At 40.2% G+C, this 144,179-nt stretch overlaps 2 protein-coding genes and 1 long non-coding RNA gene across 7 annotated transcripts in view; 2 read left to right on the forward strand and 1 right to left on the reverse strand.

Annotated features, from left to right (window-relative positions):
- The first annotated feature begins 29,084 nt into the window (after window positions 1-29,084).
- VRK2 (VRK serine/threonine kinase 2) lies at window positions 29,085-67,250 on the forward strand. Of its 3 annotated transcripts, XM_063391415.1 has the most exons (15): window positions 29,085-29,324; window positions 29,464-29,604; window positions 38,900-38,955; window positions 39,463-39,532; window positions 40,433-40,520; window positions 40,658-40,766; window positions 41,947-42,039; window positions 48,649-48,781; window positions 58,007-58,127; window positions 59,908-59,966; window positions 61,126-61,310; window positions 64,246-64,419; window positions 64,724-64,900; window positions 65,606-65,697; window positions 66,729-66,764. In XM_063391415.1, the coding sequence occupies exons 2-14, from the start codon at window positions 29,469-29,471 to the stop codon at window positions 65,675-65,677; spliced, it is 1,473 nt and encodes a 490-aa protein (XP_063247485.1). In that variant the 5' UTR covers window positions 29,085-29,324; window positions 29,464-29,468; the 3' UTR covers window positions 65,678-65,697; window positions 66,729-66,764. The 3 variants fall into 3 exon arrangements, with proteins under 3 accessions (XP_063247485.1, XP_063247484.1, XP_063247483.1); XM_063391414.1 differs by lacking the exon at window positions 65,606-65,697 and having other exon boundaries at window positions 61,126-61,301; window positions 66,729-67,250; XM_063391413.1 differs by lacking the exon at window positions 65,606-65,697 and having other exon boundaries at window positions 29,087-29,324; window positions 66,729-67,250.
- On the reverse strand, window positions 66,857-87,833 carry FANCL (FA complementation group L). Of its 2 annotated transcripts, XM_063391417.1 has the most exons (14): window positions 87,701-87,833; window positions 85,866-85,924; window positions 84,796-84,856; window positions 83,990-84,046; window positions 82,309-82,406; window positions 78,738-78,834; window positions 76,135-76,203; window positions 70,603-70,753; window positions 68,857-68,940; window positions 68,709-68,754; window positions 68,538-68,619; window positions 67,676-67,792; window positions 67,376-67,447; window positions 66,857-67,064 (listed from the first exon to the last, which is right to left on the reverse strand). In XM_063391417.1, exons 1-14 carry the CDS (start codon window positions 87,791-87,793, stop codon window positions 67,029-67,031), a joined length of 1,122 nt encoding a protein of 373 aa, XP_063247487.1. In that variant the 5' UTR covers window positions 87,794-87,833; the 3' UTR covers window positions 66,857-67,028. The 2 variants fall into 2 exon arrangements, with proteins under 2 accessions (XP_063247487.1, XP_063247486.1); XM_063391416.1 differs by having other exon boundaries at window positions 68,709-68,940.
- A 40,004-nt stretch (window positions 87,834-127,837) lies between these two features.
- LOC134547453 (uncharacterized) overlaps window positions 127,838-144,179 on the forward strand; it is a 434,555-nt gene continuing 418,213 nt past the window's right edge. For both annotated transcript variants that reach the window (XR_010079475.1, XR_010079476.1), the window contains exon 1: window positions 127,838-131,157. This is a non-coding gene — a long non-coding RNA (uncharacterized LOC134547453). The remainder of the gene's footprint in view (window positions 131,158-144,179) is intronic.

The raw sequence follows: 144,179 nt of genomic DNA on the forward strand, positions 1-144,179 counted from the left end.
GGCAGGACTACAGAGGCAAGGAAAAACTGATACTCCTAAAGGCTTTTCCTCTGAACTTGATCACAGAACTAACACAACCAACAACTGAAAATCTCGTAATTCACATTTGGGAGATTTTGTGTTATTTAAATACTTACCAACAATAACAGGAGAAACGGGAACCTTGATGCCAAACCTCTTGACCTCTGTCATCAGGGAGGAGGAGGAGGGGAAGGATCAGGTTTCAGTCATGAGCTCTGGGACTATCCTTGAGGTTTAGCTCCAGCCCAGATCCAGAGCTGAAGGTCTGTTCTCCAGGGTGAAATCAAGGCCATGCATAAACTGCATCTCACCACAGGTAAATCTTTCCAGTCCTTAAACCAGGAGTCAGAACTGAGTAAAGAAGTAACGAGCAGCAATAATAAACATGCAACTAGCACCAAAATGAAAGCTTTGAGCAAATCTTCACTCCTTTAAGTACAATGGCATCAGCATCCACACACATTAGGTCTTGGCTGAGTTTTATTTACTGCCTCACTGCAACCTCCAAAATCCTTTTCCTCATCAGTGCACTCTATAAAGGCCCTAGTTAGTCAATAATCCCCAGCTGGACTTCCCAGCCCTGCGTTATTTTTTACACTGCAATGTATCTGCCATCTCTTGACCTGGTACCTACTCAAGCCAAAGTACACTGGATCTGACTGCATTGTTTCTCGTTGCTCCTCCTGCCTGCAATTGCTTCCAGATGGTTCCGTGCTACAATGACTGCATTCATTCCTCCCTGGAAAGCCCAGCGGGTGGCAATGGACAACCTTTCCCAAGAGCCCTCCTTTCTGCAGCCATGGAATGGGACCACATTCATCCATGGTCCTGACATGAGAATGTTTTCAAAGGATAATAAAAAACCCTGTCAAGAAGTTACTGATGACACCCAAGTTAGTATTTCCTCTTCCAGTGAAACAGTGAGAGTCAGCTCAGATGTGGAACAATAGTTTTAGGACGTTGAAACCAAAATTCCTGCTCAGGTGACTTGTCACAGATGGGCCTCAAAAAGAAAAAGCCATTCTGGGGAAGAAAACATCATCTGTTAGCTGACAGAGTTAACTACTGGATCAAAGTGAGGGGAGTAACACAGGGAAAGATGATAAAGAAGATTTTCAGAGGGACTGATGCAGTTAACAGTGCTTCCTGAGAGAGCAGAGACTTAAAGGAACAACAAATTGATTCCAAACTTCCACATCCATTGCTTCTCAATGATCTATTTTTCCTACATTTTGAGATTTGAATAAATTGAAGGTAGCCATATTTTTGACAAAAGCAGAAATAACAAGAATTCTCTAAGCACTTATAAACCTCTTATTTTATTCCTTCCATTGTAGTGTCTCAGGGGATTTCATAAGTATGAACTTCTCAAGTGCTGAAGTACTATTCAGCTTATTTTACTGGTGGGGAAATTGCAGCAAAGGACAGGTTTGGTTATGTGTCCAATAGGTTACACGGGAAGTTTTTGTCAGAAGTAGAAACAGTTACCTAACGTTAACCTGGAGCCCTGGGCATCAGCCACTGGATGTTCTTTGTGGTTAGGAGAGAACAAATGCCACTGGAGTTTAGCCAAGTGAGTCTAGAATTAAACAAGCCCCGATAAGCAGTGCTAATAGGCCATGGTGAACCACAGGAGCAGTAACATCACACTTCAATGGGATGTGCACTTTTTGATCTGACAGACAAAAGCTGAACAACATCTAGTGGATGGCAGTCAACTCCTGAAGTACAACTGGAAACCAGGTGGGATCTCTCTGATCGCTTTTGCATCACTTGAACGAGAACAAGGCTACCCAAGTCAGCAAGGCAAAGCCATCAGACCAAAAAGAATCCACCTCAGAAAGCTTCTGCCTCCTCAGGAGTGCTGGAACAACCCTTTTCCACAAAATGTTACTCAGATCCTGGTGCACAGTTTGTCCAATCAAAGAGGACTCAAAATGAGGTGGGACTGTGCATGGCCCAGCTGTGAAATTGGGCAGCAGGGACTCTCCAGTAGCTACACTGGGCAAAATCTCCTCAGTGTCAGCCTATTTACTCCTGGTCAGTGGGTGAAGCTGTAGCTTTGTCCTTGTGGGTTTTCAGTTTCATTTCTTTCTGCTGCTTGTGGAAATGTGAAACGGTTAACAACCTTGTTTCAATAATATGAAATTCTGAGGGAGGAAAAATTGGGACCTAAGGAACCTGGCTTTTTTTCCTTCCCTTATTATAAAGTCATTTTTCAAATCACCTTTCTGACACATTTGTCCATATTGATTAGCTGCTTTTAGAATGACATTGTCTGACCTGTCTAAATCCATCAATTGCTCTCCTGCTGATGCTTCATTCCCAGGCTACTTTAGCTTCTAATGGTATGGTATGAATATTATTCATAAAGTCTTTTTGCTGAAAAGATCAATAATCACATACATCTTACGTTTGCATTCTGGGTGTTGTTCAAGAAGCCCTTTAACTGGCCACAGACTCCTCTATTTCCCTTTTATCACCGTAGACTGTAAATGTTTCATTAGTAGCATTTAGAGAGTACATACTTGATACTATATCCCCAGGAGTTTCAAGTGAGTTATTAGGAACTTGTTCAGCATTAGGATTAATGCATATTCCCAATAGTTTTCACTGCATTTCCATTCTGTGTGCCACAAACTCTACAGTTAAATATGTTTTGTCCACTTAGAAACTGTTTGGTAGGGAAGGCATGCCTTAATTGTTCCCAAGACATTGGGTAATGCTCCACTGATGGGCCTAAGGTTGAACTAATAGGCAAGTAAGATGCAGTTTAGCTTCAGCAGGTTTTAAACTACTAATGAGGCACAATATAATGAAGTTAAGAACTTGTCAAGACAGACAGTTCATATAAAAAGTTGAAACAACCTTTACATTTTTTTCTTAAAAAAAAATACCGAGATTACCCCAACACTGAGAGGATTTATTCAAGTTAAATACTTTCTGGATTAATAGAATTTTTAGGAAAGACTTTTTAAAACTAAATGCCCTGGTTGAGTGAGGGGCAAAGTGTTTCTGCCTAAATATCAGTAGATCAAATATACTTGCAAAATACAAGTTTGAAGAAAGAGTGAGTTGGAGATCCTGTACTCCAAGCTGCTTTTTATGCAACTGCTTGTCTATATTTAGCAGCTTTGCATGCTGGGAAATTTTAGAGCTTTAAAAGAACAAATACTGACTAGTCACCATTTTAACTTTATGACATTTTCCTGGAAGCCCTCTCAGAATATAATCACAACATTCTAGGTATTTTAGTAACTACAGGATTGATTGGAACTTCATTGGATTTTAACTACTGCATGCCAGGCTGTTGTGCTCAGTGACATAAAGTATTTCATTTTCATTTTCTGACATTAAAGTCTAAGTGTCCTGCTGCTGAGATGTATCAATCAAACCAGAGGTTCAAATAGAATATTATCTTTATGCTGCTATGAGAGGGAAAACGATGCTTTAGTTCCCAGTCAATCGGTACCAAATGTCTTCACAGTCACTAACAGACTTCTGCACACACTTGTGCAGAGCCATTACTTCAGGGTTCATAAAGTGGAACACAGCATTTCTGACAAAGCTGTAGCTTTTTTTTTTTTTTTAAGACATAAAAATAGTGCTTGCATCAAAAAGGAAAACCCAAACTTGTTTTTAGAAGGTTCATTTTAAGACAGGCATTGCAAACTATTAAAGCCCAAGTGTTTTGTGGATAGAGGTATTTCAGATATGTTTGAAGAATGGTTATAATCTGCCCAAATCAATTTTTTAATAAGATCACTGGAGAGCAACAGCAATGGGTAGGGACACTATGGGGTACAGGATTTTTTAATTTTGCTTAAAGTGATCACCTCTCTGGCCATGAAGCACATGATTGTTGTGGATAGGTAGAATGAAGCATTCTCTGCACTTGAAAAGCCCAAACTATTTTAATGCAGAAGGACAAACAAAAATGTTTACTTAATAAGTCTTTTGGCTTATATTACATTTACACCTTAAGTGTGATTTTTCTTTCTAGCTTGCTCACCACTCAAGCTTAGCACAGGCTTTACAAATTTAATTTAAAACTGCACCAAGTATACATCCCCCAAATACCCCTTCTAGTGGCTCACTGAACAGTGGCTCACAGACACTTTCCTTTCATGAGAACTATCCAGCACCATGTTAAATTTCCTCAGTCAACTGAAATATTCAAATGAAAGTTGCTGCTACAATTAGAGAAAAAGAGGAGTTTGGGTTTGGTTGGGGTATTTTCATGTCTTTCTGGTTATAAAAGAATAAAAAGCTGACTTAAGTGCTTAAATGTTAGAAAAAGAAAGTATGACCTGCAGGTAGAAATCAGATCTGGGGGAAAGAGAAAGAAAAGAACAAGTCCAAAAGATTAAATGCTGAGCCTCCAGGCTAGGCTGCCTGCTGATTTCCCATGACTTGGTGTGGGAATGAGCACACACCAAAAGGCCTCTATCAGACAACTAACTCAAATTTGACTTTTTGCACCTCTCAGTACCGGAATCCTTCAGTTCCATGCTGTAGACAAGCAAGTGCTCAGTTTCACAGGAATTCAGGATCTTCTTGAGTGACTTTCCCAATACAAGGGAAAAGGACTCAGGCTCAGCATTCTGTGCTCCTGAATAAAATCAGTCTGGTTTAGCCACTGTCCTGGAGCACAGTGGGCACAGGCAGCTTTTTGCACCTGGAAGCCAGAGATCACTTCTGGATCATGCTTTGGATGCTTCTCCAGGCACAAGGTCAGCCCTTCTCCTTCCCTGCATACAGCCAGGCTGGGTAGGATGCCTCAATTTTCATGGACCAGACATCTGAGACCACTCTGCAGGAAGGCATCAGGGAGCAAAACCTAACAAGTGAAAATGTGCAAACTTTTGATGGTATCAATTGTTTTGTATTGTTCCTTAACAAGCTGTGCTTTTCTAAGGCAGATGTGAATCAGAAACTTAAGGAGGCACAAATGAACCTCCCCAGGACTGGACCCTGATTGTCACTCTGGAGAATATTTCCCTTGGTAATGAAACATTTTCCTCCCACACACAGTGATAAATAATAGCACCACTTTACTTTTCCTGACCCTTCAGAAGACCATCTTCTTTGCAGCTTCTCCTGCTCACAAGTCAGTTTGAACGTTCTGCTGTCCTGTGCTTAGCCCTGACCCAAAGGACAAAAATCACTGCACTGCAAGGAATGCTACAGCACTTGTGCTCACTTCCTCCTTATTCCTGACTACTGCCCACCACATCATGGAGCTTTTCTATGAAATACCAAGGAAGAGAGGGAGAAATCTATCTAAAGGGAATTGTTCTGAAGGTTTGCTGCAATAGAATTTATGATGCCTCCTTAGCAAATAACTGAGGAAGGCTTCATTAAATGTTATTGTCCAGATTTTCACAGTAATATCCTTTTTCATCTGAGGTAGATAATATTGACAGTGTTGCCAAGTAATTACACCAACAAAGCAAATATATGGCATTGTGCCCTTACAATTCCTCTTCTGGCTGCCCAGCATGCAGCTCAGCAAGCAAGGCTACAGGCCACTGACAGTAGAAGAAATTGTTTTATTTCTTAATTGTGAAGCTCCAGGTTACAGAAATGCCACTCAGACTTGCTCAGCTTCCCAAATAAATAATTGATTATTTCATAACTCAGTACAGTTACTGTACAAGCCCTAATACAGCGAGGAACTGGCATTTGTTGGCACTTAGTGGAGCGCCTTGGCAATCCAGTGGAAGTCAAACGAAATGTGTTCACGTGGTTCCTTCCTTCCTCAACCATTTGATCAGAGCACAGGCTCAATGTCGTTGTGGGAACTGCCAGTTCAATCAGCATCCACCTATAGAACACATCAGTGCACCCTTTGCAAGATCATCTTGCTCTGTCATTGCCAGTAGATTTCTTGGAAGTCTCTGGAACTCAGTGAATGTCCATTCAAATGGCAAACACCACATCTCACCAGTCACATTTATAAATCTCAGTCCCCAGATTCTATGCAATGTCACTTGGTCAAACCAATTGACATTTTCATATTGGAAGAACAAACATATGCTCCTCAACATGAGACACTTTTTTAAGGTTTTCTGTCTCAACCAACATGACAATTTACCCTGGTTAGAAAACATAAGGATTTTTTACTGCTTACTCTGGAAACAAACAAACAAACAAACAAAAATAGTTACAACTATCTGCTCAGCTACTTGGGTTATTTCTCCTACATGTGAAAACTGCCAAGTTGACAGCATGGAAATCTAAATCCCCTATAAGACACACTTGTCTAGTGAAGGAAACAGTGAGTTATGTCTCCCCACTGCTGAGCCACAGTGTTTCAAGCCTCCTTTGGAAGGACAAGCACAAAGAACTAGGATATAAATCCCTTGAGGTGCCCATTCCATGCCTGGTCTACGGCTCTCACTGCTAAGCAGTGTCCATTAGTGTCAGTTGTAGTGGTGGATTTGCACTACAAACATTCTACAGCCGGGAATCGGACTGCAAACCCATCCTCTCATTTCACACTGCAAACCAAAACATCATGATGCAGTAATAACTTTTGGTCACTGCTAACCCAGACCCCATCAAAGCAGTGACCTTAAAATGAAAAGGTCTCATCTCACTCCCCTTCCTTCCATTTCTCAAGCAGAACAGCAACACCAAGAATTCTTAGGACTGGAAGGAATCCAAATGTAATGGGTATGTCATTGAACCTTCAGCTCTAAACTGGAAGACAATGAAAATTATTCCTTACCACTCTTCTCAAGGAAACTTAAAAACAATCAACCCTCCAAAACATCAAACCCCCAAAGATTTAGTTTTCAGCAACAGGTCAAGAGCTAAGCAGTACCTATTAAACTCATCATCACTGACCTCAGGACATCTCTCACCACCAGCTGATAACATCCAACATTTCCCTATGGCAACCACCTTTGCTACATTCTGATTTATACATAGAACATTGCAGATTTTGGAATCAGTCCACTGTAACTGACCACCTAAATTACTGGGTCCTTATTTATTTGAATTATTAGTTCAAATTAATTGAAGAGGTTTGTTCCTGAGCCAATGCTGCTCTGTTAGCCCTGGACAACTTGAGTCAAGTGGTAAGGTTGTTTAGAATAGCAGAGATGAAATCTCAGTTTGTTTTTTTTTTTTAATGTCTTTTATTTTTACTTTAAAAAGTTATAAATATTGCATTAACTGGGCTACAATATAGATAGTGATCTCTTAAATTTCCACTCCTTATGGTCTGGTTTTTCGTTGGTTTTTTTTGGTACAACACTTGCTGCCTGTTCACTTTCAGAAAATCAAGCCCCAGAATTTAAAGTGAGATCTGTGTATAACTATATATACATACATGTATAGATGTGCTATAAAAATTACAGCACAAATATCTACATATGCTGTGTGTTTTAAACACATTAATCTAAGGCTCTGAAAATATCCAGTATGTGAGCATTCTACTTTTAGGTCCATGGTATTTAAAATGGCCAAGGCTGGTTTTGCATTGCACATAAGGCTTTTTTTCTGTTAAAAAAATAATAACTATAAATCCGTTTCCTCATGCCCAAGTAGTCCTTGATGAGACATGTGAGGATACGCAGTGTGGATTGTCATGAACGGAGCAATAATCATAAAATTAGAAACAAAAAGAATGAGACAGAACAAAGCTTTTTTTTTTTTTTTTTTTTTTTTTTTTTTTTTTTTTTAGATTCTAAATCACACACAAAACATTTGTTCTGCTCCAGCTCTTTGTGAACTAATTGGCTCTCCTGGAGGGACAGGTAATTGTACTTGACTACACAAGCTGTCCTGAAGCTCCCTTGGAAAGCTCCAGTAAGCTTCCAGTGTTAGCAGCCATCAAGGATTTCACAGGTCAGGCATCGGATCGATACAGCTAAAAGCAGCAGGGACTGTAATGTCGACAGCAGGTTTCAGAAAACGCTGCAAGTGCCAGTTTGTTCCCCTTCATGCAGAAGCTCAAGACAGCTTAATTAACCCTTGGAAAATAGAATTTATCCAGAGGCTCTGCGGGTCTGTACTGGGCCTTATTGGTGAGCCGCTAGCAGAGATACTGTAGCTGGCAGCTCTGAATTCTCATTTCCCCTTTAATGCTGTTCAGTTAGGATGCAAACAACCCATGATTTTAGGAGGAGGTGCTCGCCCTGTCCTGAGGAGCTGCTGCGGGAGGCCACGGAAGCGGCTGCTTTGTTAGAACTCGCCTGTGATTGCAGCAGGAGCCTTGCCCAGCAGGGGCATTGATCACTCACGTCTTGGGTTGTGTGTGCCTGTGTGTGTGCGCAAGAAAAAGAGAGAGAGGGGGAAAGAGTCATCTCCCTCAGGTCTAAATGCTTCTTTGCCCTCTTGTAAAGATGTTCCCTTGTTAGTTGTCTACTTTTACTGTCTTTTAATACCACATGGCCACGAAAAGTACAGACAAGGTAATTTTCCACATCCCAAAACACCTACATTTTAGAAGACAAAGAACTTGCCAGGGGTGACAGACCAGTAAGAAGTTAGCTTGTCTGATGTGATATTCAAATTTGTGTCTCCAATGTCAAGCCAACAGGCTGAAGGGTTTTCCTTCCACAGCTCTTTTCAAGCTAAGGAAATCTTCTAAGACATGCACAGAACAACTATGAAAAAATACTCAAGTTACTGAGGCTTGGCGGTTTTAACACAGAAATCTGCCTGTGAATTCAGCTGAATTATTTATAATATAAACTACTTTAAAACATTAACTATACTTCGATTACTTCTTGTTTAATGCCTACAATTTCAATTAAATCATATGAATGTATCTTGTTCAGTTTGTATTTACTTCCTTTAATGAATGAAAACCTGCTGCTTTTGTTCTGGAACAGTGAACTCCCACTGGAGAAAACAAGGTAGACACTCCTTTCTGTGTCCTGGTTTGCTTCTGTTTCTGATGCCAAAATACTACCTGAATTGAGTGGGATGAGGAAGATAAAATCAAACTAGAAATTTGATTTTTTTACATGAGTGCACACAGATCATCACATAAACTCACACAGAGACTTATGGCATTAACTATGCAACCCTGGATCCATATCTTCATCTTCAATAACCATTAAAGACATGGGACTTTATGATGAAATACAAAAATGATGAACAACAAGCAACAAAGATTCTAAAAAAAGCCAAAGCAGCCCAGACTATATCTGTGATTGTTGTATAATGCCCTCACAAAAATGGCACACTAAAAGCACTTGACAGAATTATTTAATACATCTATGTCACAGTCCCCCTGTCCAAGAAACTAGATATTAATTTTTCAGGATAGCTTGTAGGAAACACTCTGTCAGAGGTAGTGAAAGATGCTGCTTGAAGGTCTGCAAGCAAAGGGGAATGACAGATACTTGACACTTTTCAACCTGGCATATTGCTACCTACTGGGGAGCCAGAATGTTCTGAGGTGGGCTCACACTCATCCCCATTTGTATTAATGACAGGCAAGAAAAAATAAACCAGTGTTGGAATGACAAATGCAGGAGTCAGAAAGGGCTGGGCAGATGGGTACAAAAACAGGAGATGCATTGCAGAGGAAGAACTTGGTTTTACTCATGCGAAGAGTGGTTTCACGTGAGTGTCTTAAATACAGGCACAGCACACTCTCCTTGAGAAGAGGGGTTTGCAGAACAATTGGCAATGAAAAAAGACAGAAGTAGGTGACAGAAAAGAAGTTTTATGGCTGCTTACACCAACAGTGAGTCAGTCTCCAGAACTAGAGGAGACATCCATCCTACTGTTTTAAAGTCTTTACTTGCAGTTTGGACTACAATCAGTACGTGCTTGAAAAGACCAGAGAGTCCAGCTGGCTATCTCTGATTTGTGGGATCGAGCAAGATAAAAGAAGCAATGCTAAACACCTTGCCCCAGTTCTCAGGAAGGCTTGAAACTGGACTTAAAAATGTGCAAGATTTTGGTCCTAAGGGAAGGAAATATTATTACTGCTAGAATATCAATTAAATAAGAGAACCTTTCTGACTCCAGAGCACTGGAGTCCACGGAAAGATGCTGAGGTAAATAGGTATGAAAAAAAGAGCTGAATTCTTCTACCTCTGCCACTATTCTCTTGCAGTCTCTGTTTTTCCTGTCACTGTATCTTTTTATCTGCACTTATACTTTTGTTTTTACTGGTTTGGGGTTGGGGTTCTTTTGCAATATTACCACTGTAAGAGCCTAAGCTGTACTGGAACTCCTTGGTGCCACCATAACACAGTGCAACATCTGACCAGCTGTGGGGTGTGGGAGAACAAAGCAACAAAGACAACATGTTGGAAACATTTTCTTCAGGAAATGCAAATGATTTCTGGTGGAACACCATAAAGTGCATCTTTGCATTTTCTGACAGTTCCAGAATACAGGAGGTAAAAATCCTTAAGGAGAGCTCTGCTCTAATATATTCTAAGCAGTGTTACGCATTAGGACCTGGAAGAGCAAAATCTAAATCTGACATAACTCAAGAATTCAATTTTAATAATATCAACAAAGAGCTTTTACAGTCCCACAATACAATTTAAAACCAAAATCCTCCTGTTAATTATCAGGGAGTGCAGGCTCTCCAAGGTTGAGTACCTATTTCTGTTTAAAGGTCGACACTTTAAGTGCTCTAAAATCCACATACTTGCTCAAATTGCCTTGAAATTTGGTGTGTCTCATGCAGACCCAAGGGAAGGTTAGAGTCATACGCTGAGGGTCACGTTTGCCTGGGCTTTTCAAGATATGCTTGAAAAAGCAGCTTTTTCTAAGTGATAAAATTCTGATAAGCTGTTTTTTTTCCCTATTCTTGCATATCCTTAGTGGATCAAATCACAGTTCTACGCATTTAAAGGTTTGTAACATTCAACATTTGTCACCCTGAATAGTGAAGTGTCCAACTTCCTGATCCTAAGAGACTACAGAACATCAGTATTCTGAAATAAATGTCCCCCATCCCACTGGCCAACTTCCAAATGAGCTGGAGAGTACAGGAGGATGTCTGATATTAACTTGCTCTGTGCCTGGTGGCAGTTTGCGTTTGGCCCTCCAAAGGAATTCTGAAACTAGCTAAGTTGGTATTGTGAGTGATGGAAAAATCAAAGACATATTTTATCATGTGGGGTAAATACAATTAAAATTGTTTTTTTAAAGCAAGTTATACATATGAATTCTTGGCTTAATGAGACAGGAGAAAAGGCCTGGGAATGGTGACTGGGGAGACTTTAATGTTTTAGGAAAGTTACAGAATACAGACTCAACACATTTAAAATTCCTGTAGCCATCCCATAATAAAAAAAGAAAAAAAACCCCAAATGTTGAGCAATGTGTCATATTTGTGATTTCTCTGTTAGTAAGCAGGAATTTCTGATTACATAAAGCATCTGCTTGCCGATGGTGTTGTGAGGAAAATATGGTGGGAGCTGATGACCATACGCTTCGTTATTCCCTGCAACAATTTGGTGAGGGGCTGTCTCAGCTTGGGGCACACGGTGTCAGCCTTACCAGGAGACAGCAAACTTGAGCTTGAATGCTGTTTAACCTCAGGAAGTCTTACATTTTACACAAAAGGCAGGCTCTGTTCATGCTCCATGCACTTGGATCTGTTTGTTTTCACTCAGAGCTTTGGAACTGGCAGTTTGGAAGAGGCGTTTACAGTCCAGTATCTTGGGCTCCTCCTTTTCCACTTGACCTTGCCTGTCATTTTTTGGGGAGCAATGCTACCACAAAAAAACCCTCTTTAAAAATAAAGACCTTGTACAATCTTATCTATATAGAATAGGACATCTATTTATGTTTCATTGTGTATTAATCAGTAAAATGTTCTGAATAGTACTTGGCACAATAAGAGATGTGGCTTAAAAGTTCTCCAACCTGTCAGTGTAGTCAGGGCAAATCAACTTAGAAGTTCAGGTGAAAAGAGTACTTGAAGAAAAAATTCTTATTGTGGTACTTTCCAAGAGGAAACTTGGCTAGTGCCAAAAGCGGGTTGTGTTTGGTTGTGCTTGTACAAAATTTAGTCTAAGAAGCTCCTGGCAGGGGTATCACTTTGTTGTGTGACTTTTTCTGTCACTGTTTTAGAGAACAAACTTTGAAAATCATTCTGTAACCTTTTGGATTTGATCTAATTAGATTTTTAGTATTTCATTCATTTCACTAATGTATCACAGAAAAAAAATATGCAAAATAAAAGCTTATCAAGTCACAAATCTGTTCCTTTTACTGTTCATCCTCTTAAGTTTATTTAACTCTTCTCACCTCTCATCACTACCATCCATTTAAGGCCAAATGATGTTGGAATGCCAAAAAGAAGATCACCAGAGCCATGAAAACTGACAGCCATTGCTCTGTCCCAGACATAGAGGAATGGTACAAAATTAGCACAAATTCAGGCCAGGAAAATTCACCCTACTGCTCCTTTTGCTCACAGAGAAAGAAAAGAGGGTTTTGGTACTTTTGAAAGGAACAACTGTCCTTTGGAGCAGTTTAGGCGATCTAGCCTAAACATTCCATGTGAACTCATTCGCTTTTCAAATTTCACCAAGGTATACCAAGATATTTCTGAATGTGGAATGGCACAGCATAAAGTTGTCTTTAGGCTTCCCTTCATTGCAATGGGGTGGCTCAGGCATTCTCTGACAGAAAGATAAAGGAATAAAAAATAATGATAACGGGATGATAAGCAGTCAGCTGGAGAACTCACCAACACATATCTGTAGGGACAGAAGAGCTCACAAAGCGAGAAATCCCTGCTAACCACAGAAATTTGTTACTCTAGGTAACCAACCACAAGGGAAGTTAGTCCCAGTTTTCTTTTGAGAGGTGGTGTGGCTCCATTCTCTGAGATTTTCAAGGCTGCCCCTGTGAAAGCCATCCCGGGAAACAAGCATATGTAAGAGGGGCTTTTTGCCTTGCTAGAAAGAACATACGGACCATATGGCTAGAAAGGGACAGGCTTCAGTTTCTTTGTCAGCATGAGGACTGTGCACACTCCAGAATAGAATAAAGCTTCTGAAAGCTGTGGGAGAAAATAGTTACTGTTAGGTATTAACTCTGTAATTTTCTACATGTGCTGGGCAAGGATCCTGTCAAATAGCAGGACTCTCTCTGCGGTTACAGGGACTATAAAACAACCCTCAACAACTGTTTAGAGAGGAACCTGTTTTAAATCTTGAAAGCCTGGAATCACTTTATTTAGTCAGCAGTGGGGCAAAAGACGATTTAGAAATAGCTTCCTGGTGTGTCTGGAAAAACATCTGTATTTCATCACATAATGGAACAAACATGGCATAGTTCAAATACAGGAATGGGTTATATAGATGATGTGTTCATTATAGGTACAAATTAGGAAGCTCCTTTGGGAAGATCAGTCTATTCTGAAGGTCACTGTCAGGTCAGATTTATTCCAAAGCAGCTTCTTTTTTACAGAACCTGGAACTAACACACTTCTTTAATACACTCAGCTTTTGTTTAGCTGAGTTTTTATTTGTGTTTTGCTGTCTAAGTTCAGAAAAGCCCTAAACTTAGGTATATTCCTGCTGTCTTTACAACATGTAAAGGCTTCATGCTGCAGTGTTACACCTGGCGAGAGCCAACACGTGCCAGTGCTGTCACTCTGCTCCTGCTGCTGCTCCGAGGCTCCTAAGCCTGCACTGAATCCTGTATCCCTGCAGCTCTACTCCAGCCACAGGGGACATTTGGGAGCACAGGAGAAGCAGCATATCTGTCCCCACCTGGATCTCACAGCACAACAAAGCAGCAACACAGCTTACAGAAGAACTAATGCTCAGCATGGGATGGAACTGCAGAGCTTTCCTGCAATGAAGTGAGAGTGTGGAATGGTCTAAAAAAGAATAACTGAGAGGCAAGGTGGGGCTTTTCCAAGAAGAGAGGTGTGCAAAGGGAAGGGAAAAGCAAGGGAAGCAGAGGGTGAACATGCTGGCAGAAAGACACACAAGAGAATGGAAGGCCCATACATTTATGGCTGTCCACACACATCTGTTCTGGTCTTTGATACTGGTTTCCTGTGGGACCCTGGAGGAGCATGACTCCATGTGCACATGGAAAGTGAAGTCAGAGATACTTCTGCCCCACAAGGGACTGGCAGGCATTTCAGTGCCTTGGCAGGAAACACAGCTGCTTATGTGGGCACAAACCCCAATGTTTCTGTGCTAAAAGCAGGGAGTCAAAGTAATGAATGCAAAAGTTTAAATATTTCATTGTGGCAAGACAGACTAAGGAAAAATACCGCAAATCCTATCTTTTCTTCTCTGAGCAGTTAGCCAAAAGCTCAGGAGTCTTCGGACTCCTTCACTCTGTCTAGAAGGCAGAATTGGCAATGGAGCTGTGCTCCCCCTCCAAGAAATTTTGTTCATCTGCATAGAACCCAGGATGCTCCATGTCCATGAAGGCAGCAGGACTCAACAAGAAGAAGTAATTTTCCTCAAATTCTTTAAGTCCATAAAACAGGCAGTAAGTTTTATGGCATGGTCACAGAAGATCTTTAGACTAACAAATATAGTAAGACATCTGAACATGGCAAGAAGCTGTGGATACCTTCAGCTCACACTTCTGTGAGGATTAGAATTTACAAATTCTGATTTTCAAACCTGCACTTGTTGGGTAACTGCCTATCATGTGAATGCATAAAAAAAAGTCTTGTTGGCATAAATGCTTGGAAGAATCTTTGAAACCTTTCAAAAGAATAAGTTGTGCAGGAAAGCTTTCCTTTATTTAATAAACTAAGCTTTCATAATACTAGACTGAACAGATTCTTTATAGTTACACAAACCTTAACTAAATTCAAATTATCCTAGATATTCTGTTCTATATGTTACAATTTACTCAGTGCGTTTGTTCAGAATTACAGAAAAATGACAAATCATTAATGATTCCAATCCTTACATGACAATTTAACAAGGAGTAAAAACCAGAAAAGAGAGCAAAATAGTTGAAATAATTTTGACTTGATTTTAAAACAAAATTAAACTCTATCTAAAAAGTTGTTTCTGTAGTGGGTTGGAATATTATGTATCTGTCACAGAAGATACGCTTCCATGAATTAAGATATAAAAATATAATATTTAATTATATTTTAAACACTTCCATTGTTATTTAGAAACCATCTGATATGTCACCACTTTCTTGAGCTACTGACAGCACTGACTATTTCAAAAACAAAAAGCAAATGCGCTTTAAGACAGGCTTCTGGTTTGCTGCTTTTCTTGGAAACCAGTGGTTTAATTTAAACAAAACAAAAACCCAACCACAACAATAAAACCCCACACATACAGATGTGAAAAAACTCAAATTCCTGTGAATAATTATTATATACCTTGGATAGGCATCTGTGAAACAGATGCAATATTCATGAAAATCTAAAAACTGATAAAGGTGAATTTGTTTGGTTCCCTTTGCTACCTCACACTGCCAAGTATTCATTAATTATGTCATCAGAGTATTTGTCTCTGGTACCTTAGTGAAGCAGAGACCTGAGATTTTTTTGAATTACACTTAAACCCTGGGAATTACTTCAGTACTGGGATCACACCTGGAAAAGCACATGCTTGCACTCTCCTTTTAACTGCTTACCCTTGCAAAAGTCCTTTACCAGGCTTTTCCCCCCTCCTTTTTCTGATAATCCATAATTTCAGCCTGCTGCAGACAAAAGACTTGCACCTCAGTAGTTTGATGCATAAACTACAAAGCTTTTGCTTCTTTTGCAAAGCTGCAAATGACTTCATATAGGAGCATCATGTGTCACTTGGGATAGTCCCTCCCATACCAGTCCATAGAACAATATAACACAGGAGTTGTTTTTTAAAAATGAAAAACCCCGAACTTGAAAGCCTCTTGTGTGCTTTAACAGAAGAATAAAACTCAGAAGAGCACCAGAAGAATAATCCACCGAGCTTGGACTTTTCAATACTTTGCGTACGTTTCTGTTTCATCTGCTTGTGTTCCTTGACTCAATCAAATATCAGCATGAAAATGACACAAACCCAGCCCTCTCTTTAAGCATTTATGGGTTTTACTGTGCATTTTGAACAAGCTTTGGGTGTTTTCATTTTACAACCAATTAATGAAAGCCCACTCTGAGCTATAAAGAGGAAATAATGCCACATTCTGACAGATGTTTTGCATGCATTCTGCATTTATTACAATGTTTTCACTTTAAAGCTGGAAAGAGTAACTGCAAATAAGATTTTGTTTATCCATTGCACCTTAAAAATACATCTTGGGGAGTCCTCAGGAAAACAAATGAAACATCATCCCAAGACACTGAAAACAAAGTTCCTTGAAAGTACAGAAGTCTGCAACATTCCTGCCCAAAAGGCTGTAAGCAGGTACGTTTTTTCCTGATTTTCTTTTACATCTCTTTTTCCAACCTCCTTTAACCTGTAATGTAAAATATCTATTACCCTTTTTCCAATTACTACACTTGGATGTCCTTTGCCTTCCATTCCCTGGATTTCACTGCACGAATCAGGAGGTGGATGACTGTCAGCAGAACCTTCTCCAGAGGCTCAGCCTGTGTCTTTATCCCCATGATTATTGCTTGCAATAGTCTCATTAAGCTGTTTTGTCCCCAGCTACAGAGTTCAGTTGAAAGGTGGCTTTTATGATTTCTCTGTTTAGAAATGACCTCTTGTCTAATCCATAAAACTCATCCTTCCCTTAAAAGTTCTTTTTTTAAAGAAGCTATTATTATGCCAGTAATTTTTCTTTTTCCATCAGGAAAATGATCTACCCCTGCTATCACAACAAAACTTTAAAAATCAAGTTACCCTTGAACTTTCCCAAATGGCCTTGTACAAAACATCCCAGGCTGGCTGATGAAAAGAACATAAAACTTTTAACACTCAGACACTTGAGTTCTGCCTTTCCCAACTGGAAATGATAATGACTTTCCTACCGCTCTGCCTCGGAGTGCTGCATTCCAGTGCCACACACCCGCTGTGTCACAGAGAGCAGCGTGGCTCCAGAAGGACAGAGCTCACCTGAGGAAGCCAATTCCTTGGAGAGCTGTCGTGCAGTCCCTGGTGGAGCTCATCAGCAATCCCAGGCACAGCTCCATTAAGGCTCTGCACTGACAGCAGCTGCTTGCTAAAGGAGATGAGCAAAGCTGGGAACAGAAGGGTTTCCACAGGGCAAGGCAACTTTTCTGCCATGGGCTGACACCAAGTTTTTACTCAGCGCTGCCAAGACCCTCCAGAGAGGCTGTTCTCAAAGGAGATCAAAGGTGATCTGGGCAGTTACCAAGCACTCACTCCTCTTTAATCAGGAAGGATGCACAGAAACATTGATGAAATTAAAGCCTTGCATTAGACAAATACAAAAGCATCACAGTATCGAGGAAGCAACAAATACAGGAGTGCTCAGAGAGGTTGTTTGGAATTACCTTACTCTTCCTTTTGCCAAAAAAACAAACCTGTAATAGTACAGAATAACTGGGGACAATAAATACCTTGCAAGAACTAGAAATGAACCTCACTCCCTTGTGCATTTAGCTATTAAAAAAGAGATTTAAAAGCCACAGTGAAACTCCACTATAGAGTCAAGGAACAAAGCACACGAGAGCTAGAGAATGACAAGATCATTGATAGCTTGAGGGAAACCTTGAGAACTTAGAAAGAAAGTGAAAATTAAGCAATTCCAATTCATTTAATTGTAGGGAACAAGTACCTTCTGCAGGGCAGCAATACAGACCGAACTGATTTCTTTTTGAATGACAGAACTATGTTAAACTACAGAGCACAACTGCTGTGAAACCAAAAACAATGCATATTTCTGATTAACAGTACAGTGGGTACAGTTGAAAGGTCTAGAAATTCCAGAGAGATGTGAAGGTTGTGATAGCCAGTGTGATCATTCTCTCTAATAATCACAAGCTATAAAACCCTCTAATTTCCACACCCAACCTACTTAATGGGGCCAAATCTGTGGCCTGTCAAAATTTGGTAGGATGGAAGGGCTGACAGGAATTGACTTGAAACAAAGATTACTTTTATAGCCTTTAAGAAAGACACTCATTTCTCAAGACCCCTGCAAATCTTCCGTATTTCACAGTCAGTGCACAAAGCAAACCAAAATGGTTTCAAGACATTTTAAAGTCACCCCAGTTTTGGAATGCTGAGGTATACATTTGCTTCCTCTCTCCCAATCCTAGGACCTGAAATTCATCTGGAATGGCCTTTTTTTGGCTGTGGTGCTCCTTATCCATATGTTCCTAGCATACTGCACAGTACACATAGCCCTTCTCTGATGTTAGTACACTGCAGGCTCCTCTGCTGCGTGGGTAACATTTGCCTTGGCTGCATTATTGCTCCTTTATTCGCCTTGGGAACGCATTTACAAAGAGCTTCTTTATAGATTTTCTGCCACCTATTAGAATAGGGAATTAAGTTCATTTTCTTTATGCATATTGTCCCTCTCACTTGGATTCAGGTGCCCTTCACTCTGAAAGAGTAGGCTCCACTTCGTAACACAGAAAAAGTGCAAGACTGTACTTCTCAATCCAGAAGAGATGAGATCTAGGCTGCACCAGGGGAGGTTTTCATGGGATATTAGGAAAAATTTCACCACTGAAAGGATTGTCAAGCACTGAACAGGCTGCCCAGGGAAGTGGTGGATTCTCCATCTCCGGAGGGATCTGAAAACCCCTGTAAATGTGGAGCTCAGGGATGTGGTTTAGTGGTGGACTTGGCAGTGCTGGGAGAATGTTTGGACTCGATGATCTTAAGGCTCTTTTCCAACCTAAATCATTCTGAGATTCTATTCTGTGTGAACAAGGAGACGGACTGGGATAGATTATTAGAGCTTAATGACCCCTTGATTAATTTGTTGTTGACATTTACTCAGAGGAAGCAGGAGAACAGAGAAGAGAGCCATAATCAAGGGGAAGGATGTCTCTGGAGACTCTCTGGGGTTTGGTGTGCATAAACAAAGTTAGTACAAGCTTTTAAGGGTTACGCCAAACAGCTGTTTCATTATTTATGTAAGAAGTAGTAGCATATGACGACTTAGATTCTTGGAAGGAAATCTTTTTTCTTTTCCTAAAGACATGCCTCTGGATTCCTGCAAGTGATATTTATATCCTTAAGGGATTTCCTCAAATGCCTTTCCATGGCAATCCACTTTCCATAAAGGCTCGATCTGATGAACCACTCAATTACAGTAGGTCATTGTAGTGATGTAATGACAATGTCAGGGACAGACATTTACATGAGGCAGTTTCATCTCAGACAAGTAGAAAAATCACAGTCATTTCAGTTGAATTTCTAGTTATTTCAGTTACAGTGCTTTATTCTGGAGTTGCTTTTATCCTCTTGGTGAAATTTTCTAGGTGGAGCTTGACACAGTTGCAAACAGTGCAGTCAGCACCATGGTCTGTGCACCACTGGTAGCGCTGCTGGAAAGTTCCCTGCACCACTGAAGAATTCCAAGATGGTCTAAACAACATCTGCTTCCCAAATCTGTCTGTTCCCAATGTCAGCAGCAAGCCCCTTCCTACGCAACCCAATATGGGTACCCGCCACAGACCACTCTGTGTGCCTGGCTGCAAGGTGAACAACACAAAGCCTTGAACATCTGCTCCCTATCTCAGCCCCTGCCCAGCGGAGTTGTGTAATCCACACACTCACGATGACGCCTCTTGTGATTTGTGCATAGTCTATACAAACTATAACAAGCTCTCCTTCCCTCCCTGCCAACTCTCTTCATTCTCATCCCATTTTCTCATCTTTGGGAATGCTGCTGCCACTTGGACACCTTTTTGAGTATTTGACTACCCACGTCCCCTTCAACTTCACACATCAAACATCTCTACTTCATTCCAGCACTTCAGAATATATGGGAGACCTCAAAGAAATGGCCAGAGCTGCCAGAATTATGGCCAGAGAGCACAAGAACAGCCAGCTCCTTACCCACCCTCAAACACATGGCAGTGTCTAAGGAAACATTCAGCCCAACTTTCTCTTACTCAGCAATTCCATGACAAGGTGGCTTCAGAGTTAATAACTACTCTACTTTTCTACAGGAGCAAAACTTATTAGCACAAAAAAAAAAAGAGAGACTGTCAGACAAACAGGCCCTCAACACTTACTGCCTCTGGCACTAAATTTTGTAGTCCATTCATTAGCAGGTGCAGATGAGTCATGAATCCAGAATGCAGAGATTGTCTAAGAGGCCCTGCACAAAAAAAAAGTAACAGAAAGATGGCTTCTACTACCACAAAACATCCCTGCCTAGTGATCATAAACTACATTTCAAAAAGCTGACATTTCCACCTCCCTATTTCTGCAATGTCTGCTCTAGGAAAGGTCTAGCCCTAACAAAGACCTGTGGATGCCACCGTAACATACGTATGTTATTAGTGCAGATGAAAGCAATCAGGAAAAATGTAAATTGTTATAAAACTGCCAGACATTCAATAACAAACTGTTACAGCATTCAAATGACAAGAAAGCTCTGGCCTTGAGCAATCTGATTGAGCTTTGAAGACTAATAAAGCTTCAGAACTGGTCCTGCTTTGTGTACTGGTGTTGGACCAGATGACCTCAAGAGATTTTTTTTGGCCTAACTTAAACAACTTTGTGAAATTGTAGTTACCAAAATGAAACATAAATAGCCTTGAACTTTTACACAGTATTCATTTACTCCTTTGAACTGTTACTTGTATATATGATACAATTAATTCCATGAGCAATGTAAAAGCCTTCATTAGATGTGCTGTGTCACAAAAATTTATGTATCATCTAAGGAATCAAATCCCCAATAAAGAAATTAATATAGCACATTACACCCTAATGCACAAAGAAATCAGATACTTCATCCAAAATCTTTATAACCACAATCTTTTTATCATCATGTGCAACTCACAGACTCCTGTCTGGAGATGTGGTTTAATAGTAATTCTTGATCTGGACCTGTTCTTGCTTCCCCTTGCTTCCCTCTGAACTAGGGTTGCACCTCCACCAGTATTTGGGTTATTCTTTCAAAACAAAGCTCCTGATTGTCTCCCCTTATCATGCTTTAGTTTGTGGTACAAATAAGTTGTGGAGTGGCAGAAGTAACTCCATTTGGAGTGAATGAAGCCACGTGAATTTTGGAGTGAATATATCTAGAAAGGCATTTCCTGGTGAGTTCTAGAACACTGATGCTGTACGGCTGAGTTGTCTTTTTCAACTCTGCACATCAAGCAGTACTGAAAAATAATCCTGTTATTTACCTAAAGGATGAGTAATCTGATCCATATATTGCTGGAGATGGGAAGAGAAGCTGAACGTGATGGCCCACCCAGATAACAGCAGAGCATTGGCAGAGCAGCTGATAGAAAGACCAGCTCCCTTCTCCGCTCCCTCCTTAGGCATCAAGATGGAACTGGAGTGTCAGTAAATGAGAACTTTGCAAGCTCCTGCTCACGGGGCCACAAGTTCTTTGAGTGCCCCAGCACGGAAGGAACAGTTTCTGGCTTTCCCACAACCTCTGACACCCTATTTGCAACTTTGAGAGATGACTGCTGTAACTTGTCCTAATGCCCATGCCCTGGCTTGCTCAGGAATTCACAGTCTCACTGCTGGGTCTATATAATACCTTAAATATTGGCAATCCGGTCTCCATCCAGCAGTTAAAGCAAGTCTGGAGTGTACTGCAGTAAACCAAACAGCTGCACCCTACACAGAACAGTTCAGGCCTCCAAATGAAGCACTGAAATGAATCTCTCCAGTGCATCTTTATTGCACAGGGAGATGGCTCCAGGAAGGCTCTATACACAGAAGCATTATTTTTTGATGGAAGGATTGTACTCAGCTTTTAGAAAAGCAATACTGACTGATTTTGCTGTGCTCCACTTGTAAGCACCATGGACCCAGCTGTCCCTCCCACACAGCTTTATGTATCGTTCTATGTATTATTTATTCTTGGAAGAGGCAGAGCCACATAGGAGTCAGAACTCGTTTACATTTCAGCTACAGGGTAAGCTATCGATTCTATTGCATCAAAGGTATTTCTGTTTATTCAGCAGTCCTACAATCCACACAATGAAAATAATTTTTTTAAAAAATAAAAGAATGAAGTTCCAATTAAAATGGAGTTGAGATAGTTCCCCCAAACGTATTATAGTTCTATATTGATTTAATGGCCTGTTACTTTTAAAGTGACTGCTTCTAAAACTTTTGCACACAGTTGCCTTAGCATTACAAAAGCACTGCCAAGTGTAGAAGTATGGAATTAGTGTACTTATGTTAAAGAAAATTAAGGCAGAATGCCCATCTTCTTTATGTTTCTTTAATAGACACTCATTCTTCATCTTTTTTCTTTTAAATATACGAAAGCTTGAAACACTTACACCAGGTTTCATTTAATAAGAGAAAATAAGAAGCCTGCCACACAGAAAATTACTAAATTATGCTCAGTTTAGGGGTTCCACTCTTCTCTTTTGCCTCAGGCTTTTGGGACATTAAGGCCATGATATAAATCCTGGTCACTGCTTTTTTTTAAGTAGCAGAAACGAGAGTTTATTAGCATCACAGTGGTTGCCTCAATAATGACAAAACAGTTGCTCATTACTGCTCATTAGATTCATATTAGATTCATTTGCAATCGCAATACATCTTCTATTCATACTCGACTGCAAAACAACAGATATGATTTGACACCTGCTGTAGTACAGAATTCATTAGAAAGTAATAATACAAATAGGATTTCCATGGATGGACTTAGTCTTCTGTCTCTGATGGGTCTAAAATTTGTCATTTAATGCAGAATTTATATATTATAAATACCACAGCAGGCAGTCAGCTTCTTCAAATCATGTGCTCCAATAAAATATCACACACAGAAGCAGACAAGCAAAGAGCAGACAGACATACAAACAAGCAAATTAACAGTACCATATGCAGGAACAGACATTAACTGTTTCTTTTGATATCCCTAATAGATGAGTGAAGTTACTAATTTCTGGACTCACAGAAAAGTGCAGAAAGCTGCATTTTCATCAAAAGATTAACTCAACAAGCAAACAAGTTTGATTTTCCCTTGAAAACTTCTTGGGCAAACAGCCCAGGATGTTCCTGAAACACTTGTTAAATGCCATTGCCTTAATATACTTGAATAGCACCAAACCATTATTGTGTCTCTGTGCTTTGGAAGCACCAAACTAATAACAGTGTTTAAATGAGCTGAAATCTCACCTTTTCCTAAAGAATCCTATGGGGTAAAGACCAAATTATCTCTAAAATCAGTTCTTGCCCCCCCTTTTTTTCTCCTGTGCAAGGGATGAAAGTATATGGAAGTAACAGGTCTTAATGAGGCAGAGAGAGATAGGTTGATTGCAAAATGGAGCCCTGCATATTATAAAATTATTCATATTACACTAAATTCAGTCTCATTATTACCTTTCATGGTATTTCTGAAGATACAAAACAAATATCCTGTTTCTGTCCTCTGCCCAGCTCTTAATTCAACTCTCAAGTTAATATCCCCACTATTTACAGCTTATGCCAAGGAGTGTGTTCCTATCTCTCAGCACACCTCACATTTGAAAAAAACCATAATTTTGCTTACTCTGTCTCTGGCAAGAAACTTCTTCTCAACACTTTATCAAATCTGTTTCTTACAAGAACTGCTTCCCAGCAGATGGGTTCTTCTTCCATCCAATTCAGTCATAACCTACCTCTGTTCCCCACAGAAAAACTGGATATGCCCATTGCCCTCAGCATTATTTGAGATAACTTGCACGATTTAACACCCAAGAACTGTACAGATGAATTCTCAGTGGAAGACCACCAAATATGTATTCTGAATTTCATAATAAAACACTTGATCTGACGTGACCTAGAATCAGACCTGACTTTTCTACACTTTTAAAATCATATTACCAGCGCATGGTCCTTCTGCGCCTGTGCTCTTTTTCCTCCCCAAACCAGAAGTTTCCAAAGGCACAGACTTGTATTTTGTATCCTAAAATACTGTTTTATTTCTCTAACACCAACACCCCAGTACTTCACAACTTTATGTTCTTCAGCAAATTGTTTAAGGACATTTCTCTTTTGGTTTTGTTGCTCATGAAATTGGTAATACTGAATTAAATAGGGCACTGTTTTCTCAGGATCTACAGAAAATGTACAGTATTATTTAAAGGTTATTTCAATGTGTAACCTCTTATCCCTGCTCCTTTTAAAGCAAAATTCATAGAAAATTCACATACAATGACTCTATGAGGAGTATTAAAAACCAACAGACTGGTCTTGGTTTAACCAACCATTAGAACAGCAGTTCCAAGCCTGGATTATCAAGAATAACCATAAACACAAAAGAGAAGCAGGAAAAACGAAATAAGTAGGGCAAAGCCTCACTTGAATAAGACAACTTCTTTTAAAAATCAGCTGCTAAGAAAATGACTAGCCTGATGATTGAAATCAGAGCCACAAACCACCAAATGATCCCATTTCTCCTCCCAGAACTGTGATTCTGCACAAGGAATTGACTGCATGGCAGTGGGAAGTGGAGCACAGTCAGGTTCGGACAGCACCTCGCTTTCCTGGGGATGCTGGAAACACCTCCCATCCCTATTTTATTAGATCTATTATACAAGCTCTTTGCCACTTCCTCACTGGTTTTAATTTCTTAATTTAAAAAACCCCAAACACACCTCAAACCAAAAAACCAAAACACAACAACGAATAGGAAGGCGTCTCAACAATCAGGAAAGCCAATGGCTCCCTGATTTCTCCTGGGAAAGAAGGCATTGGCACCCTGCCTCTTTTTTCTCAGGATGGGATTTGAGAAATAACAATGCAAATATATTAATATTGCATGGTCAGGGCTACTTTCTATTAATATGCCATTAATATAACAACCTTTGCACTACATTTAAAGATCATGAAGATCAATATTTATTCTGAGGTCAGGGGAAAAAAATCAATCTTGCAGTAAAATGAGTCATATTTAATATATCCTATCAACATAATTAAGTTTATACATAAAAAGTAGCATTGATATGTGAATAATGAATGCCATGACAGATGAGTTTCCCTTCTTGAACAACTTCATGTGGATAATCTCAGAAATGGAAAGACTGGAGTGATTTATAGGCACCTTCTCATCAGGTAACAGCCATGGCAAATATACCCGCACTGAGAATCTCAGTGCTTCAAACCAGGCCATCCAGACTGCTCCACATGGATAAAATGAAACAAATATGAAATTATTCCTATAAGGTCAGGCAGTGGCCGAACCAGGATTAGGATCCCAGGAATTACTCCCATAAGGGGAATCTTCCTGATCCCCTTCTCTGCTCTGAGCACTAGACAATCAGCTCTCCCTGCAAATATAACCCATTCCCACAACACCAATAAACTTACATTACCTCTTCACACATTTCTGAAAGAAAATAAAAATGGATAAGAAAACACTTTTTCTTCACTGCTCAGCAATAATTGTTTTCTAAAGACATGAGCAATAAAACCTCTGACATCTGAGAGATGAGGAACACACGCAGGGTCTGACCATATTTGCAGTTATAGTGATAGGAACAGGGAGTAACTTCTCATCCCAAGAGCCATGAAAATCATGAGAAAGCAGCATTTTAAAATTAAAATATTTCCTTGGTGAGAAGAATCCTGACCCTGAGTGGGCACATTCTGTAGCTCATTCAAAAGCCAGACATTCCTTCTTACCTTTTCCAGAGCTTTTGGTGCTTTCGTTGCCAGGACTTCTGCCTTCCTTGTATTAATTTCCTGTTCTGGTGAGCTCAGGGTGTAGAACTGGCTGCACAATTCCATGGGATCGGTAGCATGGCGAGTGCTAGAGAAAGGTTAATTTCTAGAGGCCAAAGTGGCCCCTCTGGAAGTGTGGGAGTCATTCATTTACACTAAAGCAAATGTCACCTATTGCCGCTGTGACTGTACTTTAGCAGCACTTCTCAAATAGTTTATTTCAAATGAAAGTTCTCAGATCTCCAATCTTTTGTATATTCCTTAAAGAGAAGACTCATTTCTTACCTGCCTTTTACAAGTCTCTGTTGCTTTCCTCTGATCTGCTTAACATGTAAACACCTCTAATAGGTTGAACTTACTGTGAGATGCAAAATACAGGAACTTTCTACATGAAAAGCCCTAATCAGTCATGAGTTTGGTAAATGATGTCTCCATGCCATCCATACTGAGTGTCCATTACTCCTGGACATAGCACATTAACTGACTCATTAGCTATTGCAAACCATATGGACTTAGGTTTGGGTGGGTTGCTCTGATAATATCATGAGGTGAGCTTCCTAATTATTGTAATTACGTGATCTCCATCACGGGGCCAGCCACACAAAATAGAGTCAGGAGGCTCTGAGATGGGTGTCAGTGCACCCAGACAGTGACTGAGCTGAGCACCACGGCCCCTGGATGTTGGAGCTCCCTGGATACTGCAAGGAGTAATCACTCCCAAAGTTCCGAGGAACTGGCGGGGAGCATGGCAACAATGGAGCGAGCACGGCGGGAGCACGGGATCTGCACAGATGCAGGGACACAAATAGATTTCTCAGCACAAACTGGGAAGCAGTCTGAAACTTGATGCCTTGTTGTCAATGCTCTTAATACCGAGATGTTACATCTCTGGAGTAAATTTAGCCATGATATTTTAAGCATCAGTGAGATCTGGAGCAAAGCAGGGGAATTGAACATGGGAGTGTTAAAATGTCAGTGTTAAATACCACAAAAGCATCACAATGCAATGGTTGGAGAAGCTACAAGTGCTCACCTAGTGTAGGAAATTTAAGGGGCTTTAGGCATATGACACTGCAAGATTTCACACAATTGACTGTAATCTTTTATAGTCAAGCTTAGGTTTGAGCAAGAAGAAAGTAATTAAATGGAAGATGGACCGAAAGTTTAATGTACAGTGCTTAAAAAAAAAAGTTCAGCCCAACAGGAAACGAGGATTTCTTAGTCCCATCCACAAAACATGAGAATGTGCTACTAAAAGGGCCAAAAGCTACAGAATCGAGTCCTAATTTGCTTAGAGCTTTTCTCAGGTGAAGCCTTTGACCTTTATTAATTTTTAAAAGTATGTATATGTTAATTTTGTGTTTTAAAGTGTCTGAAACCAAACCATAAAAATTTGCTAGTAACACACACCTTTTTGTGAGCCTAATAGTATGGTTGTTTATCAATAAAGATTTGGATTTAAAGTATAAACTCATTTTTCAGGACTGGCCTGGTGTGTGCAGGAACTTTTCTTTTTAGTATTTTTTAAAATATGAGTCATATGATTAGTTTCTATTACATTCCTGAGTGGTTGTCTTTGAGGATTTTAACTTTCAATGACTAATAAAAGCTTGAAAACCTTTAACTTTCTCTCATTTAAAAAAAACCAAAAACACCCAAACAACAACAAAAACACAGCTAAACAAACAAACAAACCCACAGGTATTTCTCACAACTTGTAGGATAAATACCTTAAACCCTCTTATACCCCATGTTAACATTAAATTGTACAAGTTGGGATAGAGCTCTAAGTCATTAAGGGTGCCCCACAGTTCCTCAGAACTCCATGAATCATTCATACTTAACTTGTTTGGATTTGGTTTGGTTTTTTTTTTTTTTTTTTTTCCTCTGATCTGATTAGTTTCACTTTCTTGTTCTTAAACTTTGTGGGCAGAGAAAGGGCTTGGAAGCAGGAAGCCCTTTGATAATACTTTCATTTCACTTTAATCACGTGGATACCTCCTTGCAACAGCTGGGCAAAAAAGTTTTCTCCTTAAACAGAGACTTGTCCTCTGACTCCCAGGCAACCATTTTGAGGTAATTTTCTTCTGGAAACATCCTTTACCCAGGTAACATGTAACACTGATAGTGGTGATGGTTCCTTTGATGCTGAACTGGGTATTTGTGGTTGCTTTTCTAAATAAACCAAACAACCCCAACACCACCCTCCAACAGCCTGTTTTGACAAAGGGGAAAAACTCTACAAAATGCTTTATGGAAATTTTGAATTTGTTCCTTTTATGGCTGAGCTTTCTGCTGGTAATTCTTCAGCTGGTCTTTTTCAGTAACGATAAAATCACAGAGTCTACAAGACTGATGAAGCCAAAAGGGTTGTTACATAAAGGCTTCATTTACTGACGGCAATACAGGCTTTGCAGTCGTAATCTGTGTTACTACTTTTAAGTTTACTTGCAAATTATGTGGTTGATGATGTTTTGGATTTTGATTGTTATTTTAAAAAAGACACAAGTCCTTAAAAAAACCCCTAGGCTTAAACTCTTAAGTCTGATACCCCTTTTCTGGAAAAGGACTTGTAGACGTGGTGTGGTGGTCCCCACTGAGGTCTGCCTAGGTGTTGTGTCCTGGGGTGAACTGACCCTACTGATAAAGCAAAGCTTGCACAAAATGGTGGCTTGTGATCACAGCTATGCCCTGGGATCTTGGGGAATTAAAACTCACCCCACAGTGTCCTTTACTGCCAATTTACAAGGTGATAGAGTTGATTGACTCCTGAGTCAGCTGCATCTCTCCTCTGCCCCTGCCTGGAACAAGCCTGAGGTAATGACCTCTTTCACTGTGCTGCTCTGGGGAACAGCAGTGTGAAACACACTATACCTGTGTTTCTGGGTACAAATTGTTACTCTCGACCTCTGCCAGGAAGACCCTGAGAGAAAACCGAAGTGGCCTGAGTGAGGCGTGGCACCATGACAGTTCTGTGACTTCGCCGCACCTCCCGTTAAGTGCCTGCTGCACCCCAAATCCTGTCAGCGGAGCTTTTCTACGTCAAGCAGTAGACCGCCTGATCTCCTACTTCTGTATGCACGAAATGATTTTTAAAAGTTCCTCCCTCGCGAAGCGCAGCCTCAGAAGCGAAAGAGCGGGAACACATGGGGCTGAGGCAGCTTCGCGGACGTCACCTCCCCCTGGGCCTCCGTCCCTCATGATCTCCCTGCTCCAGCTCACTCCTCCTCCATTCCCCATAATCTCCCTGCTCTCCCTTCTCCCTGCCGCCAGAGCGCCCGGAACACAGGGACTTTGCGAGCGCCCTGCGTTGCTGCGCGCCCTGAGGGGAGGGGCGGTGGCGGCGCCTCAGGGCGGGGCTGAGGGGAGGCGGGAAATGGCGCGCGCCCCGCCTCGCCGCGCGTGAGGAGGCGGCTGCGGGAGCGCCCCGTCCCGGCCGGGGCTGGCCCGGCCCGGCCCTGCCCTGCCCCGATTCCCCCCGCCCCGGGTTTCTACGGGGGAAGACGGCGTCCTGTCACTCGTTCCTCCTGGTGCTGCTGCGGAAGTGCCCGCCTGGGAAGTTTACGGCCGGCGGCGGGGGGAGGCCGAGGGGGCTCTGTGGAGGTGGGTGAGGGGGAGCGGGCTGAGGGGCATCGCCCCCTGTCCCTGCGCCTTTCTGGTGGGCAGAGCACATGGAGGGATATTGTACCTTCTGGAAGCAATTTTAAAACAAAGTCTCTCTTTCGTTTTCCCCTCCCTCAAGGTACGATGCCGCCCAAAGGTCCCGGCAGAAGCAAGCTGCCAGTCCCACTCCCTAAAGACATGATCCTGAAAGACACCGAAGGAAAATCCTGGAGGCTGGGCAGTCAGATCGGCCAGGGAGGATTTGGCCTGATCTATCTAGGTAAAATACTACTGATAATTAAGAGGATGACTTGCAAATTCTTTTGTAACTTCCTGAACTGTAAAAGGCAGTAACTTTAAAAAGTTTACATGCTGTTGGTGATCCTTTGCAAGTGTGGTTTTCTGAGCTGTTCCTGTTCCGCTCCTGCCCATGATGCAGCGTGTTCTCCATGGCCTGTCCAGCTCATTTTGTGGATCCTATTGCACTTTTCTATGGTTCTAGAATGGGGCAACCAAGGTGCCACTGTGTCAAAGACCACCAAAGAGCACAGCCAAGTGATGCTCTTCAAAGAAGTGCTTTTCTTAGTCAGGGTTTTGGCCTTATGCCAGCCTCATGCTCTGTAGCCCTCTTTCAGTTTCTGGTTATTGGAACTGTTGTTTTCTGACCAAGAGTAAATTAAAATGAAACAGTAACAATACTTAGCTGGGTGCTGCCTCTGAATTCACATCTTTTCAGCAGAGGTGGAAATGGTGTTCTGTATTTTCTCGGGCCTAGATAAGTTTCTGTGTTTCCTTCACAACAAGCTGCTGCCTTTCGGTCCTTTTGTGCTCTCTGAGGGGTGAGTAGTTCTGAAAGGCAGTTTGTAAAGCATTCTGGGTCACTGCAGAGGGTGTAATGTGTGTTACTGTCGCTAGTCTCTGGGAAAGAGCAAATCCTGTGTTCAAGGCGGTAATTATGAGATTGAGTGGTTTGGGTTTTTTTTTTTTTTTCATGGCAACATATCGAAACTATATGTCTGTTTGGAACTAACTAGAGCTTGTATGGAGCAGTGAAGAATCACCTAGAAGCAGTTTACTGCATTCTCCCTGAAGCCTAACATGACCTTATAAAGTTACAGTAATATTAACTCTATTTAGAATATTAAGGCTTAAAACTTAATAAGCAAGTCAGTCCTATTCACAAACCAGCTTCCTTCTATGCTGAAATCAGCTACACGTACAGTAGCAGTACTTCCAAGAGGTTCCTGTGGTGAAGTGTCTGGCTTGGTTTCTTCTGGAATTTCTGTAGTTCACACTATTCCTCACTGCTCTGCAGACAGAGCCAGTGGGAATGATGGGTTTCAGCTAACAGAGGAGATACAGAGGCATCAAAGGGTAGGGTATTTACCTTCTTTTTCCTTTTGGTATATCTTATTACCTTGTTATGACCACCTTTGAAGCATTAGTTGGTTACATTTGAGAGATGCTGTGCCTTGGGCACAGGAGAGATGTTACCATGAGAAAAGAAGTGAAGGTGTCTCTGAGTACTGCCATTCCAAGATAAAGGACAGGAAGATGGGAACCTGCAGAAGTCTCCCACAGACAGAAGGGGGTGAGGGAACTGGGGATGCAGTGCAGAAAGCAAGTTTGTAGTGGTTGTAGCTCTCCATGTGTAAGACCAGTAATGTTGTGTTCCTGAATCACTCAGAATGTAGCCCTGTCATTTCCTGCTGCAGCCAAATCACACTGGACCTTGAGGGTGGCTTTGCACGTGGGGTTTAGACAGTTCCATGCAGATTTGAGTTTTCTGCCTGATCACAGAGTCCACCAAGGTGATTTCTTGAAGTGTTTGTTGCAATTTGGCTCCCACTGAGCTGAGGTGGAGAGCAGTCAGTGGATTAGAATGGGAATACAATCAGGGAATCTAGGTATTACTATTCTGTGGTTTTTTGTAAGTGACAGCATGGCTGAAGAAATGCTGCTGCCACTTCTGTAGAGGTATTTGTGTTCATTTAATCCCTTCTTTCAGGAAGAACAGTGAATGCTACCTGCAGCATTGAACTGAAGGCTCACTTCCCCTTGTAGCTCATGAATTAAAGAGAAAATGGACATTTATCCCTAAATACTGACACTGAAGCTTTCCCTTTTTTGTCTACCTCTTGATCTCTGATGTGTTTATGTTAAAGTGTACCATTCAGCAGCTTTTTGAGGCCTTGATGGTACAAAATTCAGCTGTGTTTGAGTACCGGGGGAATGAAGTAGATGACAAATTTTTCTGGTTAGGGTGCAGATGCCTGGGGACACCCCCTTTTCTCTGTGCTGTTCAGACCTGTTTATAGAACATCTAGAGCAGGGTGTGAGAGGACCACTAAATTTCAGGGAGAAGCTCACCCTGAAAGAGTGTACTGGTTTGAAAGCAAAACCAGTGAGACTCCAAGTCACAAATACAATTTAACAGAAAGAGAAGAAAAAAACAACAAAAAAGGTTAAAATAAAATAAAATAAATGCAGTACTACAAAAGACCACTGACAGAGTCAAAATGCAAACCTGACACACTGTATGTCAGGGTGTTGGAAGCAGCCTGAAGCAAATCCTCCCACAGTGACAGTTGTGGCTCCGTTGAAGTAGAGATGATCCTCAAAAAGTCCAGTCATTCTCTGGGAATCCAGTGGAAACAGACAATTTTGGTGTTTGGGACTGCTGGTTTTATCCTGGATGAAAGGCTTTGGCTCCTCCCACTGAGTGGAGCATCTCACACTGGAATGAGGAATGTTATCAGTCATGTGAGAGGCCTTAAATGGCCCATTCACAGGTGATATCCCCTGGATGAGGATGGGTGGAGGAAGAGATAAGGAGGCACTGCCTTATCTGGTGTTATCAGGTGTCCCATTAACAGAGGGCATCTCTCCTCATTCCACCCCTAGAGTTACAAGAGATAAGGAACAACATCTCCCAACTGACTTCAACAAATGAAAATAGAATACATATTTTTGGTTACGTTTTTCAACCCAAGACAAAGAGCTATACAGAGGTGGGAGACAGGAGGTTCGATTGATTGCCAGGTATGAAGAGCACAGCCCTTTTATGAAAGTAAAGGTTAACTTTGCCAGCTATATCTTTTAATAAGTATTTTTACAGTAGCAGTGTAAGGATTTTGATGTGGTTGTTATAGCTTAATTTTCCATTAAGGGTATTCCATACTCCATTAATCTATAACAACGTTCTTGAGAAATTTTACAGTATCTCTGCAGAAATCTATTTACTGGGGGTGCATTTTGTGGAAGAATGTTCTGTTCACTAAATCAAAGCTCTGAAAGCCATTTACTGACTCTGAGTCGCAGGATGCAAATGCAAGACTTTGGAACTTCTAATTGTGTGCATGAAAGTTGCCACTATCTTCAAGTTCTGCCCTGCCTCGCAAGTGCTTTCCCTTGTTTTCTGATTATCCTGACTCTTTCCAATCCATTCCAAAGGTTGTTGCTGGTGCTGATGTACTCTCAGGCACCTCAGGTAGAGTGAAGGCTGTGACATTGGTGGTCTCACAACTGGTTTGTAGCCCTGTGGAGAACAGTGGAAAAGGAACCGAGAGCTGAGGAGCCTTACATTCTCTCATTTATCTCTCTGATCACAGCCAGTAATTAACACTAATCTTTATATAAAGCATTCTCTAGTCCTGCTGCAAGCACTCTATTAATGCACAATTTGGGCTGAACATTTAAATCCAGAAAGGTCACACAATGTTTTGTTAAGATTACTCTGTCACAGTGAAACCTGCTGCATCTAGCACTATCTACTTGCAGGCTTCTTTCCATGGAAAGGGATGGTTCTGAAAAATATAAGTATTTTTTAAAATGTATGTACAAATGTTTGTTAGATGGTCTTTTATGATAGAACTTAATACATTGTAAATGTGTTTGAATTTTATGAAGCTGAGGAAAATAAATATTGTTAAAGTCATCATTAAATTGTACCCTGCTTGGAGATCAGTATAGCCGGTGCACTATCCTTTCCTTTTGAGTATTTTTTTTCCCCACATTTTCAAGGAAGAGGGAAGGAATTTTTTCCTGAGCAGTAAATAGTGTTTAAATGGGTGAATATTGTCATTTAGTACTAGCAGTACAGTGAGCCCTTCTACTGGTGGAGGTAAGGAGGAGTTCTGGTGTGGCCTGTTCTTTTAAGCTTGGGTCATAGTGCAATCTGACTGCTGGTATTCTGGGAATCAGGCTGAGGTGTGAGAGAGAGTTCATTTCAGACTAATTTCCATGGATAACTTGTATAATTGTCAGCAGGGGTGTACCTGCATCAAGGAACAGAAGCATCGATGGAAACACACTTGGTCCTATTGTTCATTCCTTGGTTTACTTGGGAAGCTGCTTTAGCAATTGCTTCTGGAGAAACAAAGTCCTTCAGCAGTTGCCTAAGTTAAAATAATGCAGCAAATGAATTAAAAATGCAGTAAAATGATACCAAAAGATAAGTTCAGCATGATTTTTATTAGCTCAATGGAAAGAAGAATCTTAATAGCAAAGCCCTGTAATTAAAAGCACTAGCAGGTAAATCAGGTTAGGGATGGATTTTTCTCAACTTCCAGATATTAAAATGTGTTGTACCTGCAGATGTGAACCTTAATGCGTAAATAAATTTGTTAGCAGACAAACACCACCTCAGGAGGGGTCTTTTTATCTAGTCACTAATATTAAACTGTACAAATAGAGATACTGCAAGCACCCTGTTTGTAGGCAAACTAAATCATAGATTTAGCGTGATTTCGCTACTCAAAGGTTACTTAGGGCTGACTTCATGGTACAGGACCTGCAGCATTTATCAAAGAGAAAATACTCCTTACTTTTACTAGTCCTTGCTGATGAGTGCATTCCTCTGGAATCTTCTCCCTTTTATTTGTCTTGGTCCTCTGTAAGCTGAAAACTAGAACCGTGTAATTCATTTTTGCACAGTAGTCTAAAGCCTGCAGAGATCATTACTGTTACACTGTAATGTTCTACTGCATCATGTGTTGAGCATTCTCCTTCCATATGCTGAGTAATGCTGGGTGGTCAGGAGAGCAGTTCTTATTGATTGAATTTATTTATCATTTACTTTCAGTGGGGGATGGAGGAGGAGCTTTGGAGGACAGCTGAGGTACCTGTTGCCTCACTGAGGGCACTCCTTCGGTTGTCTTTGGCACCTGTACCCTGCTGAAACTGGCATTGTATCTTCTGAGTGGGCACCATGTCAGACCAGCAGATGGTCTGCAGCAGAGTCTTGCCAGAAAGCAGTTTGTGCATCAAGTTTTAAATATTAGAGGCCTGGGCTCCCATCTGAGAGTGCTGTAGGAGCAGGCCATGCAAAGCTTTTCTGCCTGGGGTTAAAGGATGTGTCATCCCTATTCCAGCTTGGAGTAATTAACTTTGAAAGTCAAACAATTGGCTTCCGTTTCTGTGGAATACAAAAACTGGTGAGTCAAGATTAAGGTTTCACAGAAAGACAAGTGAGAAATGTAGTGAAATTTCCTACCATTACTGAATGCTCTTAACTTGGAGGCATGTGGCGTTACTGCAAAACAGTTGAGCAGTTGAACACTATTTTGTCCCAAAATCAATTTAGCTTGGTCTTGTGGAACATGGGTCTTATGGAAGGGTATATATCTGCAGTCTGTGTAAAACCCCTCTACATTCTTAAAGCTATCTGAAATAAGAATCTAGAATAAAACCTGGTCAAAAACGCTGCTCAGCAGAGTGTCCAGGAAATTATGCTGCATCTATAAAGTAACAGAGAAGTAGATCTTCCTTAGGCTGCATTAAAGGTGGGGTGTAAACACCCTTCAAACACTGAACATTTCGGTTTTTGGGAAATATGACTATTGCAGTGTCAAGGAGGAGGAGGTAATGTGCTTTGTTTGCCTTTAAACGTTTACCTTTGCACCTTCCCTAAGTAGGAAATAGTTGAAGTTGTGTTTAATAGCAAATTCTGCTTTTTATTTACTTGTGTGTATTTTGTTTTCATTAATTCTATTGCTGTAGCTTGGATCCTTTTTTATCATTAGATGCTCTGAACAGCACTCCTTCCCTGCTTTTACCCATTGAATTTAACAGCTCTTGGCTTGACCTGAACACAGTCAGAACTTTTCCAGCTTTTTTTATAGGTAGCCTGTAACTTCAAAAATGTGATTTTTTGAGATTAGTTTTGATTTCTGCAAAAACTAAGCTGATATATCACTCCTCGGGATTAGCTAATGAACAGAACAAAACAAAAATAAAATAGTAGCAACTAAAGAACTGAAAATACTTCTATTCATGTTTTCCAAACAAACATATCCTCAAAATATCCAGCAGTGGCAAAGGCACCAGCTGTGGACAGGAGCAGGGCTGCTTTTCCAAACTGCCAAATCAATGCTGTTTTCTTTTCCACTGCATAAACTTTGTCAACAGAAGTGGTTCTGTGAGAGCCATTGAAAATATTTCACCATATTCCAAATGTGGCTGCCGCAAATTAACTGCTAAAAGTACAACAAGCACGTTTGAACTGGCAAAGGGAATTGGCACGTTCCTCTGTCAGGCTGCAATTGTGCTGTGTGGTTGTAGGAAATGGCCGTTCAGCCACAAACACCCTTTGGTCGACATAGCTTGTTAACATTTAGAGAGTGCCATTAATTAAGGATGTGGCACTCAGCAACAAAAAGGATGAGATTCATGGTTAAAGTGGATGATAAAGCCATAACTGCTGCGCTGGGTGAAACCAGGGAATCCTGGGCATGGGTTAGTTCCAGGTGAGATTTTTGTGCAGGCAGAGCAATTGGAAATTATGGCTGGGATGTGAATCTTACTGCACTGCTTTATTCAGAAGGCATTTTAAAGCTGTGTGCTCCTCACTGGTGTGGTAGCTGTGACTGTGGGATGAAGGGGAGGAAGGGAAAGCAGAGCTGTGCCCTTTGCCCTCTGCAAATGTTTTGTGAGGGCATCCTCTTGGCATGAGGTGAAAACAGCCACAGCCTCCTTCACAGCTGCATCCAGCACCAGTGCTCCCAGTCATGCAGCCAATGGCTTGGGTTGTGTGCCTGCATCAACACCCCCCTCCCCAAATGTTAGGGATTGTGCATCTGCATTGATTAAAACAGCATAAGCTGGGAACTTGTACGCTTGTTATGCTATTTTAAGGGGTTTTTTGCACACATAATCTCACCATACAGTGCTCCTGGTACCCTCTGTGAATACTTATCTGCCATCAGAGACCTCCTGCCTATCAGCACTGCTCTCCTGCAGAGTCTCTGCTCACTGTCCTGCAGTCTAGCATTTAACTGATTGTAATATTATAAATAGCCATGTGCTACCACACAGAACGAGGCTAGCACATGGCTAATTACGAGTATACAGTAATTAACTATGAGCTAAACTCGCAGGAGAGTATGTGGTGGTGGTCTATGAGGTATGTAATCAGACTGTTTGTTAAACCTTGGGAGCCTTTCCAGTCTGTTAAGTAACTATACATAGTAAAGAGACAATTTTAAAGAAAATCATTTATGTTTATTTATGGACAAAAAAATAGTCTGTCTTTTTTCTGAGCTGCTGGTTGAGATCTGAACAGGTAATTAGTGACGTAACAAAAGGTACACACACAACTTCTGCTTATCTGTATGGATGAGACTGATTGTCCCAGTATTACCTGTGTAAGAAGTTTATTGTTATTCATGTATGTGCAGTAAAAATAATACCTTTTCTTCTTTAGTACACTTGAATGTAACTCATATTGTGGGGCATCTGTTTCAGTATCTTGTAGAGCTTTTTCTCCCTTTTCGCTTTGTAACCATTGCCAGTTATGTTTGGGTTTATTTTCCTTGAGGATGTGCTGTTTCAGTGTGACTCCAAATGGGTCCAAGCCAGCACAGTGTAAGAACCATGGGGGTGAAGCCCTTTTGCTGGGCTATCTCCTGTTAATTGCTCTTCTTCATTACCCTGACAGATGTTGCTCTGTTCCAGATTACCATGAATGAGGCCTCTCTTTATAAAATGTCAAGAACTGTATAGGGAAGTTAGATCGGCCTCTTTCAAATAATTTAAATTTGATACTTCTCTACACCTATCAAACCTCTTTTAAGTATCTCGGTATTGAACTACATGTTCTTATCCAGAGGTTCTTTTTCTGATCTGTGCCAGTGAAGGGAGCACATCAAATTCTGTTTAGGTAATGTGATGTTGTTGAATGCAGTCAAAACAGGATGTGCTCCTTTTAATAATGTCTTCTATTAACACATATTCTATATGTGGCAGAGAAAAATAAAAGACATAAATTCCTGTGCTGTAATTCCCACTTCAGTACAATAATATGGTAAGAGCAAAGTGTACCAAAATTTCCCTTCTAGTAGATTTAATATGTGTTCTGAATGTGACTGTTACTTGTGTGAGCCTATGGATAGTTCACACCTTCCAAAGCTACTGTTTTAATATTTTAATTTTATTTTAATGGGTTATTAGCACAGCAGCATTCACATGGGGAATTGTCAGTGGGGAGCCTGTGGGTGTTTGGGGTGTTTACAATGCCGAACTCAACCCAAGTGCTGAATAGAATTGAAGGAAGATGGCAGCTGAAGGAGTCTGTTCATTGTAAAAGTATTTTTATGCCCTGACCATCAAAAAAAGTAAGCTTGGATGGTTTGATTAGATCCAAGTTTACTTGATTTGTATTATGTGGATAAAAGGGGTCTATTTTTGTGTGTGCTCATGGTTGAAGTGTTTCACACCTGGACTGTTGTTGGTATTTGATCATTATCAGAAGTTTGAAGGGGACACTTATTTCCTAGGAACTGTATTCTTTTTACCTTTTTCAGTGATGATTCTAAAAGATGATTTAGTCTCATTAAATTTTAATCCTAGTGTTGCTCCATGTAGCTTCAGTAGTATCAGAGAGAGCTGATAGTTCTCTCAGGGTCAGAAGAAAATAGGATTGCATTGTCTGTGCACAGAGGTTCTGTCTCCTGGGCTGTAATTGGCACATGTGGTCAATTATTGTTTTGAAATCTCTACTTGCACTGAGAGGCACAATCCCTCTGCTCCCCTTTAGGCAGGAGGTGGCTGTGCTGTCCCCAACTTAGGCCAGTGTCTAAATAATGCCAGAATAGAAATCAAGGTTCTAGGGCCAAATTAATTTGTGATAGAGGAAAGCAGACAATCCTGTCTAGAGGCATAATGTAGGTCAGAACTTTTAAATGGTGTCTTTGTCACGACAGTAGATTGACAGCAACCAAATACCGTGGTTTTCCAATTGGCTGGAATGACTTAAACAGTCTGTCCTAATGGAATAGCTCATTGTGGTGCAAACGTGCACTGAGGACATCCTGCTTACTGCTTAATTAACATCCAGGGGAGACTTCTGAAACATGGCTTAAAATTGCTTCTCTACTTGTTGATTAAAACTTCTCTATGTGTGTTGGTTTTGTTTTATATATCTTTGAACTTGGCAGAGCTCTGGCCTTTAAAAGCAGGAATTCAGACTATCTTTCACTGTGCATTTTTGGTTGCCTGACTCAGTGTTAGCAGTGTCTTTATTTGCAATTACATTTTGTTGCATATAGCTTGATCTCCATCTCTTTGTTCCTTTGCAGCATCCCCTCAAACTCAGGTTCCTGTAGAAGATGATGCAGTTCATGTCATTAAAGTGGTAATGTGTAGATTTAATTTCTAAATTATTAATTTGCATGCATGTCTTTCTCTTAATTATCTCTCCCTATTTTCAGCATTTGGTCTCTATTGCATGCTTGTGGCTTTTGGTGCTTTGAGTTTTTTATATCCTTTCCCAGCTTGGGGATATATTTGGCATTTCCACGACACACAGAATTTCCTTGACTTGGTATTTTTCCTTGATTGCAGCCTCTCAACAGTTTAATAAAGTAAGTTAGACTATGATCTCAAACACACCTGATCTCCAATATTTCTGAAAATAGTGACTTAAATAATATCTGAAAGATTCTATATTGTTTATGAAAATGCATTGCCAAACAACGTTTTTCTTTTTAACTACTTAAAATTAAATTTCAGGTGACATGGAATCTGGGAGATGGGAGAAAAAAGGGGTTTCATTCCCTTGGTATTTCATATATGCTTTTCTTAAGAAACTGCTGTCTTTCTAATGACTTTTGTGATACCAAGTTTATTTGTTTCTCAACAGGAATATCTTGAAAATGGCCCCTTGTTTTCTGAGCTGAAGTTTTACCAGAGGGCTGCAAAACAAGAGCAAAGTAAGTAATGTCTCAGCTCTGACTCAGGTGGTAGATGTAAGGACAAGTTTGGTTTAACTACCTCTGTTAAGAACTGTTGCTTTAGAGCTTGAAAGCCAGTTCATTTCATATACCCTGAACCAGTGCCAGTTGGTGCTGGGATCATTTTGGATTGCTGTAGGTTTTGTTACGTGAGTGTTGTCCTTCTCCTTTCTGGTCAGAAGGGAGAACAGAAACCAACCAGAGGTGAAGGAGTATCTCCGAGTAGGTAGAGTCGGCGACAAAGTATCTCTATAAGCAAAGTAGCAGGGGTAGTACCTGGTTTATTGTGAGGGCCTTGCTTGTAGCTGTTAGGCACAGCTAAAGCAGGCCAGGAGAGCAGGAACAGAGAGGGAAAGGAGAAGAGGAGAAAAAGAGAGGAGGGCAAAAGAGAAGAGGGGATAAGAGCAGGGAAAAGGGAAGAGGGGGTAAGAGAAGGAGGTTCTGAATACTGTATGATAAATCTTTCCAAGTTGAATAGTATGAGTTGGACCAACCAATCTAATACAAGATAACAACATTTACATACAGCCAATAGAAATGTCCCATTACCTAAGGCAAGCAGAAGGGTATTGTTTAATCAAGGGAGCTGGCCCTCAGCTTGGCACATCATTATTCACTAGCTGATGGCCCTGTACCCCACACCCTAAATCTCAAAGCTTGCTTTCATTTCTATCTCACTTGTTGAACTCATACTCCCAGAATCTAAACCATCATATTTACAAGGCCTTTCTACTTCATCCTTCCCAACACAGAGGGACCAGGGCCATATTTATTATCTGCACACCAAGAGACAGGCCAGCCCTAGGACAGAGAAAACACCCCAAGCCTGGAGTTCTCAGCTGTCTTTAACCTGCTGTTATGTTCTTATTATTATTACAGTAAGAAAATGGATGAATCTCAAAAAAATAAGGTGTTTAGGAATTCCAGTGTTTTGGGGATCAGGCCTGGCTGAGTACAAGGGAAAAAGGTAATGAGATAAATGGTAATTAAGCCTCGATTTGAATGATGACCCATTTTGAAAAATGGAAATTTGGTCCTTTCAATCTGACACAAACTTTCAGTCATGTCTTAAAGGATTCCTCCTTTTTCCATATTTCCTGATAGCTACAGGTTCATGGTCATGGAGAGACTGGGGCAAGACCTTCAAAGAATCTTTGAAGATTGTGGAAGCAGGTTTAAGAAGGAGATTGTTCTGCAACTTGGGGCACGAATGGTAAGCACAGAGAGAGGAAATTTGCCAAGTTAAATTAGAGAATTATCTTGCTAATACAGTTTCTTTAGGTGGCTGCTGAGTTTAAAATTAAATGTGTAAATGCTATATATTTTCTTATTTCTCTGGGTTTTTTTAGGAAAAAAAGTATTCATTAGAAAATCAAGACTTCCCTACAGACTGAAATTTGGTCAAACCGATTTTTTTTCTAGTAGATTAAAACACAGACCATCCACTTCAACCTGTGTGTCTAGACTGAGATATGTAAGCCTATTCTCATGTTTCAACATGTATTGATTTTTTTTTCAGTGTCTGAAGGGTATTGTATTAGACATCCATATTTGTCAAAGTTCACAATTGCATGCCTGAATGCCAAATTTTCAGTGTGTTTGCTGAACACGCTGATCATACAGGCCAGGATTTGGCCAGTCTGCAAATACCAGTTTTGTTTTCAAATGGATGTAGACTGGCACATTCCAAGAGAAAGTTACCTATGTGCTCCTTTGTGATATGGTTTGTGTTGTGAAATACTGCTGTTGCTGAGCAGAGGTGAACAGAAAATGGAGTAGAGGCAACGGTCTTAAGCTAGAGAAGAGAGACTCTCAGACTGGATGCATCCAAAGCATCCCTTTAACCTAAATAATAATATTTATTTAAAAATTGAAGGGCTTTCGTAGTCACATAACTGATAAACTTGTAACACTCTTTGTGCCTTCCAAAAGTCAGGTTTGGGTTGTCCTTTGTATGAGTTACCAAGTGCAAATGTGTCTTTTTTAATAATAATTAGAGTTATTGTGCTTCAGTAAGGAGCTGGAGGTTTTAATGCAAGAGGATTGTGACATGAAATGCTGGTCATGTAATAACCCTAATGCCAAACCTTTAGAACTGATGGAATATGATCTTTCTAAGAGCTCAGTGTTTTCAGCATCTCCTCTGGTGTTTATAAAGCACTTTCATTCTTGCTCTCTGATTCAGAAGCTGGTACTCAGGTAGTTATACAGGAATATCTCATGCAAAGTATGGCTTGTTTATGCTTTGCCATCATTAGTCCAAGCTAAATTTGTCAGCTCAGTCTGTGTAGCCCTCGGTTCCCCTGTCTAAGGGAGAAATATTTGGTGGCAGGATTAGGGGCAGAGTAGAGAAGAGGATGATGTTCTCTCCTCTGTTCTAAACTCTTTCCTAGTTGGATACTTTGGAATACATACATGAAAATGAGTACGTCCATGGGGACATTAAAGCAGCAAATCTTCTTCTGGGCTACAGCAATCCACACGAGGTGAGCACGTTTACTTATCTACACTTTTACTCTGCTGTGTTTATAACCATTGAAGAGTTTTAAGTTTTGCAAATATTTTGCTTTAACAATTCAGATTTTAAAAGGAGTTTGTGCATGAATGTTCACATCCCCTGACAACAGATCTGGGAGTGGCACTGTGGAGCTTGAGGGCTGAGAAAGAAGCAGGACAAAGCTGTGCTTTATTCCCTCTGTGTTCTGCTGACTGGGATACTGCTATGGATGGGTAAACTAATGAGGAGGATAAATTATAGGACCCAATTGCTGCTCTAGGTTATACCAATTAAAGGATATTAGTAGAGATTAAGGATGGCCCATTGTACTTTCATTCTTGGAAGTTCTAGATTTCTAATGTTGCCATGAATATTTGCATGCCCTAACTCTCCTGTTCTGCCCATTGTAGTGGATAGAACAGGTAGGTCAGATTAAAGTTGCTGTTCTCTAACGCTCTAAAGCCAGCCTGGAAATGGAAGTCTTTGGGTGAAATGTTTTAAAACAAATCTTTTGGTCCTGTCATATTCCACAAGCTCTTCTGATGTCTTTTTTTAAATTTCTTCAGGTAATAAAACCTAGGTATGCTTTTTTTAATTGGAAAAAAAATTGTTTAGGAAAAAAGGACATCTGCAGCTTCACTTAAATATAATTAGCTGTAAGCAATACTTCTTTCAATTTTGGTTTCTCTGCTGCTGTGGTAAAGAAACAGATCTTGCAAAGCAGCTCACTGCCATTGGAGGTGAACCATTCACGAATATCTGCTCTTTTGAAAAGCTTCAAGTTAAATGGCTGAGTCAAATTTAACTTGTCAGCTTTTTGAAAGACATCATTTGAAAAGCAGCATGGCTGTTTAAGACAACCCTGGGTTTATACAGTGGGAGCAGCCAGTGCATAATGACAGTTTATGGTGAGTGTTCTGCTGAATCCAGAGGAGGAGGCTCTTTAGAGCCAAAACGATCTGCAACCATTAGCATAACTCAAATGACTTTCCTTTTGTTTTGGCTATTGTGTATTTTTATGACAGCAAGAAATGCTGCTGTTTTTCACATTGCAATCGCTTTGGAAGTGTCCACTTACAGTAATCATAAAATGTTAAAGCTTGAAGCTGACTTGGAATTGGGCAGATTGCTGGGTGATTTTCTGATTTGTTTCATGTGTTATTTGTGTGAAGATTGTGCTGTACTTGTAATTTGCTTTAATGGTAGAAAATTCAATGACAGGTTGAAAATAAGGTACTTGTGAGTTACTGGACAGAGGTTTTAGGGTTTATTAAATAAAAGAAATCAGTAGACGCTCCAGTTTGAGTAGCTCCTACCTCAGCATGTACAAAGTGTGCATTACTGGTGGGAGGTTTGCTGTAGAATTTTGTTTCAGCAAAATTTCTCTTCCACTGAAATTATTCTGTAAAACATTTTAAACAGTTCCCATTCTAGTCCAGAAGTGCTAATGGGGGAGAATTTCTAATATTTGCTTGCATTTCTATGGTATGAATTAAACTTCCATTCCTGTATGTGTGCAGTGTTTGTCCTGCCTTTCTGCCGACACAGTGAATAACTCCATTGCCTTGGTCTTGGTTGTTTGGTTTTTTAAAAAGGTAAAATGATCAACCTAATCTCATAAATAGGGATTGAGAGCATCTAGCCTGTGGCAAACTCAGGAATACAAGCCCAGGGGCTTCTGTAGCTCCAGTGGGAGTTGGCATAATAAAACTGCCTGACCTAACAATTTCTGTGGTGAGGTTTTTCAAAATTTAATGCCAGTGGGTTCTTTCTCTTTAGAGTCTAGGATTTTAAGAGAAAATAAATTGTAAGTATTCTAGAACTAAAAAAAAATTGTTTTCAAAAGAAACTAAAACTCATTTCTTAAAAATAATCTCTTTCTCCATCCAAAATATAAATCCATATTCTGTTTTGGTAAAGAGAGATAAGTCTTTTTGAAGAAGCAGGTGTACCTTTATACTAAACTTTATCTTTTTTTGCAACAGCAGAAAGTCAGGGACAAATTTGCATGTAAGGATACATATCAACAGTCACTAAATGACAGAAAAAATGCAATTTTCCTGTGTTAACTTCCTGCTGCTGTCTCTCTCTTTTCTGTAAATTAACCCGGTGAGTTTACACCACAGCAAATAAATGAGTCCCCTTTCTGAAAGGGCGTGTGAAATCCATACTGCTATCCCCTACTTTCTGTGGCACAGCAGAGAAACAAATAAAGTCAAGGTGCTGTCACGGTGTGACCTCCAAATGATGGTTAGAAATGGGGAGAGGCTCCCGATGGAGTGACCTCAAAGAGCCGCAGATGTGCTCAGCAGGAGGCAGCGAGGCCATTCCCTGAGTTACAGGTCGCAGGATCAATTCTGCAGTCAATGGTTCCAAGCACAGACCTGCACAGGGACTGATGGAGCAGCAGTGATGGACTGAGGGGAGTGCACAGCCCATGAATCTCACAGAGGCCTCAAAGGAAACTTCAAGTGATCAGACCTATAAATTACAGGTGAAGCACAGTCTCAGGGCTGTGCAGAATTAAAGATAATTTGGTGCATGGTCCTAACTGTTTGTATGATAAAGCAGAACAAGCAGCATTGACAGACTCTGAAAGATGCTCACATCCACTCATCTCATTTGAATGGTGATACTGTTAAGAGGGACAAATGGTCACCAGACAAGAGCTTAAAATATACATTTTAATAAATAAGGTTTGGGAGAGCACCTCTTGCAGACAACTGCCTTGCAGTCTTTTATCCCCATGGATTTTATGGGCTGACATGTTGCAGTGTTGCAGACTCAAGTCTGTTTGGGTTTAAAAGCTGTAAATTTTAATGGCATTTACACCTCAGTCCTGATTTTAAGCTTTTGTTAGACAAGACAGTTACATTAAAGAACTCTGACTTGATTATCAGAACAATACAAAATTGCTTCAGAAGATGCAGAAATCATGCATTGATCTTATGGGGAAAAGTTGCATGAAAGCCATTCTGACTTCAAGCTGTTTTTCATTGTGAGGTGAATCATTCTGATTCCTGCTGTTCAGCCCACTGGGACAGACTTGCTAAAGTGCAGATGAATTGAGAAAAATTCAAATCTTTTCTGTTCTCCTTAAGGGCAGGGATGCCCTGTGCCCCTTCACCTTTCTCTGTTAGTAACCTGCTTTCCTCCTTCCTTGGCATTTGTTTGTGAAAGATGTTCTTTCTGTCCTAATCACAAACTTGACACTTCTGTCCCAAAATCGGCCTCAGTCTGCCTTTGCCCTTTTTGTGGTCCAGTGTCCAACTGAACCTGACAGCACTCTGGCCATTAGCAACCAATCTGCCTCTTGTTAGTAGGGCTCTACTTAATTATTTACAGGCATGACGTAAACCTAGGAATGGAAAGAGAGAAAAATCACTGTACTGTCATCCTTCCAGCAATAAATCTCCTGCTCTGTCCTTCTAGATAAAGGGAATACCATGTGAATCCGAAGGCCCAGGCTAATAACCACCCAGCTCAGTGCAATTAAATATCATCATGTGTGCAAGTTGTAAGAATTGTATATGTTTAGCAGATATTTAGCACTTCAGACATCAAGCATTGTGAAGGAGTCATGCACAAAAAGGGCAGAGGATGGCTGAAACTGTGGCTGGCTGCTTGTGCTCACAAATAATTATTTGTGCCTGTGATAATTCACTTGACCGAGATGGGCACATTTATGTGTGCATGAAATTAAGGGTGAAGACTTCAGAAATCTGGCTCATGGTTTGTAACAAAAAGCTATTAATAACAGACCATGCTAAGCACTGCAGAGCCTGGTGCAGACTGGGATGTGTGAAGGAGAGAAACCTGAACAAAAACATGAGTTAAAATAAGTAAGTGAGTGGGAAGGAGAGTACAGTGTACCACAGCTAAACCCAGCTGTTCTGGGCTTATGTCCCTGCTGCACCTTCATCATCCATGATACCTTTTCTTATTCCAGTGTCTTGTTTGTCTTGATTACTCTGCTCTGTTTTGTTCTTTTTTTTGTTCTTATTTTTTTTCCCAGAAGAAGCATGTAGATAGAAAATATTTATGTTATTGAAACACACACTAAAACTGCCTTAAGTTTTCTCGATAGTCTTTAATACTCATCTGCTTTTTCTCTTCCCTATACCCTTAAAAAATCCACAACAACTATAAACTCTAAATGAGCTACCTCTACCATGTTCTGAGCAAATTTGGAAGGGCATGCAGTATTACATTATCAAAAAGTGACAACTAGCTATAAAGAATTATATATCTTTTTAATGATGAAAGGGTTATAATGAGAATTGATGAAATGAAATTGATGGTAATTTAAAATAACATAGTCATTCTGATAATGGTTGTGGCAAGGTTGTAACAGTGCCTTGCCGGTTTTGTACAAGCTGAAGGGAATTGATTTTTGTTGGTGGCCAAGAGGCTTTGCCTTGAGAGGCTGCCATGTTTGTGGAAAAAATCTGATGGGAAAATTATGGAAGAGATAAATGGCCCAGCTAGAAACAAGCTGAACTGGTACACTCATGGCCAACTTTTGAGGAGAACTGCTGTGATCAGATGTCTGGATCACCCTGCATGTGAGTGGCTTTAAGAAGCAGTTGCTTCTTTATTTCCAGGTCTTTCCATCATCAGTCAGTGCAGGATAACTTAAAAGCTACTTCTCAGTTCTAGAGCGTTTTCCATATAAATTGAAAACTGATCTGCTGATACGGCTATTTTAAGCAAATCCATTGGTTAAAAATGTATTAATGGATCTGCCTTAAAAATAAGAAAGTATGTAGTTACTGTGATAGGATAAGTGGGGGGGGTTTACATACCTCAATTTTGACTAGCAAATATTTGTGGCTGCTTTCTGGGTGGCCTGTTGTTGGTATAGTTTGAAAGATCACTAAGGCTGGGCTGTCACATTGGAGTCTCTGTCATGTAAGCTGGCATGCCCAGCCCAAACCAGAGAGCTGCCAGAGGTGCTGTAGGTGTGTTGCTTTCCTAACAACAGAAATATTATTTTAATGTAAGGCATAGCCTTAATTTTTAAAGGTATTTTATCTTCCTGTCCATGTCAGAAACCTGTAGTCAAGCAAAATCCAAAGCACACTGCTGAGTCTGGGAAGAATGCACCTTCTAGGCTCCTCTCTCCTTCTGAGCACACAAAGGATGCAGAAAACTCACGGAACTTGACATTTAGGGTAGTTTGAGTGAGTTCTCTGACTGTGTGCTCTGTTAGGGCAGCTCCAGAGCATCAGGAATATGCAGGAGAAAATCAAATCAGCCCAACCAAGCTGATGCCCTGTCCCAGATTTTGTAGCCATCTGTGCCTCTGGTCTTTAATCTTGTATCCCAGATTGGCTGGGCTGTCAGGTGAGAAACATCATTGATAATCTTAAAAGCCACCCCCCTGCTGGCAGTGAGCACTGCAGCCCGGCTTCCACGCTCCAGATAAGCTCAGATCCTGCAGCAGAAACAGTAAAACCAAGAGACCAGCAATCCCAGGATTTGAAGCTGCCCGGAGCACAAACAGGAATCAGTAATTCAACAGAATGTGCTACAAAGTAATGCATTAAGTTTTCTTGAGGCTTTTTTGTTTGTTTGTTTTAGCCTTTACCAGGAGTGACATATTTAAATAGTGAGTGCCAGAAAAGTTTATTTTAGACTTTTTTAGGATAAGCTGTTTTGTAGCTAAAGAGGAAACTCAACTAAGGTTCAAATAAGATGTTTTTCTTTATCATATAATAAGATTTAGTAGAAATTATCTCTGTGCCTTCAGATGATTTTCAGCTTTTTGCCCCAAAAATCTGTGGATGGAATGGTGAATGTGGCACTATTGCAGTATACACAATTTGGGCCCAATTTTTTTTCTCTTACATTGCTCTAACTGCATTATTTGGAGTATTTGCTTCAGAATAACTGTGAGTGAGTTTGGTTCTGTGTCTTTTTAAAATGCATTCTAAATTCAGGAGTGGTGTACTGGGATGGCTTTCTGGGTTGGGGAGGGCTGGTTTGCTTTGCCTTGTTTCAGCCTACACTTTCAATAGTTTATGTAGGAAGTTAGTGACAGTGGCATTCCAAAGGGTGGGATTCCTGTTGGGCCAGTGCCCAGCAGCCCTGTGGCCACAGGCCCTGGGGCACTGGAGCCCCACGTCCAGTCCAGCTGGGGAAGCTCTGCCTCTTCCTCTGGCTTCGAGACTGCACAGTAGAGTTGAATTTGAAGAGTCTCAGCTGCTGGAAAATCCAAACAGGGGGGAGCGTGTGTGCCTGCTTAAGTCAGGGGAGGAAGGGTCCTGTAAGCAATGTGAGGCTGCATAAAAGGCATATTGCAGTTTATGATGTCTGGATGCCCACCTGGAGAGCAGAGAGCTCAGGAACAAAATAAAATGACTGAAATCCTGCTCGACTCTGAAATAAGATAAGAGTATAGTAGTGGAAGGATTTAAATGGGGAGGGCAGCTGTTATAGCCCCCAGATGTACATATTTTATCCTGAGGCACCATTTGGTTTAATAAAATTTAGATCTAAGGCTGTCCTTAACCTATCAGTTTCTTAAGACTTAATTATAAAGGTTATACTTTCAAAGGACAAAAGCATCATTCATTTGTCTGTTCATGTCTTCCAGGTTTATCTTGCAGATTATGGACTTTCCTACAGATATTGTCCCAATGGGAACCACAAACAGTATCAGGAAAATCCTAGGAAGGGCCATAATGGGACAATAGAGTTTACCAGCATAGATGCCCACAAGGGAGTAGGTAGGTTTCTTTTTTTTTATTTCAGATGAGTGATTATAGAATGAGTGATCAGGCTGTGAGAGCTGTTGTACACAGGAGAAGCAGTGTTGGGGATTGCTCAGCCCCTCGTGTGGTGACCTCCTCGTGTGCCTGGGAATGCTTCCCCAGGGCTGTGGGAAGGGGCAGCAGGAGGAACCCTGAGAGGCTCTGCACACACAGGACAACCCTGAGAAGAGCTCAACATCAAACTTAATTGGTTCATGTTGGGAGGACTGGTTTGTGCTTGCTGTACGCTGCAGAGGCAGGATTTGCTAATGCTGCATTGTCAAGGAAAAGGGTTTGGAGTCTGCACTGTCCTTTAGGGAGAGCTGTGTTTGCGTGTCACCATCTGTGTTATGGGAGGGTATCTCAAGATGACATTCCTTCTGCAAGGAGAAAAACCGTTTTTGAAGCCATAAAGTGTTAACTTTTTGAAATCTTTTTCCAGTAGCCTTTCATATATCTTACTTATTTAAACTCACTTTGATGGTATTGGAAACACATTTGCAGGTAAATTACATACATAGTCCTTTTATTGGATATTGATTGTACTGCCTTGCATTCCAAGGCAGACTTAATTCAACAATTCCCTAATTAGTTAAAGTCATAACCTATGTCTTGTATTCATTTACCATTAATTAAACCTTAGCTGTTTATTACACTGCAGTCCAAATCCAATAGCAGACCCATAGAGCCATGGAAAAGGGACTGGGTGGTCAATATTGAAAATATATGGTGTAAAGTCCCACTGATGGCTGCATTGTTCACAATCAATATGGTCAATGCAACACAACTTTCTTAGTTGCTATGTCAGCAAGACAAAAAGTCAATTCTAATGTTATGCTAGTGAAAAAAATGGTGATTATTGAAAAACTTTGACTCTTGCTACAAAAGAGTGTTTTTGTTAACTTTTCTTTCCCCTTTCCCCTCCTTCATTCTCAAGATCATCCCAAGCAGGAGGGATGATGGTTTGCGGCTGCCAGCTTGGTGAGCATCCGTGTCACGAGTGATAACTGCAGGAATTTGTGCTTGTTAATAGCTGCTGAACTGTTACCTTAGACTAATACTTTCTAACGAGTTTTAGTTGGCACAAACAACTGTATATTATTGCTTTTTCTATTAAAAGGACCATTGACCATGTAATGTAGAGGGTCTTGATAATTTGCCGGAGCTGTTAAAACCTGCAGTCGTTTAACTCTGGTCATTAGGAAAAATGAAGTAAGACTGGCAACTATTTCCTGCTAAGACAACGGCACCATTTCACCTGCTAGAAAATATTTTATGGTGAGGAGAGCATCTGTTTTGGACTCTTCTGGCCTTCCCATGCAGGGTGTTTTCTAGAGACCTGACTCTGCCTGCTTTGCCTGGTACTGTGAGTGGTGTCGCTGTGCACTGGTATTTGACGTGGATGCTCTTTGAAGAGTAGGTGAAAGCTGGAATATTTGGGATTTGGCTGTTGGATAGTTACAGCAGCCAGTTTGGCAGTGTTTATGGATGGGTATGTGACTACAGGACAGATAATTCCCTTCATTTGAAAGGGCCGGGAAATTTGTAATTACAGACTTGTGTGACAATAGGTGTGCAGAGGAAGCATGAGGTAAGTTTTGCAACCTGTGTCTTAGACAACCTCCTCAAAGAGCTAATGTCATGATGGAATTGGTTAAAACCAGAGGACTTCACAAAACAAATAATTCAGAAAGATAGTTTGAGGAAGCTTACCCCCCTCTTACACTTGAAAAGTGTTTGCTTGATAGCTGCAAACAGAAAATCCACAGATTTTTCTGGTGCTTCTGCTGGAAGAGACTGTAGAACATCATGTGAGATCTGGTATGTTGCAGAGCATCCAAACTCTTCACATGGAATGCCAGCTCTGACCTTGTGCTGGTGTCCTGCTTTTGTCCAGGACAGAGTTAATTTTCATCCCGGTAGCTGGTGCAGTGCTGTGGTTTGGATTTAGGATGAGAATTGATAGCACAGGGATGTTTTGGTTGTGGCTGAGCAGTGCTTACCTTCAGTCAAGGACTGATGAGTTCCCCATGCTCTGGCAGTGAGGAGCTGCACAAGGAGCTGTGAGGGAGCGTGGCCAGGACAGCTGACCTGGCCAGAGGCATATCCCATACCCTGGGATAACAGGAACAGTGGATAAACTGGGGGGGCGGGGTTGGCCAGGAGGGGCTGATCACTGCTCAGGTGGTGCTGAGCAGTTCTGTCAGGGTTTATTCCTTTCTTCACCTTCCTTTTCATTATTATTCTTTTTGAAATTTTATTTCAAGTATTAATCTGTTGTTGTCTTGACCCATGGATTTTAACTTTTTTCCCTGATTCTCCTCCCTGTCCCCCCAGAGAGGGGCAGGGGGTGAATGGCTATGTGGTTTTAATTGGTGGCTGGGTTTAAACCACGACAAACAGCCTGAAACCATTAAGGTCAAACTGCCAGAGTTTCCCATTTGCAGCAGAGCTCTCAACATCCCAGGGAAAATCTGCATGTGCAGCAACTTCTGTTGGAGATTGCATGGGTTCAGCTGGCAAAATGCAGCAATGGGTTTCTCTGCTGTCTTGGTGTGAGGCTGAGAGGCACAGAGATGTCCCAGGATGCTGAAAGACTTCCAGCAGCTGGGGCAAGGGGCTTCTTTGCTCAACAGTCTCCTGGATTCCCCACTCGTGGTGGAGTCTTGGCAGTCTCCTGTGCAGAGTGAGGTGGAGTGTTCTGAAAAGTCTTTAAAGACTGTTGGCAAACAGAAGGTGCAGAGACAGCCTTCATTCTGATGTCACCCAGCTTTTCAGAGTGAAGTACTTTGTTATTTCAATGCTCCAAGAATATCGTTCTAATTTTTAAATGCTGTTTTATATAAATGAGATCCTTTCCAGAGGGCATTTTCTGCTTGGATGTAGCAACATAAATATCTCAGCCCCCTGAACAGCATCAGTGGCTGCACTGAGCCAGACAAATGAGAATATTTTGACTTGCTCATGAAGCAGCTACTGAATACATGCAGCGATTTGAGGGACATGCTGAAGCTTTAAAAAAATTAGGAATTTGTAGCTTTCAAAAGTGCCTCTTGGCAATGCTTGGAGCTGATACCCACCTTGCACAGAGCCAGTCAAATGTGTTCCCTTCCCAGTCATTTAAGTAAATGCCAGTTTCCATGGCTGAATGGAGAGTTTAACCCAGCTGTGTGCTGGGTTATTCCCCAGGATCTCTGTGGAGCTCACCAGGTGTAGAGCTGTGCAGTCCACTGTGATGCAGAAAGGTTCCTACCAGTGGCCACTGCAGGGAAACACTTTGGGGTGGTGGGATTGGTCTGTGTTCTTCTGACAGCCTTTGGTAAGGGCGAGTGGGATGTGCTGTTCCCGTGGCAGCTGCATCCTTGAGCTGTGCTTGGAGTTCTCCTGCAACCAAGTAGAGCCCAGCCTGGCCTCTGCCAGAGGATCCAACCCACACCTTCAGCATTCCTGGATTTGTGGCAGGATCCCATCCCAACCAGTGTGTGGATATTTGAAACTGAAACCCTTTCATTCTGATGCAGATTTCTCAGAGCGCAACTGCATCTTTGGTTTTAGCATCACTTTGGAGTGTACGCACTGTATTCATTTTTAAAGACCAGCCTGTATACACAGTATTGCATTTGGTTTGTTGATTGATAATTAAGGAGAATTATATCTGTACTCAGTGTACATTTAAAAAATTGTTACATAGTTAGTGTTAAAAAGTAATATTTGGATCAATGCCTCCTATGGATTTTTGTAGATTTTCTCCTCACTGAGGCATGCAGTCAATACCTAATTTCTCTGGAGATTTACTGCACTTAACATATTGAGGTTCTTTTAAATACTCCAGTCCTGTGCATTGAGTGCATAAGCCCAGTTTTAATTTGCTATCATTGATGAACATAAGAGTATGAAGTGTCTATGCTGAATTCCCTCCAGCATATATTTGTGTTTGCCATCGATTCCAAGCTGAGTCCTCTCCCTTCTCCCAACGTTTCACAGTGACTCCAAGTAGTGTTGCCATCTCTTGCACCAGTAGAGACCTCACTGAAGTCTGTGCAGGACTGATATTTACATCTGCAGTAGTAAAAGCTGCTTCCCAGAGGAGTGGGGACGTTGGACAGGCTTCTCTGGGCCCTCACACGGGGTTATTGTGGCTTGTGCCCCTTGAGCTATGTCAGAAGCGGGACACTGGGTTTGTCCAGGCAGTGCCAGCACTGGGCTGAGGCAGGGAAGGCCCTGCAGCCCTTGTGCTGGTTTTCCCCACTGCTCCAGCAGAGCCCCTCTGTGCTATTAAAAACACAGCTCAGTGCTTGGCCATTTTTCTGTTCTGCTGACAGAATGTGTGCAGGGTTCATTTTGTGCAGAAGGATGTGCAGGAATATAAACACCTATGCCTGGAAACACATTCTTTGGGAGGCTGCTTCCAGGGAACAGAGCGCTGAGTGGCTCTGGATCAAGAGGTTGATTTGGCATCTGTCCATGCATAGTTAGGATTCAGAGGGAGCCTGTAGGATTTTCTTTCTTTTTTTTTGTCAGTCAAATGAATTATTGATCTGCTGCAGTTTGATATGTGTTTCCCAAAGACTGTGTACAGGACAAACTGTAAATCCTAAATAATAAAAGGAAAATATAACCAGTCTGGCAAAAAATGGGTGGAACTTTGCTGTGGGAAATAAATAAAAAGATGGTTTAATTCCTGAGAGTTGGATTAGAAATGTGTGCCCAGCAGAGGAGGGAGCAGGAGGTGGTTGCAAGTGAAAGAAAGAGTCACTAGCAAGGAAAAGATTGGGTAGGTTTCTACAGCCACCTCTGGAAGCTGCCAGGACTGTTCAGAAGCAGCAAAAATAAGATGAGAAGCATTTACAACCTTGTCACATCTGAGGACTGTGCCTGGGAATGGGCTGTTTAATTTTGGCTGTTGTTCTCTATGCCAGGAATTCAGAAAGGTAGTGAATCTCAGCTGCTTGCCCACCCCTACCTGTCAGGCTCTTACCTTTGTGATTCTTTTTTTCTGCTACACAGATGTGAAAGAAGAATAAAACTTCTGTCCCCACTCTCCTGCCACATGTCCTTACTGCAAGCTTGGGACCTTTGGCTTCCAACCAGGTACCAGCACATCCTGCCACCACCCATTTCATGTCCCACCCAGAACTCCTGGTGACATTCCCTTGCACCTTCCAGCCTTCCCATGACATAAACTTCCCCCCACCAGAGCAGGACCCCAACCCTCTTTCATTCAGCACATCCCATTGCACCAGTCCTGATGATTCCCTCCTGGCAGCTTTGCTGTGTGTTCCCTGCCTGTGAGCCATTCAGCCCATAAAGGCTGTATCTGTAGGATCCCAGTTTAGGAGAGAGCAAGTGCCCCTCTCTGCCCTGTCACAGACTGGGTTCTCTGGAAGAGCTCTACTCTAGCTGTGATGGTGCCATGGATTTTTCTTTCCAGCAATGTGTAGTGGTGGTTACTGTCAGAGAGTACTTGAGCAATGTGCCAAGCAGGCGGTGCAGGGCTGGGCGTGAGGAGAGCGGAGATGGTTCCTGGCTGGCGTTTGCCCTGTCTGAGGCTGGATAACTCTGTGGAATGGCCTCCAAGGACTAAAATATATCATTCATTTAATGTACTTCTCTAAGCTCTTCCGTGGAGCCACCCACTATTCCCTTGGTCATTATCCTGCTGCAGTGAGCTCCTCAGACTGACCAGGACCTGGGCGAAGGAATACTTCATTTTCTGCTTTTGGTGGGGTTTTTTTTGTCTTTTCATTTCTCCTACCCTTAATAGAGGCACTGATTTTTGGCAAGTCTTGTATTTGTCTGGTTTTTAATCATCTCAGCCTTGAGTTAAGTTATATCACTTTGTGATGATACATTTTTATCATAATTGTATTTCACCATGGTCATGTTAATCCTCCTTTCCTTTATGGGCTTTTGCATCACTGGCTGTGGTGTCAGTTCTGTTTGCTTGTGAGTTACCATGAGTTCATGTTCTGTAATGCCAGTGGGAATTGGAGGTGCCACTGCACATCCATGCAAATGAGCAACCAAAAGGATCCTGTTTGCCACAAGCTTCCAATCTAAAAAATCACTAATAGTGAAATTATCATGTAACAGTCTAATTAAAAAGAAGAGAATATTTCACCTGTTACTTGTTAGATCTTTACAAAAGGCTGGAGAAAATCAGCTAAACAGAGGCCATAGAGAAACCTCCTATTTTTACTTCTGTTTCAGAGGAGTTCTTGGGAGCAGTGGAGTTTTGAGAGCATATTGTGGCTGTTGAGATATCACTGATCTGTTTGGAAAGAATAATCTGAATATACATTTGAGTGGAGATATCTGCCAAATTCAGTGTACAGAGATACATCATCTATTTTCTTCTAAGGTGGATTGCATCAGTTATTCTGAGTTATTGGACCCTGTGCTTGCGTCTAGAGTATGTTTGTGGCATATTTAAAACTTTGATTTCATTGATATGGCTGTGAGTTCATTGACTTCAGTGGGATTGTTCCTGATTTATCTTGGCAGGACTGAGAACAGAATCAGGCCTCAAATCTCCAAATTAAAAAATTAAACGTGAAGACATTGGAAAATAAAATGCCACCAATATGTTTCCATTAAATGCTACTTCATATGAGACTAAAATAATAGTAAAAAAATCCTGTGAGTAGAAAAGCAGAAATCAAACATGTATTAAAAAAAGAAAAAAAAAACCCCAGCATTTTTTTAGCAGAGAAGTAAGAATTTGAATTTAATAAATACTGGTTGGAGTGTAAACTCTTGTAACTGTGACAAGTTATCAAGCAGAATTGTTTTATTTTCACCTGGCTGTCATAGTTAAAGTGAAGGCAGATTGATTTCTCTCCGTTGATGTTTATCAAGAATTCCTGTAATCTTCAAATGTATGAGCAGATTTATTTTTGCAAGTAAACATATCACTGAAATTTATCTATTAGTGCTCTGTTAGACATGAACATCTAATGATTTCATTGTCCATAGATAATACTAACTCGTTAAAGATTAATCAATTACTTTTTAACAAGAATCTAAATTATTTAAAAGGTTGAGGGATTTAACTTATATGGAGCAGAGAGAAATAAGCAAGTACAGCCACAGAATCAAATGCTGATGTTTTCATGTGTTCTACAAAAACCCCATGTAAATGTCTGTATTTAGCAGCACTTGTGGTGGCCTGGGAGATGAAGGGATAGGGGAGTCACTGTCTCCTGTGAAACATTTCCTGCTACTGCAGGGCAGGGGTGCTTTAGCTCCATGTGCCTTCTTGTCCCTGTGCCTGCTGTGGCTTTGGGCAGGTGTCACCCCAGGCTCTTGGCTTGTCATGGCTTTGTCCCTGGAGCTGCAGATGAGAGGGAAGGTCATTAGTCATGGCCAAACTGCAAAGCAACTTTTTCCTGTTTTGTCAGAAGATGACTTATCTTGGGGTAACTTCTGAAATCTGATTGGTTTGCTGTTATTTATAGATGCACATCAATGAATCCCCCGCATGGAAAAAAGCTGTCTGTTGGAATTCTGACAGTTTTCCTCAAAAGGCCGCTTTCTGTAGCCTGTGTCACACAAACAGGTGCCAGAAAGGCATTGTGAAAATTAGAGGATCTGCAGTCAAAAACACTGGCTTATATGGATCTAATCTGGAATTGCCATAATGGAAAAAGGAGTTGTGAACACATGTGTATGAATGGAATTGTTCCACAGTTATCGGGAGATTTATGGCCAGAGAAATCACTACAGAGCAGCAAGTGGTAGAGATTGTGTTTTTATTTTAATATGGGAGCCAAGTCTTGCATTAGGACGTTGCTGAATCCAGGGCAGAAAATAAACGACGCCCAAGGGACAGTGCAGCGGTGTTGGATCCAGGGGCCTTTAATAATCCCGAGCCTAAGAGCAGTTAAGATAGGGAATGTCTAAACACTAATCTGCTGCTTTTACAGTAATGTGTGTACAGGAACAGGGAACAGTTATGATGTGTTGGCACCATGGCTTTTAGCAGATGACTTCTTAAATTAAAAGATAAGTTCACCGAGTGACTTTCTGGAATTTATTTAATGAAGGCCTATAAAATATGATATCTGTTTACAGCTAGATTAACAGTACAGTGCTCAGCTACTGGTCTTTACACTGGATAAAAAGTGCCAAACAAGCCTGAACTCTTCTTTCCTTCTTGGAAAGCATAAATTCATTTTGGAAAAGCATAAATTTAACTTCTGCATCTCTCTGTCTTTAATCACGACGAGCGGTTTCTGGTTTTGCAGATTCCATGTGGTTTTGACGTGCAAACTGTAGGCTGCAAGTCAAAGAAATCCTGCAGTGCTCCTGCTTGTTCAGTTTTAGCAAGTTTGGTTTCCTTTGGGTAGCAGCAAGCAGCAGCAATTCTGTTGGTATTGCACTTTTCCCCTCCCTCTTTCTCCAGGAAAAGCCAGTCTATAGATTAACTTCAGTTTTTCCGTGTAGATGATGCTCGGGGATGGGGTTAAATTTTGATTTAATTTTGTCACCTTTATTTGTGTCTGCCTGGAGTGTGCAGAGAGTAAGCTGTTCTCAAAATCACTTCCTTTTTGGAAGCAGCAATGGGAAGCTCAGCCCGGACTTTACTGAACAGCGAGTGTACTTTGGGTTGTGCTGAGCTCCACAGGCACTGCCAGAGCTGGGAGCAGGCTCTGGTGAGTCAGTGCACACTAGATGGCAGTTTTGTCCCAGCATCCGTGTTCAAACGGCTCCACGGGAGAACAGGAAAGGCCATCAGTGTTTAGTCTGCTCTCACAGAGTCCCTGCATGACCAGTGTGGACCCCATGGACTTCCTGGAACATGTGTTAGCAATTTAGCAGCAGACATTTATTTCTTTGTTTTACTGCTTGGCTCTTTGAGAAAGTGTTGGTACTCAGTTATGGGCTGTCTGGATCATGTCAGAGGCCATGGGGATCAAGTCCATGTGACAGGCCAGACTGAGGAAGGATGGAGTTGGAGGAGGTGAGGAAGCTGACCCTCACTTGAGCAGGAACAAGTCACTGCCTGTCTGTGGCCTGTGGCCAAATGCCGGGGCGGTTCAGGTCTGATACAGCTGAACAAACAAAACATTTTGCCCGTTTGGCTTCTTCATATTTCATCAGCACCAGTTCCATCAAAGTCTTTTCTATTTCCTAAGAAGAGGTTCCTATTCTTCATTGTATTTTTTTTTCTCTTTCCCCCTCCCCCTTTCCACATTTTAGCCCCGTCCAGACGAGGTGACCTTGAAATCCTTGGCTACTGCATGCTGCAGTGGCTGTGTGGGAAGCTGCCCTGGGAGCAGAATCTCAAGGACCCTGTAGCTGTCCAGACTGCAAAAACAAAGTAAGGACAAACCCCCTCACACATGGACACACTGGCCTGGAGCCCTGCAGCATCCTCACTGCTCCCCAGCTCTGGGAAACACAGCTCTCCATGCTACAGAACAGCAGCTTAGGAGAAAGCTAAAACAATTTTCCTTAATTAAGAGAGATGTTGGAAGCAGTTAAAATGGGAACTTTATGTGCATCTCTCCCCTCCTTTGCATGTTTATGTCTGTGCTGCTGTGAGGAGAGGATGGATTCCAGTGCACAGTACACAGGCATTTTGTCTGCTGTGTATTTTTCCAATACTCTTATTTTTTTCCAAGAAAACATTTGTAAATTAGTACAGGCCTTAGTGCACATACAGAGGGTTGTTGTGCTATTCCATTAAACTTCACGGCTGCTTTGTAGAGACCGTAGTACAAACATCTCTTGGAGGTTTTTCCACATGTGCACTTAATTTATTTAACTTTCTATATGATACTATTTTTCAGATGTTTTTTCTGTAGGTTTTTAATGTTACATAAGCCTAATGCCATTACAAACAATTAAAGACCAAAACACTAAGGAGCTTGGTAGAAATCTTTCCTTTTCCCCAGCATGACTTGGAGCTCACTGTGGCAACAGTGGATCAATGTTCTCTTCCTCTGCCCTCCCAGCTGGGACTGGAGGGAGTTACTTGCACGTGGTACCTGTGGCAGGCTCCACAGCACAGGAGATGCCCAGAACTGTAACATCACAATAGCAGGAGGCAGCAAACTTTTAAGTAAGGCAGGTCACACCCAAGGTACCTGCTGGGGCTGACTGATCCCTGAAATCCATGCACAGGGAAGGGCTGCTGCAGCCTGCACATGGGGCCAGTGCAGCTGGGCATGGTGGCAACCTCTGCTATGTTAGATATTTCTCCTTTAGAAGTTCTGATCATTACACAGTCCCTTGCAAGGTAACACTTATACAATTCAATGGGAAATCAATTTAATCAATCAAGCTGTAGCACTGATTCTTCCCTTACCGTTGACCCTTGGCTGGCTCATGTTTCCAGGATGCTGAACAAAAGGAGGCTTCATTGAAAAGCTCAGAAAATTAGACAGATTCCACTTATCAGAAACATATTCTTACCCTAATGAATTGCATTCCTGGAATTAGGCATCTTGCCCAGGTTATCCCTCTTATCTGTCCTAGTTTTCATGTTCCTGTGGGTGCTGGACTGCCCAAGATGAGGGCTGGTTTTATTCCTGTTTTTAGGAATTGATGCCCAGCTTCTTTGCTGTTCCTGTTTCTGGATGGACAGGAATTACTCCTGTGGCCCTACTGTTTATGAAGCGTGTGGGACTTCAGATGATGTGATCTGCCTGTCCCCTCGTGGCCCTGCCATGCCTGGCTGTGACTTTCACAACCACGTGCTCCATGGCAGAGGACCTGATGCTAAGTGATAGGAAGGAAGAGCAGAACTGCGGCTTAACATCCAAAATAGAGATGGGAATCATCAATCTTCAATCAGAACAAGCCATTCCACTCAAAGGGCTTTTGTTTTTCCTTCTAGAAAGCTTAAAATATGTGCAAAGAAAAACTTAAAGTGGAGGTTTAGGTGCTAGCCTGGTGTTGGTGAAGCCAGCAGTGTGCAAAGAGTTAAAAATGGAGCTGGTGAGGGGAGATCTGGGTTCTAAAGCAGCCCTGTGAATCATTAGCTATCCCGGAGGTCCACTCCCTTTGGAACTGAGATTGCTGTCTTCTTAAATCCCAAATGAGGAATCACCTGCTCCAAAAGCGCATTAAACTGTTGCACTCTGGTGTTGTTTCAGACTTATGGATGAGCTCCCAGATTCAGTGCTGAGGTGGGATTCTCCTGGAAGCAGCTGCAGTAAGTGTACTTGCACCTGTACCCTGTGGCTCTTCAGCCTCTTCCTACACACAGTTCAATGTCTGCCTCTGGGGGGGAGCAGAAGAGAAGTGAGAGTAACACAAACTGAACAAAGTCTTTGGAAAGAAAAGAATCCTGCTCAGTCTGTGATGTATCCCATGGAGTGACATAAGGGATCCTGGCCATATGTAATCCAAGGTGTTGGGAAGCAGTGACTATCTTGGAAACAGAAGTAGCTGTTAGTATGGAAATAGTAAGCAACTGTCTACCAAAGGTTTATTGCTCAGTGCTCAGAGTTGGAAAAAGCAAATGGATGCACAGTTTGTCTTGTCTTGTTTCTTCCTTCCCTGAGATACAAAAGTAACCCAGGGAAAACACCAAAGGTCAGTATCTATTTTTGATTTATTCCCTTATTTTTCTAGCACTTTTGGATTGGAATTATTGGAATGCAGTGTGTATTAGGTGAAATTTATTCATGATATGTATACATATTTAATAAATCTTTCCTGCTGGGATTTGACCAGATGCTAATATCTGGTATAGCACTCCAGTTTTAGGATACACTTGGGCCTTCAGCTGAAAGAAAAGTTTGAGCCCCCCATATGTTTTTCCTGCTAGCGTTACTTCTGCCCATTCAGTGGTTTCCCTGTTTTTTGAACCACTTGATGGAAAAATGCTGCTGTTGGACTGTTTTGGGATGCAATCAGAAGAACAATAGTAGTTAAAAAAAAGTTACGTCTTTCCAAAGCATTCCCAGTATAGTATTTATGCAGATTAAAATAATACTGTTCAGAGTAATTAATATTTAAAGGGATATTGTGATCTATCAAAGACTTTTTTCTTTTACACAGAACTACCAATACTTGTTGATGAAATATTTTAATTTTTATCCTTGGGTAGCTGTCAGTACTGCGGGAATTAGTGCATGAACATAACGAGACAGAACACTTCAAGTCTGGCTTGTTTATCTAAGCCTGTCTTTTCCTTTTCTCCTCCCAAAAAGACAAGACATTGTCAGTTTTGTGTTTTGAGTGTGCCTTCAGCTGAAATTGTGTTGTCTCGTTTGGCAGCAAAGGATTGGCATCCGTGTTGGAACGAGATCCTTTCTGAACTTCTGGGGTTACACTCAGTGAAATTCACTGTCAAATCTGCTCTACAGGTGAAATAGCCAAGTTTCTGGCCTCTGTTTCTGGCTTAGCTTATGCTGAGAAGCCAAAGTATCAAGTGCTGAAGAAAATCCTGCTGGATGGCCTGGAGTCAAGTGGGATGTGCTACGATGGCCCTCTGGAATTTTCCACGGCGGCAGTGTGCACACGGAATCACCGCACTGCCAAGGTGTCCAGAGTGAGTGAGACAGCTCTGGGATTATTTCTGACAGCTCCTGCCTGCTGCCTTCCCTCTTGGAGAGGAGGAAATAGTTAAAGCTCTCAAAATGAGACTGACACAGCAGTTCTTCGGCCTTAAATACACCATGTTTGTTAATTCCTGTTTCCCCTGGCTTTGCTAAAAAGTGGAATGTCAACCCTCAAGGAGGAAGAACTGCCATGAGTCCTTTTGACCCACAGGCTCTCACTTCAAAGCAGTAGGCCTGTGGAGAATGATTTACTTTCAGGATAATAGGGAAGTCAAGCACTTTGTTCACTAACATCTTGAAGACGAGCCTGAATGCCAGTTTTTTCCTTCGTCCCAGATTAAAAGCAGCTACCTTTATTAGTGCCAGCATTTAATTCATTTTCTTGCTTTCAGGCTGTTCTTTGTCATTTGCCTTTATCCTCCTGCCGCCCCAGTGTGGAGGGGATGTTCCTGTGGCTTTAGCTGTGCTGTTGGTGTGCACTGGCACAGGATTTTCCAAGTGACAGCTCTCCTGTGCCGTTTTCCCCCAGTGCTCTAAGTTAATAAAGCCCAGCTTCCCTAAGCAGAGAGAGAGGTAATGATCACTTTTGCTGGGAAATGTCAGTCCCGTTACTCCTGTGAAAGTGCCCGTATGCAGTGGCCCCGTGCGGGGCTCTGGGGCGTGTGCAATAAGGCAGGGTCAGGGTCCCATCCATTTTTAATATTCCTGGTGAACTTTGGACCATCACAAGTGTGCATGAGCCAAGAATGCAGGATGCAAACTAATGTGACTGATAGGCTGCGAGATGAATGGTGATTCAAGTATCAGTGCACAGATGGTTCTGATTTGCTGAGTTTTGTAGCTGCTGCAACTGAAGACATAAAATATCCTTCTAGTCATAAATTAGCTCTTTGGAAGCAAAACCTTGGCACCAGAGCTTTACAACCTTCAATTAGTAGGGAAAGAAGTATTTGAATGACTGTGGTATTGACATCTGTAGGCCTGCATAGTAATCATTCCTAATAGAAGAGAATATCTGTTTGAGGGGGTTTTGCATGGCTAATTAACCACCAGTGAGAATATGTAATTTTTTCATGATCTCCTGATTGTCACCTTTCTCTCATGATACAATTAGATTTTATTGTAGCAAGCGCCTCACATACCAATTGTCAGCACTATTTACGTATTGTGGAAGGCAGAACAAAAGTTCATGTTTAATGAAAAGGCACTGGGTTTTGATCTTGGTAATTACAGATACTTCATTTAGCACTTTTGTTGACTTTTCTGGTTTTACTCCGTTTTTAAAAAAAAATTTAACAAAACTAAAAGCTATTTTGGTGACAAGACTTGTGTGGCTGTGATGGTGACCACTGTGTCCTCACTCATTTGAGAAGTTTTTTTAAGTTTGCACTGTTTTGTGAAGTGATTCAGAGCATCAGGTAGCTGTTAACCGATCTCCAGCTGATCCTGCTGGATCTGTTTCGCAGGAGTCTTTGATTTCTCAAGTCAGACACTAAATAGTAAATCCATTTCCTTCTTAAGCCTGCTCAAAGACTCGACAGTCTGCAGCATAAAAGATGATCCCGGCCTTGCAGGCTGCAGGAGCTGCTGCAGCACTGGATATTTGCAAGTCAGAGCCCCCTGGAAAATCCCTGGCTGAGGAGTGTCAGTTATCACCATTGCTGTGCTTTGATGGCCAGGAACAGGATCAGAGGGAGTGCCTGGGTGTTACTGAGTCTTGGCGCCTGTCAGCACTTTCTCTGGGGAATCTGTAATGCCGAGTGTCTCACTTCTTGGAACAGTGAGAACACCAGGATCACCTGTGTATGAGTGCAGCCTGTTCCTGCAGCCAGTGCTGGTGCCGACACGAGACGGTTTCCTCTGAACACTCACTGCAAAACAGCTGCAGAAAGGCAATCTTAGGGTTGGTCTGAGGATTTAAGGAGTACCCAAATACAAGTAGAGAGGACAGGTAACTGAACTCTCTAGGAATTTATCGCTATTTGCAGAAAATGCAATGTTTCAGTGGCCTGGTGCACTTGGTGCTGCTGCCCTGACAGTGCTGGATGATAGTCAGGCTCTTCCCAATGCATCTCTCTGTGGCACTGCCTGTAGTGATCCTAGGGCTGACTCTTTTCATCTCAGCATTCCTTTTCCCCCTCTCCTTTTCCTCACCAAGCACTTTTCCCATTGAAGAGGCAGCGTTGGAATAGTGGGAGCCACTGCAGACAAGCCACTGTCTCCTCACTTGCTGCTTGTGAGCAGGACCTGACTCCAGCTGATCTGTCCGATTCCTCCCGTAGCAGTTTGGTACACAGGAAATGAGGGGATTTGGGGTTAATGCCCTTCTGAAGAGCAGTGAGCACCTGTAGCAGAGGCTCCTGGAGCACCAGCTCCTTGATGATGTGAAGAGGATTGCATGGATTTTAGGATATTGCTCCCTGTTACAGTATCTGAATCTAATCTTGAGGTGGCATAAGAACCATAGCAGTGGCTATATCCTGATTCTTGGTTCCAGCTGCACATCAAAGATACGTGATGAAATATTTGCATTAATTCTCAAATTTGTTTACCACATTTTTTGGCCCCGGATAAGTATTTTCAGCGTTTTCCCCTACAGTGAAAGTGCTGATGTTGGGGCAAAAGTAGAGTGGGGTGAAAGCAGTTGGAAAGCCAGGTCACTGCTTGCTTGATCTTGTAGAGATCAGACTAAAACATAATTGCATGAATATTAACCTGTAATTTCATTAGGATGAAATATGGTTGGTCATTTTTAGGTCACCTATTTTCACTTTTGGAACTTCAGGTGAAAACTTGAAGTTTTGCTCTAAGTCCATTTGGAAAGTGATGCAGTTGTTTAAGGTGTGCATATATGGTGAAGATCATTCTTTTTGTGTGAAATCTGGGCTTTTCTTCACTGTACAAAATGCTTGCTGTGCACCCCAGGTTCGCCTCCCAAAGCCTCCACCAAAACCAGCTCAGCAGAAGGGAAAAACGCCGGAAGGTGAAGAACCTGCCTGTCAAAACCAAGTGTGTGTGGGGCTGGCAGGCACACAGCTCCTGGGAGAGGAAAAGCCAAAGCCACGGAGCAGGCGGCATCCCCAGGGAGAGCCGCAGCAGGTGAGGATTTGGGCTCTGCAGGAGCCCTGTTCATCAGCTCCACACCGGAGTCTTGGGGTAGGCGAGGAGGAACAGGTTGGAGAAGAGCCAAGGCCTCTGTCACAAACCCCAAGAGCTGGCAGATGCTTGCTGGCTTCCAGAATTCCAAGCAGGAACCTGAATCTCTGGTAGCCCAGGGCGTAAGTGCCAGGAGGGCAGTGCCTGACCTGCCCCAAACCTGGCACCTTCAAGTGCGGGATCAGGGCCTGGGGTAACTGGACTTACTGAATCCCTTTCAGCACAGTTACTGTCTCTGCCTCAACAGGCTCCCCTGCCCAGGCCTTCCCCAAAGCCAGAGCAGCAGAAGGAAGGCACAGGGCACAAGGAGCGCTCCAGCTGCCCGAGCAGGCCGCACACCCGAGGAACACGCTGGCAGCTGCAGGCGGAAGAGAAGCCGCTTCGATCTTACACCACACGTCAGGAGCCCGAGCACCCACAAAAGGTGAGGGGTTTGGTTTGACCATACAGCAGTCACAGTGCCTTGAGAAGGAAAATCACCTTTTCTGAAAACAAGAGTTCCAAAAACCCCTGGAAGCCTCAGCTACATGTGTGCTAATTGTTTGCCATGGACACTACAGATCTGTGAGTAACTGCCTGTATGTGCTGTTGGCCAGCTACCCCTGCAGTTTGTGTAGCTGCAGAGCAAGGCCCTGCACGTGGATGCCGATTGTAATTTCCCAACTCTTCCATCTCCCTTTATGAACCCCGTTGTTTGCTTGGTAGAAGCTTAGTTCAGTAGTTTCCTTCTCTGTGTAGTGGAAAACTTCATAGCACTTGTTACTTAACTCCTTCAAGTCTGAGTTTTACATCAGAGGATTTTAGCAGTTAACCAAACGCACCTTGAATATTAGTGTAATTTAGTGGACAAAAGGGCTAAATGAATAGTTTCAGTCTTACTCTCCAAGTGTACAGGGAAAAAATGAAAAAATGAATCAGTTTTAGTACAAATAATACAGCACCACGTCCATCTCAGTGATCACCCTATGCTCCTGTTCTCTGGAGCTCTGGTGTATTGTAGTGAGGGGTTTCCACCCTGGTTTTTGTTCATATAAACAACTTGGTAAAATGAGGACAGTTTCTAATGAACACAAAAATGCAACTTTAAAGGAAGCTTTATGATTAATCCAAAATTCTTTGCTTTGAGCAGTCTGATCATCACTGCCTGGAGACTCCGGTACAAGCTGGGAGAGGGAAGCAGCAAAAGCACAGCTGTACCTGAGAACACCAGGCAGGACAGTGGTGAGCAGAACCGTCCTGGGAGATGTTTTGGCTGCCAGCAGGGGAGATGGAGTCTGACAAATCAAACACAACTTTGGAATAGGAAACCAGTCCAGTGCTACTTCTCAGTCCTCAAATGCAGAGTTTTTGCAGAAAAAGGACCAGTCACTGGGCTGGTGGCTAGTTTATATTTGTGTTTGGATTTTGTATTTCTAATGGAAAAGCTGCTATTCCAATAGCATTAAATTTACTGTTCCTATGTAGAACCATTCTGTGGTACTCACTGAATATTCTGCACAATAGGGGGGACTTTAAATGGGTGTCAGATAACATTGAAGCCATTCAGATGAGAAAGTGGAGAAGGAAAAAAGGCAGGATGCTCTCTGCTTCCTTTTGCAGAATTCCTCTCAATCTCTCTCACGTAATTCAGGAGCTTGGTAACGTTAAGCTCCGTAGGAAACCGATGCTGTCCCTGGTGCTCAGGGGCAGTGGAAAAGAGAGCCAGGTCTTGGCTAGGTGAGAATGGGACTGTGGTGTTTGGGGATCCCTTCCAGAGGTGGAGGCTGGCCAAGGACAGCAGTGCTTCTGGAGATGTGCAACAGCCAGAACAGGCCCCACTCTAGCAGGCTATGTTCCTTGTGATGGGCAGAAGTTCAGCTTCACTGTGAAATGCAAAACTTACACCAATCAAACCAGCACATTCACACTTAAAATCACGTCTTGAGTTTCCAAGAGAAACCTTTATTAGCAGGAACACAGGCAAGACTGAATATATTAAACATTTTTGGAAACAAGTCAAAGATAGAGAAGAATTTGAGCTGTAGATTTCAGTAGTAAATACAGATATGTCTCTTTAGGAGGTGTTTAACCCTGCCATATGTTACACATTTATCATACAATATCCATACAAGTGCAAATTCCAGAGGTAAGGCTCTGTAAGAATTGTAATGCTTTCTCTAGGATAATTTAAATACCTCAATGGCAGCTCTGTTTTTTTGATTGACCTCTCTCTTCCTATTAGCTTTATAATCACAGCTTTTTTCCCCCTGCAGGAAGACACTGCAAGAGAGCTGCCACCATTTGACCCCTACAGAATATTCTCAGAGTCCCGAAAGAAACACAATCACCTTGTGGCTCCAGTTCCTACAGCAGCATCCCAGGCTGGAGCTGACACCACTCGTCCCTCTCTCTCTGTTGTGTTTAGGCTGGCATTTGCTGATGAAACCTACCCCTACACTGCAGCTGTTCTGGTGCTTCTGCTGCTCATTGTCCTGTCCTTGTTTCTGCTTTGATGGTGCTGTTCACTGGTCTTCAGCAGGAGTACAGTGGTGCTCCCACCATGTAGTTTTTTCCTAGAGTTTCTTCATTGAAGATTTCAGTGTCATGGGCTTGAAAAAGAAATTTTTAAATAATCCTGTCAGTACATGTCGTTTACAGGCAAGTTCTCATCTGCACTCAATAGTTATGGATTCTCTGAACTATTTATGCTGGTTCCTGTTAAAAATGTTGGGATTCTTTGTGTTGTTTTTAACTGAACCTTTTGTTACAGCATTAAAAAGTATCACTAAATACAATGGAGTGTGGTCTTTAATTACTCTGGCATTAGTGTGGGGCTGTCTTTGTACTGTGTCAGAAAGCCGTTAATTAAACACTGACGCATTGCCTTTTCCACTCTAGTCCGCTCCTTGGATTTCCTTACCTTATTACAATAGGGACATTCACCAAAGATGACATTAAAACTCTGTCTGCTGGTAGGAAGGCCTTGTAGCCACTGCAACACAAGAAGTGGGTTAGAAGTCACATTGGTTTCATTTCCAAATTAAGAAATGTGCATTAATGACCAGAGTTCAGCTGATGAACATCTGACAGGGTGCATAGAAAATGAGACAGTGGTTCCCTTTGCCAGAGAGCTTGTGTAGGAACTGGGGTGACAGGACAAGTGTCTGCCATAATGTTCCTTATGCAGAATGGAAGTGGCCAGTGCCAGCGGTGGCGTTACCTCATAGAGACAGGCCTGGTGGAAGGGCTGCCCACAGCGGGGATCGTCGCACACACGGTCGGGCACGCTGCCGTCCAGCCGATAGGCGTAGCAGATCCCACAGTCCCGGGCAAAGTCCTGGAACGCAACGGCGCAGGTGAGGGGAGGGGCTGGGCTGCCAGCACACAGACATCTTCACCCGTGGTTTTGCTTTTGCAGTTTTTGTTGGCTGGAATTCCTATTTTTTGCCTTTAAGACATACAAGTTTATGTCACAGTGGCGCAGAGTGACACTGCGTGCCAAGTGTGCAAGGCTTGACTGGGTTATACTTCATCCCCTTACTGAATTACATCTCATTCCACAAGCATTTTCATACTTCTGGGCACTTTTTGTTTATTAACCACTATGATTTGTCATTAGACACAAACCCTCAGTCAGATCTTTATTTAGAAGCTTCCTGAGTGAAAGCAAAGCTCATAATACAAAAATTAATTCCCAGTTTGTTTGAAATGCACCCGTATTTGGATGGCCTCTTGTCCCCTCTAAGCAGCTCCACCTAATTAGAACTGAAGTCATCAACATCCATAACAGAATGTTTGGATTTTCCATCTCATTAGCTACTCTGGAACTTCCTCTTTTCCTTTTAATAGTGGAGCCTGTTATTAATGGCCTTGCTGCTATGCAGGCCACAGGGAAGTGTGCACCTCTAATCAAAGGTTAACAAGCTCTGACAACTGTTGCTTGAAGTTCAGAAGTCCTTGTGACAATGTATTACTGCAATTACCTCTCAGAAGTCCCTGATTGGCCCTGGCTCTTAGAAAGTGACCATTTAAATGTGACTTATTCAGCAATAACCACTGGTTGTTAACCAAAACCAACTTACGCTTTTTTCCAACACCACACGAGACGGAAAATCAATTTCTAGGAGCTCTCTCAAGTTTTGTAACAAGCTGATCTCCGGATCCCTGCGGGTGGGAGAGGGGGAGAGAAAGATCCACACGAGGAATGGCAAACACCATTTAGGTTTCCAGCCCACTTTACCGGAGACACTCACCACAAGTGCATGTTGTTGTTGAGTTTAGTTCTCAGAGGGTTCACTTCTGCAAACAACAGGCAGGAATAATGAACCTCCCGGGTTTCAGGTGGGGATTGGAACAGAGATCTGAGTCCAGAGGAGAAACAAGTGGAATCTGCTGCCTTACCGTGATCTGCTCCAAGGAAATAACACTCTGGAAGCATGTTTGGATGGCGAGGATCTACCTCTATGTTCACTGAGACATTATTCCCTGCCAGGAAAAAGCAAGGCCATGGGGAAGCTTTGCCATCAAGGATTTGAAAAAGGAACCATTTTTAAAAGCAGACTGAAATTGGTTAACTCAGGCTGGGTTTCATTAGGCTAAATAATAACAAGGTTGGGAGGTATCCAAATGATTGTACAAAATATCAATATATATTAAATGTTTACATTTCCACAAACTGTAATTAAAAATAGCAACTGATTAAACAAACCTGTCAGGCTTTTGTTTCTTTCAGACTTGGTTTAACCTTTATACTTATTCAGAAATGAACATAATCAATCCAAGCTAGATGACAAAATCCATCTGAAATCTTGGTGAAACTTTAAAGGTAGAGACATAACTTACTAATTCATCTTTATCTTTTACAGTCAAAAAGAGAAGCCCAAACCCAATATTAACCAGCAGAAGTCAGTCCCCTCCCCAGCAAATTCCAGGACTGAGACAACAATGCTGCATTCCTGAAAGAGCAAATATTTGGCTTTACAAGACACCCCACCATCCCTGGAAGGGCTCGGTTCCTCAGAGGAAGCAGCTCAGTGGTGCTCTGGATCTAGCTCCAGAACATCACAGCAGAACCTTTTCTGTAGTTAAAGCTGTGTTAGGCTTCCCATCCTGGAAGGGGTGGGAATGAAGGAAATCCAAGTTCAGTGGCAGCTGAAGGTTCTCTGTGCCTGACAGCAAAGGGCACAAAGCCCCGTCCCTCCTCTGCTCAGCTGCTCCGAGGCATTCTCTGAGGTTTTTCTTCCCTTGGCCTTGGCCTGTGGCTAAGGGCAGCAGGACCAGGACAAACGCCCCTGACTGCACACAGAGTCTGACCCACATCATTCCAGCCTCGCTGAACTTTTCCTGTCCTTTCCATGAAGCAGCTCCCCTCTAGCTCCTTCCTCCCTCCCTCTACAGCTGTAAGGGACAACATGGGGCCACTCTGTATTCTCACATTTCTACAATTTGCTATTGCTGATGTGGGTTTCAGCTAAAAATCAGCACTTCTGTGGCAAAGGTAACATCCCCCCCAACATTTCCAGCCTCTGACAGTTGCAATTACAATTCCTTATCTTACATATATAATTATAAAATTCCTTATCCTCTGTATATTAAGACTCTAAAATGCTATCAGCATATACACTGAGGGACATTTTCAGGTGGTTAACAGGGAAGCCTTATTTCCTCTCTTTTATTTCTTTGTCCTTTCCCCTTGCCTCCTTTAACCCCCTTTTCCCCCCTTGGACTGCACTCTAATAATCCTTCCATTCCAAGATAGGATGAATCTAAAGTTTAAAAATCTGGAATTTGTGATTGAGGTAAGGCTTCACCTAATTTGATTTTTTACAAATACTGATTTTTCTAGGGTTACCATGCAAGTGCTCAGCTGTTGTTCCATGTTCATAATTTACAAATACACAAGGTTTTCCTGCAGAAATTTTCATTTATCTGACACCAGAAAGTCGCACTGAATTTCCCGAACAGAAGCAGCAGCATTCTGTTATGGAAAGTTATTTTTTTAATATGCAAAAGAGGAGCCCTGTCTTTGGTTTTCAGTGCTGCCTTTCCTTGCCCAAACCCAAAGAAGTCTGATGAGACAAGCGAAACAAAACAGCTCCCTGAGTTTTACTTCTCAAATCCACTGTATCCCTTCCAATCTTTTCCTACCTATTGCAATTCTCCTGGTTGTAGCGCTCCGTGTGGGATTTTCTGGCTCAAGCACCCATGTCTTCCCATCGATCTCATCAAGGGCATCCCAGAACTCCTTCAGCGACTCCAATGCTGCCAGGAACTGGTTGTAAATGTCTATTAAGGAGTTCTAAGAAAACAAGAAATTTAATCAGATTTCATTGAGTTTCCACCAGCAGCCTGAGAAAATATTTTACAACGAATTTATTCATTTAAGGAGTGTTGAAATCCATGTGTATCGTGATTGCATGGAACATGAAATATCCCCTAACAACCCCCTCACTAGGCAGTATAAAAACAGGTGTGTAAGATCAGCTTTCAAACCCTGTAAATAAGGCAGGAGAAGGAGAAACCATCTAATAAGCAGAGGATTACACGTGGGGGATTTCAGCATTTGAGAGTGGATTACACAGAATCAGAAATATCTTTCGTTAGACAGGACAATATACAGGGCAGCAATGCTAAATAAATCTTTTGAAATCATCAGTGGGCAAAAAGAAGTCACCATTTACCCAGGAAAAGACTTCTGCAAGAGGAGAAAACATTTGGTGGTGAAGTGAACCCTTTGCAGGTACACATGCCCAGAGAGGGACAGATTTCAGATATCCTGAGGTTGAAAAGAAAAAGCAAATTAAATGTTCTGTTCTCAGACAGGTATTTTTCCATGAATTAAACAAAATACAGAAGGAAAGGTTTCCTTTAATCTGTAGTGATTATATTCTTCCTTTCTCACCTGGCCAAAGAGCAGCAAATTATCTGAGTGTTCTCAGATGAAGAAATAGGATTTTTCTACGTAATAACTTTTTATATTTTGTGCATGTGTATATTAGAAAGAAATGGCGTAGCTTGGAAATGAAATGCTACATTTTTTCCTGCTGTTGTTAAATTATATTAAAGTAGGAAAGCACCTAAGCAGAGAAGTGTGAATTCTGCCAATCTCAAAATGTAACGCTTATTATCTTTAAAAGCATTTTGTTACTTTTATAATACCTGAAGTGATATAATAGTGTCAGTCACTTAACCACATCTTAGAGTATAGCATCTTCATCTTAAGTACTATTATTTCCAGTATTTTAATAATTTTCACACAGTACTGAAATGTGATCTTTTGTGCTCTGATGACACTTAAATTAATAGCATAATTTTCTGGTACTTGCAACAGTTGCTTTCCATTTTGAATTTTTTTACATTTTTCTATATCACATACAGATAAATCCTCTAATAATCATTTTTATCTTTATCTTCTGGGAATTCAAAGGGTTTCACTAGAAAAAGGAAACATCAAGGGATTATAACCCACAGATAAGTTTTAAAATCCAATTAATTTTAATACTAATTGTAATTTTTCAATGATGTTCCTTAAAAAGGTAGTTAAATCTTTTTTTTTTCCTACACTGTTCATTTGATCTTATTTGCATGCTTCACTGATGTTGCCAGCTGTCTCGTGCTATATACATAAATGCATCTGTAGCTATTGAAATACTTCACCTGCTTGTCATGCAAACCATGAAAACTCCAAGATTCCTTTTTATTTGATTAACCAACTAATTTTTGGTCATTGTCCAGCACTTTCAGAACAGCCTGAGATCACACTTTTCTTTGGGCTAAATTACACCAAGACCATTGTTAATAATGTCAAACAGCACAAACTCTGTTTCATGGTCCCCCTTGTACAAATGAATCGGATTTTTTGTGAAATATGTCAAAATTCTTTGGAAAATGAGCCATTCATCATTCAGTCTTGTCAGTGCTGCTCACCTGGGCTGTAAAAGCACTCCCAAAGCCAAACTGGTTCCTGCACCCTCCCGAAATGCACTGGCTTTGATGGGTCCCAGAACCTGTGGCCACAGTGTCACCTCTGTGTTACCAGACTCCGTGGATCCTGCATCCATTTACAGCCCTGACTTTGTCCAGGGAAAATCAGATACTCTGGCCCTCCCTGTCTCCCAGGGGAATACCCCTTCTCTTTCACCAGGAAAGTATCATGGGGTTCCTCAACCTCTTTATTTCCATTTCAATCCTCCGCACTCTCATCTCCACCTCATCACCAGGCCCTCCTCATGCCAATTCCTTTCTTCCTTCAGTTCAAACATTCTCCCAAGTCCACCCTTAGTGCCCATACACCATTCCTCCAATCAAAGGAATAAGGAATGGGAAAAAACGTTACTCTACTCTTGGTTCTTATTTCTAGAGCCACAGAGGCTGGGAAGAATAAAGAGAAAATCCTGACTTTGTGCCTGCCAAAACACCAATGAAGCCTTTCAGGAGCTTCTAAGAAGTGCTGTAACCTGCATGGCTGTTCTGCCAAATTTCAAGCATCTGCTCCAAATTCTGGATGAACGAAATAGTAATCAAATGTAGTAAAAACAGTTCTAATTAAGGTAAATACAGAACAATTGATTGCAAGTTATTTTTCAAAAAACAGATAAAAATGCAATCTTTATTCTGAGATTGTTTTGGCTAAAATTCTTCCAAACACAAAATTTTCTTATCCAAAATTAAAACAACTGCAAAGCCCCCTAATTGGGAAGGTGAAATATCCTAAACTATAGGTGCCATTACCTTCTTGCCCTTCATGAATTCATAAATAAAATACAATTTAATAAAGCAAACAGTAATTAAATGGAAAAGGGATCACCTAAAGAATTTATGAGTCCTTAGATTTGTTTGGAAACAGTTTCTCATCAACAGTAGTTTAACAATTTCCCTTCTCCTTAACAGAAATCAAGACAAGACCCAAGCCTGAAATCTTTATAAAGTATCTTGTCAACCATTTCCATTTCCTGCATTTACAGCTGGTGCCTGTGAAGCTCCTTTGCCAAGAAAAAGCACAATTATGAAGCCTTTATTTGTAATTGTGTTTTCACCTAAATAACCCAAGAATAATCTCATTCCCACCACTCCACCTTCTGCACCTTGCATTCCCGTTTCCTTGCCGGCTGCTGCATGACCTCATTAGTCATTAATTTCCACTCCTGTGACCTTCATGTAGCCAGCCAGGTGGGCAGTGGTCAGTCTGGAAACCTCACCCTGACGTGAGACACCCTGATCCTGCACAACTGCACTTCCAGCGTGTGCTAAAATTGGAGACAGCACATTTATCTGGTTCTTTAGAAAAAGGCTATAACAGAAATAAGTAGATGTTCTTGCACTTGTCATTGAGAAGCACTCTGCATTTATTTGGCACTTAGAGCAGGAGCAGCAGCAGCAGCATTGCCCTTGGTGCTGATTTCTTACTACTCTAAAACGTCTCCTCTGAGCCAGAATCCACTGGCTGTTGCTGCTCATGCTGTGAGACACCTGCACTGGCTACTGGGCTTGTCATGACGCACAAAACCCCACCATCTTCAGCTTGACATTGTGCAAGTTATAATTATTCATCCAAATGAATATGTCAGAGCAGCAGCAGCAGACCTCTCATCAGAGCAAAAGAAAAATACATCAAAACATTATCAACCCAGCAGGAAGACAGGGACCATAAGGAAAATTACCCATTTTTAATATGGATGCCATAAAGCCATGTCTATTATTATACGGAAGGGAAAAAAAAGAAGAAGAAAAAAAAAAAAAAAACAACAACCCCTCAAGTTTAAAATCCATGAGCCTGAAATAGGCAGCAGCACACACAGGGGGTGGGAAAGAAAAATCAATTACCTGCAATCTATTTATATTTTCTTTCATAGGATTTTATATTCTAATGGTGCCATAGCACCAATTTAGTTAAGCCTTGTCAATTTATACTTTAAAGGCGTAATATTAAAAGTTTAACACCAATTGGTACCAAAACATCACGTTATTTCACGAGAGAAGAGGTATAGCCTACTCTTTTTCCCTTTTAGGAACCAAAATTTTCAGGCACTTGAGTACCTGCTGAATTCTGCTACCAGTGGTGTTGCAGCATTATCTAAGCTTAACCCATATTTTATCACTGTGTGAGGGCTGCTCGCCGCAGTGATTCCCACACCTTTGGAAAATAAACACAATCTACACAATTACCAAAGCCATTTGTCCCCACAAGTGCTGGGTTCATGTCACCCACACACGGAAGGTCAATTTGCAAAAGCTGCTGTACAGCTAAAGCATTTCTATCTGCTGCTATTTGGTTCAGGATTAGAGCAGGCTCTCTGCAGCTGCAATTAGTGTCTCATGATTTCAAAAAGGCTCTTCACTGACACACAAACACCTTTTGTTCATGTTTTCAAATAGTCCCCAGGTAATTCTAACTGTAAAAAGATTTTAAGCATCAGTGTTGTTTTTATAAGAGGATTTTTCCTTGGCTGTAGTGCCAGTATCAGTATAACCACCCCCATTTTTAACTTGTCAAATGCTGCTCCGTGTCAGGTTTTTCCAGAACATTTTATTAAAAGACAAGCCCATCTTTAAAATTACTAACAGTAAACACAGAGAAGCAGTCACTGTCAGGAATGTTTGAAATGTTGTTAATTTGAGTCAATATAAATTGCAAGGCAGTAAAATTAATAAAACACTGTTGAAAGTATGTATTGAGGTTAAAAACAGCACTTGAAATCCTGGCCAGAGTGTAGAGACTCCAGTAAAATTTAAGGGAAAAACATTTATTTAAACTGTTCCAAACCATACTGGAGAATCTAAACATAGAATTACATAAATAAATACATTTTTCATTTGCAGTGCTTGATTCTTACAGTTATTTCTTCTCAATATTAGTGGGTCTGAGGTGACACACAGAACCTTAAGCTCTGCAGAAAAATGATATGCTGAGCTTAAACTCATCCTGCTGCAACCTCCCAGCCATGTTCCCTATGTAAGTTGTTATTTATTGCTGGATAGAAACCCTTGGAAGAGTTAAATTTATCAGCTGCAATCATTTTTATAAAAATATTTTCCCAAATTAAATTAAATTAAATATGAATTATTTCCTACATATAATTCAAACTTGTATCTAAGTGGTCATATTCAAATTCATTTAATAAAACACACATGCTGTATTCAGCAAGAAAGGTACATGAAAGATCCACAAAAAACAATGTGGTTCTTCATAGTAGTAATGCCAGTTAAATTAAAAAAAAATCAGAATTTCTTTAAATACTTCCTGTATTGATTATAACTGGAAAAGTTTTATTAAGTTATTAAAAGTCTTTAACAAGCTAGGGAAAACTCTATAGAGTAACCAACTCCTTTTTTCAGTGTCTGTCAACTTTAGACGGTGTTTCTTTTCTAGAAGACAATAATTTTTCATGCATTTCACTTTATTTTTCACTTTCCCAGAGAATTTTCAGTCACATGAACAGCTTAAAAAAACCCCACTCAGTACACATAACATGCAAGATTTATCTCATGGCAAGGAAGAGATTTAAAGTGCTTTGATAAGGAATATGCAGTTCAGTGTTACTCCATTTTCATGAGCATGTACAGAAATAAAATGCACACAGGGAGAAAAGCTAGAGTTAAAAACCAAACCCAACCCCTTGTTACCGCCCTCCATTGCATATTGTATTTTTATTAAAAAAAGCTGCCCAGTCCAATAGTTACCTGTGGCATCCAGGAAACTGCAAATGGAACAGGAAAATCCACAAGGCAGCCTGGTGGTTCTGTAGGATACTGAGGGAGGGAAAGAAAATACAGTTTGGGATTTTTTTTTTCTTAGTGATTTAAAGTCAGACTGATACTCAGCTGCCAAATTTGATAACAAAATAGGAGCACTTCAAGCATCTTGAGAAGTTGGCTCTGTGAGGAAACAGTATGTAAAGCATTTTCAGGAACAGTTATGAATGTTAATTGTCATTTAAAGAAGAAAGCTACATGTAAATGATTTATATATCAGAATTAACTAGAGGCAGGAGAATCACAATTTTCTGTGTTTAGTGGTCACAAAGGCACACTGAAGAAACCTTAAAACACAAAGCATGAAATATTTTTAAAGATTTCTCCTCAATTACCCATAATGGATAGCAAAGTTTAAAAATCAAACAACCCTTCCATGAGTCAATAACTAATTTTCATTTAGCTAAACTATTTGTTCTGATTAGTAACATTTTGGTTTTTTTAAACTGAAAGTAGTCTAGAGTACTTAACTATTTTGAAAGAGAGAAATGAACATAGACTCAAAATTAAACAAACCCTCAATCCAAATCAAGAGATAACAACAATAAAAAATTTAAAGGGCTGTATTAAAAAAAAGAAGCTATAAAAGGTTTGATAACTCTGTGCCACGTTAGCTTATTACAGTTACAATCACATGTGTGTGTCAGAAATCATCCTATTATTCTTTAGGACAATTTAAGCAATTATTAAATACAATATTTATATTGGTTTTCTGAGCATGCAGCTAACTTTATCTAGAGAATGCATTTTCATATCCCTTGCCAGATCATTCAGATAATTACCAAAGTGTCTTAATTACTACACAATAGGCAAATCCTTGCAGTGGCCTATTTGAAGCCTTGGGGTCTGAAATGCTCCTGCGCCGATTTTAATCAAAGAAACAGCATAACAAAAATAAACACACTTTTATTAAAGCGTGTTATCAAAAGAAATGCCTTCCCAACAAACACTTCAGCCAAGCCTTCTCAAATGTAGTGTCTGTGTGTATGAAGGCAAATCCCCATGTCACCAAAACAATGTTTCATACACAAATTTTGTCTGGCAAGTTTAAATGCCAGACATGGTTTAAAAAGACCAGCAATTGAGCCTTCATCATCAAACACAGTTGAAAACTTAATAAAAAAAATAATAAAAAAAGGATGATTACTTACTAAAACAGACAAGTCTGATAATCTAATCCTTTTATTACATACATCTTTAGAGTTGTTAGGTGGTGCTTTCTGCTGCTGTGAGGAGTATTCAGCTATTTTATTACTATCAAAATCTCCTCACAAGTTTGTATAAAGACAGAAAATGTGCATCTCCATTTCCTCAGGACAGTGCTAAGTTAAGGCTGAGCAGAACCAGCCAAAGCACAAGTGTCACTGTTTGACCATGGCAGCTGCTTGGGAAAAATGAATATTGCACTGCAGTTTTTTCTGCATGTCTATACTTTCAAATGGTTAAAATACTTTACTTCTGTTGTCCTAAGAGCAAGAAAACCTTATAAACAACACAACCTGGCTCCTCTCCTTGCACATTAAATAGACCATAATTGTACTTCCTGATGGATTTTTCCATCAGTGTATTTAATAATGGACTGATTAGCAAATTAATTATGCACTCATTACTGTCTGCATGTTTTACTCTTTTTAAAAATCCACTTGAGCAACACTCATTCCCAAACAGTATTTTTCCCCTCCTTTCCCTTTCAAATGTAAAGCTTGTTCATGTTATGTAACATTTAAAAACTCCTGGTTTGTAAAGGAATGCAGGATGCCTGTGAAGGTGGGATTTAATCCTACTGTGCCCCCTCCTCATGCTTTCAAGATTGTAACTCGAGATGATGGACCATAGATAGTCCCAAACAACAACACCCAGTCACTTTTAGATCCCTTTTTCCCCTGGACTGATTTTCTGAAGACAATAGTTATTGCCATGCAATTGTCATCACACAGCCTGGATATTCAGAGTCTCTGAGGAGAGATTTGTGCCTTGAAATGAGATATTCTATGAAGAAATGTTGTAATTTGAGTTCAGTGATAAGTACCAGGAAGAATTAAGATTTTTCTGATTCTGCAGATGCCGTGAGTTTGATTTGCAAGTACTGTCAAAATGAGACATTTATTTAGACTAAAAAGAAATAATTTTTCTGACTAACTTCAGTTTCTCATAAATCTTTACATCTCTGACTTTAACAGCAAGACTTGTTAATAACCAACCCAACATCCTCTAATTCTTGTTCTGTGCACAGTCTCTGGATGGAGTGATAACAAAGGAAAGTCTCCCAGATGGCCTTGTCTGTAATCCAGTAAAATGAGTGCAAAATCAAAGTGTTTTTCATGTGATGCACAGTTGCATCTTACAGATAACCATAATCCAATATCAACTTTAAATACAGTTAGTCTGAAAAGCCAAAAAAATTAACTGACCTATTACCCTGCAGAACAGACACACCAGCAAACAAACCAACCCTCTAAAATTCTAGTGAGTTAAGAAAAATTGGTTTATTTCAAGGAAGCCTCAAGATACTTTGTCCCCCATCAATTTACCTTTGCATTTAACTTGAGAGTAATGTGATGCTGTCGACCACAAGAGTCCTCAGCTTTTAACTTGACTGTGGTCAGCCCGGTGTCCACATAGGCCACTCTGGAAGAGAGAAGCAAACTCTCAGAGCCCTGCAAGAAGTGCAGTTTGAAAGGTCTGCAATACTCTGATTAGTCTGTTACAAATATTAATCAGAGAGAGTCCAATATGGCAGGCATTGCTGCTGCTGCAGATTTACTGCTGTTAATACAGCAGCCCAGTGCTTAATGCAGTCATATATCTCTGGGTTATTTACAGCGTGTGTCAGGGCTCACGCTGTGGTCAGTGAGCACTGTGTTTCAGTTTTCCATCACCGGAACCTTTGACACGCACAGCATGTTCCTGTCAGCCTCTACTTATGTACACATTAAACTTCCTGTCAAATCTTTGATCCATTTCTGCACTTTCTTACTCTATGAGACTTTTATGCTCTTGATTTGCTTTTCTCTTCAATGAAGTTCTCTTTTATTATCAATACTATTATTGTGGGAAATTCAGTGCATATTGGTTCATATTCTGAAATCAATTTTCCGCAGAAAACACTACCCAAACAGGCACAAAATGAGTTATTTATGATGATTTGCCTTTATTTCATGACAGTTTTACACTGTATTCATGCACCCTAGCAAGCAGAAAGTACGTACTAAATGTGAATAAGTTTTAAAACTTCTGACTCTTTGCTTAAGGTGTCACTGGTTCGTGTCTCCCCACAACAATGAAGATGGATACAATCATAAAATATATTGTTCTCTAAAGGTGGATTCTGCTTAGTAGATATAAAAATTGCCAAAAAGGTTCAAACCTCCCCATATATTTACCAGTAAACTGGGTATGTGGATATTTTGGCATTTTTACTGTGTCATTCCTGTGTAAAGATAAAAAGCAGTCCAAGATAATTGCACAACTTATCACCCAGACTGATGGAAAGGCCTAACAGAGTTCACAGAGAGCATCTGCTTCCTGGCCTAAGCAACATTTATTTTTTTAAACCACTACATACTAGAAAAAGTCACATGGTTCTCTCAAGTGAAACTGGCAACAGAGTTGTAGAGGCGTGTGGATGAAAAAGTAGATGTACACTAAAGACATCCCTAGGAAGGAAGTGAAAAGAAGAAAATTATCTGCATAAATAAAATAGCCTCAGTAGGAGGGAACTGAAAAACACAGATGGAAAAAGCAGTAGTGGTAGTAAGAAGGGAGAGATTATTTCATGTTTAATGCTGATTAATGCAACATTAAAGTGACCTGCAGATTTCGGGAAGTATTTCGCCACAACAGCTGGAAGAAAGACAAGTCTTGATAAAAGTGTAATTCAATTGGAGCCAGTTAAACCTGATATACTTAGAAAGAATTAGAGGATTCTTCTTCTAACTGGGGGAAAAAAAAATCATTACTCCTGCTTTGTTCCAACTTTACCTCAAAAGTGTATCAGAGTTTTATAAATATCTATATCACCCCTCCATCTACTGCTTTCTGGGGAATTCCTAAATCAGCAGCTAGGGCCCAGAATGGATACTGCAGTGAAAAATGCAGTGGTGTCCACCCAACTGGTGCCTGCAGCGCTGTGCTGCTAAGATCCACTACAGAGGAAAACAGAAAAACTAAAGAGACACTGCCAAGGTGTCTGGGGTTTTACCTGTTCTGACATTCATCTTGTTTGGATCACTTCAATCTTGATTTATAAGAAAAGGATGGATTCTTTTAGTTTAAAGTCACACTTTTTGTATAAACGTATTGTGTACATAGGTGCATATTTCACTTACACAGACTTCAATTCCTCTGTAGGCTCCATCATTTTATCACAGGAGAAAAAAAAAAAGGAATAAAAGGAAATCAGCATAAAGATGGAAAGCCTCAGGTAAATCTCTGAAGTTCAGCATGACACACAAATGACTGAGAGCACAGGACCAGGCAGGATGCCCTGGAAATGGAGAAGGCAAGAGGAGAAGATACTCTGTATGAAAATAATGGGAAAGTATCAAGCAGAAGAGCTTTGAGATTTGAAGTCAACATGGACTTAAGAGATACTGGCAACCCTTATGAATCTCCATGAAGGTGATAAGAATCCTACAGCTGTTTTTCAGTTGATAATTTGCCTTCCAAAGACACTGTCACTGACCCAACCAGCTTGATTTAGGGGAAGCATTACAAGAGCCTTTCCTATACCTTTACTCCTGCAGTAGTATCTTTCTCGCCTCGACCCAAATCTTTCAATTTTTCAGTTGGATTTGGGTGCAGTCAGCTTCCAGCATGACCCAAAACTTGCTAGGAATGAGCAAATCTGGGGTACACAACAAGCAAGGGTTTTTCCTAAGAAAAATCCTTCAATAAAGTTCAAGATGTGAGCAGTGATTGCTCCTCACTGCCAGCACCAAACACAGGCAGTTCTGCTGAAAGACCATTGCAGGATGCTCTTAACTGCCATGCAAATAAAGCATCACCTACAACTCAAAATCAGTCTCAGTAAAGAGGCTTTCTTAGAGAGTCACTTTAGTGTTAAAAGCACTCTGAAATCAAAGGTGTTATTTGCTAAGGGACCTCACATTGCCTGTCCAGGTTATTCTTCCAAGTCAGAGTAAGCCCAATGTGATTCCCTATGTGCACCATAGTCCTTTGATTAATGACTGACTTCCCCAACCCTTCTTCAAGATTTTGGTTGGTTTTTTTTTTGGTTGGTTGGTGTTTTGGTTTTTTATCCATTTTGGGAGAGCATACTTGAAAATTTATTTCCCACGTGTTTAAGAAATTTTACCTAATATTCTCAGACTTGAGTCTGTGAAATTTAAATACAGCGCGGCACAATTAAATATTAACAATGGCAATCACTGACAAAAACTTCAGCTGATTTCACAAGGGTGTATTAAATCTTTAAATAAAAGCAAACTCCCACTTAATGTTAATCACATGTTGTTTATCTATACAGAAATCAGGTGGGAAAACTCAAAACTGTTCTTACACCTAAGGCTTCTTTGTTTTGTTTAGCACAATATACACTTGTTCAAGTTTTGGGTTGAGAGTTTTTCACATTCTCCCCTCCAATCATGAATTTTTGGGGTAGATTTACCTTTCTGTGGAATACATAATAAATTCCTCTAAGAAGATTCTTGTGCTGTAGAGCAGGTTCTTTAAAAATTATTATTCCAAAAAAAGAATTAAATGTTTTTATGAAAGCATAAAGGTAAACGACAACCAACCATAATCTGTAGGAATAGTCACAACCAGCTGTACAAAATAGGGGAAAAAAGAGAACTACAAATATTAACATTAAATATGTTTACTATATCAGTAGTTTATAGGTCAAAGAAGAAATTATTTCTTAGCAGTGTATCACCTTCCAGTTCAGTTATTTGAGATAGAAAATATCCCTTCAGTTGATACAGGTTTGTTGGGTATTTTTAATTTAAAACAAAGCAAAATCTGTTTCTGAATAGGGTAAATGAACAGAACAAGTATATTTGATACATTCAACTCACAATTCCTCAAAAGAGGAATTGATATTCTAAAGATGATGTTTGTTAAGAAGTAAAATAATCCTACCTATTCCAGCCCAGTGTTTCTAGATCTCTGACAAGACAGGAGTAGTATTCTGGAGGCCGTGGGACGTGCAGGTCTTGTGTGTTCTTTAAAGCAATTTCCTGTTTAAAAGAACATTAAAAACATCGTTAAGAGCAATTTCAATATTTTTGCATCTATTTAGCCATGTGATTTTTGCAATTCATTGGGAAATATTAAGCTTATGTAAAATTAACTGTACACTGCATTTGTTTTGTTATAGCCTCCAGCTAAAGCAGACAAAGAAGCTGTTTGGTAAATTACTTCAGATACTGGTAATGAAAACATCTGCAATTTAAAAAAAACCCCACAGATGTTGACAACGGAGTCTTCAGATGCAAATATCAAATGTGCCTCTTTTTCAGCTAATATATTTGAAGTCAAGCATCTTGACTGAAAGAACATTTCAAAAGAAGGTTCTATTAAGCGCACAGCTGCCTCCTAGGCTCCACTGCCATAAAAGACAACACATCTATGATATTCGCCATATTTTATATATACATAAACTTTATACAGCAATCAAAAACCAAAATCAGTTTCTCAGTTTTCATATCACAGTATCCCTTAGAGTAAGTTTTGGTGCAGACACTCATCATGAATATAGTAATGTCTCAAAAAGAAGTTTTTATCAAAAAGTTAATGTTACTGTGAAAAAGAAGCCCTAACCATGTGGTTTGTTGTTCTACTTGCTCTTTAGAAGTGCATTTCAGGTAAAATTATGCTTACAGAACACATACATTTATGACATTTAGAATAAAATTATTAGTAATTTAAAATAAAATAAATTTAAGTTAAAATATAATTTATAAAACAGGTTTAACAATCATGTCTGCCCAGTTCTCTTTCACTGTTGTCAGTGCTCTCATTCTCTGCAGTAACTGAAGATTGCTATTTTGAATGAGTTATAATCTCACTGCATTCTCATTTTCTGAGTGCTCGTGTACACAGGCAAAGAGACTGGAACAACTATTGTAGAATATTCCAAACCAGACATTCTCATTCAGGTCCATTCCAAGCATAGCAGAGCAGCAGTGGAATACCAGGAGGAATTTCTGCTGTGATTTTGAAGAATACTTCCTCTGTTTCATTCCTAAAGTTAAGTAGGTTGGGTGAAGTATTCATCAGCAAGAATGCTCATAGAATAATGTTTTACTAATAGATAAGAATTCCCAGTTTCATGTTTATTAAAGGGTTTGCTACTCTTCAACCTCAGACCTGAAAAACTTTAAAAATAAGAACAAACAGCAACCTCTGAAATATTAGGGTAAAAAAAAAAAGCTTCCTGCATTTATTTGTCAAATTCTTAGACAGGTGAAAGCGCCTTCAGCAATCCACTGACTGTATAACCCATAGTATAATTACAAGCCTGCTTTCCCATTTAGACAATAACAGGAATTCCAAGAAAATCACTGTAAAGAGGATGGCTTTATACTGAGATCCCTTTCTACAGCACTCCAACTTCCAAAGAATGCAGTCTCTTAAAGTCCTAAAGGATATTTCTACAGCTATTACATGAACAGCATAGATACAAAATCATCTCTTGTTAAAAAAAAAAAAAGAAGAAAAAAAGGTATAAATATGTGGAACAGTAACCTGTAAAAAACTGAAAGTAAAATGCAAAGCTCTAAGAGCATCCTATGTCCCATGCATCTATTCTGCCACTCACCAGAACAGTTTTCAGCTCCACCATAAAGCTGACAAGATCTGGGCAGCTGTGCAGCCTCTGGAGGAAAGAGAGGATTAGTTAATTTTCTGCAACTCAGAACTTGTGGTGGTTCAGCCCAACTGCTTTTCTGGTATTGTCAAACTAAACATGAAAAAGACCAAGTGCATAGGACGTGTTTATTTTTTTCTATTATAGAAGAGAACTCCCAGGAAACCTTAGTGAGCATGAACCATCCCCTCTGTCACAGCACGTGGCAGCAATCATTTCTGTATTTATGAAACCCTGTCCACCAGATATAGTGTCTCACCCAACACCTGTGGCAAAGGTTCCTCTTGGAAACAAAGTATTCTCTGGGACTCCAAAGCTGCTGTACCCTCACTCCAAAGCTTCCTCTGGATACTGAGAGGTGATTTAGACCCCAAGAATGAACTGAGCCTATTAATAATTAATGTGAATTCTCTCCTTCGCATTATGAACAATTTGTAAAAAAGTAAATACATTAAAAAAAACCCCAAAATCTATCTCTAACTGAGAGAGTAATTAAAAATTGTTCTAAAAAACAAACAAACAAAAAAGGAATAAAAGTTGAATAAAAATAAATATTTACTAAATTCCATCCATCTCTCATTATATTTACTTGTAAATCCTCAGGCATTTAAAATTAAATCTTGGATCTAGAATGAAAGGAAGGTTCTTTAACCCTTTCAGAATAGGTGTAGGAGCACAAGCTTTTCCCAATCATTATAAACAAAGATTTAGGACTGTTTAATAATAAGATTTAAATAAGCAGTTTTAAACTTGTATACCTGCTTTAAAATGTGCCGATATCCATGCAGGATCTTCTTCAGATGCCAGCTGCACTCTATCCTAGACAAAACAGGGTTTTGTACAAATTTTAAATTCACAGTACATGATTTTTAGAACACAGCAGAAAGCCTTCTACACACAACAGCACAACAGCTTTTCTTGGAAAAAAACAAAGGAAGGAAACAATACTTCAAAACTGCTTTGAGCTTCGTGTTCAAAGTTATTTAAAACTTCCAAATGTCACTGTGCCAAAGCCCATTAAAAATTAAGCACCAACCTGCAAAAGCCCGTTCTGTGCCGAAAACAACAACATAACTCTTGCAAGCCAGCGTGGCTTCATAAAATACACTAATATTTAAAAGTGATAACCTGAAAATGTCAAAGTTACCTGTAATGCAGTTTTAATTACCTAACCTAGAATGTAATAAAGCTATGGAATGCCACATCTGCTCCCAGTTTGGAGCAGGCTGGCCTAGGCAGAACTACAGAATACAAAGTTAGAGGCTCACCCACGGATGTGGATTAGCCCCTTTCACCCCACTTCCCACAGACTGCTGGGATAAACACAGAAATAAGAACAGAGTTTAAAGAAAAGTTGGGTTATATCCATTAAAACACAGAAACAGCAAATAGAAAATGAAGTTAAAAATCTCTGTTAACCATCATTGCTTAAATTGCTTACATAATTGCTTAAATCTACAACTTTGCACTGAATTTTCTGTTTCCCAAATGGTGGCATATAAATGATCTATAAATATAAATTACATAAAAAATATAATTTTTCCCAAGTACACTGCTTCATATATGTAAATACAACCAATTAATTACAACATGTTTCAAAGTTAATTAACAACAAAATATTTTGATATAGGCAATGCTTATTGTCAGCATTTATTAACACTGATGCTGTGCAACTTTGTTGCAAGTTTAAGCTGAAACCAGTGAGAATTAATTAATAACACTGATATTGGAAAAAAAAGAATTATTCATTTTCATATCCATTATTCCTTTTATCAAAATTAATTTTGTTACATCACACTTCAAAATTGCTATCATAAAAGTCTCTTACCTGGCATTTTTCAGTTGCAAATCCACTGGTAGCAGTATCCTGATGTGGAAGTCTCTACCCTTGAAAAGAAGTATTTAGTTAATAGGAAGGTCAGAAAAGAAAAATATTAAGACACTTGTGGGAATTATTCCCCATCAAATCAGCTACTAAGAAAGAAACTTTGTCTTTTCTGTCTTTCAGGAATATTACTCATGATCTCTTTCATTAGGGATAAAAAGCAGAATGAGTGACAGGTACAAATAATGTTGATTTTAATTCCAATGTTGAAATACTCTTGACCTTTAATTCACAATATTCAGTAAAAACTCTCCAGTACATCACATTTCATAAAGCAAACATAACACCTTTCCGGAGAAGAATAAACCTTAACCAGATCTGGACAAGACCAAAACACATAATTTAATCCAAGTCATACTACTGTACATGAAAGTTTGTCTTCAACTCCAGTAAAAGTCAAACCAGCCAATTATCATAAAAGTAACTACACTAAAAAGAGCCTTCGGCACTGATCCACAGCCCATTTCAGAAGAGTTTTACAAACAGTAAACAAAGACAGCCCCACAACCATAAATTTAATTTTTTTTCCTCTTAGTGCAGTCTACATGGGGCAGCTTCTAAATCCTCCCTATTTATATTTTCAGTCCTTATTGAGGTCCTCTTTCTACTTTCTTCTGGGGTGATCAAACTAAAACTGAAATAAAGAAAGTCAGTGAAGTCCCGAAGCAAAGGGGGCAGATAACTTACTTATCTTAAAACTTTTATTCCAGACCCTATCCCAACTCAGCACACATTGAAATTGGGAGTACTGGGTCCACAGCACAAGCAAGGCATGGACATGCTGGAGTTAATGCAGGAGGAGCTCTGAAGGCGACCAAAGGCTCAAAGATCTCTCATTCCAGGAGAGCCTGAGGGAGCTTGGGAGTATTTAGCCAAGAGAAAAGACAGATCAGGGAAGGACTGAAGAAGGTATAGGCAGATCTGAGTGACACACACACTGACAGGCTGAGAGGCGACAGAAATACCGGAAATATCACCTAAATGGAACGTTAAAACCCCTCATTAATGCTTAAGGGGGATTAGAGCCTGGAACAGGTTGCACACTCTCCGTGCTTGGAGGGATTCACAACCCGACTGCAAATGGTCCAAAGCAACCTAGTTAAGGCAGCGGACCTCCAGAGGTTCCTTTCAATCTCAATGTCAACTACATTTTTGACAATGCTAGTGGACACAGCCCATATCTTTTGCCATCTACTTAGAGGAGTAAAGACCCACGCTATTTCTAAATTAAAATACACCCGTTCAGAGCTCTGTGTATGTGATATTTCAAGGCACCACAGCTGCACAGTGCCAGCGATGGCGAAGCTGGGTTGGGAGCACTCTCCTGACCCTGCCTCGGGCGCTGCTCTGCCCCGGCACCGCGCTCTCCGCATACCGAGGGACGATACAGCCGCCTCAGTTGAAGCCTCGCAAGGAAATGAAAGGAAAACACCCACCATCAATCATCTATGCCAACTTTTACCACAGGCCACGAACGCGGGCACATTCAGCCTTGCCCCAAAACCACTTTTGTCAGCACAACTAACCCAGCCCACAAGGCAGCAGGAAGCCATTCCCTGGACAAACTAAAGATCCCTCGGGGCAGGGAAACGACATTCCCCAATCCACGTTCCCGGTGGCTCAACCAGGAGCCCCGGGAAGGCGGGAAGCGCTTCCCCCTCAGACCCAGGCGCGGCACGGCGGGAAGCGGTCCCCCTCTCTAGACCCGGCAGGCGGGAAGCACCCCCCTCCGCCTCGGAGTAAGGTCCGCCGGCCAAGCGGCGCCCGGGCCGCGGTACCTGGGCAGTGACAAAGCCCTCGTAGGCGGTGCCGTGGCGGTCCTGCGGCAGCAGCAGCGGGCAGAGCCGCAGCAGAGCCCGCGCTCCCGCCATGTTCCCGCCCGGCGCCGCCGCCGCCGTTCGAACGTGAGGCCCCGCCCCTGCCGGCGGGCGGCGCACGCGCCTGAGGGGAAGGGAGGGAGGGGAGGGGAAGGGAGGGAGGGAGGGAGGGGAAGGGAGGGAGGGAGGGAGGGGAAGGGAGGGAGGGAGGGAGGGGCGGGCTCGTGAGGGGCGGCGCGCGACGCCGAGGCGGGCGCGCACCTGAGGAGAGGCGCGTGCAGCTAAAGGGAGCGCACCTGAGGGGACAGGCGTGTCACTGAGGGGAGGAGCACACCTGAGAGGAGAGCAGCGCACCCGAGGGGGGAGAACACCTGAGAGCAGGGTTATGTCGCTGAGGGGAGCACAGCTGAGGAGGGGGGAGAGTACCTGAGGGGTGAGGTGCGTGACGCTGAGAGGAGCGCACCCGGGGATCGGAGCGCACCTGAGGGAAGGGTTGTGTCGCTGAAGGGAGTACACACCTGGGGAGGGGGAAGCTCACCTGAGGGGAGGAACGCCCTCGAGGGGTGAGGTGCGTGCCACTGAGGAGAGCGCACCTATAGCAAGGCGGACACCTGAGGGGAGAAGCGCACCGCGCTGAGGGATGCGCACCCTCAGGGGAAGCGCGCGCGCGTCCCGAAGGCGGGAAACCCTGAGGGAGAGCCCTGGCAGCTTCCAGAGCTCCTGAGGGGCACCTTCCATAGAACCCTGGGGAGCAGCTTCCAAGTCTTCTCCTACAGCAAGGAGGGGCTCCCGCCACTTTGAAGAGCGTCTTTTCCAGAGTGCTGAAGGAGCACGGCTTCCCTAGAGCAGAGCCGGGATTTCCTCGCTATTTAGCACATCCTGAGGGGACTGGATTAAGGACTAGCGGTTAAGTAGTCATAGCAGTCAGCTGACTGTGTCATGGAGATTTTCGTGCCACCCAGGGCAAGGGGTTACTCGATTTATGCATTTTTTGCTAGGAGTCAACGTTTCCTACCATAACACTTTTAGGGTCATAATAGCTACGGTCTCACACAGGTGCTGGGATAAAAACCTTCCTCTCTTTTCTGGGTGGGTTGCTGCCAGGACCTGGCAGCCACTGTATGTGTGAAAGCTCGAGGAGAGAAAACTTTGGGGGTTTTTGCATATGTTTCAGAAGGCATTAAAACTTTTTGCATCACTGAGGCTGAGCATCATGCAAGACTCAATTTCTGTCCACAGAGGCATGTTTAAGAAAGAAAACACTGCGCTTTTTTTGCCTAATTAGATATATTTGAGCTAGAAAATATAGTTTTATGAAGAGATAGGTGACTTACCGGAGTCATCTAAGGGGTGTAAGGCACAAGCAACTGTACCTGTGGGACAGGAGGTGGGTTGAAAGAGAAATGAAGAAAACTGCACAAATGTTTACACCTGCAGCTAGATCCTGTTCCCTTAGCTTGGGAGACCCATTCACAGGGATTGCATGGAAATAGAAGAGTCGAAAGAAGGGAAAACCCTTTGCAGCTTTATGTTGTTGTCAGAGGTTATTGGAAATATAACATAGAATGCACTAGAAGGCAACAGATAGGTGAAAGAGTCCCTAGATTTGACATGTCAACTCATCATAGTAAGATTTTCAGGAATATGTGCTACTAAATATATATTCTTACCACTGCTTAATTTTTTTTAAATGCCTTGGAAATGTCACTGGCGATTTCCAGACTTCCAGCAAACTATCGGTGTATCAGAGAAAAAAAAGATTCTGTTCTGTGCAAGAATGTTGCTTTACTCACCCTTTTCTGTTCCAGAATACCTTGGACAATGCAAGATTGTAACCACTGCAAGAAACATTTTCTAAACATATGCACGATCAGGTTTTAAATACCACAGTTCTCAGCCGTTCTGTAGTTTGCTCCCCTGAAGCTGTTCCTGTGCCTTTCACTCCCCAGCATGGCTCACCATGAGCAGTTAATCCAGTGTTTCATAGCAATTTGTATCCCTCATGTTACCTATTAATTTAATTTTGACCAAAACATTTCTCCTCTTGAGCTGTTGTCTCTCAGTATGCATTGCACTGGAAATTATCTTATTTAATTGTGAAGTAGCTCTGTACTTTACCAGGTCCACTGATTATTTCTTAATTGCATCAAGTGCAAAATTGAAGGCATAGGTTCTTTTCTTCATTTTTTGGGCCACGCTTATTTGAGTCTCTGGCATTAAAAAAATGTCAAGTCCCTTTAGCCAAGTGCATTTATGGAGTAATGTATCTAAATAAAAAGATCAGAAGCATAAAATATTCTGCTACTGGGGTCCAGAAAACATTAATCATTATCTTACACTGTATCTACTGCACACTTACAAAGTTTGTAAAAAAGGGCAATTACTTGAAGCAGCATTCTGGCACACAGACCAGAGTTTTTAAAGTGGAAAATTTGAAAAACAAGATCAGTGGAAGTTGGACAGCTTTGCTCCTCAAGGGAAAGGAGCACTGATCTGATCTTTCAGCCACAGGCCACATATAGCAATTTAATTACAATTATTGTTTGCCAGAAGAATCATAATGGAGTATGTTATTAATTAATTGTCCATTCAAATAGCATATTCAGCCAGTTAAGCCATCAATAAAATCATGACTCCAGTGGCAAAACAAGCAGTGCACAGAGCAAACACTTGAAAGCACCAATTTCTGGGCTAAATTTTGTTAGTTAAGTTATCCCACAAACAGTCAGAAGCAAAGTGCATTCATCAGTCAGAATGCACATGGAACCACATTGAAATAATGTGGATTTTTAAGAGCTGATTTTTTTTTTAATTTAAGGATGTTACGAAAGGCAAGAAAATAACAGTGCATTGTTCTCCAGCATTAGTGTCTCCAACAAAAACCAATCCATTTAAACCCATGCAAAGTGGCCAATACTGTTATTGCTGTCCTTTTTCATACCTCAGAGTAATTTTATTCATCTCGCCCCTAAAAAATGACCTTGTCTGTGCACATCCCCCACCTTTTCCCACAAGCCGTCTGAGTGACAGGATCTCATCCTAATCCCATTTCCATTTAGATGTTACAGGAAAGCATTGTAGACCTTGGAGGCAACAAGTAATCATAATGGAAAGATAATAATATGTTTATGAAATCTGGATTTTAGAATAGCAAATTGAAAAATTACAATAGTATTTCAGGCCACTGAAGGTCAATGTTACTAAGAGCAAAAAGCCATTGATCAAGTGTTCTCAAACTTTTCTAGTTTAGATTATTTTTTGATACAAAGCATCTCTATTTCAGAGAGCAGCACCTCTCTCCTGAGGTGATTCCTCATCTACCTAGCAGTCACACAATCTGGTGTTATAAACAGGATTTAGTATATTTTCCTACAAACAACTATTTTTCTAGCCTGGCTTTATCTTTTAAGCAGCCCTAAAAAACAGAGAACAACTTCCCAGGCCTCTTCAAAGTGCACTATAGACCCCAGTTTTAAAATCCCAGCTCTTATTAATCCTTAAAGGTAAAACAATATGTAAGAACTCATAACCAGATATACCTAAATACTACTTTGAGTATTGTGCAGTTGTAGGGTTTTTTAATAAAGGTAAATTTGCTTCCTCGTGCCTAAAAGATACAAAGTTGTACACACAGAAAACCACTGAAACTTAACTGAGGTCCTAGACAAAAAAAACAACCAATCAAACAAAAACAACAAAAAAAAACCCCCAACCAAACAAAACCCCCCCCAACTAACCAACCAACCAACAAAAACAAACAAAAAACCCCACACCACCACCACCACAACAAAACAAAACAAAAACAAAAAACCAACACACTCCAGCTCTGTCCTCAGCTAGTTAAGGAGTTTTCCTCTCTTGAGCTTCAGTTTCCCACTGTTTTGAAGCACACCTCTGCCTCACCAACAACCGTTTTTGGGAGTCGCTGCTGTTTTCCCAATCAATGCCCTTGTGCAATGGGCCAGTTTGGTCACTGACCAAAAGCTAATGTGTTTTTTAAAAATTCTTTTTAAGCTTGGCCTGGCTTGCTGAAGCTGTGACAGAAGCACTAGAAATGAGATGAAGAAAGCATCAGGAGGGCACATCCACAAGCCAAACCACTGATTTTAGAAGCAAGATGTTAGATGAGCACACAGGTGAGAACCACCAGGCTTCCCCTTCTACCACCATCCTCCCAGACCACAACCTCTTACTGGCACAGTTTTCACAGACATTGCACCCTCTGCTTATCCCTGGAGTGACAGGACCAGGGAGAATAGCCTCAAAATGAGACAGAGGAGCTTTAGATTAGGTGTTAGGAAGAAATTACTCCCTGTGAGGGTGGTGAGTCCCAGGCACCAGTTGCTCACAGAAGCTGTGGCTGCCCCACCTCTGGATCTGATCAAGGCCAGGTTGGACAAGGCTGGGAACAGCCTGAGATAGTGGAAGGTGTGCTTACTCATGACAGGTTTTGGAACTGGATGGTATTGAAGGTCCCTTCCAACCCAAACCATTCTGTGATCCTATTTGCATAGAGGTGTCTTACACTCTACTTTTATTTCTGGCTACTTTAAAACATTTTTCATCATTAACAGCTCATGAACTCAGAGACTCTGAATACCTCCCTCATAACACCTCAGTACAAAGCAGTGCAGCTGTTCACAGAAGTGTAAGCAGCAAACACATTTGTTCTGATGATTCTGAATGCAATTATTCTTCTGTATTTAAAACACTTCAAAATCATATCCAGACTAGGAGCAGTGATTGATCTATTAACAGTATAAAATGATTAACTAAGCATTGGCTATTTTAAAAATGTCTTGGGACTAGAGGGCTCTCAAAGCTCACGTTCATCTTTGTATATATAGGCAAAGTCTTGGCACTCTTTTTGGCAGATGACCCAGCAAAATGACTGATGTATGAACATTAATGCATTCACATAAATTAACTCTGCACATAAAAAACACAGAGCCTTTAAGCCCAATTACATCTTCCCCAATTGTACAAATACTCCCTTTGCAGTCAGTGGCAGCTCAGGAAGGCGAGGCCAATCCATATGTTATATTGATTCTAAAGGCACAAGAGTATGCAGTTAATCCCTTTCAAACCTTGCAGAGCACAGGCTCTTGGAGATCTTCCAGGCAGCCAGATGAAAGTTGCCTTTCAGAACCAGGGCTGTGTGTTGCTAGAGATTCCAAAACATGCTGGGCCGAAATCTGGCCTTGCTTTTACCAGTGTAAAATGGGACTATTTCAGGAGAGATCTGTATATGTGCACTGATATAAAATTGAAAATTATCTTGCAAAAAAGTGTATAATACTAACATGCTTTCCTCTTAATGTCCAAGAAAAGCAAAGCAAAGATCAACAAATGAAAAGGTTTTCTTCCAGCTAGAAGTTTTATAACATCTAAAACATGTCAGAGAGTTTATGATAGATTTTAGGGGCTTTTGTGCACTAATAGGTTTTACCTGAAGATAGCTCAGATACCAGAGTGATTGCCGACGTGTAAACCTTCCCAGGTGGGTCAAAAAAGGTAGGTTAAAAGTTGCAAACCCACACATGAATCTCCTGTAGAGATATGGCTTGAAACATCCGGAAGAGTCATTACAGATGAGAAACACCTTTCTGTAAAGCTAAAGGTCGAGCACCTTTAGATGCATTCACACTGCATTTCTGTCCATCAGCAGCTACCAAATCTATTTTGAACTTCTGGTGTTTCACCTGGGCGTTGGCACTGCCACTATTTGTAGGGTTTTCTAACTGCAATACACAAAACACAAACCCATCTCTCCAGCTCCGAATCCAGGCTGACACTCAGAATCCAGTGCAGAATCCTCAGATTTTAGAGTGTAGCTGGATCATGCAGGAACACCGAGGTTGAAATGAGCCACTTTACAAAATAAATATATCTGTATGGGGTTGAAGTACATTGTTATGGCTAAGTTACAACCCTAGTGCCCATTTTAAGTCAATGTTGTCTAGCAAAATAAAATGAAATTCCTATGATCCAAAATGAGGGAAGTCATTAACACAGAATTGTATCACCAAGCGGCAGTTTCAAAGTTTCTTCAGCACACTTCAGAAAACTTGCATAATAAAAGCAAATTTTGAAGCAAAACTAAATGTTCTTTTACACATGTCACAGTGAAATAAGCATGCAAAACAAAAAGGACTTAACTAGTCACAGAAAAAACCCAGCCACTATCCACAAATAGCAGTTGATAAACTGGGACAAATCCATCATTTGTCTTAGAAACAAAGGAGATAAAATTTTAAATTTAGACAGAACAATAAGTATTATGTGATCAGTGGTTTAAAAATTCATTGTAGATGTACCTTATGTAGAAAGTTGCTGTTTGTCTAAATCAGTTTGCGAGCCAGAAGATGCAACTCCAGGGATTTTGCACTAAGCAAAAGTTTACATTATAGCACTTCCATTTAACTTTATAACAGTTTTAAGTAAATGCCTAAGAGGAGCACAGACCATAAGACTAGAGAATACTGTGGAGAAATTAGAAAGAAAAGAGAAAAATACATAATGTATGATGTAAAAAGAAACAGATAATGAAAATTAAAAGGATTTTACTAGAGGAAAACAATTTCATTTTATTGTAAAGCTCTAAATGAATAAAATAAAGTCTTTGAATGTGAAGATGATTAAAAAGACAAAATCATTAGCTAAAGATATTTACAAGTTTAGACTTTCATTTTGATTGTAATTTTAATTAGCTGGACACTAGGGGGGATGAAAATGAAAGCCTACATCATCTACTTACTCTTTAAATTGCATTCCACCTTAATTTTCTGCTCTTCAGTTCTTAATTTTCTCTATTTTTGTTCTAACTAATCCGGTTATCAGAATAAAGTGATTTTCTCTCAGCCAGGTTTAACATTCAGTATTTGAGTCTGTGAACCAAAAGTTCATCCTACTGCTTCAATTTTTATTCTTTCAATAGCAGTAACTCTCCAGGAAACTTTTCCACTCTTTTGTCTGTACAGCAGGGTGCTTTATGTACACATGACAGTTATGCAGCTAATAACAAAGGATTCTATTTTAAAAATAATTATGTTCCATTTACACAGTTTCCCATGAAATTTACTCATAAAATGCTGGATGCACCAAAAGATTAAATGCCATTTTCCTGTTCATTAAAATCATTTTCCTCAATGTAACCTAGTTACTTTCCTTTTTGTCTTGAAGGAACCACATGCCCAAGCAGCAGTCAGAGTCCATTTATTCTTAAATAAAAGAACTGATTCCCTTTGGGCTGTCTCTGCAGTGCACAGTTAGCTGCCAGATTTGTGCCTGTGTCTCAGGCCATGGACAGACAGACAGACTCCCCTTTCATGGAAAGCTGCACTGAAGCAGACCACAGCGCCTTTTCCAGAAAAGCTCTGGAAGCACAAACGCAGAACTGAGGCAGCTGCTGCAGGTGCATAAGCAAGGTAGTCTATCACTGTGTGAGCACCCTCACTATCAAGCCTTATCTGATTCCTCAATTCCTGCCTTGCCCTGAAGGTGCTCTGTTATCAAGTCACGTGGGATCCTTCTGCAAGTTGACTTGTAAGACACCTGGTTGTGGAAAGGGTTTAAGGAGGCCATCAACACACTGGGGATTTCATCTGCTCTGACCATGGAAGGTGTTCTGTAAAAGGGAGCAAAGGCTGTATTTCAGCCCATAACCTTGCCAGGTTAGCTGGTTTGGGCTAAAAGTATCTACCCTGCAATTGATATGTTCTCTTAAAGGTCAGCAGCAGAATTAATATTGTCTCAGGATGTCCTTGTTCCTTTCTGAATAATTTCTTTTAGGAGAAACTCAGTCCTAAAAGATGTCTCATATACCACTCTTACATTAGCTGGATAAAACCCAGCAAGGATAATTTGATCTTGACAAGATAATTTTGTCTCTTTGTTTCAAGCAATTGATTCACAGGCCTTCTTTGTCATGTTTTCTTGTAAAGACCAGTGAGTATTCACTCAGGGCCTTTTTGTAGGAGAGTTTCCACTGAGAGTATAAACAATCTTCAGTGAAGCCTACAAATAGCTCTCTGTACCTGGGAGTTATTCTCAGTTTAGTGCCATTTTAGTTCAGATCAACGTTGTGCTTTTGAAGTGAATCTCTGATTGTCCTGATGTTCTGTGCTTTGATTCACATCGTGATGTGGTGTTGAACCACATGAACCAAATTCCTTTTGGATTAAACTCAAGTGGAAAATGCTGATCTAATGCACTCCAGCTGCAAATGTCCAGTCAGTCTTTTAAACGCAGCTACAGCTTTTTTTACCAAAAGAAAAAAAAAGAAAAAAAAAGAAAAAAAGAAAAAAAAAAAAGAAAAAAAAAGAAAAAAAAGAAAAAAAAGAAAAAAAAGAAAAAAAAAGAAAGTGGCATGGATATCACACCCTCATCACCACATATTTTACTTTAAATTCACATTCCTCCTGCTCTACTAATGCAGATGGAAGTTTAAGGACAATCTACTTCAAATTCAGCACTTTTCTATTTGCAGTTTTACTTCTCTCTCCTTTATGGAAGTTGATGTTCATCATCTAGTCACTCTCTCCCTACTAATTCTAATAGGTTCAGAACTCTGTCAAGATACAGTTGTCTGTTCCCGAGGCAGAACAGCCAATTGCAAATGTTTTATTTAAAACCAAAGGTCCAATTACAGGACCAATTTATGATCTCAGTCGAGCCAATATAAATCTGATCTAGTTCATTGACTTTAACCTGACTGCAGTAACTTTATTCCAGATTTGCTCATGTGTAATGAAATTGAGTTCAGACAATGGCTCTGATTATTACTTTTTAAAGAATTAACTAGTAATATAAGTTGCAATACAGAGTCCTTCCACTTTTGGAACAAGGCTTCATAATTATCACTTCTGGGTCAAAAGCATACATCCAGTCCAACACTGCTTCAAGGTCCAAAGTGCTTTAAAGATTTTGCTTAAGAAAGCACAAGGTGGGCATGGCTAGACATAAGGATTTCAGCCACACCACCTGAAAATAAGGACAATATTGTGATTTTTTTTCCCCCTGCTCATTCCCTTATAGAAACATAGTAGTTTTCTAGTGCATCATTAAATACATGGTAGAAATCTGTATACAGTTTGGGTTGGGTTTCTTTAAACACAGAGGGAAAAAATACTCTCATTTTTTGGCCACCCTGCAGCATGTGGTTACAAAACCTGAGTAGGCACATATGGCTTCCATAATGCACAGTACTGCATAGTCATTTTCCAAATCAGAACTCAAAGTATGTCTTCAAGTTTTACATGTAGACTCCCCCTGAGATATTTAGCACTTAGACCTTGTTTTCTCTGTTTTTTCAAGTTATTAAACTTTCTGGAATTTCCTTAACAATCACAGTCAACGTAAAGATTTATATTCAGTTCAGGGTTTTGATTTAAGGGCATTTTTGTTTGGCTGATTTTTTTAAACTTTATGCAGTGACTTAGTTTAAATTTTCCTATTTCCTAGGGGAAAAAAAAAGGCAAAAAGCCTTTAAGACAAGACAAACTGTCAAAGGAAGAATATAGCAGTGATACTCTTTGGGGTTTTCCTAGTCTGTCGAGTACCCTGGTTTCTGTCACAGTTACTTGTGAATTGAGAATAAAGGAATAAATATTCCCCTTTTTAGACTTACTGGCTTAGACTAAGAGGGAACAGAGACAGAAACTGCTGTCTACAAGAGCTGTGGATAAAGCACAGAGGGACTGAACCAGGACTGAACCAGAACTCAGCACAGGGTTAAACCAGGACTCAGTTGCTTACACTCAAATGACACTACGTACCATATACTAGATATATAGTATTAAACATATGTTATAAATACACATGTGAGAGCCAAACATGAAATACTTGACACTGACAAAATCATCCTACCTGAGACTCAGAACACATCATAACCTAGCATACCTCATCAACTTCTGAGTTTATGCTGGCCCTGAGCTTAAGTCTGTCTTTGAGTGCTTGAAATTAGTTTCAGGTGCAGTAATCACAGAAAGAAAACATGTGCAGGGACATATCTTTTTAAAGAAACAACAAAACTGAAACAGGTTTAGAGAATTATCCATCAAATTACATTTTTAAGAGTGGCCATTAAAATGTTGATGAAAGAATATAAGATGATGAGTCAGGGACACTAAAAGACCAAACACATGGTTCTACAAGATATTACTCTGAGTAGTAAGAATTTCACTTTATAACCCAATGTGATTAAACAGCATACTGCTGAAAATGCAGATGTTATACTACTACAGTTAAAAAAAGGTTTTTAAAAGATTTTTCTAATTAAATCATGAAAGATCACAAAGAAAATAGGGAGGAACTTTGCTAAAACTGCAGTCATATAGAAGGACTAGGATTTAGGGCTGGTCTTTGAAGTTTTCTTTTTCAAACTACGTGGCCTTGAAGCTATTGAAAGCTCAAAAGATTTTTCTGGTGAAACTGTGCGTAGTTAGAGTTATGTTGTACTACTCAATAATATGTGTGAGCTGTTTGTAAGGAAAGATTATTTTTAAGGAAAATCTGTTTTCATACTGACCTTGGATTCATATTTCTAAGGCAGCTAAAGCAAAGGCAACATTCCCAGCAGTGAAAATTCCTGCCAGGAATGTAAAATTCAAATCTCAGTTAACATGTTTAAAAATGGCAGTGATAGAGAGAAAAAGCATAACAATTCACCAATTTTTCAAAACAGAGGTGCTAATATACAATAAATTTTCAGCAAGGACAGCAGAATTTATCAAAACATCATTTGCATATGGGTTTTTTTTTTATAGTAATCCTAATTTCTTAGGCATTATACAAGAGACTTTCTGAACTAAAAGAAGTTTGAGCATTCTGTAACATTTTTTAGGGTTACAAGCACATGTCAGTAAATACTCAAATAGTCCATAACACAGCTGAGATTGCAAACCATGCTTAATCTTAAAACATTCCAGTACCTGCACAATTGGGTCTTCTGTATTCCACAGCTTTTCCATTTGCCATTCAACCTGCTGCCCTTATGTATTGTTTGAAGGAAGTGCTGAACCATAAGAAGTCATGGATGAATATGTTCAAGTATTCCATGCACACTTTGATCCATTTGTACTGGGTCAAGTCTAGCTTTCTGTCACTATTTTCTCCTGTATAACCAAATTCCTCCAGGCTGAACAAAAAGTGTATTTCTGTTGAGTCTAATCTTCTTTCCCCTACAGAAATTCCACATTCTGATTTGGGAGCTGAACTTCCTCACTGCCCAGCATGTGAGTAGTAATTTCTTGATTCCATGCTGTCCATACCCTTCAAAACCTGCAACAAGATACTCCTAAAGATCAGATGTGAATGGAATTGTGAAAAATGGTAATTCTTGCAAACTTCTTCTGAGAAGAGTTAAAGGAATAAATTCCTTATAGAGTTAGACTTGCCAGGCTCCTTGGCTCATAGCCCAAACTTAAAGCTCTCTTGTGTTTTGGAGTCTAAATGTGATCCCTTCACCTCCTGTTCTAGGGAACCACTGTAGGTTGTTTGCTTCATTCCTGTCTTTCTTACCTCTAAAGCTCTTGTAAGTTTGTTTGTTGTTTCAGCACAGTGACCATACTATTAACCCAGGCAGAAGTGTCTGAATTAACTCCAAATGATTGAGCCATCTGGATAAGTTCAGTTTGTATTTAACTCCGAGAGTTAATTGGGTTTTATGTTGCAGAACTGCTTCAGAAAGCTCATTGAGACCTATAGCAATGTGATGTACATTCAATGCACCCCTATGCATTAAAGCCTCCATCAGACTCATTAACTGTGGTTTGTACATCCATTTTGGTAGATAAATTTGTTTAATCATATGCATTTGCAGTGGGCTGTTATATCTAAGTAAGTTTCCTTTTCCACTGCTTGCAACTTTAGCCAGTGGTATCTCCTCCAAGAAAGAGCACTTTGGCTTCATCCCCATAACATTTTAATTGCTCACTAATGAATCATGTTTAGTATCTGAGCATTGGGTGGCTGTTAGTTTCTCTGCATATATTTACCACTGTGGCATTCCACACAATTTGCAAAACTGTTGCTTCTTCTAATATCATAAACTATTTCTGATTCCTTACTTATGATCCTTCAGAGATTGCAATTGTTTTGCAGTCTTTCCCCATAGCTTTTCATTCTAGAATATTTTTTTTTTAAATTTAGTCTTGAATTTTGTCTTAATTGAGGGAAACTGATTTTTTTTACTGACATGCATTTCAGTTCTTTTCCAAAGCTTGTTATTTCATTTGAGAAATATTTTTGTTGTCAATGTAAATGTTCACTATTTTTGTAATATCCAAATTAAGTGATAAAATAACCTTATAAAATTTATGGCAAGATATTCACCCTCCAAACAATTACACGGACCTCAAAATGTAGCCGATTTAAAAAAACCGAGAATATTTGTTTTATACTTATTTAGACTGTATTTATTAAAAATGTTGTTATTCTAGTGTTTTTATAGTTATTTTAAGAGAAAAATATCAGCAATTATTATTACAAACTTTCTCTAGATTTTTTTATAAAGAAGGAATGACATTTTTATAGAAAAATAGACAAATCAGAAAAGGATATTGTCTTCCTCCCAATCCTTAAAAGGCTCAATTAAAAAACAACGCCTGAATGAAATTGTCTTAGGCCTGCCTTCTGAATGTTTCATGAGTAGGATATTCACATCTTAAACATTCTGAATTGTCACATATATGTTTAAAATATCCCTTAGTGGTCTTTCCATGCTACTACTTTAAAAAGGAAATATTACTGCTCCAGTAAATTTGGGGAGAAAGATAAATATTTATTTGTCTGTTTTTTCCTAACTGCCGAGTAATTTCCAGCAATTTCTGGTTGCAGTGAAATATGCAACAGATTTGAAATCTGGGTTTATGACATGCAACAGTGTACATGATTTCTCTTTCTTTTCTTTATTGTTTTACAGTTCTTCTCCCAGGAAAATTTGGTAGTGCTTTAACTGCTCCTAGGGTTGCAAGATTCCTTCCAACATGAGGAACAAAGGTTAGTTCATATTCTCTACTTTTGTCTCGAACCTATTCACTTATGACACTTCATGATTAGGACAAGTGGGTTTTCAGTTAGAAAAAGTTCTCCCCAAAACCAACATCCTGCTCCCATTCAAAAAAAGAGATCAAGCTCATGACAGAATATGCTCCTCTCACATCTCAGTGTGTTCTGACTCACATGGATCCTCAACAAAATTCTGGAGCTGATACACCTAAAGAAGGCATTTCTTCCCTTTTTGAGACAATCCAAAACAGAAACCCCAACCATTTAAACAGAAAGTAACTGGAAAACCTAAATGTGTTCCACATATATAATCCTAAAACACCTGATATTTTAAATCTATGCCAAATTTCAAGAATGTTTTTACTGTCCTCCCTGCATTACCTTACTTGGATCATTTGTCTTTCAAAGGATTAGTAAACCTTAATTTGCTTTAGCAGCTTTGAATGGATTTTTATTGTTTCTTACCACAGCCTTTCAACCACAGCCTTTCAACTCTAGTAATTTGAAAACTATATAAGAACTGCAAAACTCAATCAATCCTGTAGTATTCTTTTAATATCAATTTCTATATAATTAGCCCCCAAACTGTGTTCAATTACTGACAATTATTCTCATGCACTTTGAGGGACAACACTAATTTCACAGTTAGCAGCATTTAAAAGGAAGGTGATTCAAACACTATATAAAAAATTCCCTCTCTCAAGAGCTACAGAGCATTGTTGCAGACTTTGTGAGATAGAAAGGATTCCACTGGTACAGTATCAGAACTTGAATTTTACAACCCCACACGTGTGTGTGATTCTGTCTGGCAGGTAGTTTGTGTCAGTATTCTTTAAATGCTAACTAGGCTTATTATAACTTTGGCTGTGTCCTTTTAAAACCAATAAAATTGTGGAAAAATCCACAAAAATTGATGCACCAGATTAAAACTAATGATTAAAGTGATGTAATCAGGATTCCTTACATCAAGATTTCTTTCTCTTAGGTTGTCTTATAGATATTTGAAACATCTCTCTTACAACTGTTACAAGGTGTCTTCTCTCACAGTATAAAATCATGGTTTATGATCTTCAGCCCATTTAGTGTCCCTATCCTATAAAAATACAGGTAGAAGGGATTGGTGATGTCATGATGGTTCTATGGTAATGATCTACAGCTCCTGTTCCAGTGAGGTCACTGGAACTATCAGTCACTTTGTAGGGACAAATTATTTTTGTTATATCCATTTTGTTGTTGGGCTCTGATGGATCTTGTGACAACTGGAAATTCTATTTATTTATGTGCATATTTAAAAGTTTATCAGTAGAGCCCAGAGCATTGTCTGGGTGCTCTTATTATAGAGTAGTAAATACCCAAATAAAGGAATAAATCAAATGACACCTTCCTCAAATGAGAGTTACAAAATGGAGCTAACAAATATTGATAGGCAGCAGTCTTCAGAAGATCTTCTAAATTATCTTGTAAGTGCTATGAAGTTTAAGCAGAGGAGACATGGAAACAGAAGAGTTATTGTCAAAACAGCACACAGGCACTTAACAACAAAAAAACCAGCCTTTTGTTGGTAAATGACAGCCAGTCTTGGCTCTAGTGTATATCTCAATGATCGGAAGGAAAGTTATATGAGAAATAAGATTATGTGCATTGTAATTTCCAAACACACTGAATAGCTGAAGAATAAAGACCAGTAACTAAATTAATGCAAAGGACAGATAAAAGGTTTTTATGCTTTAAAAGTAAATTTTGGGTAGAATCCTGCAACCACCAAGAAGTGTCTTGGCTTGTTGTTAAGATTTCATTCTTTATAGCAGGCTCTAATTTCAAGTGAAATGCAGATTTAAACCTTTAGATTAATGATTTTAAGGTGAGTAAAAACCATCCCACCGTACTAAAGTACTTGCAGGGTTTTGCAGTATTTTTTCTTGTCTTGGTTCAATTTTTTCCCAGAAAGCTGAGCAGTAACTTCCTTCACCTTTATGGCATAGAAATGCCATCATAAGTCACCAGGAAAAGGCCAAAATTTTATACAACTCTAAGAGTCAACTACAGATCATGCTAGTGACTGCTTGGGTAAACATGAGGGACAAGGTGAGAATGTAACAATAAAAGAAAACTCCAAATCATGCTCAGACAGCAGCACTGGAAAAAACCAAGACCGAACTTGGGAGAAAAAGGTGACCAAAATGCAATGGAGTCCCTGAAGGACACAAGTAAATGATGACTCATATGCTGAATAGGATCTGTCTTTGGGGACAAAGGGGAACTGTGCATGTGTGAACCCAGCTGGGAAAGGTATGTTAAAAGGTAGAATCCAAGCCCAGTAAATCCAAAGCCCAGTAAAGGCTATAATTTTTTTTCTGCTAACTTGGGAGGCTTTGGGTAATGATCCCACAGGGGAAAGTAGCAGCCTCAGAAGCTTTTGTGGACTAAAGAAAGGTAAGTTTCCTCCAGGATTCCACTGCTTGTACAGGTGCAGGACAAAGAAAGGTATGATTTCTCCAGGATTCCACCTTTCTATAGGTACAGCACAAAGAAAGGTAAGATTTCTGTAGGATTCTTGCATTTGTACAGGTACAAGATTGAAAATCTCAATGCTGGTAACAACACTGAACGGTGCACAACTTCATAGCAGTAGTTATCATCTCTAAAGTGAATAATAGCTGTGAGAATTAGAGGCAAAAGCTATTTATAAAAAAAATTGCAATATTTCTGGTAAGAGCTTGTACAGTGTGTCAAATAAGGAAAAAGCATTTTAAAATTAGGTTGCACTAATCTAGCTAATTGCAATGATGTTTTTAGCATTGTAGATCTAAATAATTATGTGAATAATTCAATTGAAAACATTTAAAAAATATTTAATGCATTTGCACAAAAGATCACCAAGGATATTTTGTACTGGGTCATGTAGCCTGGACAGACATTTAAAATTGAAAAACTGAAACAGTGAAAGATGCAATTCATGTTTCCAAAACTGAGTAAAAGACAAAAGATCTGGTTAAAACAATGAGGCACAGGATCTGATAGGGAAGACTGAATTGTATTGTAAGTTCACCTGCTTTTGTTTACCTATTGCAGTGATCCTGGTATGTACCAAACAATACATACAGCAATATCCAGGCACAATATAGTGAGTTAATAATGGAGCTTCAGTCTTAACTGTGAATTCCCTTGCATTACTTGGTATATTGCTGATACAGATAGGGCTTTGTGGCTTAATTCGTGGCAGCACATAGGGTGTCAGCTGGAAATCCATTTTGTCGTTGTAGAACAATATATAGAACAATATAACAGAATATAATAAACCCATTCCTACCTTCCCATTCTTTCCTTACAGTAGGAAGCCAACATTTAGAAACCCATAGCAAACAAACACCTGCTAAGCATAAATCACAAGCACAAACACAGCGCTGGACAAGTTCAGTGAGATATGATGGGAGAAAAATCCATGGAAAATCCTAATTGTCATTAGGAAAATCTAACATTTGTTTCACAAACTGACAGGTGGCTACTGAATTGACTTCAGAACAACCATAAAGAGAGAGCTGGTTATTATGCCAGTAAAACTTAAACAGCAAAGGTTTTTAATAAGCTGCACTCTGTTAGGAGTACACTGAGGGAGCCCAAGCAGGAAAAAGCAATAATCACATCTAGCAATAACAAGAGGATCAACTAATATCCATCATAATTTCTCCCTGTTTTGTTTCTCCCTATTAGTATGACATATAGTAGAAGTAGAAGCAGCCTAACAAGATACTGAGCAAAACAGGTGCAGAAACTAAAGCGTCTTCCATTTAGAGAGTCAGCATTTTTCTTTGAAAAAATCTCTGTGCACTGTGCAGGTTGGAGCCTGGGTTGCCCATTGCTTATACCCATTGTGTGATGTGTGCACTATTTTATCTCTTCCTGCAGAGTTTGGTTGTGACATACATAACACATGTGCCCATAAAGTTACCCAGAAAGGCACTGAAAAGGTTCAATATATGTCATGGCAAGCATATTTCTTTGTTAATTCCATAAAGACAGTCTGGAGAAGCCAAGTCTCCTACAATTTTTGTGTCCGCGGTGGGGAGAAACCAGCACATTGCATGCTATCATTATCACAGAATTATGGTGCACTATGTAATACTTTTACTCTTGCCAGAGAATGATAGTGGAAATGGCATTGCCCCATTACTAATGCTTAATGTATGACCAATCAGAAGCTGAAAATCATATGACCAGTGGCAGCTTATGCCATCCCATCAGTTCGTAAATTGGATGCAGTTTGTCAGATGGACACAATATCCCTCCACTGTAGGTGGTCTCTGTTTCATTAGGTTTCAGATTGATGGTAGTGAACAATAATCCAAAAGTGTGCAATAGGTACATCAACCTCATTTTTCATTAACAGTGCTTCCCAGACGTATTGGGAGCAGGTACAAAACATAGATTTTGTTTGGCTTACTTTGATCCGTGCAGAGACTATTGGGTATCTGACTTCGCTGTTGGAGGCTTATGGTTTCGGTTAGCAGAACCTGGTACAGCAACTGGATGAGGTGTTTTTGATATAATCTATTCATTTAGGTGTGATGCAGAAATAGTGGGTGGCAAAGCTGCTATTTTTTTTTTAATGAAGTAATGAGCAACCAACAATTTATTTACATACAAGGCACTGCAGTTACTAGGGGACCTTTCTAAATTATGGGGTAGATACAAGAGTGGTACTGCTTTTTTTTTTTTTCCTTTATTTCCCAAGAGATTAACAGAAATGTTGCTGCATTTTTGCAGCTTCTAAAAGAAATTAAAAGACTGAAAGTCTTTGCCAGGGTCACTAAAATGACAAATAAACCAACTGCTGCTGTATCTTACACAGTTTTGACTTATAGGGATGTGTTTTACTTCACAGTGAAATAAAGTAGAATGCAATGTTGTTCAAATAGTGAGTAATTGAAAAGCCATTTTTAAAGCAGAGACTTTGAATCCCTGCAAATGATATAATATTTATAAAGCTGGCAGAAAACTGATATTAGACTCTACAGCAGATGAGTAAGAACTGCTATCATCAGGACTGATCGGGTACCACATGCTTTCAGTATCTTCAACACAGTTTTCTTCCTAATTTGTATATTAACTAAGCACGTGTATATTATTAGCAAATTAAACATACTTATTTTAAAAATGAAACCAAAGCTCTAAGTAATATATAATGCAGGAAAAATCATGTTTTAATGTTCAGATGGATGGATTTTATTATGCAGAAGCACATATGCTGTTAATCATATTACATCAAGCTATACATGTAGTCAAGATAGGCAATATGGTTTACTCTTTGGATGCATTTCTTATCTCAGTGTATGAGAAGTTTCCATCCACAATATTTCATTGTCTCTTCCTAAGAAATGTACCTCCAGGCCCTGAAGATTTAAAGAATCCTGTTCATTTGCACAGCACGAACATGAGCTCTGTTCTGTGTGGGGCTGGGGGGGAGGAATTCTGCGTGTGCATGTATTTGGCATGAATTTCTATGGAATATATGGAGGCAGACTCTCACATCATGCCACTTTTCCAACAGCATCTCTTATCATTGTTTAAGAATATCTTTTCACTTTCATGCTTTTCTCTAGTTATTTAACATAACTGGGTAACTTTTCTTCTGAAGTTCTAAAACATGGGTCCATTGCCCTGGTTTTCCAGCCTTGAGCAAATCTCTTTAACAGATCACTTTCAAGATGATGATACATTGATATTCGGCTTTAATTAGTGTCATGAAAGAGAAAAAGCCCTTCAAATGTCAATGGCTTGCAAAAGTTGTTGGAGCATCTTCTTAAAGCAAATCTGAAGGCCTGGCCCTCAATATTTTTTTCTTTCTTTCACATGATCCTATTACAGGAGTTTTTGTGTAAACTGGTGTTATAAACGATTATTTTTAGTTAAGAGAAGCACCAGGAAAGATTAAAAAATGGATATAAAGACATTCTGGTTCTTGATCTTCTTTCTTCTCATCTCAACCTTTAGAAAGTCTTGCTGGAAGAACACAAGGAACAGCGGGAAGGTTTCTAACAGATCTTTGAGACCTCCTTGCAGTCAGATCCCAGGGGAGCTAGAACAGTATACCTCTGTGGTTCAAAAACTCTTTGGGCCAGAAAAAGGGGCCTTTATCTGCTGACATTTCAAACATATTCAATCAAATATTGATCTAGAAAATCAGCCACCTTTTCTCTAGCAAAGAAATTAAATTAGTGCTACCTACTGAAGATCTACAAATGGTTCTCCTGAAGATAATGATAGTACCCTAGGCTGTTCCTAGGATCAAAAGTTTTTATGGACACCAAACTGATTTAATATTTTCTGTAATGCATGGAGAAAAAAGGGTGAAAGATCTGCTTGCCAATAGTAATGTGTTGGAGATTATCTCATGTGGCGAGTCCTTGCATCAAGGAGCCAGGCAGGTTTTTCAAATTCATCTCATCTTTGGAATAAAAGAAATAGAATGTAGTCCATTTCACCTTAGACAAAGATTTTCATCACCAGAAATATCTGACACCTCTTAATCTTGGTGCTGGTGTAGCACATGCTCCTCTAAGTCATAAACATTTCCTGTCTCTGTTGTGTTCTATTTCAAGATGTTCCTTCTGTTGCTTTGGAAGAAGTGAGAAGTCTCTTCTTCATACTCTAAACACTAACAGACCACAAAACATGTCTAATGTGCAACAATGGGAGAAAGATTCCTTAAAATATATTTCAAGTCCCATTGTTGAAACATTTTCATCATTTGTATTATGAAAAAAAGGTAGGCTGTACAAAAGAGCACAAGGGTTTAATTAGTACTTCATTCTATGAATTTACTGGAAAAAATAATGAGGCATTAGTTCCTATTTAAAGCATTTCTCACATTCTCACCCACAAAATCATGTCTTGGGGATTTAACTACACTGAGACAAAGAACTGAATTTTTACAGGTCAAATCTGTTAAGAGTGGATTATCATTTCTCTCACTTCTTCACAAAGTGCATCCAGTTGACGATGTTTTGAAATTCTGACAGTTTACATTTATCACTGGACATATATGACTGGACTAAATCTATGCACAAAGAAGAGGCACTCATTATACATTTTATAAATGACTCAAAGCATCTCAGAGGTTTGGAAAGACTGTCTTCAAATGGAGTTAGTTCAGTGGTTTGGAAATTCAAAGCTTCACCAAAGATTCAAGCCATCCCATCTGTTGTTTGGTTTGTCTGGTTTTGGATTCTGTTCGATTTGTCAGTTAATTCCTGTGTTTAGGCTGTCTATTACATAATTTCAAATAATGATAATTAAATATTCCATATTCATTTACATAGAATTGTTCAGGTTAGAAGGGACCTCTTGAACCGTCTAGTCCAATCCCCTGTACCTAGTACATTGAGACTCTTTAACCATAATTTTCCTCAAAGCATTTCCTCAGGATGATAATTCCTGATTAAGGAATTCATGATTAAAAATACCTGTAGTAAGGTAGAAAAGACTAAACTGAGAGTGAGTGATAGGGAAGAGAAGAACTGTTAGGTAAATAGAGCCTAAATGCAGGTAATGGACTTTTAGTATGGGTCAGCTGTGCTTTAATTATGAGCTCAATATAACTGAATTCATAGCCTGCAAGCAGTGACACAGATGGCTAAAGAGCTGTCCTTGAGGTAATTCAGCAGCACACCAGCCCTTCTGAAGAATGTTCAGAGCATTTCTTTAAGGAGAGATTTCACTGGTCTGTTTAAGGTTGATTGCTATTGAAATGGAATCCACAGAAGCAATTAAGAGTCAGCAGTGCTGCACTGTAACCAGGGAAGAAGCCCTATATAGAAGAAACCACTATACAGAGTGGTGAACATGAAGTTTAATAAATAGAAATTCCAAGGGATTTTCACAGGTTTAGTGGAGTGGTGACATATGTTATCATCTTGCTCACCATAGACTGGGATATGATTTTACACTGTCATGTCACATTGGCCCATGATAACCAGAAGTCATTTATTTCCTAACAAAATAGTAACTGGATATGACAACCTGTGCTGCCTCATGGTGAGGTTGTGGTAGTATTTACTGATAATGTGAAGTATAACTTGTGTCATCCATTATATTTTTCAGTAGAAGTTCAGAGCATTTCTAACATAAAAAAATCTCAGGTTTTTTTTTGTGTGTCTTTTCTTTTTGCTTGGTACTATAATAAGAACTTCCATCACTTGCATATAGCTTACACTAAAAATTATGTAGCAGATCTCAAATTAAGAATTAATCTATCTTCAAAGTACAATAAGTAATGAGACCACTCTGCTGTTATAAAATTCCTCCCTGTTTAGCTCCATTTTTTACAGAAGTAGGGTATTCATCTGTCTGTCTGTCTGTGTTTCTGCCTAACTATTTGGTCTTTTGTGCTTTTATTTTTCTAGATAGGATATACTGGTTATATTTTAATGCTGCAGAATCTAAAATGAGCCCTCCATTAAACTAAGAATGCATAGTTACCATTCTGCTTTTATTTTCCTCAGAAAACATAAATAATTAAGCTTGACTTCAAATAAAAAGATGAAGTTAGCCTTCCTACTGTACCACAAACATTTTTCCTTTATGGTTTGTCTAGCAGGATGGTAATCCTGTACTCTTGCTAGAAATTATCACATAAGAGTTCTCTTCATTTTAGTCCTTTTGCAAGGTGGATGCAGTGGATGTCTACACCACAATTTAAAAGGCTTTTCATCAGGCTTCATTCTTGATTTCTACTGTAAATTCCACAAGCTACAGTAGTTTAATGCAGAAGCGTAGATGTCCATAAAAAGCTGGAGGGAATGGTATAAGTTATAATGCTGTTATAAAACTGTCCGTGATATTAACACACACTGTATATTAAATACACAAAACTGTTACAATAACTTGAAGGTTGAGACAAACTCATGAAAACAAATAAATTCTTTAGGACAGTAGGCAAAAGGTTGTTCTTTGCAAAAAGATTTAAATACAGTTGTACAGCAGTCCAAATTAAACCTCCCAAACAAAAAGCTTTTTTCCACTACTCATGAAGTCTATGCACAAAAATCCATCCACAAAATACATTTTTCAGGGAAGTTGCTTCCCTCCACGCAAATTTAGGCACCTGATGTGTACTGGGGGGAAGGCAATCTCCCCATATATGAGCAGAGTGAAAGGACCCTTCACTGAGTAGTTCGGAGCAGAAGCCTAATTCAGGTGCTCTCTGACACTCTGCAGAGGAGCCTTTCTTTCCACATGGATTTTACAGGAAGCTTTGGGAGACTGACCTCCTCATTGGGACAATGTTCTCAGCTTTTGTTAAATATTAGGAGGATGAATAGTTCCCTGTTGCCTGCCACATTTATACCACTGGCCCTTCCAGTTTGGCAAATCATGTGAAAACAAAACTTTGAAATCTACATGTAAAAATGGAGTAAGACACAAATTCATGCTCATAATCTTCTCATAGTTACATTATTGTAAATCCAGAATAACTCCTTAGATCAAAAAAGAATTATCCTATGTCACGTGAGGTGAGAGTAGGATCTTCTGTGAGCATAAGTAAGAACTTCTCTGAATCGAGCGGTTCAAGACAAATAGACTGGTTATCCCATAAACTACGTGAGGTTTGCAACCCTTGCAGATGTTTTAGTTTCTTTAAGCAGAAACAACCTTGTTATTGAGAGTTTGTTAGGTACCATAAAAAACCAAAGAAGGGAAGAAATTCAGTGGGTTCTGTCTTGGTTGGTTAGTTTTTTATAGATTACACCACTGTAAGCCATGTAAGCACTTCTCTCCTCTGCTCTGCAGCTCTGGTCAGTGCCATCAGGGAAAATGATCTGATTTGCTATGCTGAGCCAGTTGGTAATGTTAGAGCAGATACCAATGCAGCACTAAAGGATGTGCAAAACCTCACTTGTTCTAGCATTGATTCTCAGGCACACACTACAGGTCTGTAATGTGCAGCACTGAGACAGACTTAGCTCAGGACAGAGCACTCAAACTTAATTTACAGAATTATGAATTTTTTTCTCCTCAGTTTCTCCTCAGCATTACCAGCTGTGTCTAAGACTATTTTACATGGTAGGATCTCTCATTTTTGGCCTCGCATAGTGCCTGGCTTTTAAAATGCCCCCTCAGACCACTGCACGTTCATCTTTTCATGGGTTTTTTGTCTCTTGAAACATGAATAGAGGGAAAGTACAGATGGGCTTAGGCACAATTGCATTGAATTAAAGGTGGCTACCATTTTAGATAGTCCCAAGGTCATGAACAGCAAAATATGAAAATTTCATCTCTTTACTGTTGGTCAAAACATTAATATGTTCCATAACCCTACACTGGATTCAACATATAAAACGAGAACAGCTTAATAACTCTCCCTGTAACAAGTATTACACATTTTGAGAAGGAAGAGTTAGATCAAGCTTCTCCTTTGAAGTTTTAATGGACACTCCAATTTGATGACAGCAACTCACCTATGCTTGTAATAAATTTACAAAGCCTGGAGCAGCTCCAGTCCTCTTGAGCTGTAGCTCTGGATGACAATGAACTCAGGCAATTGCAAGATTCAAAGGGCTTATTCAAATAGTCCAGCTCTGGCCTTACCAGGCATGGCAGGCAAACTTTTAAATACTTTTCTCCCTATGAAAGAGCATTTCCAGTTTGAGCTGTTCATAACAATTTTGTCTGTAATAAAATTGTAAAACCTTCCAGTCTGAAAAGGATTAATCAGTTTATGCTCCTTTGCTCCACCCTTGTGCAAGCCAGAGGAAGGGGAAGGGGGAAGAAGAAAAAAAGAGAATGAACACAGCGGGGCAAAGGGAAAGGAAAACTGGATCTTGGAGCTGTGTGTTTCTCACTGTGCTCTGTGTAATTACATCAGGTCTTACCTGAGAAGTCCACCATACCAGATGTTTTCTTCTGTGGAGAAAATTCTATATGAAATGAGGAGGTTTTGTTTAAAACAAAACTTAAATGTGTATTTGCTATTATGGCCCAAATCTTGCAAATATTTATGCAAATATTTACCTCCCTGCATTGCAACTCTCTTGATTTTGGTAGAACTGCCAACCAAGTGCACAGGCAATAATTTGTTTAAGTCTGTCGGATAATGAGCATCTAAAGGTTCAGAACTGAATTTCTTCTGTCTTTACACAGGAAGGATGAAGGCAAAATAATTCTGTTTGTCTGGCACCGTGTGATGCAACCACAGTGTTATGTACCCTGTAGACACGAGTCTCTAGTGATTAAAAGTGCTTTAAAAAGCAGGGAAAGTCATTCAGCATCTGTAAGATTAAAGAGGAGAAGGCAGCACTGTACATTTTCAAAAATCAATTAAGTAATAAGAATGTAGTTTACCACCAGAAAACATGAGGCAATCATTTTAGCAAGGTTGTTCTTCCTGTTAAAACACGGGAATCTGCTCCTGTCCAGGCACAGATCTCCTTCTCTTATCCTGTGAGTCAAAGACAACTTTGATTTCCTCAACGAGCCTTCTTCCTTGTGGTGAATGTGACACCACATTATCTTGGCTTATATTTTTCATTCCCAGTTTAACAGTTATAAACACCTTTCAACATCAAATAAGAGCAGCAGGGTAATCCAGATAAAAGAAAATTCTTCAGCCCTAACAGCCTGACTCAGATTTATTTGCCTGTTTCAAATTTCTGTTCCTCGTTCCAAGACTTGCAACATTTCACAAGTACCATATAATGTGCTACTTGATTGGCCTTTCCAAGGATACAATGTGCTACAAAACATTGTTCAGGAGTTTTATAGGTAGGCATCCCTACCACTTCTTGTATTCATTGAAAAAATATATCATGGGCTTCTCTTTCTGTGCTCTACAATCTTGACGTTTCTTAATATAAGGTTGTCTTCCAAGACGTCAAACCGTATTTGAATTATTTTATGGTGTTCTCAGTTAAAACACTGTCATGTAAATCAATCACATCCTCAGTTCTCTGTCAGGGAACTGCAATCTTGAAGTACAGCCTTCAAATGGAATCAGTACTGCTACCATATTTAACTGTAGGAGAGCAACCATCAGTCTGGGATTTACTTGTTACTGTCCCAGGTAAAACCTTTGCCAATAAATTACTGCCAGGGGTATGAACATTCCAAGTGAGGACTCACTTGTTTAACCTTGATCCCAGCTTTGCCACTTATCACTGTTAACCAAGCAAATATCACTATTACTGTCCTGTGCAGCTTTCAACCCCCTGTGAGATGTCTGGTAGCTTTTTCTCCCAGCTGAGCTGTTTTCCCAGCAGGTAACAGAGCTGCACCATATCCAAGCTGACTCTGGACAAGAAGGAAAGTGGTTTAAAGCACCATTACTGATTATTTTCTTAATGCTACAAAGTTTCTTTAAGGGTTCTACAGAGACCCATGCTTTATAAATCATTTCCTATGTCCCAGAGCTTTAAAGTTTACAGCTTGTAGTTAGACCATCATTTCTTAAACATCTTTTGAAACATCACCCACTATGTGTTCCCACATATTAGAACATACCTACAATAACTTAGTTTTGAAGTAATTTCTATTAACCTTGTAACATTAGTAAAATATTTACAAATGCACCTTTAAGTGTCACCACTTTATTCTCAGAAGTCAGTAACTGGTGATAAATTACTGGTGAACAATAAAGGTGCATTAGAGTAATCCACAATTTTGAAGACTTCAAAGCTTCAATGCAATTGTTTCTCCTTCCACAGGCAATATATGTGTAATTTTGCTACTTTTCCCCCTTTCAGATTCATAATGTGTTTCTTGTTGTCTCTTTCAATGCCCTCAAATCCTGAGGGGGGCAATCTTGTAATTACATGCATTAACTCTATTATATTGTGAACTTGTATGATTCTGCACCCACAGAATGAGGAGCTGCTGTGTTCTTAAATGCCAGCTACTCTTTAACTGTAAAGGCACCTACTATTTTATTGGAACTATTCTTGCTTTATTACTGTAAACAACTTTGATCATAATGATGCCATTTGAAAGAGCTGATCAAGCTGAGAAAAATGACACCACAGTCATAAAGTCACTCTAAATTTTGCTATTAACATTTTATAGTGCATATAAGGAAGGCGTTCCAAGTTGCAACTACAGACAAAAGAGAAAATTAATTTTACATAGAAATGTAGATTTAAGCATTAGCAATATACTAGTACAATCATTTTCACTATATTCTTAAGCACAACAGATGACCCTCTCTGTAGATAAGAAAGCCTGCTGGTTGTCACAACTTAGATGAATCTGTGCTTTCTCTGTGCCAAATATGAGAATATATTACAGCCCTTATGCCTGCAACAAAGATAGGATGATTGAGTTAGGAGGAAAATACAGACATGCCATATAGAACAATTTGAAAAGTTATCAGAAAGAAAACTCAGTTCCCAGGAGTGCTCTTGATAGAAAAGAAATCTTAGCTGAAGGCTGAAACTACTTTTTTCCAGCAAAACTGATCACCTGACCCATAGGATAAGTTTGCTTTCTGAAATATATGCAAAGCATGGAGTTGGGAGGCAACTGCTGAAGTACCGTTCTTTGGTCACAATTGAAAAATAGAATAGACTGGCATCTGTACTGGGAAATTTTATTAGAAGTAGTTTAGCTTGGGCTATAAGGTCAAACAAAGGGATTTTGGTACAACATATGTTGTGAATTCACCAAAGAACTGCAAGTGACAGACCCAAACAGTGAAGTAACTGCTAACTGTGCTGTAATACAGAGCAAACTGTAACAAGGGTGAAAATAAATGGCAGTTTGTAGGAAAGATAGTCAACTGTTTAAATATCAGTTGATGAAGTTTGATGTGCAGGGCTGGGACCTGCCTTTCGTTAAGGTAATTTTGTTTTCTCCAAGTACATCCTCAAGCAGCAATAAGTGGGAAGTCCTTGGATGAGGATATCTTGGTGTTGCTTCACTACAATAAATGGCAGGGAAAAAGCAATGTCACAGGAGCACTCATTCTTTGTGGTTGCCAGCTGCAGGAATAGCCTTTTTTATATTATCAATTGCCCAAAGCTGTGACAGTAATTGCAGTTTATGCGATGGGAGTTCTTGTTGGCCTTGTCTTACTGCAGCAGCCTGAACTGCAGTAAGGTGGGTAAATATCCAGCAGTAGGAAAGTGAAGTAGAGGAGATCCAGTTCCAGCACCTCTTGGATCTCCTTTTGAAGGGCAAAAAGGGCTGGAAAGGAAAGAGGAAGGACTTCCAAAGATCAGCAGGCAATTGCAAAGGAGTCCAGGTTCACAAAGCTGCGTGGGTGGACATCACGGTCTGGAGACATAACCATGGAAGTGGATATAAAACCACCTCACTTCAACTTCTGACATGGGCTGCTTGCCTTCTGGTTTCTTAATACTATAAATTTATTTTATATACTTATTTATATAAACTGTGAGCTTTCAGGTCAAAGGGCTACTTAGGTCTGTGTGCTTTTCTAGGTGCACTGCCGTCACTTGGCTGACCCCAAGATTCGGCAGAAAGTCAGTGCATTTAAGAATAGCAGAACTTAGGAGTATCATTTTATGGACATTTTACTTTTTCTTAATGTAAAAAGTTCCACTGTAGAAGTGGAATGTAAAAGATCCACTGTTTTGAGAATGCATTTTTGTTTTATTGTTAAGGCCTGGTAAAGGGAAAAAAGACATTTTAAACAAACATCTGGTAAACTATTAAGTTTCCTAAGTTATGAAATCTCTCAACACCAGCTGTTAAAATTCTCTGACCTAAACCTATTAAGTGAGTACATCTGCTGAAGAGACTGTCTACCAGTGCTATATATTAAAAATAGCTTATGTAAAAGAGTGTAAGAGGTCTTTGCTAGAAGCAGGACTGCTGTCCACTAATATTCATCCAGCAGCACTGATCCTCTGCTGTTTTGTAACATTAATTTTTTAAATGTAATTTTCTAGAATTATGCAATTATCAGTAATTTGTTGATTTCGTTGCTGTATTTTGGAGACCTGTATTTTTCTGCTGTTAAATGCAAATGTTGGCATCTGTGGCTTTGGGATCCTCCTCTCCCTGATAGCATAAGATTTCTTTATGTACTTAAGCAAGTAAAATAGCTGACAAACAAAACTGTGAAGAATTTACTATTTATGTAGAGAAAGAATTCTGTGTTTGAAGACTGACCAATGGCACACCAAAGAGTACATAGATAAGAAGGAAAAGAAACAGCAATTTTTGAATTATCAGATATCTTACATAGAGAATAACAAAAATAAAGCATAGGGGCTGAAAAGAGAGGAAAAGATTTTTTTTCATAGTTGGCATCTAGGGGACCTGAGTTTTAAAGCAGGGAGGTTTGCACCCTCTGACATTCCTCTAACATTCAAGTTTGATAAATGGCAGCTTGGTTATTCCACATCTCAAATGTCCCCATTCTATATAAAGAGAAAGATGCACATAAATGTGTAGCAAACCTGAGTGTGTCTAAACTGAACCAAACCAAACCCTAAGCAGGTTTCTCTAAAGCCATAGTAAGACATGTGCTGATGCATGTGGAGAGACCACCTGATTTCTTACTGACACTTTTATTTCTGTAACAGGTTTATGTTTATTCTTCAGGGCAGAAAGGCTGCATTTTCCTTAGCCTTGAGCTAAATTCTCTAAAACTGCTAGGCAGGAAATATAATATCCAATATCCTACTATTTCTCACTTCATTATACTAATATAGTTTCACATACAATGAGGCAGAAATAATGAAGAAAATATGCTGTAGCAATGAGTCTTTATATGACTGCTTTTTTTAACAGTCTTATGCAGTGCATTTTCAGGTCCCTTACATGAGATTTTATTTCTATATCCATTCTAATACATTTAATTGTACTTTTTAGGGAAGAATCTAAAACCCAGCACCACAATGGTGCCAATCCTCAGCTGTCACAGGAGAGCTCTCAGACCTGCATGAGTGGTGATCAGGGGGTGGAACATCTTCCAAGAAAAATTTTTGCTAATGCCACAGAATCAGTAGTTTGGGCTGGTGCAACTGTGCATTAAAGAAGGCCTGAACTTCTCTGAGGAGTCATCTGAAGGATGAAGTTTTAAAAATACTGTTCTGAAACTGCACTGTAGTGACCTTCACTTACTTTACATCCTTGCTGTAAAGATGGTTTCAACACCAGAATCATTTGTGCCCCATGACAGGCACATACCTGAGGCTTTCACAGCAGAAACCCCTTTGAGGGCTGTATTGACTTCAGCAATTGGAACAAAAGCTGTTCAACAGTGTCACAAAGCCTTTTCAAGGAAACAGATATGAAATATTTTCTTATTCTATATTGCTTGTATTTCTCTGATACTTTGCTCCTGTGATTACCGGAAGCCCTCCAACAATCCGTGGCTTTTAGGAGCCAGGAATCCCAGCTGTAAATGGGAAATCTAGGCTGAGAAAAGGCCCTGATCTGCATCCCTGGAGGCTGATGACCTCCATTTATTTGTAAGTGATAGCGCATAGGCAGGAACGCTGTTTGCTCACTTCTGCAGAGCCGCCAGCACGACCCAGAGGAGCCCAGGCGGGGCTGCCAGCACTGCTCATTCATTCCCCGTGCCAGTCAGCCCATACCTGTGTGAGACTTCCAGCAAGGATGCTAACCTGGATCACTCCAATGGTAATTCCTGCAGCATGAACACTGGGGAGACAGGAATTGGATCAGACCCAGAAAACTCACTTAATCTGGGCCACAGACAGAGTTGTTGGATAGTAACTCCTCTTGGTCACTGCTAACTACAGCTGAATTCAACCCAAAGACTTAGAAAGTTTCTTGTAAAGTATTTGTTAACTCAGTCCAGCTGGTCTCCCTGGATATACTTTTCTAAAGCTGTGCTTCCAACATAGTTGTCATTATTCATGAGCCTTTCTGGAAGTGCTGATCCTTGCACTTAGCTTCATCATTCATTTTCTTCATTATATTCCATCTGAAATTGCATCTGCTACTTGTAGATTGATAAACACTGGATATATCTCCTAAGGGCTCCTACAGTTTCAAAATCAGATTGGTTGCTATTATTATTTGAGGCAAATGTATCATTAAAACACACATACAAATAGTGCAGACTAATACATTACATATGAGGAAAATATTTTTTGCTGTATGAAAATCTTATTCCAAATTTTCCAAACTCTAAGCAAGCTTACAAAACTTTAAACCATTCTGTTGGATTTAAAACATAAAAGGTTTTTTTTACCATTACAAGTACTCTTTATGTCTGTTTTCCATAAACTGGATTTAAATATATTTACATCATTCTTGTATGGAACATAGTTTTATAATTGTGTGGTTTAGGGATGATTTTTGTGCAGCATAATGAAACAATTACATGTTTTAAAGTTGTTTTTCTGTTGACTTTAAGAATTTACTCTCTCAGATTAATCAGATTTGCTTTACTTTCTCCACTGTTGACTCCTTTCTCTACAAACAGTCTTTGAGGCATTTTTATCCTCTTGTTTTCAATATTGTCAGGTCACAGTATCCATAAAAACTTATAATGAATCCTGACAATTAAACAAGGCAGTTTAGATTGTATTTAGTGATTATTTGAACATACTAGATTTTATCAGCCCTACTCATAGGGAAATAGGTGTGCAGACGAGATTTCCAGAGGTTGGTGGGTAAGTCCCAAATGTGAGAAAGAGATATTCCAGAATGATGACACTGGTTCTGCACCATGTACACACGTTTTAGTGCAGAAATTCCATCTTCATCTGACACTCTCTTTGTTGCAGCATTTTAGGTAGTAAAATGCTACAGGAAAACTTGATAGTAAATAACAGTAATAGTAAAACTATATAGTAATAGTAAAATAGTAGATAGTAATAGTAGAAAAAAAAATTGATAGTAAAAAAACACTAGATGGTAATAGTAAAATAGTAAAAGTAGATAGTAATAGTAAAACTTGATCATAAGATGCAGTGAATGAATTAAAAACAGGGTAAATGGCAGAGAACAAACCATTAAGTGATAATAGATGCAAAAGTATCTCAATGGCATCTCATTTTTAATATATTACACAGTAGGAAAAATTGGCAGGTTTGCTTGTCTTTGCTGCAGGCAAAGCACCCTCAGGAAGTAACTTTTGAGTATCTGACTGATTTTCCAGGATGGGTAAATTTTGGTTACTTCCTTGGATAATCTAACCTGGATTGTTATAGGACTAGTGCAATAGAAGACTGGAATACTGCTTCCTTAAGACATTGTTTCAGGGTGTATTTCCCACTTGTGGAGCAAGTGAAAAGGAGAAAAATCCGTCGAACTATCAAAAGGAACAAAATAAAAGACAAAATAGAGATAATAACACTTCAGTAGAATCACATACTCTTTTGACTATCAGTGAAACTCACAAAAGGCTTTCCAGAACTTTGAAGGATAAAATGCTCTCACATGTTGGCGTCAGACACCTCTGCGCAAGCCGGGCGTGATGCATTTCAAATAGAAAAGCTGTCCTCTCCCAGAGATGGAACTTGATCCTGGCCTGTCTGTGTCACAAATAAATACATAAGTAACTGCACAGTAATTGCAAGGCAGCAGGGAGGTCACAGAACAGAGGGAACCATCCCTTTTGGTGCAGAGATGGCTTTCCCAGCCTCATGGCAAACACACATGGCAATCTGGGAAATGGCAATTCCACACTGGATCATATCAGCAGTCCAGTGCTCTGTCTCTACAGTGAGTGGCCAGGACCAGATGCTTCAGTAGAATTTGCAAGAAAACCCATAATGGACAATTATTGAATAATTTGCTCATAGGGGAAGTTTCTTCCTAATCCCAGACAGCTAATGATTGGTTTATGCCCTGAAGCATGAGGGTTCATACATCTCCACCCCTAACCATTTTTATCCTATCTAAGGTATCCCTGGGCGCTCTCATTATCCAAATAAGTGTATAATCCTTTTTGAATCCTACTAAGCTCGTGGGCATAATGATAGCTTGTTGCAGTGAGTTCAACAGGCTAATTATGCATTGTGTAAAAAAAGTATTTCTTTTTATCAGTTTTAAATTTGTTTCTTTTCAATTTAATAGATGTCACTTTGTTCTTACATTATGGGGGAGAGTAAATAGGAGCATTCAATTGACCTTCTCCTTTCCATTAATTATTTCATATCTCTCTATCATGTCCCCACTTATTAATTTCCTCTTCCAACTGAACACTTCTCATCTTTTAAATCTCTCTTAATATGGAGGTTTCTCCTTGTCTCTGTTCCCTTCTGTTACCTAACTTTGTGCTTCTTCTATTTCCTCTACATATTTTAAGATGGCATGACCAGAAATGAATATTTTATTTGGGGAGTGTGTGCCAACAATGTGTGTAATTGCAGAATTACAATATTAGCATTGTTTCCATCCCATTCTTTCTACATTCTCACATTTTGTTTGCTTTTTTAACCTCCACTGCTCATTGATCAGATGTTTAATTGAGCTGCCCGCAGTGACCCTCAGGTCCTTTTCCCAAGTTGTTATAGTTAATTTAGAAGCCAGCAATGTGTGTGAGCAATTCAATCTGTTCCTTCCAATATGTGTATTTTCATATTTGTCAATGCTGAATTTGGCTGCCATTGTGCAGCTTATTAGGTCTCATTGAACATCTCTGCAATGCTGTGTAGTGCTGACTAACCTAAATAATTCTTTGCTATCCAGAAAGTTTTCCACCCTCCTGAATGCTTTTTTCCAAGTGACTGAATTTATTTGTCAGAATCAACCATAAGACAGAGTTTCTAGTCTGCTACGTGTAGTCAGTGGCTGGAAATGTGACTACTTTTGATTAAGTATCTGATAGGAAACAGGGGTTAGAGTAACTAGAATTTCCAAACATAAAAGCTAAACCCTACCTGGAGTTATATATGAAATTAATTCTGATTGCCTAATGAGTCCCCATTTGGACACGCATCACAACCACAGTGAATTTCCACATGATGAGCAATTTTTTGTTCAGGCATAACTATCTAATAGCATCTTATGCAAAGAGACAGAAGTCTGCTGAGAGCTGTGTGTGAGACTTTAAATAATACTCTGCCTTTCAGAGTGCAAAAGCCAAAGTTGTAGACTGTCCCTTCCCAGTTTGTATTTTGCACTGGTTAATACATGGCCCCTCCCTGGTAGTAGATCAAGGCAGTCACAGCCTGGAGGTGAGCAGGAGATTCTAGGTCTTTAGCTCTTGTATTTCTCTTGTGCAACAGAGACTCAAAAAGTTTCTCTTTACATGCACATTTTTAAAAAATATTTATTATTCTTTATAAATAAGATCACATTCAAGTTTTAAGATTGACCTGAACTTAAGGATTGGACAAATTTAAACAAAAAGAAGTTTCTACAAGTAAACCAGAGACTTAAGTTCTCAATTCCAAACTTGTACTGACAATTCCAGTGGAGCATTATCCAGCATTTGTATTTACAGAGAGTAAGAAGTTTCTTTGGAGAACTAATTTTTTTTGCACATGTATTCTTTTCCAAAAGAAATCAAGGTAATTGCAGTGGTAAAGCTTGCTTTTATTTGTGGCCTCTTGCAACCCACTCCCCAGCAGGTTTTTCTGTTTTGCTGCATTTTCACATATCTCCAGCTAATTTACATTTTTAGAGGAGCCACACAGGGCACAATAAAACTTCCTCAAACACGATGTTGATTTGAGGGGTCACTGTGCCATGTTTTTGTTAATCTCTCATTTTCATGAATACTGCATTAATATAAAATCTTAGCAGGCCCATAGACTGTTAGGTGTGCTGATAGGAGAGCTGAAGGAAACTGTGGGATGTAGCACACAGCCTAAGCCACTTTGGGATATTCTTGCTTCTTGCCATATCTATCTTTCTGAAATTTAAAGCTCTTCTGTACCCTCTGGCAGAAAAAACTAGCCAAATTAACACAAACCAGAGGGAAAATCTGGAAAAAAAATCTGGAAATATGGCTTGTCCATCCAGAACTTGTACCTCGGAAATTTAAAGCAACAGACGTGCAAAATAGATTTAAAGAAGAAAACATTGATGATTAATTTAAATTATTGTAATTAATTAAAAGGCTCTTGATAACTATGATTGTTGTAGGCACAATTAAAAAAATCACAACAGGCTATTAAAACATCTATGTGGAATAAATATGTGAACTCTACTACACTATAGTTTTCATTTAACATGTCTACAAGGAAATTTATTTACTCACCATAATGACACAGAACTTCTGGATACGCTCCCTCTTCTAATTTTCAATTTTCATGTGCACTAAAAATTAGTTGCCCTACTTCTTCCTAGTAAGTGATACGGATTGTTCCTGACAATTGCCAAGAAAGCAGTATATTAAAAACCTATCTAATTACTTCCAAAAATTTTATTAAATGCATTATGAAAACTGAATATTGGAATTTTTTTTCTAATTGCAATACACCTATTATTTTGCACACTTAGAATTCAAAACTTAGCAAATTTCTTCAGCTGATATGAGATCTTTAATATCTGTATCTGCAGAAGTTTCTTGTGAGTAAATATGAAGAATAAAGAGAATATTTAGCAGTTACAATTAACTGGCATGTGATAACTGCTCTGTAAATGGCACTAATGAGGTAAACTCTACACTAAAATTTCCTTTCAGGTTTTTATATTAAGTGCATTCTCAAATCAGTGTTAAGAATCTTCCAGGAAGACAGCTAATCCTAGAAGGTACCGAACACCCAGAAATAGCATTCAAATAAATCAGTTCTTACAGTACTGATTCCTAAAGCAAGTCACCAGCAGTACCAAGCAGTACTGTCCTGTTCAGCTAAGGACAGATTCTAACACAAATCAATAATTCTCCACTCAAAAATCCTTTAGTTTGAAAAGAACTTTTCTGTTAGGAGTCATGTAAATAAACTAATTAAAAAAAACCCCAGATAACCTGATTTCAGAAATGATGGGAATAATCACAATATATGATGAATTGTCTCTTCAGAAAATGTGCCTGTGAAACCTGCTGCCCAAGAGCACCCAAATGCTTTATTACAAAGCTAAGAGATTACAAATATACAAGGTTAATGTGATTAAAATTAGCAATAAAACAATAAATAAAACAAATGGGTGAGCCAAGACTTTGCTTAAAAATAAATATAAGTCACACAGAGATACAGGAATGACATGTTACAAAAGGAATTAGCTACTTAGCCATAGAACAGTTATAGTACCAAAGGCCATCTGAAATGAAAAGCATTTTAAACACAAGGGGAGAAATAACTTGTGAGAATTATTGTGTATCTCCCTTATCCAACTTTTCTTCGCTGTGACCCTGCACCAACACCTATGTGGGCAACTTAAACTCTGTATGACCAGATTTTACCATACAGCAGCCATTCTCCTAACTGGGAAAGCAAGAGGGACACTGTTCTTTTAAAAAATAAATTCTTACTTTTTCAGGGAAGGGCCTTTACATTGCCAGTTCCTAAATCTCCTTGTCTGCCTCAACTTTAATGTTGTCAGGTAGTTTAAGTTTTAACAAATTTTCATATCTAAGAAGTATGAAATCACTTAAACTTTAGAAAAAAGACAAATATTTCTGGGAATTAATGAAAAAAGGACAATAAAGAACAAATCCTAATTTCCTGCATTATGGCCCATTCTGAGAGTGAACAGAAATGGTGTTTTAAAAAAGAGATCTGTGAAAACTCTGCTGAGATGATATAGACTGGGTGCCCAGAATAAGATCCTGTTGTTTATTCAGGTTTTACTTTTTGAGTAAGTGTGTTCTATAAGTTGATGAACTACAAAATATTTGTGAGTCTGTAAACTTCTGAAAGCTCAGTAACACAGTGTCCATTCAATACTGATTATTACATTCCAGTACCACATCATAAAACTATCCTGGGACCTTTGTCAGGACATCAGATATTCCCAGAGTCCTTGGATGTCTGCTCAGACCATCCCTGGGAGACTGTCCAGGGACGTGAATTTCCAGTCAAGATTTTGCCTGGCTTTGCCCCAGTATATTCCAGAGATTTCTGTCCTCCAAAGAAACTCCACAGTCTTGGAAATGTTAGAGTGAATATTTCTAACCTTTACTACCAACCTATTTCAGTGCCCTGATCACAGGTAATACTTCCAGTATTACCCCCTTCTGTTCTCTTCCGTCTCCTAGCTCTGTATCTCTCTCCCCGGAATAAAGCAAGGCCCAGATACATCTTCTGCCCTCAGGGCACGGTGGATCAGTTTGCCAAGATCACACTGACCTTGGATATCCTCTGAGCTCTGTCTTGTACCCACGTCCACACCAAAGAATTATTGTTGTGTGAGTGTGTCTGTGCTCACAGGAACTGAAACACTGAGAGTTTGTTGCTGTACCATGGGAAGTAGCATCAGACCATAGATAATATTAAAGGTGGGAGGCAAGTTTAATGCTGTCCCGTCCACACAAATCATGTCCAAGTGTGGCCTCAGAACTGAGCCACAGAGCAAGTCAGATATTGTGCAAGAAATAATATAATATAATATAATATAATATAATATAATATAATATAATATAATACCCACACAAAGAGCAGCCAGGCTTGCTTTCAGGCCCAGAACACGGTCTGTGGCACCAGCCAAACAGACGGTGAACCTGTAACTGGCCCGGCAGATGACCTGCCTGAATAACTGTGGCTGCTGAGTAAAGTATTGTTAGGGAATGAGGGCAAGGAAGTCTGTATGGGCGGGTGCCACAATGCAGAGTGAGGAGGTGCAATTTCTGGGATAGATTTATCATGCTGCAGCTCCACTTGCATTCATATGCATGCATCCTGTTAGAAATGTGATACCAGATGCTGTTTCCTGGCAACAGGCCCAACACCCCCTTTCTCTTAGGTGTGAATTTTGACAACTCCAATTCACTGGAGCCCTAGTTATGTTATCTTTTCTAAATGCTTAGAGACTAAAAAGACCTCTTGCTCTTTCTGCCATGGACTTACGTGCCACTCGGGCCAATTTCCAATGCTGTATGACTCCAAAAATATCTTCTCTTATGTGTAGCACAATTACTACCACTAAACAGGGAAGGATGGAAACATTCTGATTCGAGCATGGATAACACAAGTCATTTTTTGCTGTGTTGTCAGTCAGAGCTGTTGTTATGCTTGGCATATGTCACATCAATGTATAAAAAATGCCCATGTCAGTCAAATGCATGCTACGTGTAGATTGGATGCCAGTCTAATGTTTTGTATTAAAATCAGTGCCACAAAACATGCACAACTTTATAAACACCACTGGGGAGGTTTTCATTTGGAGGTGTACAGCTGCTTGCAGCCATCATCTGCACAACACCTTAAGAGCTTAGAAATACTTGGGAAATTAAATTTCAGAAGAGGGACACTAAAATACCAACTTTACTTCTCTGTTGCTACTCACAGAGCAAGGGGAGGTCACCTATGGCACTTGCTTCTCCCCATGGTTTATCTGCTGCTAGGAAAAACACAGAGAAACGCTGAGTTTCCAACGAAGGGAACTGCAGAGCAGGGGGTGCTGGGGCTGGCACAGGCTGACACCGTGGCCCCTGTGTGAGCTGTGCTGTGCCTACGTGAGTTCTACACGCAGGAGTGGGAAAGGTGGGAGAGGTGGGGACGGGGGCCAGTCCCAGCTGAGAGCTGGGAGCTGAGCACACTTCCAACCCTACACAGACTTGCTGCTGTGGGAGAAGCTGGGAGGCTTTGAGGGCAGATGGTCACTGGGTATGGACTTGGGGTCACTGTAAAGCTGGTCCCAGCGTCACTGTGGATGTTTCCTGAGGAACTTTTTTCAGCCAAGCACAGCCCAGGTGTAACAGTTGCACACACTTTTGCTCACACAAATTCTGTGGCCTGGCTAATCCAACAGCAGTTTTGAGAATAAAAACTGTTTATAAGCATCAATTAATCTTTGCAACGAGGGCATTGTTATTAACCCTGTTGTATATACGGGTCACATCTGTGGTTGGTGCAGGCTCGTTCAATGGTCTGACTCCCCTAGGATGGGTCCAGCTTGTGTCAGTATAGATTTTGTCTAAAGACACTTTAGCAAAACACAGACTGAGGATTGTTAGACAAATATGGGGAATTCTGGTTCTGACTCTGCTTCTGAATCTCCAAACTACTTTCACTAATGAATCATGTAGTCAAAGAAAGAAATCTTCACAGAGGCAAGCCTTGAATATAAATCCATCTTTCTGGCCATTCTGAAAACTCAAGAAATGACTCATTTCATCTGCATTTGACTGACTGGGCTCAAGTGATTATTGAATAAAAAAGGTAGCCTGTTGTGGACTATTGCTTGCCCATAAATACTTATTTTCCCAGTGTGACATTCTGTAGTTAATCAAATGAAATCTATTTGTGTCTTCCACTAAATTAGCAGACTAAGAAACTGCTTTGAAAATTATAAAACAGCCAACCTGAAGTAGATGCATCAATGGGAAATTCTTGTATTTTGCTGGCCTGTAAACACATAAGAAGTTGAAGATTTGCTTTTTGATTTCACAAAGCAGTAGGCAAAACCAGTGACTCCAGTTCCAAACAGAATTCTCAGGGTTTGGTCAATGTTTTCTCCTTTTTCTTTTATTCTGAGGCACCTGATGTTCATGAGGCAAGGGGCAGAAAATCTCCTCTATTAATCCCATTCCCTAATTCAAGTTGTTGCTCTTAGAGGGAAATCCATACAACATCTTTGTATATTAGCTAGAGATCTCATGGCAGAGATAAAGATGCTGAAAATGCAAAAGGTCAGGACAAGAAGTGGGAAGGAGGATGCTCAGAGAGGCCTAAAGCTACCTCCTTTCCAAACAAACAGAAACCTCCTCAAAAATGACCCTGCAAGGGATTGGTTGGAGGCATATGGACCAGTTCCCAGTAAGTGGCTCTGCAGGCAATGTTACTGCCTTAATCCTTTCAAAAGGCTGCTGGCTTGTGCTCCAGAAGTTCACCAGACAGTACAGACTCCCAGTCCCCAACAAAAAGGGAGTTAATGGCATCAAACCTCATGCCAGGGGTTATGAATGACAGCATTCAAGCTTTTAAAAGGCAGAACATGGCAGCATTAGACTTATAAAAGAATACACACATTTGGCATTAAAAGGATGGCATAAATATTTTGAAGTGGCTCCTGGGGCTTGGACAGAGAACACTGTAAAACAGTCTCTTTATCTTTGAAGAAAATATATGCTCATTGAAAAACTGCTGGATTGGGGAAAAAGTGATTTCCTTGCAGCGTTAGAGCCCCAAAGCCTTGGTAGCAATTTTTCAACATTTTGTTAATTTTCACTAATATGACAAGTATGCTACTAATATGATTGTTCTGTTTAAAAACTAATACCACTATTAATATGTTACAGTGATGAATTACTAACAATAATCTATCACGAAGGAAAAATAGTGACATAATTAATGCAGTGTTACTATTGTGCAATAGCAATTTGTTAACTCCATGCAAAGCACTCAAAGAAAACTTTATTTTTCATATTTTCTTCTGTAATTGCTTTTACCCGTATTTACAGCGGAAAGATCTGTTTGCAAAAGAGAAACTCAGCACCTGAGTATTTCCTTTTTGGTCCAGTAGGTGCAGGCTCTTAGACTGACAGATTTAATCTCACCCTTGCTTTAGAATCTGGATAATATCTTTTTAGGCAAGACTTTTACTGCTGTTTTAAAGATCTTTTCTCTGCTCCCTACTACAACAGTGCAGCTTATTACAGAGCTTCTCACATGGCGACCATTTTATGACCAGGGGATACATTGTCATATTGCATTGATTAAAACACTCCCAGTCCACACATCATTGCTTTTTTACACACACATTTCAAATGCAATCTCGGGGAAGGTAAACTAATAGAGAAAACAGCTTTGCAAAGAATATAGTTACTTCACCATAAAGACTTATTCCCCAAATGAGAAGAATGGAGGAAAATGTTCATATTCCCATTATTTGTGCTTTTTTCCATAGTTTAAAAAATCTGTGACATTCTTTCAAACTTTGTCTGCAAAGGAGTCAATTACAGTGCCCATTTCTAGCATGAGATACCCCATCATAGACACCATAAAGATATGTGAGTATGGATCACATTATTGCAGCTCTTTGCCACTTTTTCGTATATCCTTCTACTTCTACCCCCACTCAGGCCAGTAATTAGTGCCCCTCTGCCAGCCTTTTCCAAAGCACGGAAAAAGCAGCCTGCTCCCTGCACAGGGGAGCAGGCTGTGGAAGGGAAGGGATGGACTCAGCCATGGATCTGCTGGACTTGGGCCTGCTTGCTCTCAGCACAGGGATTGCCATTTATCCCACTTGTCACCAGCATGGCAGGATCCTCTCTGCTCCTGCTTATCACATCGGGGTGTGATACAATACCTAATTATAAAATCAATCATTAGCAGCTCTGTAAAGTCAGAGGAAATACTATCATACATGTCTGGTGTGGTTTTCCATAACTTCCCACAGCTGGAAGCAAGAGGTGGAAAAATGATGTCCAGTCTGACTGGTGAAACTGTCTCAAACCAGCAGTTAGTGAAAGACTGCAGGATCTATCACAGGATCCCTCTATCACCTATGCATATGCTGTGATAAAAACCACTATCATAATTACATTTATTTAATACTACCAGTAGCTCTGCCATTTTCTGGTCACTGTAATAAAAAAAAAAAAAAAAAGATTAATAATAATACTAAGCCCTGGAGCAAACAAAAGTCTGACTTAGTAGAAATATTTCTCAAGCAACTACTCAGCTGGACTTACACAATGGAATTCATCTTGGATTAAGTATTGTATTTGTTTTTTTAATGGATAAATAGAGAAAGGAAATTTAAGCTATCCAATGTAATCTTGTTTAATAAAAATCTGCATGTCATTACCTCTTCTTCATATCTGCACAGCCAACACAGCACTGCCTGAATGTTCCCAAAAATTAATAACACAAACACAATTGTGCAAAACTGTTTTCCAAAGCATAACAAAAACTTTTGCCCTCTTTTAGCCCACATGAAAACTGGCTTTGCTGTTCAGCGAGCCATATCTAAGAGTACAATAAAAATACCCTTGTGCATGCACAATGCTTAATTTTCACAAAATTTTATGCTGAAATAACCCAATTTTAAAGGGCTGTAAAGCAACATGTTTCTAAAGTCACATCTCAAGTGCTCTGGCATGTCCTTTTGAAAAGCTAGTGGAATGAAGACAAGATCTGAAAGCAGTACAGAATGATGGCACCACTTGGAACCACAACAAAATTATTTCTATCTTCACTCTCATTTAAAAAAAAAAAAGCCTAAGAGCTGAGTATGGATTAAATATAGTAATTGAAATCTGGCTGAGAAGCTGCGAACTTTTATGCCAAGTTCTAGCCTGAAATGAATTTAAATGGTCACAAGTAAAAAAAATCCACAAAGGGGAGATTGCAAAGAAATCCTAGCAGGGAAATAAAAATAGCATCATGAACAAATAGCGTAATCTTAAAAAGGGAAGCAAAGAAAGCAGGAACTGGTAAATATTCTTGAACTTCTGTATAAAAGAACTAGAAAAAAGTAGGACAGCAGAGCTGGGGTCACTGTAGAAAACCAAGTGAAGGTGTTTGGGGTCACTGTAGAAAACCAAGTGAAGGTGTTTGTTTTGGTATTTGAAATACAGGAGTGAGGTCAGACTGTGAGGGGTGACCTGAGGGCTGTCAAACTATTGAGAGAAACTCCAAGGCCTGCCTGGCAATTGCTCCACACTGGCCATGACCCAATCAACTTCCCAGTGTTTTACTGTAAAATAGTTTGCAAGTACCTGTGCAGTTCTAAAATGTAACTTGTAATGCAACCCTATATTACTATAGATTGGCAGTGTAATACATATTTTATTTTTTTCTATGCTCACTGTACATACAGAGCTTCTTATACCAACAATTAACAATGGCTTTACAAGGGATTAGTGAGATTTAGAGAAGGTTTGGGGGTCCAAACTGGTGATCCCCCTTTGCAGAGAGAGGACCCCTGCCTGCGGCAGAAACAATATTTAATGTACAATTAGGCACAACGGGTCAGTGTATTTCCAGAGCTGAGGCAGTTGGCTGTGGGACTGGTGGCCATTATCACACCAACAGGCTCAGGGCAAAAGGGATTAGGAACCCATCTGATGATTGGTAACTGCCCCACAGCATTTTCTCTTTATTGTGTAACAGGGTGAATAAATCATCTTGTTTTCCTACATAACAACTCTTAAGGTTGTCCTTGCTGTATTTATTGCTCTTTCTGCACATGAACAGCAAAGGTAATGCTGTACATTCTGGGGCATTTGAGGACCTCCTAGAAATGACTGCATAGGGAGACATCAGGAGGTGGTGCTCTTCCTTAATACAAAAAGGAACAAAATACAAGCCATGGAGAATTTCTGGAGTCTTTGGCACAATTCCTGAGAGATATGGTGCCTAAAATTCCTCAAATACCCCATGGGAATTGTGGGGCACCTGTCCAATTGTGTCCTTTCTGGGTAGCTGACAAGCTTGGTGCATTGCATGTCAGCCTCCTGCATCCCTAGGTACTTCCACCAGAGCCTTGGGAAGGTGGGATCTGATAGGATCAGGTCTGTGGAAAGGGATTTATGGACACTGATGAAATGCATTGAGGTCTTTTTCAAGTAGTATTGACAGGAAATACACTGGTATTTCCAAATAAACTTGCTGCCACAGTAGGGCTGCAGGTGGAACTTGTCAACCTAACACTTCCTGTACAGTTCCTATAATAAACCCCTATTTCCCGAAAGGGAATGCCCGCATAATAATAATAATAGATATTAATAACATGCATACTTTCGTGTCAAGTTTGAATTTTGAGGAAATGCAGTGAAGAAACTTAAGGCTGGAAGTTTCCACCCGTCTCCCCCCTGCACACAGCATCCTTCCCGCTGCAGCAGGCGATGCCTTTGGAACCGCTGCCTTTTCCCTGGGAGCGCCGAGCGCTGCGGCAGGTGATGCGGCCGCTGCCCCCGGCCCCACCGGCCCCGGCAGCCAAGGGAGGAGGAAGAACCTCAACCCCCAAACCTGCGGGAACAACTTCCTGTCCTTCATGCCTCCCGCCGCCCCCCATAGGGATATATTTAAAAATAAATATATATGTATATAAAAATATTCCTAAAACAAGCAGTTGATAAATGCAGCTAGTAAATAACCACCCATTAAAAAAAAAAAAAAGAAAAAAAAGAAAAAAAAAGAAAAAAAAAGAAAAGAAAAACACCCCGCACAAGCCATAATGATGATGATGATGATGATGACGGGAGGGGGGGAAATAAATAAATAAAAGCGAGCGAGAGTCGGCGAGGGAGAGGGAGGCAGGTTCAATTATCTAAACAAAGAAATCATGGCGGAGTGTTTACATTTGGCAGCCCAAAGCCTCTTGGATTACGGAACCCCCCCCAAACCCAAGCGGCCCCCCCCGGCCCCCGCAGTTGCGGCTCGCCGGAGCCCGCCCGCCGACACCTCGCCGCGGCCCGGGTAAGTGCGGAGCTTGCGGCGGCCGGACCCGGGCGGGCGCTAGGGCGGGGGAGAGCGGCTCCCCCCGCCCGATGCGTGTGTGTGTGTCTGTGTGTGTCGGTGTGTCTCTGTGTGTGTCTGTGTCGCGGGGGGGACACGGGCTGCGCTCGCCGCCGCGCCGGCCAGGGACTGCCCGTCCCCGTGCCCGTCCCTGTCCCCGTGCCCGTCCCCGCCCCGGGGTCACGGCGCCCGGCGCTGACTGGCGGCTCCGCCCCCACGGCCGCCCCCCGCGCCCCCCGCCCGCCGCCGCCGCCGCCGCTGTGCCCCGCCGGGCGCAGAGAACTGCCCGCCCGGGCACGGAGGGGGGGCTCCGCTCTTCAGGAGCCAGAGGCCCCGACATGGGCAGCGGGGGCAGAGGCGCGGAAGGTGGCGGGGGCGGCTTGACGATGCTCCTTCTCCCGCTGTCCGAGAGCCGCAGCGCATAGCGAGCGTGGGCACCGGCGGAGGGGGTCGGGAGCTGGCAGCAGCGCAGAACCCATCTCCCCAAAACACCCTTACCCCCGAACGTGCTAGCTGCCAAATACCCTTGATCCAAATGCCCTCTCCCCGAAATGTTTTTACTCTACAAATGGTCTTATTCCCCAAGTGCCATCAGCTTCCAACACCCTCACCTTCAATGGTCCTTGCCCTTGCTTCCAAACATCCTTGCCCCCAGTGCTTTTGTTACAGTCTCCCTCGCTCACAAACGCCCTTGTCTGCAAACAGCTGCACCCCTAAACAGCACCAACCCCGATCTTCTTGCACTAAACCATCTGCACTTCTATAATTTTACCCCCCAAAGCCCTGTAGCTCCCAACCTCCCTCAATCAAGTAACGGTATTTAGCTTTTGGTGCTGCTCAGAACTGTGTTCCACATCCTACCCCCTACCCGCCATCCCCCGAAACAGCCAGAAAGGTGCCTGGGTCCCTCCCCCTGCCAACACCAGCCCCCAGACTGCTGATCTGACACTCCCCCCCCCCCCCACCCCAATCGGCCACTGCTGTGAAATGTGGAAATGACCCTTTCAAGCAGGCTGCAAATGTTGCTCCCATGCATCCATCAAAAAGTCCCTCGGCCCCAGACACATCTCAGTGCTGGAAAGCTGTAAAACTAATTTGCCACCTCTGCCCTCCTGGATGTGGCTAAGGGGCAGTGGCCTCCCTCTGATTTTGTGACCCGAATACACTGTCTGTGAGTCCTGCTGCACCGCACTTATCCCTGTATCGGAATGCTTGGGAGATGCGTGAATTGCTTCCCTGGCTTGGCAGCAGAAGGACTGGCAAAATGACTATGGAGGTAGCAGGATGTAGGGACTGGGAAAGACACTTGGCTGGTTCCAGGCTTTTTCTGTCACAGTGCTGAACCTACAATATTTCTGAGGCTGTGCTCCTACATGTCCCAAATTCAGAGTGCATTGAGCTATGTGAGATTGAGAAAAGTAGCAAAGATACATCTTTATTAACTCTTTGAACTGTTTGACTTAAAAAATTCGTGGAGGTAAAATTCATGAATGAAAGAAAAATGCTTTATATTGTAGAGTTACGAAGCAGTGTAAGTGAAAAAGGGTTTGGGACAGGGAGTTTGAGACATTCACTTTTCATGCTCTTCTGTGGGAGTGGGTTTTACTGTTGTGTGTTATGTGACGGTGAGAAGCCTGCGCTCGTATCAGCATAGTGGTGGTGGTGCACCGAAACAGTGAGTGAAACAGAAATGGGTGGAGGTGCTTACGGGTGCCGCCGCTGGGTGTGTTTATCCAGGGACTATGGCTTCGGTTCTCAGTGTGTGTATCCAGCCCTTTGCTATGTCTAGGGGCACCATGGCAGGGGCAGTGGCCTACCCAAAAGCTGTGGCTGGCTACAAACCCTTGATTTCTGTCTTCCATTACCAGATGTTACGGTGACATGTTGCATGACAAGGGAACCAAACACAGGTTAGCACCAAATGTCAAACCATGCAAAATTTTGGCTCTGGAGACATCAGCAAAGCAAGTTATGTTTCCATTGCTCAGAAGGTCATTACTCAAAATCTCTTGTTTCCTTTCCTCTCCTTATTCCCTCCTCTGTGCAGCTACATTCCCCTACATCGACATTTCGGCCAGGCTTTTCTGGGTTTGTACATTCTGCGGATAAAAGGCCTATTGAGGAAATTCCCCATGCACTTCGATCTTTTGCCACTTTACTTCCTAGAGTATCTGAAGGTTTGAGGCTGTTTTCTCAAGGAAAGCTCTTAATTTAAGTGGCCTGTTAACTGTTAATTGCTGTTCTGTTCTGGCTATTTGCTTGAGTATCATGTCAAACCTGCTGTTCTGGTCTGGAGGCTACACTGGTGATCTGCTCTGATCTCTACACTGCTCTTGCTTTCTACTGTGCTATTGAAGACCAAGGTAATATTTCTCTTCTTAATGCAAACTGACATTGCCTTAGATTTAAGAATTTTGGTGAGCATGGTGTCCCACTTAAAACAGTTTATTAAAAAAATCTCAATTTTATGGCTATTAAAAAAAAGAAACAAACAAACAAACAAAAAGGTGCCCTGAGACGTAGCATTGAAATAATTTTGTTTCTGTTTCTGCAGTAGTAATGTGTTTAGAGGAGAAAAACACCTAAAGCTGGGCAAAACAATGACGAGATGATGGGTAAGGTGGTTAACAGAGTTCTGAAGGAACTCCTGTTTATTAAACTGTAACCATCAGTGTGCTCAGTGTAAGCAGAGCTTGAACTTCCAGTGAGTGCTCCTGGGCTGACTGGAAGAAGGGTGCATTATCTGTCTTGAGGTCTGTGCAGTGTGTGTAACTGTGGCAGTGCCAGAGAAATTCCATCCCTAGGAACAATTTCCTTCATTTATTGTGAAGTTAGGTTCTGTTTTCTAGTAACTGTAAAATCAATGCTCTGTTTTGGCTGTTTGACCATGATAGTCACACCAAAATGATAAAACAATGCTGGTGGAATGTATATCATCGTGTCCCAGGCTGAGGAGAGCATTACTGGGGCTGGCTCTCTCGTGGCGAGTGTTTGTAGGTTTTTGATTAATGAGAGTTCATTCGAGTATTGAGAGAAGAAGAGACCTCTCAAATGATGCTGAATCTGTTTCCCCAGTATGTAATAGAATGAAACTCTGGGGCTGTCGCTGGACAGTAAGATATTCTGACATGAATATATATTTCAGAGCTCTGCACAAAATGAGGATTTCATGCATAGGCAACACAGTGTGACAAGTCATATCCTGTGTGACCTTGTGCTTACAGTATAAAGTTGTGTAATAATATATTCTGCTAAATTAATACACAAAATAAATAGAACATAACTCATTTTTATGCTAATAATGATATTTTTCAATTCAAGCACCTTTTATTCTAAGACTTCAAAGTAAATTACAGGTAAGAATAAACCAAGCTTCACAACACCATTGTGAATTTTTGTATTATCATACAGAGAAAGGTATCATTATTAATTACCATTATTTAATTTTCTCTTAATTATTATCTGATTTGCCTGCTCTCTGATAACTCTTCTCTCTCCTAATATGTTGATGATAAAATATGATCTTATGAAAAGGAAAAACATATATTAATTTCAGCCACAGGAATGGACAGATCTGTCAGAGCTAAGAAGGAAAATAATACTGACTGATTTCTGAAGGAATTAGCAGAGAATTTTGACAGTAGAATGTATTTTCTGTGGCTGGAACAGAAAGTAAATTTGGGATCACTCTGATGTGTGGTTCATTCTGTGATGTAACTGTAGGTGAAAGGCTGATGAGACTGTACAAAGACGTTAGCTGAGAGAACAAAAGAAACCCAAACTGTTTTGTTTAATTCGAATCACAGAGGATAGGATTTGTTTAATTCATGTCTCCCAGGATAGGGTTTCCAAAAGGACGGATTATTGGCTTAGTTCTACTGCCAGTGGTGAAAATGCCATTTACTCCAAGGAGAGCAGATTTAGGCCACTGACAAGTGCTTTTGCAATCCTGTCCTTTATGTTTGTAAAGAGGGAGTGCAATCTTGCATTCCTGATACTCAGGCATGTGTTTCTTATAAACTTCAGCACAGGATTTGATTCTCTGTCAGACCCCTGTATATGGAGGTAAAATAAAATTTCTGGGATGAGAACCCAGCTTGCAATGTTCTTCAGCAGCTTTTTCTCCATCTATGGCCGTGAGGTTGTGTAGGCAGGCAATTAGTACAGAATTTGCTTGAACTTATTAATGCATATTTACAACCTTAATTCCAGTTTAACAGAATGTTTTGTGGTGGAATGTTTACAGAAAGAGCACGAGAAAAAATTATCCCTGCATGTATTAAGCACAAAGAAAGCATCCCAATACTGCTGTGTAGGAGCAACTGACAAGACAGAACATATTACAAGAAACTATCTTTTTCATTAAGTCTGCACAAAATGAGGATTTAACACATGGGCAGCACAGCCAGTCCCAGCGGTTTAGTGCCCATAATCCCACCTTGAAAATGGCTTCACAATAATAATTACTGCTACAAAATGGACACTGCTTCCCATTTTGGCAGGTCTACTTCACACATAACTAATTGCAAACACACAAGGCAAGGTCTATATTTTCCTGTCTGCCTAGTTCCAAAAACCTTCCCATAAAATTTCCAGTCTCGAGCTGACAACTCCCCACTTGGCCTTGTTTTGCCACACTAAGGCAAAGCATGTGGGGCAGCCCCCCTTGCTTTGGAGAGCTCCAACCACCCCTGGACATTAAGGTGCTATGACATGAATATATATTTGTGAGCTTTGCAAAAAATGAGGATTTCACACATAGGCGACACAGTGTGATGAGTAGTATCTGGCATGACCTTGCAAATGCAGGCTGAGCTCAGAATAAACAGCTCAGGAGAGCAAGGACTATGGCAAATTCTCAGGTTCTGGAAGGAAGGAAGGAAGTGTTTGGTTCCAAGCCTGCAGAGCCTCTTCCTACATAACTTACCTGCTTTACACAGGTGGTGAAGTACCCAAAGAACAACAATTTCCAACTACTGTTAGAAAGCTGGGCTCGTTATTACAGAAAGTCCATGGTCAGTGGAACTCATCACAGAGAGCTGAAAACCCTTGTCATGGCTGGAGATTTCACAGCTTCTCTGTTCCAGATGTGGATGGTTGGTTCTCAATGTGACAACACCCACATTTATCACTTGTTCAGGCTGTTGTTCCTTTCTCCCATACATTTTCTTGCCAACTTTTTTCTCTTGCTAAGTGAACGATAGATTGGGATGTAATGATTTTTTTCTACCCTTCTGGAATAAACTGCGACTTTTTAAAGTTGAAAATAATGTATATGTTTGTGGTACATTCATGGACATAAGAAAGTGTCTTCCCACACATCACTTTCTCACAGTTCAAAACAACGTGGTGCAATCTGGCTCCTTCTCAGAGCTGTCACTGAGTTTGGGCTGCTAGACTCTGGGTAGGGGGCAGGACTTTCTTGTTCAGGAGAACTAATATGAAATAGGACCTTGAAATACACACTATTTAGACTGTATCAAAGATCTATGTGGTTTTATGATTCAGCTTTCTTTCTTTCTTTCTTTCTTTCTTTCTTTCTTTCTTTCTTTCTTTCTTTCTTTCTTTCTTTCTTTCTTTCTTTCTTTCTTTCTTTCTTTCTTTCTTTCTTTCTTTCTTTCTTTCTTTCTTTCTTCCTTTCTTCCTTTCTTCCTTTCTTCCTTTCTTCCTTTCTTCCTTTCTTCCTTTCTTCCTTTCTTCCTTTCTTCCTTTCTTCCTTTCTTCCTTTCTTTCTTTCTTTCTTTCTTTCGTGAAATTAGGGTGGGTTTCACTGGTTTTTTAGGCATAAGCCTGAGTCTATGGCTTGTGGTCAATTCTGGAGCAAAAAGTCCCGTAGAAACCAGCCAGGAAAAGATGTGGAGAGTCTGTCTTCCTTTCTCAAAGGTGAGATAACTCTGCCATTATTGGTGGAAGTTTGTTCACTCTATTTTTAGAAACCACAAAGATTTTGCAGTCTTCCTGGGTACCCCATGGACCAAAACCTCCCTTGTTGTATTAATTTTGTTACCACTTGTTCTATCTAAATTTGACATAAAGAGGAGTCTGTTCACTCTTCTCTGTATTCTCATGTAGCTGGAGAATTTCACTGTGTCCCTGCCAGTCATCCCCTCTCAGGCCTAAACAACCCCAGGTTCTTCCCTTGCTCCTCAGAAGTCATGTTCCAGCCTTGCACTGGTTAGTCCAGATCCATCCTGAAGGGTTGAGCTGACTTTGCTGGACTCAGTCTAGCTCTAGCCAATGCCATACCATCTTTCATCAGGATGGGAATTATTTTGGCTTAACAATACTCCTACTGTTTCCTATTTAGCTTTAGTTCTTAGAACTTTATTATTACACGAGGCTTGGAGACCATGGAGAAAGTGACATCAGTCAAAATGAATAATAAATACATTTTACTATGGCAATATTTCTTACCTTTCAAATATTTTTGCTTTTCTGAGTTTTATCTTCTCTCTCCTTTTCTAAATGAGGAGATAATTTTAGGTAGAGAACAATTCCACTCCTATATCCAATGTAAGGATAGAATTGTTTGTAGTGTAACATAGTCCCATGCTACATAACTGTCCTATATATTTACAAGAATAAGTTCTTTTGGTTGTGTTTTTTTCTGTGGTCTATTAGGGAAATCATGCCTAAATGTTAGAATTATTGGTAAGTAGATGCAGACACAGCAGATCATAAACTCAGTGCATACATTTTGGCCTAAGACCACATTCATTTTGCTTCTAAAAAGCATTCTATAGACTATAATATATTCAAAAATATTTCTTAAATTGTGAAGTCTTTGAGGTTGGATATTCATAAATGTTTGCAGAGCACCTAGAATTCATCTCTGATTGGGGCCTATGGGTAATTTAGAAACATAAATATTTAATGGTAATGGTAATTACCCCTTTTTCAGAATAATAATGTCTTTGAAGTTCCATCTTGGATGAGTGAAACCCCCTTAATAAGTTTCTCCCACCACTTTGAAGAATATTTTCTTGTCATTGGAAGCAGTTCTGGAATTCATAGTTCTGTATATTACAAAAATGCCACACTTCATAAATTGCAGAACTATTTGCTCCAACCTGTCTCCTGCTTAAAATGCACAGAAACTGGGATGCAAGTGGCACCATGGATTGTGTTCTGTGGGTGTTCCTACCTTGATGCTTTAGTTGAGATGAAGAACAATGTTTGTAAGGATCAGGCCCACTTCCAGCTCTGGGATTCTCATTGTGCAGTGGTCTCCCAGAACCAAAACTGGATTCCTCTGGGATTAAACCACACCAGAAGCACATTCTTGGGAGTGATTCTTCCCTTGGACCAGAGCAGAACATGCAGAGAATTACCTCAAGTGACTAATGAAAACTTGACAGAATATTGACTATATGATACACACTTCCAAATGGCTGCCATGATGTATTGACAGCAGCACTGGCAAATAAATAATACATATTTTTAAAATTTCTGTAATTACATGTTTACCCAATAGGCCAGAACAGCTCTGTCCCAAGGAGCTGTTGCAGTCTGAGTAAATAATACATGTTTTAAAGTCCATAATTACATATTTAAACGATAGACTATCGAGGAAATAATGCACATTTTAAAAAGTCCATAATTACATATTTACATGATAGTCTGTAAATTCTGTAATTACTTATTTACACAATAGACCATAGCAGCTGTTACAGTCTATTATGGTAACTCCCATAGAATTATATTATGGATTTTTTTATAACTTAAAAAATAAGTATATTTACCAGAAAATTGTATTGCTAGTCTTTAAAAAACCCTCCACAAACCTCTAAAATAGGAAAATATGTGTAAAGTTAAAAATTTAGGGTGATACAGAGATGGGAAAGTTCTTACCCCTTTGTGGTAAATGTCTTTTGTTAGCATGAGGAGCTTAGGATTTTTCATTAATTTCAGAATTTCTTTACTTAGGTGGCACAAATATAAATATGCAACATTACATGATTATACTTCCCTTATTGTCATGTAGACATTCAATTTGGATAAGCATTCAGGATACTTAAATTCTTCAGTTCCTGTTCTGCTCTTATTAAAATCGGTGATAAAACTCCCATCAACCGTGGTTTCAGAAACCATTTATATTGAGGACAGCACTTACACATGTACTTGAAATCAATGGCACTTAAGCATCTTTTAAAAATAAGCACATACTTAAGGACTCTCATGAATTCTGATGGACCGAAACATATGATTAAATGCTTTCCTGAATTGGGATACTGCCTTCCATGGAGGCAGGACTGGAACCTTCCTCTTCCATGGCTTTATTGATGGGCCACAGGTTTTTTGTTGCTTATGCTGTGGCTTCTCCCTAAGGAAAAGCTTTTTTTAGCGTGTTTAACTCCAGACATATGTGTGTGAGAATTGGTGCTACAGCAAATGCGTTGCTGCTCCTTTGTTCTTCGTGGAGAGCCATGAATTGAGAATTCATCCAGTGTTTTCCATAGCTCAGCTGCTGAATTTGTTCCTCATGTTAAAGACTGGATCAATACACCTAAATGAGACTTCTGTCCATAATTACTACTAAATAGGAGGGCTAAACCAAGCAAGTCAGAATGTGACATTTAGCTCAGCCGGACCTTATGCATTTAGTAAGGAAACAGAGTATGAGAGAAACCTTTGATCCCCACTGTTGGTTTCATTAAAACATTGCAGTTAAGAGAATCTGAGCTGTTGGGAGCCCCATTTAAGCCTTGCCATAAACGTGATGAAATATGCACCCTTTTAACAAGGGTTTGAAGAGTGTTCAATTGCTGGTCACACATATTGACTGAAAACACCAGGTAAAGGGCTGAAGATTTTGTCTTTTCTTCACAATGAGCATTACGCCATCAAATTGAGTAAAAAAAATATCTGGTCAGAAATAAAGAAGACTTTTTGTCAAGTGAAATATGCAGAAATTCAGTCTCACAAGGAAAGAAAATCCTCAACAAGAGACACTTCTGCTATTTTTTGCTGTAGATCCTCCCAAATGTTTTTACTGAACACCAGTGCACACATTTGGCTATTTGGTTAAAGGCCAAAGGGAAAGTCAATATCAATATCAATATCAATATCAATATCAATATCAATATCAATATCAATATCAGTGTCAATCCTTTGTTAAAATTACAAAGGTGATAGAAGGAATGATTAAATAGCAGAAACCTAATTCTTATCTCTTCCATGATGCTTTTTACCTCTGTAAAACAGATAAATTGCATTACCTGACTTGTCAGTCTTTGAAACCTGCACATGAAAATAAAGGACGTGTGGGATTAGAGAACTAAAAATCTGAGCAATAGCTTCAGGTTATGTAGGAACCATATTTAAGTGGTTAACATTTAAAAGCAACTTTCAGTCTTGCATTCTCCACAACAAATTCTTGCATTTGAAAAATAAAAAAAGATTAGAGGACCTCTGTCTCCTGTTGGACAGCCCCATGGCACTCAGGGGGAATAACCAATGCTCTTCACTATCCCTTGCAAAACTGTCAAGGTCAGTTGCTGTGTCATTTTTCTATTCTGTTTTCCATTAAAATATACACACATCAACGTTTGCTGGGTTTGTAGCACTTCCAAGCTTTCCACTTGAGCTAACATAGAGGAGCTGTCATCTTTTCCATGTGCACCCTGTGCCTGAGAGTTACACACATTCTTTGAAGGTTTTGTGGATCTGCAGCTTTCCACCACGTGAATGTTGAGAGCTTTCCCTTCTCCCAGCCCTTCTGATTTGCATGGCATCCATCCTTGCAGGCACAGCACCCGCTAGGAGTTCTGGGACATTTTATTGCTAAGGAAAGATTTTGTGTTCATGGAACTGTGGCAGTTCTCTAAGAATTCTGACCTCAGGTTGGAGCCATCCACAAGTGCACAATATAAGTTTTCACAAATAAACAAGATGTGTTGTACAATATAAGCTTTATAAGGGAAAGCTTTATTATCACATGCATTTTGGCCACAAACCAGCTTGTTTTATTGTGAAAAATCCCACTGGGGAGTCAGCACAGGGAATATTACATGAAGAAGGCAGGCAGATTCCAGCACATTTTATTTGCCAATAAGCAGGACTTTGCACTCGTAATTTTGTTGATTGTCAGATGTAATTTAAATTCATCAATTATCAATGAGTAATCCTATCTGAAGTGTTTCTAGGAACAGTTAAAATCCCAGTTGGATTGACACAACACTTTCTCCTTTAGAGATACATAAATTTAGTAGAGTAAGTTGTCTCACATGATATTTTGGAATGTTCTTGAAAAATTACATTTGAAGTTGAAGTGAGACTTCATTTCTGTCTTCCTGTATGTGATGGGAGAGGATGTGTCACTTTAAGGAGACAGATCCAGACTTTCCTCAGAGGTGCTCAGTGAAAGAGAAAGAGGCAATGGGCATGAGATGCAACAGGGAAAACTCTGATTAGGTTTTAGGAATAATTTATCATGTGGGGGGTGGTCAAATGCTGGAACAGATTACCATGACAGACTGAAATCTCAGACTTGGGCAGTTTTTTGCACTGAATTCCTGACTCTCTTTTATAGGTTGCCTGTAGGACAGGTTTTGGCTGTGTCCCTCACCACCTTGCCCTTGTTCTGCAGAAAGCGTTCAGATTAAAATGTGATGTGCTATATAAAAATAAACTGTTACTATTACTGGTTTGTGGTGGTCCTCAATTGTGATGGAAGAGCAAGTGATTACGTCACTTGGCAGCTATGATGACAAATATATATTTGTCAGAAATAGTTACTTACTTTATATGCACTTGTTAGTTTTCTTTTATTGCTTTTTTATTATAATGGAACTTGAGGACAGAGACAGATTTCTTCCCTGCAGTGTTAACTACAGTAAGAGGTAGCATTATGGAATGTCATCTATTGCCTCTTAGAATGATAAATATTTCTTAGACAAAACATTGTGCAAACCTGTATGTATAAATTCCTTTATCCCAGCTATTAGCATGAAGAGTAAAACTACAGCTTACTATTACTGGGGATTTGTCATGGACTAAATGACTCCTCTCCAGCAGAGAACACTTCCTTCCATACACTTCCCACAGTTTCTTTGCTGTTCTTTACGTTTGAATGCCAGCAGTGTCTTTTCTATACAGGCCAACGTTTAGCATTTGATGCTGCAGAGGAACACTGCAAGACATGGATGAGCAGCTTTTAAATACTTTTTTCCTTAGTCCTTTATAACTTGTTAAAGTGAAGAATTTGTGAATATAATATTGAAGTGACCATGCCTCTTCTACAGCACAGTCAAGCAAGAAGGCCTGTATTGCAGGTAGATGGATTGGGACTTGGAAAAACTAAAGGACCTTCCCAAGCTGCCCTAGGAAGGAGGCAGTATAGGTAACATAGAACTGAGGAATTTTGCCTGTTTTCCCCCAAGCATTAGTCAAGAAAAGATGGTGCAGACTGGTCAAGACACTTATTTTCCTTCTGTCTTAAATGTATTCTGAGAGCTGAACTTTATGAATTTCAGTGACCATCAAAGCAAGGGAGGTTTGACTGCAGCTCTAACAAGTGAGAACAGTGTGGGGAGGTGTTGTGCAGGCGCTCCCAGCTGTGCTAATGGCCTGCAAACCTGACCCCCTCAGTGAACTGCCAGGCCTCTCTAGTTCAAAGAGGAGAAAGGGGAATTGGGCTGTAGTTAGTGAGGTTCATCTGGTTTCTCTTGCATGGAGTCTGGATCCTTTGTTTTAAAGGATGTTGGAAAAATACTGAGCAGAGTGATGAGGTAAGGGCTGGCTGAGGAGCTGGAAGTGTCCTATGAGGCAAAATGACCATGGCTAAGAACTTCCTATAGCAGTAAAGTGGAATAGCTCTGGTTCTGCCCCATTGAGTCAATTAAACAGTCAATTAAAATTACATGTGTAAGAAAGACCAGAAAAAAAAAATCAGCAATTTTTCAGATGCAACAGATTCTATTTACATGTAAGAAAGGTCTTAAATCTTGTTCAATATCTACTGTTTTTTTCAAAGGATGTGCATTTTTGAAATCCAGCTGAAGAACTTCCTGACATTATAGTCCTTAAATAGTTGTGGGTTTGGTCTTGGTAGTTTTTTAAATTATGCATCTAAGATAATAATATCAATATAAACATAGAAGCCTTTGGTGGTGGCAGCAGAGCGTGTTAAATATGAGTTGCTCAGGTTTCCAAGGAACACATCTGAAGTTCAAAAAGTCAGACTTCTAAAAATTATGTCTTCACAAAACCAAAATAAGTATTTTCCCCAAATGTTTCTATCTTACCTGTTGAATATGTGATGTTTACACACTCAAAGAAAAATGCTTTACTGTTGGTCTATGGATGCATTGTTGAATGAAAAACATAAAGTAGGAAGTCTTGTTCTCAGAGATGGAGAGTGCATCTCATTGGCCACTGCTGTCATTAAGGGCTGATATGTCTGACACCTGATATACTTTTAATACACTGGGCAATTCTGAGCAAAAATAAAGAAATGAGGAACTTAGCATAAGGTCTATTCATATTCCCAAGCTGTATTTTCACAAGCTCCAGCCCAGGGTCTTTACACAATCACCATGTACTTTTAATGACCTCTGGTGCGTTTTTTATACCCCTAAACCAGTTTTGTACAAATGTAGCCACACATCAAAAATGTGCACATGTCAGTGACTGGTTTGAGGCTGAAAATTTGGCATTTCCACATCCTCAGCTATCACATAATTTCACAAATTTATATTAAGTAAATGGTATTAACACTGTAGCTTTTGTGATCGTTTCTGTAATATTTCTGATTGCTATTATAATAGCTTCTCTATCACCTGCCCCTTTTAATGATTCATAAATTCCTTGATTTCTATGAACAGCAAACTATAATAGCACTATAATCAGGACAGCATGCTAAGGTATAGCAGAAACTTCTGCTGCCTGACTACCTCCAGCTTTCCTTCATTGCCTGACTAAATTGTTCAAAATGAGGTTTCCACTACAATTTGAAACAAGGAACTCCCGAGTTCAACACGAGC

Source organism: Prinia subflava, chromosome 2 (assembly GCF_021018805.1).
Source record: "Prinia subflava isolate CZ2003 ecotype Zambia chromosome 2, Cam_Psub_1.2, whole genome shotgun sequence".
Lineage (NCBI taxonomy): Eukaryota > Metazoa > Chordata > Aves > Passeriformes > Cisticolidae > Prinia > Prinia subflava.

What these genes read in the sequence shown, in the direction of transcription:
- VRK2 (XM_063391413.1), top strand. Translation starts at nt 29,469, where the DNA reads ATGCCGCCCAAAGGTCCCGGCAGAAGCAAGCTGCCAGTCCCACTCCCT. An exon ending in CAGTTCATGTCATTAAAGTG is followed by an intron (nt 38,956 to 39,462) that starts GTAATGTGTAGA and finishes GTTTCTCAACAG; the next exon opens with GAATATCTTGAAAATGGCCC. An exon ending in CCCAGGGAGAGCCGCAGCAG is followed by an intron (nt 64,420 to 64,723) that starts GTGAGGATTTGG and finishes CTGCCTCAACAG; the next exon opens with GCTCCCCTGCCCAGGCCTTC.
- FANCL (XM_063391416.1), bottom strand. Translation starts at nt 87,793, where the DNA reads ATGGCGGGAGCGCGGGCTCTGCTGCGGCTCTGCCCGCTGCTGCTGCCG. An exon ending in TGGAGCTGAAAACTGTTCTG is followed by an intron (nt 82,407 to 83,989) that starts GTGAGTGGCAGA and finishes TCTTTTAAACAG; the next exon opens with GAAATTGCTTTAAAGAACAC. An exon ending in AATGTCCCTATTGTAATAAG is followed by an intron (nt 67,065 to 67,375) that starts GTAAGGAAATCC and finishes TTCTTTTTCAAG; the next exon opens with CCCATGACACTGAAATCTTC.